Genomic DNA, 108,456 nt, shown 5'->3' with positions numbered 1-108,456 from the left:
TGGTTATGCTAGTATATCTTTTAGGAAGATTGTTTCTTATCTTATGAGCTTAGGTTTTGTATATAAATACTCTATCTATTGATGAATAATAAACAAGTCATTCTATTCTACTTCTCCCTAATTTGTCAGGATGGAAGATAAGGGTGTAGCCTCTAGGCAAGTTAGTGGTGGGTGGGTTATAAATTTGCAAGGGTAGTTTTGTATTTTCTTTTTCTTTCTTATATCTCAAGTGGTGTGCCAAAACCATATGTGTCAACTAATAAAAAACGGAGGAAGTATTTTAGTTATAAATTGAACTTGGGTAACCTTGATGAACACTTATCTAAATTTATCTGAACTTATTAACCCTTATCTGAATTTATTTCCGAAATAAGTGGAATTAAGGTGAACAAGACTGAGCCTTAATCCAAAAACCTGAAACCGCTACATGAATTTTTCCATTACCTGTATCACCTTTTTTTTTTTTTTAATTTTTATTTTTTTTTAATGTTTTTGTGGTGATTTTCGACCATGAAAAGTCTAGGGGTCAAATTTTATCTTGTTAAACCAAATTCTAAGGTAAGTTAATGTGTTTTAATTTTTTTGTTCTTTTGTTTTTGAGTTTTTTATAATTTTTTTTTTGGAATTATAAAACATAAAAAGCTTTCTTCGACCCAACTCCCTTTTTCGCGGAGGCGTAGAAATTTTCTTCTTTCAGTTCAGGAAAAAGCTACTTTTTTTCTTGTAGTTGTTCTTTGACGCATCTAGCGTTTGAAGCCCTATTACGTAATAAAAGTTTTTGCTTTCTTCTCTTTCCGCGATTACTATGGATTTGTAGCCAAAAGCCCCTTCTCCAGTAAGCGCCTTTAATAGCTGCGATTCTGTCAACTATTCCGGGCTTTTTCGGATTTCTAGTAGAAGAAATTCTCTTATGAAGTGGGTTTTTTTTTTTTTTTCATTTTGTTTGTTTTGTTTCCAGTTTTACCGTTTTATTTTGTTTTTTTGGTTCTGCCGACGGGGGATCAACTCTACCGACACCTTTCTGTCTTGTCATTCTTATTAGATTAGAATAGAACACCTCGATGCCGAAGCCGATCTGCCGAAGATAAAGATCATTCTTATAGTATAAGGTTTTTTTCGGCGGCGAATCGGATGGTACCGTTCCTTCTGAGCAAGGCGTGCCCCCCTCCAATTTCTGCCCTGAAATTGGATAAATTGGAACCCCCCCATCCAATTTCTGCCCCTTATTCCATTACCTTCCTCGGGGTTAGGTAATGGCGGGGTCGGACAAGACCAAACTCTTCTTTTGACTATGATTGGGTCCTGCAGTGGTAGAACCTCGTGAACTGGGCGTACTACTTCCCAACCTTCTGTGGACCTTTCTTCTCTTATGATTTTTGCAACTTTCTTGAGTTTAGTGATTGATATAAAAGAGAGTATCATTCTAGTCACTCAACTAATCTACTCGTAGAGTGCTAGTAGTCTAGTAGTAGCGTGCGTGGTAGTTAAGACTTCGCTCCTTCTTCTCCACTATGGAACCCCACTTGGGATGCAAAGCATTCTTTTCGACCTTGTACTAAGCTAAGGAATCATAGCCAGCTTTTTAAAACACATATAATACATTTAAAAGACATGACAGAAGAGAGAGAGCTACAAATTGCTAGTTGTAGAGCTAGAAGCAAACACCTATCTCCTCTTAGCCCTTGTTGCTTCGCGAGCTGTTTTCTCCTTAACGATATATCTATCTTCATTCTTTTTTATATCATTGTTGGTCGATCACCTGTCGAAGGATGCCTTAACTAAGGCCTACTTAAATAATTCCTCGTGCTTTATGACTTCTTCTTTTAACGGATGGTCTGATGTTTGGGGTAGCGGCGGCGGTGGTCTAAAGTCTAATATGGGGATAGTGGCACTGGTGGTGAAGTGTGGTGGGTGTGGTTGAGGTGTGTGCGTGTTTGATGTGGTGGGTGTGATGTGTGTGCGTCAGTATGGTGGCGCATTTTGTGGTGGGTGGCATTGGGTTTGTGGTTGATGTGGGCTTAGGTGGGTTTAGGGTTAGGGCGGGAAGGGTTTAGGTCTTGGCTTAGGGTTAGCTTGGGGAGAGCAGTAGTCTAGGATTAGGGTTAGGATTAGACCTGTTCAATTGGCCAGATCCGGGCTGGGTTGGGCTTAAATAAAATGGGTCGGGCCGGGTTGGACCAAGGCTATTCTTATATGGGCCAAACTGGATTAATGATTTTAAAGCCCAGCTCAGTCCAGCCCGACCCATTTAAAATTTGAAAACAAAAAACGACCTATCAAGAAAAAGAATCTGAACCCACTAATGGCCTTATAAAGTATTTATAAATTTCAATGCTTGGACTTATTGAATAAATTTAATCGTTTTAATTGTCTAGCTTCTCTATAAAGTAGCAGATAGCCATACTATCACAACCCAGAGAAATCCAAATATTTCTAATATCACCAATGGTCTAGAGAAATTCAAAATAAACAAGGACACCACATCTTACTAAAAACATGCGAGATAACGATGACCTAGCCGCTACTGAGGGAAAATATAGAGAGTGGCAACTAAATCACGATCGGAGATGATAATCGGCAACCAAATTTGGTAAATTGACAGTAGAAAAAAAGTATATAGGAAGATGGAAATTTGTGGGTTTTTTTTTTTTAGGATTTATAATTTGAAAATTTGGGTTTTTTTAGGGTTAAATCGTTTGCATTTAATAAATTTTATAAATATTTTTTAGTTTTTAATAATTAATTTCATGATAAAAACAATTTTTTTGTGATTTAGGTAGCATAATCAAGTCATCAAATTAACTTAATTTTTATTTTTAATTACAGGGTGATTGCGTTCATGCCTCAATCAAAGTCAACTTTGTACAAATTTGTCCAAAATTAATTGAAAGAAAAAATTACGTCACTAGATACTTTTTAATCGTTACAAATAAGAAGCAATATTGCACGCGTTGTCAATGACAACAAAGTAAAGATTTAATTTTTCAAAATACTATTGTTCAGATGATTGGAGACGGTGAAAAAATTCCAATGCATAGATTTGATTTTTTTTTACAATTAAAACTTTTAGATCAATTTCAAAACAATTTTTCACTTCCCGGCAAATATATATATATATATATATTGATTTATTTTAAAAGACTATAAAGATTAATTTTATAAATTTTATTTTTGCTAACATGTTTTATTTATCCGTTTTGATTAGATGGAAGATATATGGTTGTGAACGAAGTTGGTGATTCTATCGAAATAGAAGATAAATAGTATACATGTTTTTATTATTTTTATTTTTTAAAAAACAACGAATAATAATTTAGGATTTAAATTATTTAAAAAATTTAAAAAAAATCTTTTCACATTAAAGATTTTATCCTAATATGTAACCGATAATATATCATATTAACAATTTTTATTTTTTTGAAAGATATCATATTTACAATTTATTCATATTTTAAAATTCAGTTGTCAAATTAACAACCACAAATAAAACACAAAACAAATTACATTAAAAAAAACATTAAAAAAAATCATATTAACAACCACAAATAAAACACAAAACAAAAATAAATAAAGACGCATTACAAATTACATTTAAAAAAAATAATATTGTAACAGGAAATAACACTTTAATTAAAATATTATGTGCTTTTTTGTTTGAAATTACTAAATAGTAATTAAAATATATCTAATAATTAAAAAAATAACTTAGAATCTAAACGAAAATATATTTTCTTGAGATTTATGTATGAAAAAACCGTGCATCGAACGAGCTTTCATCTAGTAAAATTCTATTAAAATAACAAACCTTTTGCAAAAAAAAATTCCTTTACTTTTATACCTTATACATATCTTTAAACACAAATATTTATAGCTATAAATAAAATTCTTAACATAATATGTAATACATTTTACTACAAGAAAATATATTTTTTTTCCTAATAAAATCAGTGTTTACAGTTACTTCAACAACTACACAGGTACATAGAAAATTTCTTGTACTTGAATCATTGCATATATGATATGATCTTTTCAATTAATTGGTTTTGTAAAATTGTAGGTAGTTACTTTTCTGTTTTGTCTATTTTATAAGAAATTATTTCAAGTTTTACAAATCTCTAAAGAAAATATATCGTGGCATCAAAGTGATATCAAATTATGATGCAACATTGAAACATTTAAACCATCCTGCTGATATATAATATGATTATCATTTAGTAATTTGATGGACTCTTTGATATTGTTGTAACAATTAAAAAGTATAAATAATAAATTAATTAATCTTTTTTTTCATGATTTTCATACATACCCTAATAATAATATCTCAACAATGGTTTTACTAACTCATCCATTTGGGAAAATAACAAGTATTGGATCCTCTTACTCCCAAAGGTATGAATCATGCTATTAAAATATCACAATGTTAATAGATATTTCTTATTAAATTAAATGATACATTAATATTTTATAATATATTGATATATTAATATATAATATATAATATATTGATACAATGTAATTATTGATACATTGATAATTTGATAATTTTCTTAGGAAAGTAATAAAATTAATTTAATTAATTATATAAATGTCATTACATAATTATTAGTTAACCAGTAATTTTGTTATAATTAGTCCTTTTTTTTCCTCTTTGCAGCTGGCCGAAGATTTAGAAGCAGAGCCTGTGTGGGTTATTAACAATGGTTCGTTATGTTTAACTCTTCCGCTATATAATCTTACTGCAGGAATTGGTACCTCAGAGCAAATTGACACCTCCTTAATTGCACCATTTGTGCAAGTAAGTAATGAATCCTTGACCATTGAATTGAAACTTTACAAAATGATTTTGTGTTGCACTATCTTATATAATAAACTACCAATTGACTACAAATATTCACCGTGAAAATATAGGAAATGTTGGACATTGTCGAATTTGCAAGGGTTAGTCCAAATTCGATATGGGGCTCCCTTCGTGCAAAGTTGGGGCACCCAAAACCATTTAAACTGAACTACATCGCTTTCGGAAATGAGGGTTGTTATTTCAACACCTATACAGGTACTTGAATCTTTGCATATATATATATACGAGTATATGATATGATCTTTTCAATTGGTTTTGTAAATTTGTTAGTTACTTTTCTATTCTGTCTATTTTATAGGAAAATATCTCAAGTTTTACAAATCCCTAAAGAAAATACATCCTAATATCGAAGTGATATCAAATTGCGATGCAACCTTGAAGCCTTTAGACCATCCTGACATATATGACTATCATGTAATATTTTTTTTTTTCAATTGACTCTTTGCTTGCTATTGTTTTTACAATTTAAAAACATAAATATCTTTTCTAGATTAATTAATCTTTTATTCTTTTCATGATTTTCAGACATACCCAAATAATGCTTCAACTAACTAATATATTTGGGAAGATAAGAAGAGATTCTGGTACCCCAAAGGTATGAATCATGCTATTAAAATATCATGTTAGTAGAATAGTTTTTTTATTAAATTAAATGATACTTTTTACATAATAGTATAATACATTGATAATCTGATACTGCATCCCTTCTATATATCCTCTGATCAATTTTAGTTCACGTCAATAGTTTTAAACACTATCAATACGGTTGCGGAGTATTTAATAACATTGATAAGCAATATTGATCTATATATAGGCCTTCGTGAGTGAATTTTTTTTTTTTTTTTGACAATAGTCGTGGCTGAATATGCTGTGAGAAATTTGAATGATTCAAAGAAGAAGAATGGAACATTTGGAGCGGCATTAGCAGAAGCTGCTTTTTTGCTTTCATTAGAGCAGAATAGATAGCATATTTCACTTTATCATCACTTTGATCAATTTTAACTCATCAAAAATCCAACTATACTGATAGATTATATATGAGTATTATTAATGTTCGTTCATGCTATATTGATCATAATACAGTGATGTTGTTGAATTGGTGAGTTATGCCCCGCTTTTTCTAAATCACAATGATAACAGAAGGTAAGTATATACTTGGTGATTACATTTTGGGATTTATATTGTAAATCATACAAAGTATTAATTATTTCTCTTAATTTTACTTGTTAATCATAGTTGGATCCCAGACGCAATTTCCTTCAATGCATATCAAGTGTTCGGGATCACAAGTTATTGGGTGCAAACTTTTTTGCAAAACTCAAGTGGAGCAACACTTTTGAGTGTTCGTCTCCACGACCATTTTAAATCAAAAAACACATTTATTACTGCTATTAGTTGGATGACTAAAGAGAAAAAGAGCCATATAATGATTAAGGTTATGAAAATCTCTACTCTTTGATATTATACTTCTACTTCTATATATAATCAATACATCATACTAGTCTTACATTATTATAATTTGCACATTTAATCACCTAGATTGTCAACTACAATTATATGTTGTTAAATCTGAACATTTCTATCAGTGGAGTTGATTCAAACTCCATAATAATTTGGAGGAAAGTTGTGCTAGCTTGTGATGACCTGCAAGCCGATAACACCTTTGATAACCATACTAAGGTATAATTTATGTATACTTTATCTTCTTATTATCATGGATTATTATAATGGAGCTTCCTAATTAAACATGGAGTAATAGCTAAAATCCTACTGTACTATTTTGTATTCATAACAATATAACTTTTTTGAAAGAAAATGACAATATAACTATTATAGAAGCTTGTTACATACAATTAAAATATGATAATTGAATAATAAATCAATATAAGAAAACATTATGCGAGTGATTTAAAATTTTACTTTACACAACTTATATGGGCCAATAGATGCAAACAACATATCACGATACATGTACAATATATGTACAAAAATAATATAATTTAAAATGCATACCATTTTGGATTTGTAAGTGTTAAGTTGTAAATAATGAAATAAATTTGTAATGATGTCATGATTCGAGTGTAAATGAAAATAAAGCTTTGTTATAATAATTATATATGCCTAAACCCAAGCGTAGGTTACTATACCTACACCCCCCTCCACCATCTAACAAATAAAGAAACATTTGTATAAAAGTAAAAAATGAAAATAATAATAAAAAAAAATATTAGATCATAAATCACCATCTTCATCTTACCGCTTATCTCCAAAAAAAAAAATTCATCCTCCATTTCCTCTCTCTAAAAACCTTCATCCTCCATTTTATCTCTCTAAAAATTTCATCCTCTATTGTTTCTCTCTAAAAAGCATTCATACTCCATTTTCTCTCTCCAAAAACCTTCATCCTTTCCACAATTTTCTCTAAAAACCTTCATTTTTTTTTCCTTTTAGTAGTTTCATCATAATCTATTTACGTCACCACTAACCGGAACTTCATCGTCGACGCAATTTCATAGATGATGTACTAATTTATCTCTTTTTTTTTTCCAATTCAACAATTTCATATAATCGTTAAATATCGATTTCATTACCCTAATTTTTTCCCCCAAATTGATTGTCAAAGCATATAAAGAAATCTTAAAATGTTGGATGAATTATACTATTAATGTTTGATATTTTTTTTCTAGATATTAAAATATTGGTAAGAATTGATGTTATTATGGTTAAGTTATGTTAGAGTATGGAATTTTCTAGTTTTTCAAATTAAATTATGTTGCTTTCTCATATTGTAGGATTGTTGGACAAGAAAAGTTGAAAACAATGTACAATTGTTGTAATTTTCTGTTATTTTTTAGGATTATTACGAATTGTGTTTTTGATAAAATGTTCATTCTTATTTTGATAAATGTTCATTTTTATTTTGATAGATGTTTATTTATGTTATAAATATATAGGGTTATTAACATATAATAGATTATCATTAAATATATAAAGTTCGTTTATATATACTTCTTTAATTTGTTCTTTGATTCTACAAAATTTCATTATCGTGAAACATTTATATATGTTACATAGAATCTTAATTGAATTTTGATACATACCCATACTCATTTGGATACATGATCAAAAATATATAGTCAGTTATTTATTTTAATTTTGAATTTCATTATATACTTATTCACATGTAAATATATGGTCAGTCACATTTTAATAGTTGCTCATATAAATTTTGTGTAAATTTAATCTATTATCAATGCTCATTTTAGATGGACTTCATGTTCATTTGTAGAATGATTAATGTTCAAATTATAATAAAAAACTTAAAACTAAAGATCGATAAATTATCAATTTGATTATGGAATCGAAACCTCAATTATCACTTAATATTGCTTATTTCAATTCATTAATTAAAATTGTTATTTAGTGAATTTTAACTATACACGAAATGTAATCTATAGTATACGTACATTTTAGGATGAATTCATGCTCAATTGTAGAAGGAATAATATTCAAATTATAAATCACTAAAATTAAAGATATATAAATTTGATTTGTGGAATTAAAACGTTAATTATCAGGTAATATTACTTAATTCTTTAATTAAAACGGTTATTTGGAGAATTTTAGATAGTAAATTTAAGCTACAATAAATGTTCATTTAAATGGAATTCATGTTCATTTGTAGAAGGAATAATATTCAAATATAAAGACAAATTATTAATTTATTAATGGAATTGAATTGTCAATTATTAATTATTATAACTTAATTTTTTAATTAAAACTCTTATTTGGTGAATTTTGGCTAGTAAATTAAATCTATCCTAATTATTCATTTAAGATGTAATTTATTTTTATTTATGGTCATTTTCGTATTGATATAATTTTAATTAAACTTGATGCATGTTTATTCTCATATATATGTGTTAAAGGATATTAATTTGAAATTAAATACATGTTCATTTTCATATTGAATGATGTTCATTTGCAATTTAATACTTGTTCATTCTCGTATCTAAACATGTTAATTTAATTTAATACTTGTTCATTCTCACATTAAAAGATACAGAGTATTTGTTTTTAATTTAATACTTAATTGTTTGTTATCACAAAAATGCTCAATTAAATTTTAATATTTGTTCATTCTCGTATTAAAAGGTGTTTGTTTGACTTTTAATACTTAGTTCATTTTCATTTTGAAAGATGTTCATTTATATTTTAATATTTGTTCATTCTCATACTAAATTATGTTTTTTCTAGCAATGTGTTCAAATTTGTATTTGTAAATGTTTATTATATTATCCTGTTTTGTTTATAGTGTGCGTTTATTATTACTAACGTATTCTCTTAAAAAAATTTCTTATTACACAGGATGGAAAATGAAATAAAAAGTTGAAGACGATAATGAATATATTGAGAAAAAAAAAATTTAAATGCATGTATCAAGAAAAGCACACAAACATCATACAACAAGGAGGATGATTCTATATATATGGTAGTATCTTTTATTCATACTAAATGTATTAAATCAAAAGACGATGTTTAATTTGTAAGGCACATATGAAATATATACATTATTTAAGTTTATTTTATTAATTTTTTTCCCTTGTAGTTTTTATTTTTATATATTAAATTAAGTAAATCTATATTAAAAAAAATTTTTAAAAAAAAGTTCCCTTTATGCTAAAGAAACAATGAGTATATATTAATTTAAAATAATATTTTTATTATAATTGAATTACTTTTATTATTGAAAGATATTTTTTCAAACGAAATTTATTAAATTAACTAAATAATGAGACAAATTAATAAAAAAATTATTTAAAAAAAACAATTTGAATATAGTACGTCGTATTAACAAAATTGAACATTTACATATATAAAAATGAACATTTTTCAAGTGATCCGAAACTGAAAAATTGAAAATGACGTCATTAGAAGGAGAGATGGGGTGCAGGTAGTGCTGCCTGCATTTGGGTGTAGGCAAAAATTTGTACTAGCTATGGATAACAAAGACTACATAATTTAAGGTAGTTTTTGGGAGCCTATTTATCAAGTAAGAAGCCGAACAAAAAGTATGCATAAGACCTAAAGGTCAGAGGTAGTTGAACATGGGTTGAGAGAGAGAGCCCAGTTTCAACTATATGAGATACGTTTAACAAAATCAGTTTGTTCAGAAGTGTGCAGAGGAGATGTAAAACGAGATACTCTATCACTATCTAAGGCTTCTTATTCATCCAAATTATCAAAATAAATACAGGTTTGTTTGTTTTTTTTTTTTTTTTTTTTTTTTTTTTTTTTTTTTTTTTTCTTCTCCAAAGGGTAGAACCAAATATATATGGTTACAATAATCGATAAATATGACATAGTAGTTAAAAGGATTTTTGTCAAAAGCTACTTATTAAAAGCCATTTTTTTTGTGAGAAATTACCTGATAAAATAAATATTGTAAGAAATTATCTAAAATAGACTACCTTCACCAGGTTTTCGATTCTACAAAAGTAATTTCAATTCAACAAAAAATAAGGTAATGAGGATAGGGCCTAAATTAACGTTCAATAATAATAGTTAAGGTCAATACAATTAATTTGTTTTTAATTAAAATATGTTGTTCATTTAAAAAAAGTTAATTTCAGTAAATATAATCTTAATCAATAAAAATCAGTAACATAAAAGAACAAATTCAATAGGAGACTGGTAAGAATAAATTTTTAATCGGTATAATAATTTCGGTCAGCAAAAAAAAAATCTTGTTAAAAATATTATGTTCAACAGAAATAAGGTGGAAAGAACACGTTTTAATTCATTAGAAAATCAATAATTCTTTACGCATATTAAATGTGCAATAATTTACATTAAGTAAGGAGCCAAATTTGAAAAATTCTTAATACAATAGGAAAGAAATAATTATTTTAATGGAATATACAAATTACAAATCAAATTCATAATCATATGTAATCATATGTAAAAGGAGAATATATTTTAGAAAAGGAGAGTAATCATATACATAATTATTAGAGAATCAACAATAATGTCATAATCTACATAATTATTAGAGAATCAACAATAATGTCATAATCTACGTATATAAGGAGGCCAAAAGTATAGAGAGTTTACTCACATTGCTTGTTCTTTATACTTAAGTTATAATTCAATTTCTTCATCTCCATAACTCTGAAAACAAGCAATAAGCTAGAACAAATGGCTGGAAAGACGTTATTTGTGTCTCTCATGCTAGTGCTACTAGTTATTCTATCTTGTGGTAAGTGTTATACAATATAAAGTTTGATAAATCTCCCTATCAAGAATTATAATTATGCTTCCTAGTTTTACACGTAGTACTTAATAAAATTTAATTTAATAGAAATTTTCAGATAATGATTAAAATTTTATACGTGTTAAAACATTATAGAATTACAAGTTAAAATTTTATTTAAAATTGTATACGTGTTAAAACCTTATTAATATTTTACCCTTAATTAAATATATAAATATGTTACTTTCAATAATAAAAAAAAAATTAATACTTTTTTAATTACTTTTAATTTTGATAGAAAAATACGGAGTAATAATAAAAAAAAAGTCGGGTATGCAAAATCTTCAAAATTACTGATAATTGCAGGTTCTAGTGCTATGAGTTCAAGGTCTGACAAAGTGTTCCTTCAACACATTGGAGCAAATGACTTCCAATGTAATATACGTTTTCCAGGTTGTACTCCAGATTTATGTAACCCTCAATGTCCACATAAAGTGGGCGAATGCCAAAAGGACTATTGTTGTTGTGATTATTCGCAATTAAAAAAATGAACACAACGACATTTTGTAAGAAAATTGATTTTGACACACCTAAATATATATGCTCTCACAATAGGTATGTTAAAATAACTTTTAGGTGTGTCAAAATTATTTCACCGTTGTATGTGCAACTGTGCAAATTTAAGTAGTGAAATTGTAATTCACTTTACAAATATTTATAATGGATGTTTTTACAATAGTCAAATAAATCTTCGTATTTAGTATTCATATTAATTCACTTTAAAAATAAACTTTTGTCGACACCGTTTTTTTTTTTTTTTTTTGGTTGCTTTTATAGTTTACAAATTCACAATCATATATTCATACTACTCAAAATAAAATAAATTATATGGTTATGCAACTTCTTGAAAAAAGGAATTATAATAGATACTAACTCTATATTGTTTCTAACAAAAAAATTATAAAGCATATATATATTAAAAGACTACGGAGTTTGTATATTACTCTACAAATTCTAATTTTATTTTAGCTTTAATAAAATATACACAAATTTTTATATGTGGCCGGCCACATCACAATTTTTATTTTTTATTTGTTTTTTTAAATACTACAACTCTTCTCTCTCCTTTTTTCTTAGCTTATTCTCCAAGTCAAACCACACATCACCAACAACTTTATCTCTACTCCACCCATTTCTCTCTCCTCTTTTCTTAGCTTTTTTCTTCAAGTCAAACCACACATCACCAACAACCATATCTCTACTCTACCCATTTTCTCTCTCCTCTTTGCTAAATTGCTGCAATTTAAAGCCCGAAATTGTAGAATTTGGGTGTCAAATTGTTGTGAAAAATTGTGATTAATTATCCTTAAGATCATCAACAACATTTGAACTAGTGAAATCGATGAGAACCAAAGAAATTTGAGCTCGTTTTCTTCGTGGAATCTTAATTAGATCGAACATTCTACGTCAAAAATTATAGGGTGTTACTAGTTTGGTCAGGGGTTACTTGTAGGGTATTACTGGTTTGGTCAGGGTTTACAGGTAGGGTGTTACTGGTTTGGTCAGGGGTTACTTGTAGGGTGTTACTGGTTTTGATAAGGGGTTACTTGTAGGGTGTTACTGGTTTTGGTCAGGGGTTAGGTTACTTGTAGGGTGTTACTGGTTTGGTCAGGGGTTACTTGTAAAGTGTTACTGGATTTGGTCAAGGGTTACTTGTAAGGTGTTACTGGTTTGGTCAGGGTTCACTTAGCTTGTAGGGTGTTACTAGTTTTGGTTAGGGGTTACTTTTAGTGTGTTATTGGTTTGGTATGGAGCCTACAAGCAACCCTTGAATAAGTAACAAGTCATCATTGAATAGGTTTTTCATACAAGTAACCTTTGAAGTAACTCAAATAAGTAACCCTTGAATAAGTAACTCATACAAGTAATAACCCTTGAATTAACTCATATAAGTAACCCCTGAATTAAAAAAAAAAAAAAAAAAAAAAAAGTAACCCTTGAAAAAAAATACAAGTAATAACTCCTGAAAAAAAAATACAAGTAACACCTGATAATACAAGTAACCTTTGAGTAAGTAATCCATACAAGTAACCCCTGAAAAAAAAAATACAAGTAACTACAAAAAAAAAACAAGTAACCCCTGAAAATACAAGTAACCCTTGAATAAGTAATCTATACAAGTAACCCCTTAAAAAAAATACAAGTAACTCCTAAAAAAAAAATACAAGTAAACCCTGAAAAAAAAGATACAAGTAACTCCTAAAAAAAAAATACAAGTAACCCCTGAAAAATACAAGTAACCCTGACAAAACCAGTAACCCTGTTATGCGCGTGAATAGTAACTCCGTTATAAGCGCGTCAGACTCCGTTATTTTTACTGACTTGGCAGCAGGCCACACGGTGTGGCCTGCTGCACCAAAAAAGCTCTGTAAAATATATGATCCTTTTATTTGTCAAAAAAAAAAAATTTGGTCACTGAAATTGTTGATAAATAAGAAATTTTACTCCATTTCACAAATTTAGAGGCCATGTTCTAATCATAACATTCGGCTCTCCAATTTTTATTTTATTTTTTTTAAATACCTTTTAGCAATTTGTACTTTTTTTTTTTTGGAAGAACAAATTGTAATTGACAAACTTTTAATTTAGAGCTTAATTCTAAAAGACAAATTTGAAGTAAATAATCCAAACTATTCCTAGTCTTACAAAAATACTCATACATATACATTGTTGTCATTCACCTGGCCATTTCCATCAGCTACAGGTACTAGCCTCTTCATGGTTACCTTTTAACATTGAAGGATTAGTAAGACTATGAGAATTTTTTTGCTGAACAAAAATCAGGATGGGACTCTTGCAGTAAATCTATGACTGACTAATGAGTTTGTGATTTATTAATAAGGAGACAAATTGAGAAGTATAGGGTAGTTGAATGACTAGTATTTGTCACAGATGTTGGATCACAATTCACTATTAGACGGTAACAGAGAACTTAAATATTTTTACAACTTTTTTTCCGCTTTATTAGTCTGTTATGTTCTTTTTTATTCATTTATTTACTTTTATTTAATTTTTTTTTTTTTTTTTTTTTTGAAAATTTTGACTTTTACTACCATTAAAAAACACCACTTTGTATTTTACTACACTAAAAAGTAAAAACACACAAAAATTAGATTTTGCTACCACTTAACGATTTTCCGTTAGTGGTCCTTTTTTAAAAAAATTTGACTTAAGAGTCCATGTAAGCACACAATTATAATAGTTTTATTTTTTATTTATTTTTTTTACGAGAAGAAAAAGGATTTCATTAATTTTCATTTATTGGTTAAACAAAAAATTCAACAGATGCTAACATCTAAATTTATAGGGATCGTTAAGACTTAAAAGGTTTGATTTGTTGGGCCTAGAAAATGCAATAATGTTGAACTGAACTGAATTGATTGGAGCTGAACTGAAGTGAGCTGAAATGAATATTTTATGAGAGAAGGAAATTAGGAGATGGAACTAAACTGATTGGAGCTGAAATGAACTGAACTGATTGGAGCTAAACTGAACTGAAATTAAGTAAATGTGAACAGGCCCTTAGAGTTCGATAATTTTGCCCCCTTTTTTTTTTTTGCTTGATCTATGTATCCTTCTGCAATATTTTACTAATTTATGAAAATGCGGTTTTTTTTTTTCTTTTGATATTTGGATTATATGGTTATTATTAGTGCTCATAATTCTTTTAATTTCTCTTATTGCATTGGTGAGTGGATTGTGGAGATCGGATTGTTATTGGGTGTGTGAGGTGGTAGAGACAACAGTGAAACGACGTAGTTTGAAGAGGGGGTGTAGGGAAAGCTGCATACACTATAGTTTAGGGAAAAATTTGTAAACTCTAAGTAGCATATATCCAGGAGAAAACCCAAACAAAATCACTGAAATCACAATTTCATACTTGCAACTATAATTATATAAAAGTATCACGATATGACCTTATTTATTCTATTACGTGCCGTCAACCAATAGAAAATCAATTTAAAAATATCAATAAATAAACATCATAATTAATTATAAACTATGAATTAGAGGCAAACACAACGTGATAATAATCATGGAATCCCCGGTCTCGGATGGCTATTTAAGTCAAATTTCTACAAGGACTACAAGTCTACAACAATAATCAATTTTATACCTTATTTCCAAACAAAAAGATTAATAAAGTACAGAAATTGTGCTAGAATTCCCCTAATTAATAAAAGCAATAATACTTTTTATCCTTAAAAGGGATTCTACCGGCATGCATTTTTAACAAGAGCACAAGGCCAAATGAGCAAAACATTTATGATGATATATATTCTTAATATGAAATAACACCATTAGTCGTACAAAATTCTTTCAGGAAAAAAATTCAGTAAATCAATGCGGAAATTTAACAAAAAAAATTGTAGCAGCAACATAACACTTAATTCAACAAACATCAGCGCAGTTGAAGCTAAATTTTAATTAACTCAAACAAATGCCTATTTAGAACAACTATTTTCATCAAAACCATAAGAATAGAACAACAAATTGTATTAAAAACAAGAAAAATTAGAGAAAAAAATATTTAAACATCAAGTACATCAGGGTCACTTTTATCAAATTTGAAGTCACTTTTACAATTTTTTGGGTTACTTTTAAATAAAGTAACTAATATTTTGTAACTTTTATTTGTGCCAAGGTAACTTTTATTCATATTGGGATGACTTTTCATTTTTGGATAACTTTAACGGATATAAGCAAGAGAAATATCTTCATATATTAGAAAAATAAATTATCCTTTACAATTGAAAAACTATAGTTAACATTATTGCCAACCCAAAAGGGATGATAAAGCTATAAACTTTTAAAAGAAAATCTAAACGACTAAACTTCTAAAGAACTGAGTGACCAAATCGTGTATAAATGGAATTTCACTTGCTTATACTTGATTAGTTTGGTTGGCTTCGAGTTTTGGAATTTGTGCGCTATTGATCAGATCAAATGCTGTGAACGAGTATGGTTCGACATCAAGAACAATGTCTTTTCCTACTTCGCTTTTGAGTAGAGTTGATATTGGCACCACCTAGCAATTATACATTACAATTATTACTACGTTAGAAAGTGTAATAAAATTGGTACAAAACAAAACAATATTGATCAAAAATATTCCTAATTAATTGATTATTAATAATAAAGCAAATTAAAGTTCATACCTTTGTAGGATTGTCGAACGTATTATCATCTTGCAAATTTTCACTGGTAAGTACTGTTTTCTTCCACAATTTAACGGAATTAGGATCAATTCCATCAAATGAAATCTTCAACTTCTCCGTTACATTGTTGTAGTTCACAATCTACACGATTAAAATATTTGAGTTAAAACGAGATATGAATTGATTATAATTAAAAGGTTGAGATTAAAATTTTAATAACCTTCACAGTTATATAATTCTTCTGATCCTGCTTATCACTCCAACTTATTGCTGAAACATATGTGTTCTCAGGCTTTGAGTGATTATGGAAATGAATATTTAACAGTGTCGCTCCACTTGATTCTTTAAAAAATGTTTGAACCCAGTAACTAGCTATTCCAAACACTTTGTATGTATTGAAGAAAATCGCGTCTGGATTCCATCTATCGAATAAACCAAGAAAAAAAAAATTTATTTTATGAAATTATGTTATATACGTACGAACTATATTGAATCACCAAGCATGTACATACGTTCTGTCATTCTGGTTTACGAATAGTGGGGCGTAGCTCACCATTTCAACAATATCACTGCATTACAATCATTAAACATAAACATAAAATCAATTTAGATTATTGGTGGGAAATTAAAGTACTTTATTATGAATAAGCTAAGTGAGATATGCGTGCCTGTTTTGCTCTAATGATAGCAAAAAAGCTGCTTCGGCTAATGCTGCCCCAAATGATCCATTCATCATTTGATCTTTTGGATATATCACAGCATATTCACTAACAAAAGCCTGCAAGTTAAAATTATATGTTATCCAATAACTTAAACTTTCAATAAGAACTAAATACGAGGAGGGTACCGATTAATACTCATAAAACCTATTAACATAATATTTTTTATGACATGTATTGCATACCTTTGGTGCGAGAGGATCCCTTTTAACCTTCCCAAATAGATGGGTGAGATTAAGCATATCCGGAATATTTGTATATCTCTGAAAATCATGATTAGACCAACTTATTTAGATGTGAAATAGTGAAATATGCTTTAATATTTTATTTTTTGAAAAAAAACGTCATTAATGGTTGGAAATAATATTACATGAAAATCATATATATCGGCAGGATGATCTAAGGGCTTCTGTGTTGCATCACAATTTGAGATCACCTTGATGTCCGGATATAATTTCTTTAGGGCTTTGTAAAATTTAAGATAATTTCCTGTGGAATACATTAAAATAGTAAATTTATATATAGATCATTAAAATAGTGAATTTATATATAGATGCATGCTAGTACAAAAATTTGTTAAATAAATTGTACCCGTGTAGCTGTTTAAATCACAACCCTCATTTCCAAAAGCTATAAATTTCAATTTAAATGGGTTTGGGTGTCCCAACTTTGCACGAAGGGAACCCCATGTCGAATTTGGACTACCTCTAGCAAACTCGACACTGTCCAACATTTCCTATTTTTCCATAACAAATATTGAGTCAACAGATAATAATATACTTTTATAATAATAGTAAAATCATTTTTGCAATGTTATAACATTACTTGTACAAAAGGGGCAATTAAAGAGGTATCAACTTGATCCTTGAGACCAATTCCTGCAATAAGAAATAAACATTAGTTTCATAGAAAAGAAAATTAGCCTAAAGTGTACAAATAAAGAGTGAACATTTAACAAACCATTGTTAACAACCCACACAGGCTCAACATCTAGATCTTCGGCTAGCTGTAAAAAAGAATGTTACAAGTAATTAATATTTTTGTTTTAGAAAAAGAATGTATATCGTATTACGAAACTACTATTTATATTTTTGTTATAAAATTTATATATATTATAGCAAAATGGTACGGATGGAGTATATTATATATTTGGCAAGTACCTGAAGATATTCAAGATAACCAAGTCCATCATCACTCCAATAATTCCAAACATCCCCAAGATGTCCTGGCCTGTCTTCCCATGGACCAACAGTTTCCTTCCATCTAAAGGCATTGGTTAGAAAATTACCTTCAACGTAACACCCACCTGCATTTTAATGTTTCATTAAGTATTTTATTTACTTTTATTTAAAGATATTATTTAATTTATCCCAAAATTATGAAAAATACCAGGAAATCTAAGGAATCTAGGCTTGAGCTTGAGAAGCATTTCCATCAAATCGTTTCGGAATCCATGTCCCTAAGCAAAAAAAATCAATTAAATTAATTCAAAATTTAAGTCTTAAATCCAATAATAAAAGAAATTAAATCAAATATTAAAAAAATAATTAAACAAATTTAAGGAAAGAAAATTTCACCTTGTATGTGTCAATAGGCATAGCAGATATTTGATCAAGCCAAATAGTTCCTTTTTGACTGGTAGTGAATTGAAGTCTAGCTTTTTTATATGATCCTCTAGCTTTTAATGTGAACTCCATTTTTGTCCAATCCTTAACTTTTTCAGCATCAGCCCTACAATTTAATTAACATACCATGAGAAATATATAATGAGTCCTTCATTTTGTTAAGTCATGTCTTGTTGAGTTATACATTGAATTGAAAATTTAATACTCCGTATTTAAAACATACCAACTATAAATCGATAACTAGGCGTATTAAAATTGGATTACGCCAATATAGTTTGGGCAAATATTGGTTTATAATCTATTTAATCTATGTACATATGATCATACCAAATATATACGAGTCAATTTAAACATGATTCATTAAAAAAAATAATAATGTATTATGTACAAAGTATATGTACTTACTTAACACGCTGGAAGGCAAGTACTTGAGTTCCATCGTCACTAACAAATGATATAACACCATCAAGTGATCCAGATGATTTAACGTGAAATTCCACTTTGTAACTCTTGCCTTCTTCGATATTCTACAAAGATTTTAAAACAATTTTTGATTAGGCACTTAATTAATACGAATTATTGGATCATATAAGAATTAAACACTTATTACTCACCATTCCCCAATACCCGGGATTATAGAGTCCGACACCTCCCGGTGGACAAGTATTTTGGTCACAAAGTATATCCATACGAACGGCAACGGGGTTGTTTTTGAAGCATGATGATAGTTCTGTTACTACGTATATTGCTTCATCATCTCCAATCTTACCCCAAGGACTAATTGCCGAAGGAACATAGCGACCTCCGGCTTCGAATCCTAAACATTCATGTCATCAAACATATAGTTAATGAGATAATACTAAAGGAATTACTAATTTAGTCTCTATCAATGTAATGTAGTCACCTCGATTACTAACGAGCTCCGCCCATAAACCACCAGCTCCGGCATGATTGATCTCCTGATCAAAGATCACAATTAAAGAGAAATGTAAGTTTCATAATTTAAATATAGTGTCATTACTTGGGTTTGTTAACATATGTAAAATGAGATGGAGAGAGTAATATTAATTATGGAGTACGATAATATAAAAAGAAATGAGTTATATACCTCGAAAAAGATACCAAAAAAGACGGGAGATATTTGACGCCCTTTAGAAACATCCACGGAGAGGGATGCAGTGGTATACCGATTATCAATAACCTTTAGGTCATTATGAGCCGAGCAAACTTGGAAAATAGTTAATGCTCCAACTAATAACCAAACCATCGTATGATCATAACTACGCTTAGAATAAACCATCTTCTTGTACCTTTCTTTGACAACCTATTTAAAATATAAAAGAGAAATCAGAAAAGAGTAAATTTGAAAGAGAAATAATGCAAGGATTTATTATATAGTATAAAAGAGCAAGTTGATTGTTATTGTAGCATGATAACGATTTTCATTATGGTGATGGGTATTCAGCGTTAAGGCCAATTATGGTACGTACATGTAAATAGTATAGTAGTAAATGCAATGCATCATATATTATCAAGGCCTCATTTTTTAAGCATAATTTTATAATAATGAATTAACCTTAAATAACTATTAGTGAAATCGAATTAATTAGATAAAAAGTAGTAAATGCAAAAGAAATTTTATAAACATAATAATCAACCTTAATTGACCTCAGAGTAGAAGCTGCCAACGAAATAGAGAATGAGACCAAGAAATGTAAATGAGAAGAAATGTTATGTTTATAATGATATCTAAAAAGAGGTATTTATAGTGTAATTTATATGTGTAAATAGTAAATTTTAATTATTTGCTAATATTGGATTATAAATAAGATAATGACCCTTGATGTCTATCATGTGTCAACCATCCAGACTGTATCACTATCCATCTAAATTTTTTTTTTTTTTTTTTTTTTTTTTTTTTTGGGACGGAAATTATCTTACTCAGTAACTTGACAGCTTGTAATTCCATGATTTTTTAGACATATATCAAACTTGGGGATATCAAACTATATTTAATCCGCTATTTAACTAATTAAATAAATAATAGATATTTTAATTTAAGGGCTCAATGATAATTATGAGGCAAATAAGTTGAGATGGATAAAGTAATGCTAATGGTGATATTGATATATAGCTCGGTATTATCTAATTAATGAAAAAAAAAATGGTTTTGCGAAATTAGCTTAAATTGATAGTAGCTTAGAAGTTAGAATGTGAGGGGCATTATGTTTTATCTAATTGAACGCATTATTGGAAAAAATAAAGTAATGCTAATGTTGATATATAGCTCGGTATTATCTAATTAATTGGAAAACAAAAATACTTTTGCGAAATTAATTAGCTTAAAATGATTTATCTATGTGAACACATAATAATATACGCATTATTGGAGTATATAAAATGACCGGATGATATCGATCCATTTTAATTTATTCTATATAGATTAAGTTATATAACAGTTAGAGAGTATGTTATACGGACTTACGGAATATTTATTACTCATATCATGATATTATATGGTCAATTGGTCATTGTCTAATTATATCCTTCCTATCTCTAAATTGATAAAATAGAATAACGTATATATACATAGTTGTAATTATAATACATTGTCCTGCTCATAAATTTAATAAGCTAGATGAAGCCCGTGCGATGCACGGTTTGTTTGATGTTTTTAAATAATTTTTTTTTTTGTATTTATGAGCCTAAAATTTGTTATATATTTAGATAAAATTCCTAGTATTAAAAGATAATATATAATATTTAATTAATTTAAACTTAAAAATCTCATTCGCAAATTTTGCTTACATGGCATTTAAATTATTTAATTCTAAAAGAAATTAATAATCTCTTATTTAATTGGCTACTACTAAGATTTATAATCCTACGTGGCGCTGAGAAAATTAGATCCTACGTGACTCTCTAAAAACTCGGGAAAAAACTCCCCTTTATATATATATATTAAATTTGAAATAATCTTAACAATTCTGAATTATTATGAGTGATATGCACATTAATTTCGTAATTGTATGAATAACGACTTATCCGTATCAAATTAAATAATATCATAATTATTGGCTAATTGCAGATTTGCCTGATTGGATTAATGTGAGAGTATATTACGTTATCAAGGAGGATAATTGAAAACGACAATTACGAGTGTGCATGCATGTTCACAAGATGGGGTTGGATACTAAATTAAATGTGCATGTTGCCAAAATGAATACTACCACGTAGGAGTAATTAGGAAAAAAAATACTGAATAATAGGATCTCATAAAGTTTACATGGATACATTTTTAGGGCGTTTGATACGAGGAATAGAGATAAGGAGAATAAGATGTGGAATAAAGTTAAAATGATGTTTTCTTTATATTATTTGGTATGAGTTGATAATTAAATTGGGATAAAGTTAACATGCTAATAAATTCAATAAAGTTGATAAAGATAAATCTGAATTAATTTGATTGATATGCTTGTTAATTTCGTAATCGAATGAATAACTTATTATCTGTAAAATTTAAATGAGATTTATCTTTTGTTTTCTCAATTTTATTCCGAATTCTTATACTTACTCCCCTTATTAGAAATTAGGGAGGAATAAGATATGAGATATCGAAAAATATATCATAAGACCCTATTTATCCTCGATCTCAAAATGCTAGTTATGATGTTTGGTGCCGCCAACAACTTATTAAATAATCATGCATTTATGCCCCATATTTATACTTTGTACTCGTATTATGCTAGTTAATTTCAAATTTGAGCCAATTCTAGTAGCCGTTTGGACTTAGTTGGTGGGGCACAAGCAAGGCTCCCTTTGAAAATGAAATTGCATGGTTATTAAGTCCGTTGTGTATGACTTATGACTGTCATGAGGCGGCTTTTTATACATTTCACACTTGAAATATAACTATTAACTACTAATCCTAGTTGTATTATAAATGTCATGACTTAGAATTAATTAGGACCTTTCTCTTAAAGTCATCATCATAACCCCTAATCTCGAGAATATAATATGCAACATGATACACTTATGTGTAAAACATAAAAATGTATATGGAAAATATTGAACTTCTAAGGGCCTATTTTGTTCAGTTTAATTTCAGCTCAATTTAGTTCCTAACTTACTTCTCTTATAAATAATTTATTTTAGCTCTATTCAGTTCATTTTAATTTAGTTCAGCTGTTTTTAGCAAATCGAAATAGGTTCTAAATTCAATTTTTTAATGTCATTGAATGAAAGTATTAATAGAAGACTCCCTTTAATAACGGTGTTGATTGTGTTAGTTGATTCATTTCAGTTCCTAATTTACTTCTCTCATAAACAATTCATTTCAGGTCTATTCAGTTCAATTTAATTTAGTTTAGTTGTTTTCAGCAAATTGAAATAGGCCCTAAATTCAATTTTTTAATGTCATTGAATGAAAGTATTAATAGAAGACACTCTTTAACAGTCGTGTTTTAGTAAAAAGCTGAAAGGTAAAGTTGATTGTGTTAGCTGATCGATTTTGACTAGCTATTGTATTAATTGATTTGACTAATTAACTTGTTTTTTAGATGATTGCATAAAAGTGTTTGATAAATCTATACTATATACTAAAGTAATCACCAAATGGGACACTTGGCATAATTTTGTGAAAAATTTTCCCTCTAAAATACTATTCATTTATTTTCCTTGAAAAATTCTATTAAAAATTTAAATTCTTTTAAAAAATTTTATTTATGCAACACATATTAATTTGAGAATTTACAAGATAGACATTAATAAATTCAAATTTGAAAAAATAAAATAAAATTATTACATAAGTCATTTTATTTCAATTAACTCTATTTAATGTCAGTCGACTATAATTATTAAAAAAATCTTACTTTATAAATCCGTGCATGGCACGGGGCCAAAAACTAGTAGTTAATTACTTAAAGTTGTTTGAGTATGTAAAATGACTTATAAGCTTTTTTTATTTTTTTTATTTATTTTTTTTAAATGACCCATAAGCTAATTGTGAGGGTAAGTAGTTGTGGTTGGATTTTTTTTTTTTTTTTTTTTTTTTGAACAATATTAATTTAAATAGGAGTATAAGTGTTATTTCACCTTAAGATATTAAATAAACTAATTGAAAAACACCTTTAAAATTAAAGAGTTTTTTGCAAAATAACTTATTTAGTGGAGTAAGCTCTTTAAATAAACTTTCCACTAAACACCTTTAATTAGCTATTTAGTATTCCGTAGTCAATAAACTAATGTTGTTCAAATAAACTAGTTACGGATTACTAATGAACACAACCATTAAGCTGTTATTGTTGACTCTTAATATGTGGTCCTATTTTAGATGACATTTATTTGTGGGTGTGGGGGAGTATATTAGACTATTAAAACTCAAGTTGTTGCTATTAATTGCCTATTAATTGTACTGTGCACGTTTTGGGCCATTTTTTTTTTTTTTGTTGAAAACATCCTCCTTTTTTTTTTTTTTTTTTTTTTTATTACGGGGAAAACTATTATGTTGTGCATGGAATATTATCATGGTTTTGAAATATTATATATGCTTGTTACTTATTAGCATAATTGAATTGGTATGAATTTATTAAACATAATACATTGATACTTATAACAATCCTGCATATTGTAGCGATTTGTAGGACACACTTAAGTTGATCGTTTGGTTGTATGTAAAAATTTATAGCATTAGAAATCTCTAGAAGTTCAAACTTTAAGAAATGTGTGTTAGCGATTATTCAGGTAATGGTGAAATTCAAGTGACAAAAGATTCAATTACTTTTATACATAATTTTCTACATTTTGTAATGTTTACTACAACTTTTCTTAAGTGAAATGAAGCTTTATACTAGTATATTTTTTTGCATGGTTTTCCAAGAAATCCTCAGTTTACACACACCTCACAAACAATGTATTTACACTTGTCTAGGCAAAATAAAACAAGAAAATAATTATTTTATACAAAATGAGCAAAATTAAAGCTTATTACTATAATAGAATAATAGTAGAAATGTAGAGATAAATACGTTCTAGTTTATAATACTATAATAGAATGATAGTAGAAATGATTCAAATGAATTTGGGGCTTTAGGAGTTTAGGGAGTAATATTCTAAAATCTTCTTTTCAGGGTACTGTATAAGTTATTGTTTATGGACTTCAAAATCAGTGACCAATTTCATAATTAATCCATAGCGTTCCCTAAGCCATATTATCCTACAAAAAATTAAGTAGGGAAGGTACTTGAGATTGAATTAAACACATGCAATATTTGCAAAAACCCTAGCTAGCTTAGTACTCCGAATTAAATTACTAATGATCTATTAGTTGTTTTACCCTAATTCACAAATCACAAATAAATCATAGATTCCAATAAGTTAAGGGACCTAGTGGTGGAGGGAAGTGCAGTACAATGGGCAGCAACGGAAGATGAAGGGCCCTATTAGGTCGAAATCCCTCATGAGTCAGCTAGAAAATTTGCGAGAGTAGGGAAATGTAAGGGAATTCCAATCCTCCCCCCCTCCCAAATTGCCACTAGTGGAGATTGAAGCTCATGGTTGGAAGGTGCTTTTCTTTCTATTAAATCAAGCTCAGCTTTTTATTGTATTATGAAAGTGATTTAAATTTTTTTTTCTTTTTCTCTTCACATTTATTGATTTATTTATTTATAGAGAAGTAATATGAATTTTTCTAGGCACACTTCCCTTAATTTTTTTTTTCTAGGCACACTTTGCTACTTTTTTTTAAAGGTCATTTTAATGGATAAAAAAAATTAAAATAATAAAATAAAACTGAGACGGATTTGGGGTGGGATAAGACGAGTTATGGGGTGGAAAAGGTGGAAATTAGGCAGGTCATTGGTGTGGATAATGATGGTGGGACAAAGGTTGTTTTAGATTGGTAACCATTTGGGGTGGGGACGGAAAAGGGGTTAAAAATATAACAAGTAGGTAGGGATGAGAGCGCAAAATATATATATAATTTCAAATGAAATACTCGTATTATATTCTATATGAGAAATACATAAAAGCAAGGAACCGAGGAAGCATGAATAATCTTCCTAGAGAGCTTTCAAATACTCTAAAGACCTATATCATGTTCTCGAAAATATATCTAATGTAAATTATATGAGTAATAATTACATATATGAACAACGCAACATGTTTCAAAAAAATAAAAAATATATGAGAGCTTTTTTGGTGCAGCAGGCCACACCGTGTGGCCTGCTGCCAAATCAGTAAAAATAACGGATTACGTGGCATAACGGGGTTACTATTCACTCGCATAACGAGGTTACTGGTTTTGTCAGGGTTACTTGTATTTTTTTTTTCCAGGGGTTACTTGTATTTTTTTTAGGACTTGTATTTTTTTTTTCAGGGGTTATTTGTATTTTTTTTTCAGCGGTTACTTGTATGGATTATTTATTCAGGGGTTACTTGTATTTTTTTTCAAGGGTTACTTGTATTTTTTTTTCAGGGGTTACTTGTATTTTTTTTTTCAGGGTTACTTGTATGGATTACTTATTCAGGGGTTACTTGTATTTTTTTTTTCAGGGGTTACTTGTATTTTTTTTTTCAGGGATTACTTGTATGGATTACTTATTTCAGGGGTTACTTGTAATTTTTTTTTAAGATGTTACTTGTATTTTTTTTTTCGGGGGTTACTTGTATGGATTACTTATTCAGGGGTTACTTGTATTTTTTTTTTCAGGGGTTACTTATATTTTTTTTTCAGGGGTTACTTGTATTTTTTTCAAGAGTTACTTGTATTTTTTTTTCAGGGTTACTTGTATTTTTTTTTCAAGATTTAGTTGTATTTTTTTGCAGGGATTACTTGTATTATTTTTTTTTCCAGGGGTTACTTGTATGGGTTAATTCAAGGGTTACTTGTATGAGTTATTTATTCAAGGGTTACTTGAATGAGTTACTTATTCAGGGGTTACTTATATGAGTTGCTTCAAAGGTTACTTGTATGAATTACTTATTCAAGGGTTACTTGTTACTTATTTTAAGGTTACTTGTAAGCCCCATACCAAACCAGTAACACCCTATAAGTAACCCTTGAGCAAAACTAGTAACACCCTACCAGCAATCCCTAACCAAACCAGTAACACTCTACAAGTAACTCTTGAGCAAAACTAGTAACACCCTACAAGTTAGGGGTGAGCAAAAATTCCGGGTACCCGGAATTGGAACCGGAACCGGTTAGGAACCGGCGGGTCCGGAACCGGAATTGGACCCGGTGGTTCCAATTCCGGGTAATAAATTAAGGACCCGGTTATAACCAATTCCAATTCCAATTCTCAACTTTTTGGAACCGGAACCGGTTGGGTACCCGGTTACCTAATATATGCTAAACTAAATAAATTTTAAATAATAAAAATACGTTGAATGTATCTAATTTGTAAATTAACAAAGTATTATTATTACCTAACATAAATACAAATAGCTCAATGCATATATAAATATAAGTATCAAACGCTAAAAATGAACCTAACTAAAATAAGAATTATAATTTGTATTATATATTAACAATTACATACATATAAGTGGGTACCAGAACCGGAACCGGTACCCGGTGGTTCCAATACCAATTCCTAAATTTTAGGACCCGGTTGAACCAATTCCAATTCCGAATCCGAATTTTAGGACCCGGTTCCAACCAATTCCAACTCCGGGTCCTAAAATTTTGACCGGGTATCCGGTTTGCTCGCCCCTACTACAAGTAACCCCTAACCAAACCAGTAACACCCTACAAGTACCCCTGATCAAAACCAGTAACACCCTACAAGTAACCTGACCAAACCAGTAACACCCTCACCAAACCAGTAACACCCTACAAGTAACCCCTGACCAAACCAGTAACACCCTACATGTAAATCCTGACCAAACCAGTAACACCTACAAGTACCCATAACCAAACTAGTAACACCCTAAAATTTTTGACGTAGAATGTTCGATCTAAGATTCCACGAAGAAAACGAGCTCACATTTCTTTGGTTCTCATTAATTTCACTACTTCAAATGTTGTTGATGATTTTAAGGATAATTAATCACAATTTTTCATGGCAATTTAACACCCAATTTCTACAATTTCGGGCTTTAATTGCAGCAATTTGGCAAAGAGGAGAGAAAAAAAAGGGTGGAGTAGAGATATGGTTGTTGGTGATGTGTGGTTTGGCTTGAAGAAGAAGCTAATAAAAGAGGAGAGAGAAAATGGGTATAGTAGAGATATGATTGTTGGTGATGTATGGTTTGGAGAAGAAGATAAGAAAAGAAGAGAAAAAAGAGTTCTTGTATTTTTTTTTTAAAAAAATAATAAAAAATGTGGCTGGCCACACCGTGTGGCCAGCCACATACAAAAATTTGTAAAAATATATATACTCCATTTGTCCCATAATATAATTCCTGCTTTCTTATTTTAGAGATCTTTCTATTTTTGGATGATATGTAAATATTATACTTCCTCTGTTCTATTAATATTGCAACAAGGAGGAAATTACGCATTCCAAAGCACATTTTATATACTTATTACTAAATATCTATAATTGAGTAAAAATTATAAAAAGTTGATTTTGTGAAAGTATTTTATGAGACGAATCCAATAAGATTGCACATGACTATATTTTACTTAACGTATAAATCTATATTATAAGGTCAAACAAGAGTGATGAATAGTGCAAAAAGTCCATTGTTGTAATATTAATAGAACGGAGGAAATACTATTTTTTTAACTTTATTCATTGCATTTCCTAATTTACCCTATAATTTTGCATGTCTTGTACTTTTTTCATTTTCTGTGCCTAATTTTTGTCAATCATTGTACTTTTAAGATTTATTAATATACTTCATTCACTTTCTTTTCCTATTTGTTAAATACGGTAAAAAAACACAAACAAAAACTATATTATGAGATGGAACACGACATACATAATTAACAAATCTAACTTTAGGTATACCCGAAAATAAGTAAATAACTGATGTTCCTTACTTTCTGTGGAGTGTAGTATGTAGCGTACTTTCATTTATAAAAAAATTAATGCAGAGTAACGGAATATAGAAATTTGAATCAAAAAAACCTGACAGACAGACGTTAAAATTCAAAAAATCAAAAGGCAAGGCGCGGCCGTCAATGGTTGCTCAGTCCCTTCACTCTCTCTTTGTGTCTACCAAATCAAACAATCATTCAAAATTAAATCATGGATTCCAAAGATAATTGTAGAAATGAACTCCGAATTGCAATTCGTCAACTCACAAATCGCGGTCTCTATTCCCCTTCTAGATGGTCAGTTTCCCCTCTTTCTCTCTTCATTTCTTCAATTGACAATTTTTGGGTGAATTTCTGGGGTTAGGATCTTCATGGGTGTATCTAATTTAGTGCAAGATTTGATTTTTAGAGTAATTTGATTGATTTTAACTTGTTTTGGTACTATTCTTTACTGGGTGTGGTTTGAATTTCATAGATCTTATGTTTGAATTCAAATTTCTTGTTATTTGATTGTTCTTGGTTAACTTCTGGTTTTTTTTGAAATTTTTTATGTGGGGTTCTTGAATTTTTGGAGTTTTCTGTCTCTTATGGGTTTGCCCACCATCTGTTCGACGAATTTCCTCTGATAAGAAGGGTTATAGCTCTTGGATTTACTGTCTAAACTTCTTTACATGATCAAATTTTTAAAAAAGAAACTAAATTTGGTATTATTGTGGATTTGGCATGATAATTATTCCAGGGCAGCTGAACAATTGCTAGGTATTGAGCAAGACCCTGCAAAGTTTACACCTTCTCATACTCGATTTCAACGAGGTAGCTCTAGCATTCGTCGTAGATTTAAAACCCATGACCCTACTTCAACGCCTAGTCCTAGTGTTTCCTTTGTTTCTACACCAATGCCAGAGGAGGATGATGATGTTGTGGATAGTGATTTCTACCTTTTGGCCAAGTCCTACTTCGATTGTAAGGAGTTCCGGAGAGCTGCCCATGTACTTAGAGACCAGGCTGGACGGAAAGCTGTGTTCTTGCGATGTTATGCCTTGTACTTGGTATGCTTTGCTCCTTGTCTTTTAGCTTTATGATTTCTTTAGTGTAAGCTGTAAGCTGCTGCACAAATATGATCTTGAGTTTAGATAATCAACTTGCTTGTGTCTTTGTTATATATTATTTGTTGACTCCTCGGTTTTGGATTGTTATGTAGCAAGTTATTTGAGACATCTAGAGTACTTGAGTGACAATAAGTGTATAATATTAGGCCTTAAACTGGAGATCTTACATGATTTGTATGAGCTCAAGTTCATTTGTTTGTGGCAAACCAATTATAAGATGAGTTTTTAAACATGCACTTCCTTCTCTTAAAGCACTAAAGAGCACTGAGCTATTGAGAGGCTAGTAATTTATATGATTGCATTATGTAGGATGCCACAGTTAATGGTATGTGGTGCAAAGAGTTAAAATTGTTAGATTATTTCTTGTTTTCCCTTGAGGAAGGATTTCCAGAAGAATGTATACGAGTGGAGTGTGTAGAATATATGTGGATCCTTGGATTTATGAATTTGACGCTGTTGAAGTTGTAGATTAGACATTGTGTTAGGTGATACTGGCTGCCATGTTGAGGCATTTTTCTATAAGTAGGTGAAGGTGGGATGTTGGTTTATTTATTATGTTGATTAAGGAAATCATGTCTACTGGACATTTTATATGTCCATTTTCAACAAAGTATGTCCATTTCCAACAAAATTGCAAGGATGAATATTTGAAAATCGTTACTTTTGGTTACAAGGGACGGAATTGTCTTCATTTGGTTGATCTCTTCTTCTTTATCATGAAGTAGGCCTCTCTAATGAAGGTTTGCTAGTAAACAAAATTTGCATTAAGATAGCACCCTTCCATATAATAACCTTAATAAGAAAACTGCCAAAGATTCTAGAGAGCCACTAGTGTAATGGACAGTATATTTCTATGACATTTTCTATTATGATAATGAACTTCAGAACAAGTGAAAAAAAGTGTTCAGTCTGCTGATTAATTTAGTATGTATTGAAAGAGATTCCTTTGACTGGATCCATTAAATTGGGTATGCACTTGTAACTCTTTAAGTCTGCCTCCAAGATTGGGGATACTGAAGATTGAAAACAAGTTTACATCCTTGGATTCTCTTATGCAGATCAATCAAATTATTTACCATTACGAAACCTATATTTTTTACACCAAAATCTGAACACTTGAGTACAGCGATCAGGAACATGATTTGAGAAGTTTGCTGCTCAGATACTACTATACTAGATCGAATATATATTGACAAACAAATATGGCATTGTTGATTTTACATCTCATTGTTTAATAGCTGGGTTATGTAAGTTTGTATTTGTTGTATTATTGCTTTCTATGTTTTGTCTATCATCATCCTTAGTGTATGATTGTGGAATTTATCTTAAATCAATTTTTTTGAACTTTACTTAAGTTTGCTGAAAATTAAATTAATAAGCCTAATTTAGAAAGAAGCCTTGTCTAGACCTCCCATACCTCTCAACAGCAGGATTCCACTTGTTTATATATTCATTTCAATTGAGTGACTTCTTAATTTATTTTTAAATTTTTTGTAAAGGCAGGGGAGAAGCGAAAGGAAGAAGAGATAATAGAGCTGGAGGGGCCTTTAGGGAAAAGTAATGTTGTGAATCGCGAATTGGTTTCCCTTGAAAGGGAACTATCCATGTTGCGGAAAAGAGGTGTTCTGGATCCATTTGGGATGTACTTGTATGGTCTTGTGTTAAAAGACAAGGGAAATGAGAACCTTGCTCGTGCTATCCTCGTGGAGTCTGTAAATAGCTATCCATGGAATTGGAATGCATGGTTGGCATTGCAATCACTCTGCACCACCGTTGACATGTTAAACAGTCTTAATCTCAACACCCATTGGATGAAAGACTTCTTTCTTGCTAAAGCTTATGAAGAACTCAGGATGCACAAGGAATCCTTGGATAAGTACGAGCAGCTCCAGAAAACATTTTCATTTAGCAGCTACATACAATCTCGGATGGCAAATGTGCAGTATCATTTAAGAGAATTTGAACAGGTAGAAGTCATCTTTGAGGAGTTATTAAGAAATGATCCATACCGAATTGAAGACATGGACATGTTTTCTAACGTGCTTTATGCAAAGGAAGCGTTCTCATCCCTCAGCTACCTAGCCCATAACGTATTCTTGACTGACAAATATCGACCTCAATCATGTTGTATCATTGGTAATTATTACAGTTCCAAGGGCCAACATGAGAAATCAGTTTTGTATTTCAGGAGGGCTCTCAAGTTGGACAAAAATTATTTATCTGCCTGGACTCTAATGGGCCACGAGTATGTTGAGATGCAGAACACAGCAGCCGCAGTGGATGCCTATCGTAGGGCAGTAGACATAAATCCATGTGATTATAGAGCATGGTATGGATTAGGGCAAGCCTATGAAATGATGGTAATGCCTCATTACGCTCTATATTATTTCAAAAAATCTGTTTTCCTGCAGCCAAATGATCCGAGATTGTGGATTGCAATGGCTCATTGCTATGAGAGTGACCATTTACGTATGTTTGAGGAGGCAATCAAATGTTATAAACGAGCTGCAAATCGCCAAGATACTGAGGCGATTGCTATTAACAGATTGGCAAAACTATATGATCAGCAAGGGCAGCATGCAGAGGCTGCATTTTACTACAAGAAAGATTTAGACAGAATGGAGGCAGATGAAAGGGAAGGACCAAACTTAGTTGATGCTTTGATGTTCCTTGCTAAATATTATAGAGCCCAGAAAAGATTTGAAGAGGCAGAGATCTATTGTACCCGATTGTTGGATTACACAGGACCTGTGAGTTATCCTAACCCAAGTCCTTGTGTACTTTAAAATGATTTTGGTTGATTATTTTGCTAATATCTCAGCTCAAATCAGCTTTATATATCTGACCATGTGTTTTTTTCCCTCCCTTTCTAATATTGCAGGAAAAGGAAACAGCAAAGAGTTTACTTAGATCTATGAAAATGGCGCAATCTGGTTTCCCGTCCATGGATGTTGAGCATTTTCCACCACACGGCTCTCATTCCTGAATGCAGACTGCGTATGTATGTTGGCAAAGCTTCTTTTGCTGTACACAATCATTCTGTATATGCATGGAGTAATTTAATTCATGGTAGATGGAATCTTACAATTGAATTTTGTAATTTGTAGTCTATAGAAGTAGCTTTATTAGGACCTTAACATTATTTGGACAGTTTAATTATGATATTTTCTTCTTCCTCCTCCCTAAGGCTGGGAGTCAAAGTTCGGATCTACCTCATTGACTTCAAAAGTCAGAGGATCTCAAGTGTCTGAAAAGTAAAAAAAAATGGAGGGAATAACAGCTTTTGTGAATTTGTGTGGCTTCTAAAGTCTACTAAATTTGGAAAAAAAAAAATAGTTTGAGAAGATTAAGTTTATTGATTATTCTTATAGAAGAAGGTTTGGCAAATTATTATATGTTAATTCAGCAAAGAGTGTATTTGGTGAAGGTAAAAGGTAACTGTTGTTTTTGGTCAAATCGTCTTTGTGTATGCTATTCCCCCTCCCCAGTCCCCTCTCAAACACATACACACACACACAAAAAAAAAAAAAGAGAAAGAAAATACTACTCAAGTCTATAACCTCTCTTTTATATATATATATATATATATATATATATATATATATATATATATATATATATATATATAAGAGGTCTATAACATTATTGGCCACTAAATGATAATATAATTAATTTAAAGGAAAAAAAAAAACTTTCACAATCTTGGTGCTTCTGTATCTAAATACTGTATTAGTAATTTTTGTAAAAATATAATATACTTGTATATATATATGGTAGGGTTTGAACTTTGAAGTTTGAACTCAAAGGGAATTCTAGATTTCTAGTAGCCCTTCCATATCACCGAGTGGTCATACCTCATACGTACGTGCGGCTTGTTGTGAGTCCCGAATTCCAATCTTGGTTCGTTTTCGTTTTAAGGTCAGTGACTACTGAAAATCATAGCATTGTAGCACTTTTAGTAATCATGACCCGTAGATCAAGAAACGGTTTAGGCATTAGTGCCTTACAAGTACATAATCTAAACATAGGTCTAGTATACAACGAGTGTATTGCATATATCATTCTTAAACCCTTATCAAATATCAGAACCTAGATTTGACGCGCAATTTATTGCTCATAAAACCAACGCTCAGTTGTCCGAGAACATCAAAAGCCAAAGGGAATTAGATGGGGAAGAAAAAGATGATCCTGGAGTGATATACATGAAATCAAACAATCATAAATCCGTAATTTATCCCAACAATCCGCCTTTTACATCTCCTGGCAGACTTGACTATTGGCTCGATTTTCTTCCATGTTATAGAAAAAAAGGACATTACCCTATCATTGTGGAAGCAAGGTGAAGGATATGCTTTTATGCAGAAGCTCAGCTCAGTTCAGTAAATCAGAACAGACCCTTAATTCGAATACCTCCATATGCTTCCGGTACTGATTATAGGCAGATCAGTGAGTGTATAGAGTTTTTGGAGGACAAATACTTGTTGCAAAGTGCCATATAGCTGATCCTTATATCGAACCACAGGCCACTGGTATATATGGTATTAAGGTTTGGGAGCTTAAGAATTACAATAGTGGTGAATGGTCTTTGAAGCATACCATTTATCTACACAATTTGGTTTCTGAAGACTGTCTTAACAGTACATATCAATCGAGGATGTCCGGACACAAGGGCTGTATGTTTCCACCCAAACGATGCCAATATCGTGTTGTTATGGCTAGCTAAACAAGTTGTTGTCGAATGTAACTTGCTACCGAGAACACTAGAACCAATTTGTAACGTTGAAAGCAATCGGAAAGATTATGGTCTTGATTTCCCGGTGTGGCCATCACCACTTCCTAGAGGTGAAAAAAAATATATATATATCGGGCCAGGCCTTAACATAAATCCTCATGCCGGAACCCGCAACAAAGTACGGGCTTGTCGGACTAAAGCAGGCTTTTTTCTAGCCGGGTTCAGATTTTTAACTAATGCATTTTCAGGCTTGCCCAAACCGCCCTATTTTTGGGCCGGGCTAACAGGTCAAACCAATATTGATTACCTCTACCACTTCCAAAACTTTCTTAATTTTGATAACTATTGTCGTTTTCCTCGTTAGGAGTTGTATAACAACTATTCTGGCATTCATATTGTTTCCATCAATTTACTTACATTAATTTTATCTTTGATTTCTGAATACTACGTATATAACATGTTGAAGGAAATAAAGAGAACTATCTATAAAACAACCAGCAAGCGAGTTTGAATTCCAACTTAATTCATACAACGGAGAAAACTCGAACGCAATGTGTTTATCAAATCATGGTGAAATCAATATAATGAAATTGAAAGCAGTCATTCTAGAAACAGATTTATTTAGAAGTTTTAGCTACGATCTGGATCTGCGAAAAAGCTGTTGATCGAAGGCATGATCTCTGAAGACTTGTTACGAATGTATTTCCTCAGTAAATGCTCAGCATATTTCTCACCCTCTGAAAAATTCTCTAGCACTCCTGCTGTTCTGTTCTCCTTGGTAACCCTGTTTTAACCAAAACGATATCAGTAATCATACAGATACACATTGCGCACGCGTACACACATACAAACACACAAATATTATGTAGTGTGTGCTCTTCTAATCTTAAATATAGTTGTCACATTGTCTTAATAGATTTCCGAAATGTCCTTATACTTAAAAGTTGAAATATCCAATGCACTACGTATTTGTATTATTTTGAGACAAAAGAAGTACCTTAATAACAAAACTCCGAGGTATGCAACAAATCAACAAAACATTAAGTGATGTGTCACGTAACAAGAAAAAATTATGTAGGAAAAACAATACCTGACTTCAGGGTTGATACAGATGTTACGAACGAGCTGCAAGCCACAGATACCAACAGCAACTCCAACCGCGGCAAACAAAGGATAAACCTCAGGTCTCAACCAACGATTGACAGAGGCCATTCTTGGGTAATGACTTCCGATTAGATCGTCGGAGAGAGAAAGTTAAATGCGGGTGCAATGTGAGAGAAGAGAATGGAAATGGAGCAAATTGAGCTGAAGGAAGGATGAATATGTAGGAAAGGAATGCAGTTGCTAGTTGGTACAATTGTTGGTCAGACTTTACGATTCCCAAGGAGGTAATGATTCTGCCAATCACAGGAATTAGCAAGAAAGATACGCAGCTGGAATTTGCTATGCTATGGGCGCTCATTGGTAAAATATGGGGCGGTCCATGTTGCTACTTGCTTTGAGTCCACACGCAAAGCAAATCACCGCCCATTTTGAATTTCTGTATTAAAATACATCACGCCCGTCTGGACTAGTAGTAAATATACTCGTTAAAATATAATAGTATTCCCGGGTGCATCAAATAATTTCTATATTAAGGCCCTGTTTGATTCACCTTAATTTTGCTGAACTGAAATTATTTTTACTGAACTGAACTTATTTTTACTGAACTGCACTTAATTTTACTGAATTGAAATTATTTTTACTGGACTTAAATTATTTTTACTGAACTGAAATTATTTTTACTGATTTTCTATTATAATTCTTCTTTAAGAAAACTGAATTTTACTGAACTGAACTTATTTTTACTGAACTGAAATTATTTTTACTGAATTGAAATTAATTTTACTGAACTGAACTTATTTTTACTGAACTGAAATTATTTTTACTTAATATTATTTTTTTTAAGGTGAATCAAACAGGGCCTAAGTACAAAAAGACCAAACTATACTTTATGTGAGTCAACAACTCTTCCAAATTGTCTAACCCATTAACCTGGGTCGAGTTAACCCGTGAGGAATTCTGGCACAACAAGATCCTTCATCTTTACTTCAAACCCAAACAAATTGCAAGGATAAAAGGGGTAAATCATGATCTGTACTTGTTACTTGTTAGGTACAAAAATCAACTGCAAATATATGTTCCCAAGTCCCAACCTCAAGTGCCCCTATTTTAATCCAAATACAAAAAAAGCAACACCGTTGCATTAATATTGTACATCACATGGCTAAATCATTTAAACAGAAAAGTGAATGTAAAAACATACTAGAGGTTGCTTCATTAATTGGTATTTCGAAACTAGTTCTGCAGTTCTGCTGCTCGATGAGTAAGAATTCAGCACTAACCAGCTCCTTGCAAGATCAAATGGTAGTTACATATAATCATAATGTGATTAATGTCCAAAACCATAACCCAATAAATGTACGACTTTACAAAGAACGAATGACATATTGAACTCTAGCCATTCTAATTGCATAAATTTTCATTGCAGCTGCAACAAATTATACAGAATCAACATTTATAGGGATATGACAAAAAGTTTCTCAGAGGCACTTTAACAAAAGGTTTGTGTGGTAAATGTCTTCCACCTTGTTTACCAGTAATCATCCAGCAGTTCGGCGAGCCCTATCCCGCCAAGAACCTTGTGGCTTTGAAAGCACCTATACATAATTACAACTCATGATTTCCAATAATATTTTTTATATTGAACAATACTACAAGTGTTCAGTTTAGAAACTTACCTTCTCATTGATGAGACTACTAGCTGGTTCATCACCTTTAGTCTCTTCGTTTCCATTCTCATTCTCACTCTCTCTCCCTTCTCCATTATCTGATGCATATGATGGACCAGATTCTGGGACTCCAAACATGGCTTCATCATGAGCATTCTGGATTTTATCCTCGCTCTTTGCCTTCAATATGACAAGAAAACCCCCATTAGGTAAGCAACCATACGTCAAAAGTTTTGGGTTCTGCTTTCAGATGCAAGATCTGCCCGCCCCAAAACAGCAACAGAATTATGATTACGATTACAAAGTACCTCTAAAGATTTGAACCGAAAGCTTTTCCCAATATGCTTGACCAGTGCCGCATCATCGTCAGCAGCTACAGGCAGGAAGGATTAAAATCTTAGTTTAACATAACTTCACATCAAATGCATGCAAGCACATACGTAGTACAAAGTAGAAGGCAAATGAGGATAACCCATTTAAAAGTTAAAAATGAACTAGAGAGAACTGTTATTATCAATTCTAATCCCTGGTGTCTGCCCCCAAATGCAGAACCAACATCTTTCATGTACTACACTGTGTCCCTGAAGTCTACCAGACCAACGAGTATCCATTTACCTTCAATTTCCTCATCATCTACAGGAGCATCTTTGTTGAACTCAAACCGCTCCCATTGTGAGCTAGTCCCCATCTTAGTATCCTTCTCAGCTGCAGGAAAGAATTGAAACCAAAATCAATTTCTTATGGTTAAACAAATGAGGAACTGAGCAGATGATACGATATGAGCAGATAGTCAGATCCCAATAGCTTTACAAAATACATCTAAACTTTTTATAACCATAATAATTGACCTCGTTACTAGTAGTATCCCAAATCTATTTTTTTTCCTACAGTTCCAAAACTTTCCTATCCCCTTGAGCCTTCCAGGCTACACTAGAGGTAGGAATTGTAAGATGAAGATTAGTGCTCAGGACCTTAACCTTTCCAGGCTAGAGTCTAATATAAGAACAATCCAACAGTGTGGGTTCAATGGTCTCAGGGTAACATAATGCTAGGGCATCTTGGATTTTGGAGCAACAAACTTTACCTTTCGGAGATATAACACTTGGCCATGGATTCTATACAGGGATATACAAGGGCTCACCGAGTTGTGACCTATGCCATAACCTTTAATACGGTGCGGGAACCCATATATATATGACCTCAGGGTAACAAGGCTTCTAAATGATGGGAAATGCCAAGGATCAAGAACTAAGCTGGCTGGGTCTCCCAGTAAAACCTGCTAACCATGCAAGGATCGAGAAAACAAGGCCAGAATTATGGCCAATTTCAAGTATGGAATGCTAATATATCTCTTAGTAATCAAGACTTCCTATAGCTGTAAGTGGGTGACAGAAATTTAATATTCTGTACAGCCCCATAATGCACGACCTAGTAGCTTCAGGCGAGCATCTGCAATTGCGCTTAACTATATTTTGGTAAATAATTATATAACAAGCCGGACAATTCTTCTAGATAGAATACACAGTCCAATTTTGAATGTGTCTCCTAGAAAAAATTCAAGCAAGGAGTAAAAGAATGCCCAATTCTATACAGATGTGGAAATTGATGAAATTCTACAAATAATCAATTTTGGCAAGATATTAATCCCACTGAAGTCAAAATGCTTATCAAGCTTTGCTAATAATAATATAACATGCAAGGTGTGTCACAAAGTGCACTGCAATACAAAATGAGCTTCAAGTTGTACCAAAATTGAATAATAATCAAGGTATAACACCCCACCAGATACAACCACTTGACCATAATAGATAGAAGTGAAAAAGCTTATATTGGATGCCAAAACATTATTGATTATATGAGCATGATGTTGGTTGAATGGGGACAAGTCCATCATGCATCAATAAGAGAGATTATCCATTTTGTGTATACACATACATAAGCCAATACAGGATTTCATTACCAGAATTACTATCAGGGGTTTTAAATAAAACTACAGGAGGCAAGAATTTGATTAATGACTGTTCAGTAATAATCCCTCCTAAAATCCTACATACAACTTTGTTTGTCCCATTTTAAAATAATTAAACAACTATATACTAATCTATCACTAAATACAAGTCCCACCAATCCACCATGCTAATACACTAATGATTAAAATTCAATAAATTATTACACTTAATGATAATTGTAAAAGTTCAGACAGTGAATTCCATTACGAAGAAATATAGTTAAAATTCAGCAAGGGAATGTATAACTCGATGCTTTAAAATATGATGCTACACAGAATATGTGTCTAATAATTGAAAAATAAGAACCTTCATCATTAGCTTAGCGAGCATGTATCAAGTAAAAAATAAAAAATTCTAACCTAGATGTCAACTGAAATTGGTCTGGATCAGATGCAGAGGGTTTCACCGACAAATTATAATGTCAAAAAAGAACATGTAGAATGAAAGAAGAGGGATGCAAATAATTTATTTATTTATTCAGATGAAGCAAAAATGTTTCCTACTTGCAAGCCAAATAGAATTGGTAGTTAGTGGTCTGTTTATGGCCTCTATCACATTTCAAGCATTCTAATCAATTCTCCGTATACAGCAGATAGCTCATTATCTTGAAGGACACGGGGGAATGATCTATCAGGTAAAAATAAATGGACCAGATTGGAATAGGTAGATGTAACCTCATGTGTAACATTTTTTTGACATAAAACATAGACAAGTCCCTCAAAATATATAACTGAAGTGATATTTTAATAACATATGTACAGGTGTATAATAGAGACTAAAAGAAGGGAACAAAATATCAGTGAAGTGTGTATTGGCACGATATCATAATTCATATGTGACCCCATCTCATAGTCCCAGCCTCCTAGGGTAACTGACAATTTGTAATCACTTTTGAGCTACAAAGTGTAAAGTTAGACAGGCCCAACTCTCATAAATACTCCTACACTGACTGAAAAAAGAAAAAAAAAAGAAAAAAAAAAAGCAAGTAAACTAATCCAGACTATGATCAAGACAACAAACAAAAGTCAGGTAATACCTGTTTGTGTAAGCTGAAGTTTCATCTTAGCTTTGACTCTTTCTGCAGGTGTCTATTACAATCAAGTAAAAATGGAGTATTATCAATCACACTTGTCAATAAAATGTTACAAAGTTCCTGAAGATGCCTGCACACAGACAGAAGAGCGGCAGATGGCAAGGAAGGCACTGTAAGACCGCTCCCTACCGCCCCCCCCCCCCCCCCCAGGCACATTCCTCGATCATGCTCATGAATAACAGAGTAGGCTTATATATCCGAGATGTGTAAGAGCTACTAGGTAATTTAACAGCCCTTTAGCAAGAAAATCACATCTCATTTACACCAAATTGATTGATCTAGTGCAACTGTGCAATAATACCGCCATATGAAACCCATTATTTGACCTCAAATCCTGGAATTTCAATTATGTTGTTTTTCATCAACCACAAACCAATATACTGAAGGTTACAGTCAAGGGAGTAAATCATGTACAAAGGCCAATAAAACCAAAAAGGTGTCAAGAGCAGATACTGATTTAGCAAGCAAGGATCAAAACTGCTGGCTGAAGAGAGTGATACAGCATGGAACACTTATAAGCAGGTAAGTGATAAATAACAGTCTCCTTCATAAAAAAGATCATGGTAACCAGGTCTCAAATCCAGATAAGTGGCACATAGATAAGGCTAATATCTAGGGCTACATCGAGCCCTCAGAACGTATGTTTGTCATGTGGCAACCTATATTGAGGTGGAAAGAACAGAGTGGAATTCAATAAAGAGCTAAAGCAACTTCATCTTGTCTACTGTTTGCATTATAGAAACATGCATTTCATCGGGAAATTGTCAAGGTAGTTGACTGCTTGGCCAAGAAAACCCGTTTCAAAATGCACATTCACATCAGAGTCATGAATGGAAGAATCTTAAGATCCTGGCCAACAATGAGCAATAGTGCAACTTCCATGAATGTCAAATGAGAAAAAATCTCAAGGCTTTAGAAGGTTTCAAGGTCAAGTGTAAAGCATAGGTGTGAAGTAAATATATTTTTTTAATCCAACAAAGACCTTTTAATACAATCAGCCATCAGTGACTGCTGACTTGCTGAGAATACTCCAGCAAATCAATCAACAAAGACGCATGCACACAATTATACGGAGCATTACATTTATTCAAAGCGTGAATCAAGTATTAATAGAATTATTAAAGCACTAATATCATAGGAAAGAACAATGAGCAGCACAGCTTAAGAGAGACTTCTCAGCAATTTGAGCAAAACAAACAATAATGCAATATAAATACTCCGTAGTATATAAAATTATAGATTCTGAATTCAACAAAATCAAGCAGCATAAACCATATGCATTAAAACAACAAAGACTTTAACATAATCAATTATTGAATTGAAACTCAAAAATTACTTTAAAAGTGTAAAAGACACATACCATCTTATCATAGCCATCAATTAACTTAGCATAACCAACTACACCATTACCCTCCTTCTTCACCACTCTCCCATCCTTCCCTCCACCTTCTCTTCCTTTATCCGACCGCCTTCTATCCCTCGGCGAAAAACTCCTACTCCTACTCCTCCTATGCCTCCTCCCAGACCTTCTCTCATCATCAGAACAACTCCTAGACCTACTCCTCCTCCTCCCCCTCCTTTCTCTACTCCTCTCCCTCCTTCTCTCTTTACTCGAACCTCGATACCGCCTTTTCAACCTCTCTCTCTCCTCATCAGACCCACCACCACTCCTCCTACTCCCCCTCCTCTCCCTGCTCCTACTCCTACTCCTACTCCTACTCCTACTCCTACTCCTCCCCCTCTTCAAATCCTTCTCTCTCCCTCTTTCTCTATATCTATCTCTCTCTCTACTCCTACTTCTCCTTCGATCCCTGCTTTTCTGAGAATCCTTAACCCTAATTTTCTCACTTGGGGCATCAATTGAGGTAGTGGGTTCCTTCTTTTTGAGCTTATTTTGGATATTTTCAAGCTGGGTTTTTCGCTCAATCTCTGTTTCTTTAGTGGGGCTTGAAGCTTTGACGAAATTGCTGAGAAATGAAGATGAAGAAGGTAAAGCTGAACCCTTTTTTGGTGGTTCGTCGGAAGTAGGAGTGGTTGTGGATGAGGAGAAGCCGAGTCCTTGCTTGAATCGGGCTGCGCCACCTCCTTTCCGAGTTAACTCGTCGTAGTACGCTGCCGCTTTATCTTCCTCCATTGTTGAATTTTTCTGAAGCTCGAAGTGTAGTTTAGGAGAGAAGGGAGAGTGTAAAATTTAACTTTTGGTTAATCTGTTTGAACACCATTTTAGTTAAAAGGAGGGTATTGGTTAAATTCGTAAAATTACAGGTAAAATCTCTATTTAAAGGGCAAAATTTGCTAATAAATAGAGTAAAAAAAATTCATTTATTTACAACTCTACTATTTGAGAAATTAGGAATTTGTCAATTACAATACTTTATATTAGTGATATCGAGTAAAATATTTTTATCCACCTGCTTTCAAAACATGTCAACTAGTGGCCAAACAACTACCCAAATTTTGTGGCTTCCTTTTAAGAGTTCTTACTTGAATATGTTGAGAAACGGTTGGCCTTTGGTCTAGACCAGTTTTTAACGTTTGGGCACCAGTGACCTCATTTTACCTTGTGGCCGACCACATGTACCAAACCGGTGGCCAAAACTATCAACAATTGGTCAGGTCAACCCTGAACTGGACCAATTATGGGCTGGTTATAGACATAAAAATTCGGCTTAAAATTTAAAATTCTTTTGGATGAGCCATGAACAAGCATCTTAAACTTTTATTTTTTGTTGATTTTTTAGACAAACGAAAACCCTACTAGGCACAATTAACATTTACGGGGTTTGATGAAACATTTTCAGACCGGACCTTGACCCAACCTGTTCGGTCCAACTTAACAGGCTGATTCTTTAGCCTTCAGCTTGCCCCGTCCCATGATCATTTCAAAAAAATGATTGACACGTTTTAAGAATATAAGTTTTGATTTTTTTTTTTTTTTTTTTTTAATAGTATGCACTTTTAAACTTTTCACCTTGTGTATATATACTCGTAAAACAAATTAAGTGATCCCAAAAATCAATGGCCATGTTTGGTAATTGGCTTTTTAATGGCTTTTTGGTTAGCTTTTGGCTTTTTTAGGTGGTCAAACAGCCAAAAAATGTGTTTGGTAATTGGCTTTTTAGTCAGCGAAAAAGTTGGCTTTTAGGCCAAAATGAAAAAACTGCTTTGAGTAGCTTTTTTGTTGGCTTTTGGCTTGTTGGCCCACAAATTATCTAATAAACAGCCAACAACCAACAATTAATTTACCAAACACTTTTATAAACAACCAATTTCAAAAGTCATTATAAACAGCCAAACATTCCAGCGGGTCAAACAAGCCAAGTGAACCAGCCAACAGCCAACCGCCAACAGCCATTTGCCAAACAAGGCCAATGTCAAACATTTTCTTAAAATTCTAAACAAATACAATTGCATATTGGCATCTAGTCCATCCACCATATGCTAACAGTGGACATTTTTCTCTAAACAATTTTACCAAGTTGCAAACTTGCTTCACTCACCTAACCAAACCTCCTTTAATCTTTACATAAAAATATATTTTTAAAAAACTTGAGCATTAATGATTAGTCAAATTGTACCAATTCAACTCTAATTACCAATTGATCATATAATCAGAGCACTTTTTAAAATTGTTTAATCTAATCAAATCAAGCCTTTTGGACAAAAAATAGACGGTGAAATCAAGTTGGATGGACTATATACGAGAAAAAAAAAATCACACAAAATCCGATTTTCCGAATCTCAACTTTTGTCACTTTTTGCCACCCACAAGAATATAAATATTCTGCCTTTTTATTTTCTCTCTCTGTTCTTCAACAAAACCAAACAACAGAAATCCCCAAAAAAACATAAATCCTCTTTTTTTTCTTAAAAATCCCAACATTTAATGCAAAATATTCTGTCTTTTTAAAGGGTTTTGCATGTTTCAAGCTTACTAATCAAAAAGTAATCCATTTCTTCTAAGATTAACTACTATAATGGCTGAAAATTTTGAAATTCATGTTTTAGCTGTTGATGATAGTTTGGTGGATAGAAAGGTTATTGAGAGACTCTTAAAGATTTCATCTTGCAAAGGTATAAATATACTTGTTGTTGATGAAAGGGGAAAATTATTTTTTTGTTTCTTTTTCTATTTTTGGCTAAATGGGATTAGTATATTTTTTTGCAAAATAGTTTCTAAAAATGGGTTGTGTTTTTTGGAATAATTGTGCAGTGACAGTGGTGGAAAGTGGGAAAAGGGCATTACAGTTGCTGGGATTAGATGAAGAGAAAGGCTCTATTGAGTACACAGTATGTGCAATTTTCATTTTATTTTATTTTTAGAATATAAATTATACTATGTTTGATGAATTCAATTATATTGTGATGTTTTATTAGGGATTGAAGGTGCATTTGATAATCACAGATTATTCCATGCCTGAAGTTACTGGATTTGATTTACTGAAAAAAATCAAGGTTATCTTTGATTCTTTGAATATTTTCTTACAATTTCTATGAGTCTGCCCTATGATATTATTAGTTTTAATTTGTACTTTTGTTTCGTAATTTCTGCTGGAAAAAGGTCATTTTCAGCCTTATAATGCCTGTTCTTATATATTTTGGCACTGCTTTAAAACTAGAGGATTGTATAGATGATGTTTTGGTTAAATTTTGTGGCTTCCTTAATCCTTATTTAAAGTCAGAATATAATTATTCTGAATTTAGGCACAGATGCTTTTGACTTTAAGTATTCAACAGATTATTGAGTATTAAACAGAAATTTGAGTATAATTCTGCTGTCTGTCTTCCACAAGATCTTGATGTGATTTCTTTTTCTCTTGTTCTACTTTTAGCAGGAATCATCAACATTCAAGGAAGTGCCTGTGGTGATAATGTCATCTGAGAACATCGTTACTCGAATTGATAGGTATGGCTGCTTAGACAATTCCTGATAGTTTGATAAGGATTATAAGCTAGTAATAGCAAAGAAGTTTGCTTTACCTAGTGAGCTTGATGTGGTGGTAATAATACTACCAAGCTAATTTATGGTCATATGTTCGAATTCTGCCTATAGGGACGGTGTTGACACATAAAGGGTCCGATTTATTAAGTCCTGCACCTTACCATATAAGAAAAGTATCATGAACTTTACTTTTCATAAAGACCTCTATGAAGTTAAGCTTTGTGAACCATCTTCTTAATGGTAATTTGGTATAAAAATTTGTGATGAAAAATATTAGTCATATTCTTGCTCGAATTGCAAACAATGAACTCAGGGTGTGATAAGGCAAATTCAATCCGTTTCTGTTTCTGTTTCATCGGACAAGAAGTTAAATCCTGTCTGACTTTAGACATGCATGAATGCACGCAGATTACTCGTAACCTTAATTGGCATTAGTTTATCTTTGTCAAATATTGCAAATCGCATGCTTAAGATTTGATAATCTTCTTGATAGTGATGTGAACACTATATAGATAATATAATTATCATATGGTCCATTTGGTCAATGGAATTTACACCCACCTTTTGTTTGTTTATCTTATACTGTAGGATCTTGTTTCTTGTACCTACTTGATCTATGATGTCCTTGCTGATTATTTTGATATTCTTCAACTTTAATCTATTCAATGAGATCTTGAAACTATTATATTTAACGATATGCTTTGATCTGGTGACTATTGTAATCAGGTTCCCCTAAGTTTAAGGTATTAAGTACCTGTTAAAAATAGGATATTCGATGAGCATAAAGAATAATCCTTAATTAAATCAAGTCAATGACTGACTATATATCATAAGAAACAACAAAATCTATCAATGAATTTCATTATCATATACTCTTAATAATATATCTGAAAGGGTAGAAGATTTCTTCTGTACAATGTTTTTTAAGAAGTGTTGAATTCGTACTTAATAGAAAAAAAATTGTGATACATATGGAGTACAGATTTTTAGCACTTACCGCGCATTATGCTAAAATTTAGGAGTTGCACTATGTTTAATTGGATATAGAACTCACTTTGTCAACACTCTTCGTGTGATGGTGATATAATGTCAGTATTAGATAAGTTATATTAGTGTTTTTTGATGGCATATTCTAGTTTAATGTCTCTAATTATATTGCTGTACATCATAAACATACCTTTTCTGACTTGAGACTGTGCAGGCTCAAGTTTTCTTTTTCTAGTAACTTACCAACACCATTATAATTGTCCTCTATGGCTCAATCAGATGCTTGGAGTTGGGAGCAAAGGATTATATAGTAAAGCCTGTGAAACTTTCAGACGTGAAGCGCATAAAAGAATTCATCATGAGTACAGGTGACTTCGATGAAGCTAAGGAAATTGGTATTTGTAACCCAAGTAGTCTACAGGTTAAAGGTCTGTCATCACCAAAATCATTCCCATCAGCTGCGCCTTCACCTTGCATTATCAATCCATTACGTCTCAGCTTTTCGTGTTCTTCACCAAAGTGTGCGTGCAGATCAAGGCATCTCAGGTTTCGTAGCAGAAGCTTGGAGTATCCTTCAGAGTTGTCGCTACCCTGACCTGTCATTCTCTGGTTTTCTTGTGCCTGAAAGAGAGATTATTTTTTGTGTGCATATGATGAACTGTAAATGAAGAGAGAACAAGAGAAATTCGAGGGAGAAAAGCCGAAAGTCTAGCAAGAAAAAAAGGAATTCTTTTTTCTCTAAATGAAGCTGTAATTTTTTTTTTCTAAAACAATGTATGTTGAAATGGATTTTACTCATAGCAAGTAATTTTTGGCCAAGTACCTTTTGAAGAAATTCGTGTGAATTGGTTTTATGCTTGTTATTATAACATGCAAGAAACGAAACAAATCTTCACATAATATGGGATATGCCTTGTTCAAGCTGTGTTAGTCTGAAAACATGACTAATTACAAACTTATACCAAGTACTTCTTGTCTTCTTGATATAAATTTTAAACCCTTCTTTTTCACAATGGAGTATGTGGTTATTGCTATTCCAATGTAAAGTAAATAAAAATTTCTGAATTCGCAATAATGTCCAAATGCATAAATAATTGGATTCCGAAAGTGAGGGATAGCTCAAGTGATTAGATATTCCCTATTCCAGGAGATTATGAGATCGATTCATAATATTGATGAGAGATTCTTTAAGGGAGTCAAATTTTATCATAACAAAATTTGTTTATTTTAGTATTCTAGTGGCAATTTGGTGATGATAAATCTGTATTTTCACAGATTCTTCATTAAAAAAAGTCAGTGAATATTCAGTTGTTTCTATTAGACTCCTTTACCTTAATATGATACTCTGTTTCAAGATACTCTGTTTCCTCCTCTTTTTAAAATTCAGCGATCACCACCATTAACACTTCTCCTCTGACGGCGGCAACAACCCAACCACGTCAAATCATTACAATGGTCCAAGGTATTTATCTCTACTTTTCTAATTTCAACTTATTTTTATTGAAATAATTGAAAATAAGATGAGTAAGAACTATTTATTAATTGGGTGAAATTGGCAAATTGATAAATTGGTTTAAAATAGTAGGGTTTTAGATTAAAAGTAAATTATAAAACTTTAATCTTGGGTTTTCAGGGATTTGTAGAGTTTGATTAGAATTAGAATTGAAATGAGATTTCCTGGTAATTTTGGGTTTTCAGGGAGGAAGAAAAGAAAGGTGGGGGAGGATTCGAAAGTTCTTGGTGAAAGACTTGAGATTATGGTTTCAGAGAAATAAATTGTGTTATGGGATATATTGATATACTTCGTATAAAGGGTGTAAGAGTTACTTATAATATCCTAAATTATTCCTCAATACTCCGTATTATACATTGTTGCATCGAATTAGTAATGTGACAACTAGATTTGAATGGAGTTTATAATCGTGAACATGCATTTGTAAATTATTGAAATACCTGTTGTATTAGTATCTTTTTTATAAATGGCTTGATTTTCTGTTATGTTATAGGATCTTTGAATAGTGAGAATCAAGTACATAATCTTGTAGAACCCCTTTTGGATCATGGTGTTAATAATGCTAAGACAAGAGGGTGTGATACTGTGACTCCTTACGAAAGTGCCGGTTTTTTCCATACTCTCTTCTTCTCTTGGTTAACTCCTTTACTTGCATTGTGCATCGAGAAATCAACCTTAGAGCTTGAAGGTATTCCTCAACTAGGCCCTTCTAATAGTGTGTTTGGAGTATTTCCAGTGTTCCAAAGGCTTTTTGAGTCTTCGTCACAAGCTGATAAACAAGATAATAGTCGAGCTGTTACTACTGAGTTTAGGCTTGCAAAGGCATATTTCTTGTTGGTTTGGAAGGAAATCGTTTGTACAGCCCTCTTAGGGATAATATACACACTAGCTCAATTTGTTGCTCCATATCTTATTGATAGCTTTGTTCAATGCCTTAATGGTATTGAGTCTTTTAAAAACCAAGGCTATATTCTTGCTTTTACATTTTGTGCAACAACTTTTCTTGAGGATTTCATTCAGAGACATTGGATCTTTAAGATGCAACAGATTGGAATTAGGATTCGAGCAGTGACAACTTAAGAGCTTGACCCTTCCTTCTTGGTTGCCACACTTACAAGGCGACCAGATGGGAAGTGGTGGTAGTGGAGGAGAACTTATCAATGCTGTGGCTGTTGATGTTGAGAGAATCGAAGGTTTCGTTGTCTACATGCATGATACATGGTTAATCTTTTTCCAAATCGGTTTAGCCTTGCTAATTTTATACAACAAGTTAGGATTTCTTGCCACCATTGGTTCTTTTGCTGTAACAATAATTTTTGTGGTAGCAAACTCTCTATTTATGACATGGCAGGAGAAGTTTCAAAAAAAGCTTATGGAATCTAAGGATAATAGAATGAAGGCAACTATTGAGACTTTAAGGAATATTAGAGTTCTTAGATTTCAAGGATGGGAGATGAGTTTTTTGTCTAAGATTTTTCAACTAAGAGAAGTGGAGATGCAATGGTTGAAGAAATATCTATATAGCTCAGTAGTGATGGGTTTTTTTTTATGAGATAGGTCCAACTTCAGTGGCTTTGGTTGCTTTTGGCTCCTGTATATATATGGGAATCCTACTTGACATGGGGCAAATTTTGTCTGCACTTGCTACCTTTCGGGTTCTTAGACAACCCATCTTCCTCCTACCTGATACTATATCCTTGCTAGTCCAAGCCAAGGTTTCCCTTGGGAGAATCGCCTCTTTTCTTTCCCTCGATGAGCTCCAAGATGATGGTTTAGAGAAGCTGCCATTGGGCAGTTCTGATACATCAGTTGAGATTATTGCTGGGAACTTCACTGGGATAGTACTTCTTCATCTACTACTACGGCAACATTAAAAGACATAAATTTAAAAGTGTCTTGTGGTATGAAGGTTGGCATATGTGGTACAGTTGGTTCAGGTAAGTCGAGCTTACTTTCTTGCATTTTGGGGGAAATGCCTAGGATCTCAGGGGTAGTTAAGCTGTGTGGGACAAAGGCTTATGTTGCTCAGTCACCTTGGATACAGAGTGGTACGGTTCAAGAGAACATATTGTTTGGTAAGGATATGGACCGACAAAGATATGATCAAGTACTCGAAGCTTGTTGTCTTAAAAAGGACCTGGAAGTCCTTTCATTTGGTGATCAAACTATTATTGGTGAGAGAGGTATCAACTTAAGTGGTGGACAGAAGCAAAGAATACAAATTGCTCGCGCTCTCTACCATGATGTGGATATTTATCTATTTGATGACCCTTTTAGTGCTGTTGACGCTCATACTGGTTCTCATTTATTCAAGGTGAAGTATTTATACTATTTATTTTTTACATGTTATAAGTAGTAAGACTATTAAAGTTTTGATTTGGTAATACTATCTGATTTTGGATTACAGGAAGTATTGCTTGGCGTACTGAAAGGTAAAACTGTCATTTATGTTACTCATCAAGTTGAGTTTTTAAACACTGCTGATCTAATTGTGGTGAGTTCAGTAATAGTCTGTTTTCTTCATTTTATTTCATTTTGAGATCATCAAGTCATCTGAGTTTTTAATGATCTTATGTATTTCTTTAAGGTCATGAGGAAGGGTTGCACAAGTTGGAAAGTATGAAGACATTCTCGTTCCAGGGTCTGATTTTATACAGCATGTAGGTGCACAAAATGCAGCTCTATCGGCACCTATATCCGCAGACAATACAAAAAGTATAATCAGACTTGAAAATATGAATAGTGAAGTATATGATGACAGGGGTGCTGCTAGTTCTGAACCTGCAGCACAGCTCGTAAAAGAAGAAGAACGTAAGAGAAGTAAAGTCGGGTTCCATGTCTATTGGAAATATATCACAACAGCATATGGAGGAGCTCTTGTGATTCTTGTAATTCTAGCCGCAATTATCTTACAAATTCTTCAAATAGGGAGCAATTATTGGTTGGCTTGGGCAACTCCATCGTCAAAGGATGTAAACCCTGCTGTTAGTGGATCTACGCTACTGATTGTCTATGCATCCTTGGCTATTGGCATATGTTTCTTCACCCTTGTTGTAGACACGCTTCTTGTAGCCACGGGATATAAAACTGCTATCATACTTTTCAAAAAAATGATGGACACCATGTTTCGTGCTCCTATGTCCTTTTTTGATGCTACACCTGCTGGAAGAATTCTTAACAGAGTAAGTGATCTATCATCCACTCATTTTTTTTTTTTTTTTTTTTTTTTTTTTTTTTTTTTGGTTCACAAATTATATATAAGTGACAAAAGTATGTTTTGGTCATATAAGTATAAATTTACATTTGAGATACTAGTTTCAATTTTCATTTTACTGATTAGTTTGATACACTTCCTCTGATATAGTGTTCTACTGATCAAAGTGCTGTGGAGACTCGAATTCCGTCCATACTTGAGGGTCTAATTTCCCTCACCATCCAACTTCTAGGAGTTATTGCTTTGATGTCTACCGTAGCATGGGAAGTTTTGGTTATATTCATCCCCTTGATCTTCGCCTCCATTTGGTATCAGGTAATGCTTTAAAAATGGTGATTCTATATTTTCAGTATGCAGTAGCTGGCAATTATGTAACAAACACTAGTAAAATATTATATGTAGCAATACTATATGCCTGCATCAAGAGAATTATCACGATTGAGTCGAGTATGTGAAGCTCCAGTTATTCAATATTTTTCTGAAACAATTTCGGGAATAACGACTATAAGAAGCTTTGATCAAGAGTCAAGATTACAGCCAACATATATGAAAATTGTAGATGCATATTCTCGCCCTGAATTCCAACTTGCTGCTGCAATGCAATGGCTAATGTTGCGGCTGGATGCATTCTCTTGTATTACATTTGCCTTCCTTTTGGTTCTCTCTTTGTACTTCAGAGAAAGCATAGATCCTGGTATGTTTTAGTAGTGTATATATCTTTTTCTTTTATTAATTTCCCTTTATAATGGTAAATATGATAAGGAGTAATATAGTAATATAAGTTTTATATCATGTGCAGCAATTGCAGGGTTAGCTGTGACATATGGACTCACCCTAAGTTTTAATCTCTCTGCATTAATATGGTGTTTATGCCATTGGGAAACCAAAATGATATCAGTTGAGAGAATTCTTCAGTACATGACCATTCCTAGTGAAGCTCCTCTTATTATTCAAGAAAACAGGCCAGTTAGTTCCTGGCCGTCACGTGGTGAAATAAGTATTCACAATTTGCAAATTCAGTATGCTCCACATTTGCCATTCGTGCTACACGGGGTGACATGCACTTTTCCTGCAGGGCTCAAAACCGGTATTGTAGGAAGAACGGGAAGTGGGAAATCAACTCTGATACAAGCACTTTTTCGGATAGTTGAGCCTACAAAAGGTCATATTGTGATTGATGACATTAATATCTCATCCATTGGACTCCAAGATTTGAGATCAAAACTGAGCATTATTCCTCAAGATCCAACCATGTTTCAAGGAACTATACGAAGTAATTTAGACCCGCTTGAGCAGTACACAGATGCACAGATATGGGATGTGAGTGTTTTTTTTTTCTTTTGGTGTGTAATTGAAGGATTAACCATACATTCTTACTTGTGTGTTGTATAATTTATTTATAGGTTTTGGATAAGTGTCAACTTGGAGATGTAGTCAGGAACATGGAAAGAAAGTTGGATTCTAATGGTATTAATTTCTTTCCTATCACACTTACAATATATTTTGTAGGTTTTTTTTTTTTTATGATCACATACTAATTCCAATGCATTTTTTCCCCCAACAACGTATATATAGTTCATGAGAACGGGGAGAATTGCCAATCCTCTTTTTTTGTAGGCCTCGTTGAGGAATGTGATCCTCCTACAAGCTTGTTACAAAACAAGAATTCTTCGTTCTCAAAACTTGTTAAAGAGTATACGTCAAGGTCCTCTAATTCAAGTGACCACCTTTTTTAGACCGGAAATTCCCAGTTTATCTTTATGATTGCTTTACCACGTTAATCTAGGGTCAATTATGTCTTTTCCCATCGTTTAATGAAGGACAACTACTGTAGTATACTCATGAAGAATAATAGATGATGATGTTGTCATTGATATGGTGCTAGTGCGGGTCAATTGTTGCTGGCTTGCTGCTCCAGAGTCCAGTCTTTCCCTCCACCCTTGGTCCGAAAACTCATCAGATGGATGTAGGCGCAAACCAGGGGTAAAATTATAATCGTATATTGATAGAGACTTGATATCAGTTAGGACTTAGGAAGTAGAGTCAATTCATTGCATTACCATACAATTCAAGGGTATTGAGCTTGACATGGGTGTTTTTGACAAGACAACAGGAGATATTCAATCATTTTATGAACCCAATAATAAACTGAGTGTTTTACTCCTATATGGTGTATGCCAAAGATTTAGATTAACTTGTTTTCATTCTCCTTTTGCTGGTTTATGCCTAAATTTTAGATCATCCTGTTCCCTTTTCTTTTTCACATATTTATTATGAAATCGATGAAGTGTGGATGATGGCTGATTCTGGAAGATGAAGATCATAGGTAATATCAATAACTCGGTCTTAATTATGACCTTCTTCCTACTTACATTTCTAAAACATGTGAAATACACATTTTTTTTAATTGCTGTGTTGTTTTTTAGTTGTTACTTGTTATGATTTCCAAAGCATTATTCAGGCAAACCTGCTTTTGTTGTTTAACTATAGTTTTCTTGATATCGTACTTATGAAGGATCAATTAACCTGCTGTCACATAACTACATTACTTGATGCTGTGAATTATATGTGTGAAGTTTCACAAGTATGTGAACTTGCATTTGTCTTTACCTTCAAACACAAAATATAGTTTCATAAGTATGCTCCGATTGATATATAGGGGAAGAAAAGCTCTTCTTTCCAATTTTTAGTTGACAAAATGTCGGAGAAAATTGTCTCTTGGACCTCTCTGCGCCTCTCCCAGGTAGCAATATTAATCCTTATCAACAATGGGAATAAGGGCATGCACTGGATGAGTAGAACTATCACGTATTAATATTTAGGATTATTTAGCTATAATTTTTTAAAGACGCTATTAAATTAAATCATGATCCACCAAAGTTTGAAGATTTTGGGGAAAAATTAATCGTAAATAAGTATTTCAAATTCATATCAATTTCCCATTTAGCTACCAACACCAACCGTAATACCGACCTGTCAAACATGAATACAATAAATATATTAAAAGCACAACTTATCCTAAAAATATCATCCAATAACATGAAAATAGGTGCAACTCCAAAACGATTTCTTCTAATTGCTCTGACCATGCTACTTCGCCACTTTCAAGAACTAAATAGATAACCCAAGTTTTTTTTTCTCAAAACCACCACAACTTTATATATGAGCAGTAGTACGTACTATACAATTTTATTTTACACTAGGGGTTCCTGTTGGAACATTTATGGAATAAATGGAGCTTATGTATCATATATGAAGTTTATATTATGCTAGGAGTTGAGGAGGATTAGTATAATGATTATACTTAGAGGTATAGCAAAGCAAGATGTATAAAAGTGACAAAACAAGGCAAAATTGACAAATTTGTGCTTCGCCCTGGCTAGGGCGAGCACGAGTAAAAATTGTCAATTATCTCAATTTCATTGAGATGTTGCTCGCGCCCGGTAGGGCTCAATTGCCCGGTCTGCCAGGGCGAAGGGAGTTTGTCAGTTTTTACATGTTTTACAAAAGTGTTGCTCGCGCCCGGTAGGGCTCCATTGCCCGGTCTGACCGGGCAAAGTTCAAAACTGACGGTTTTGACAGTTTTTGAACGGTTTGCTTTGTGAACGGACATATCCGTTGGAATTAAAACTGCTCTTCATATAAACTCTATAAATAGGAGTTTATATGACATGTATGAGGGAAGAGATTACAATGACAAATCATTCTTGCTTACTTTGAGAGAAAATCTGCAGTAATTTTCTTAGAGTGAAAACAAACACATTTATACTCAAACTTTGTTGAATTATTTTTGTAAGAACAAGCAAAACTAATTGGTTTTTTCATTGTATCCCAATAGTGTTATCGTGTAACTCGATTGTTCCAAAGAGAGTCGATAAATAACTATTAGGAAAGCGTTTATCACGTGCCTTGAAGAATTTATCCGGTCTCTTTGAACATCAATTTTCATTGTTTTTCTAACAATCTAATAGTTATTTACTCGTGGGATAATGGCTTCTTCATTGCGTGATATGGCTACCAATTTCCAGAAATTAGATAAGTTTGAAGGTGTGGGTTATCGTCGTTGGCAAAAGAAGATGCATTTCCTCTTGACAACGTTGAATGTGGTGTATGTACTTACTACACTCATGCCGCACGGTCCTCCCAAAGGAGAAGAAGAAACCTTGGAGACACAACGTCGTAGAACCAAGTGGGAAAATGACGACTACATCTGTCGTGGTCACATCTTGAATGCTTTGTCTGATACCTTGTTTGATGTGTATCAAAATGTGGAGAGTGCAAAGGAACTTTGGGACACACTTGAATCCAAATACATTGCCAAGGATGCTTCAAGTAAGAAATTTCTTGTTAGCAATTTTAATTCTTTTAAGATGACTAATGATCGGCCTGTTATGGAACAATTTCATGAAGTTCAACATATTTTAAGCCAAATTAGATTACATGGTATGGTAATGGATGAGGCCATTGCGGTGGCTTCAATCATTGATAAATTACCCTCTTCTTGGAAGGATGCTAAAAACTCCTTGAAACATCAAAAGGAGGAAATGACCTTGGAACAATTGGGTACTCATCTCCGTATAGAGGAGAGTATCCGGGTTCAAGAAGGTGTTAAGGACACTAATGTCAATGACAAAAGTGCTCCGGGTTCCTCCATTAATGTGATGGAAGAAGAAAAGTCAAATGGGACTAAAAAATCCCACAAAAGACCCTCTAAATCCAACAACAAAAAGACTCCTAACAAGAAGGGCAAGAAAACAAAATCTGTCAATTGTTGGGAGTGTAATGGTCCTCACTTTAAGAGGGATTGCCCCTCTTGGAAAAAGAAGAAGGCCAACAAGCAAGGTCAACAAGATCTTGACAAAGACCAAGGTATGATTTTTGCACATGATGCTACAAGTTTAGAAATGAATTTTGTGGCTATGATCTCTGAGATCAATGTTGTGCAGGTTGATGATTCTTGGTGGGTGGATTCGGGAGCCTCTAGACATGTGTGCAAAGATCGACATTATTTCAAGACTTTTGAAGTATTGGAAGATGGTCCAATTTTGTACATGGGAAATGATTCTACGGTCAAGGCTAAAGGAATTGGTCAAGTAGAATTGTTGTTAACATCCGGAAAAACATTAACTCTAGAGATGTTGTTTTTGTACCGGAAGTTAGGAAGAATTTAATGTCAGGAGGTCTCTTGAATAAGTATGGATTTAAGATGGTATTTGAAGCTGATAAATTTGTATTAAGTAAGGGTGGTATTTATGTAGGACAAGGATATTATTGTAATGGAATGTTTAAATTAAGCATTGATAATAAAGTTGTTAATTCTGTTTACATGCTTGATGTTTCTTCTCTATGGCACAATCGTTTATGTCATGTTAATTATCGTCGTTTGTATGACATGTCCAAAATGGGTTTGATTCCTTCTTTTGATTACAATTTAGAGAAGTGTAAAACATGCATGCTAAATAAAATAACAAGGAATCCTTTTCCTAGTGTAGAAAGACAATCAATTTTGCTTGAATTGGTGCATAATGATTTGTGTGATTTTAAGAGCTCACCTTCGTTAGGAAATAAGAAATATATTGTGACTTTTATTGATGATTTTTCAAGGTTTTGTTACATATATTTATTATTTTCTAAAGATGAAGCCCTTGATAAGTTTAAGGTCTATAAAACCGAAGTTGAATTGCAAACTAATGTAAAAAATTAAAAGACTTCGAACGGATAGGGGTGGAGAGTATTATGATCCTAAATATTTTAAATCCATTGGAATAATTCATGAACTGACCGCACCATATTCTCCTCAAAGTAATGGGATTGCGGAAAGAAAAAAATAGAATCCTAAAAGAAATGGTTAATTCCATGCTTTCTAATTCGGGTCTAAGTGACGGATTTTGGGGTGAAGCTATGTTGACAGCTTGTTATATTTTGAATAGAGTTTCAAATAAAAGGAACAAGACTACCTCATATGAAATTTGGCACAAAAGGAAGCCTACTCTCAATTACCTTAAGGTATGGGGATGTAGGGCAATTGTCAAATTGACGGAACCTAAAAGGAAAACATTGGGTGAAAAAGGAATTGATTGCATTTTTATAGGCTATGCTGAACATAGCAAAGCCTATAGGTTTTATGTCATTGAGCCTAATGACTATGTTTCTATTCACATTGTGATAGAGTCTAGAGATGCAATATTTGATGAGACTCGTTTCTCATCAATTCCAAGGCCAAAGGATATGTTACCTAGTACTAGCTCCGTTGTAGTAGATGATTTTAATGAAGATCATGAAACTACTATGCCGGAGATTAGAAAAAGTAAACGAATTAGAAAAGATAAATCTTTTGGACCCGATTTTCAACTGTATTTAGTTGAAGGGTCAAGAGAGTCAATTATGACTCTATCTCCATATTGTTTCAATGTGGAGGAGGATCCTAAGACTTTTGATGAGGCTATGAAGTCTCATGATGCTGTTTTTTGGAAAGAAGCAATACATGATGAAATGGATTCAATAACGGGTAATAACACTTGGGTTTTATCGGATTTACCCCCCGGGTGCAAACCTTTAGGTTGTAAATGGATATTTGTAAGGAAAAAGAAGATCGATGGAACCGTGATAAAGCATAAGGCCCGCTTAGTGGTTCAAGGCTTTAGGCAAACCCACGGTATCGACTACTTTGATACTTATGCTCCGGTGGCAAGAATTGCCACTATTAGGTTATTAATTGCTTTAGCAGCGATTCATGACTTAGTAATTCACCAAATGGATGTTAAAACGGCATTTCTTAACGGTGAATTGGAGGAGGAAGTGTACATGAAACAACCGGAAGGCTTAATTGTCAAAGGACAAAAAACCAAAGTTTGCAAGTTAATTAGATCTTTGTATGGGCTAAAGCAAGCACCTAAGCAATGGCATCAAAAATTTGATGAAGTTGTCTTGGCTAATGGGTTTAAAATAAATCAATCCGATAAGTGTGTATATAGCAAATTCGATGACAATGGTAAAGGTGTCATAATTTGTTTATATGTTGATGACATGCTTATTTTTGGGACTGATTTGGAACAAGTTGAAGAAACCAAAGATTTTCTCTCTTCTAGTTTCTCCATGAAAGATATGGGAGAAGCGGATGTTATTCTTGGAATAAGAATAGTGAGAGGTAAAGGAACAATATCTTTATCACAATCTCATTATATTGAGAAAGTGTTGGAGAGGTTTGGAGAAACAAATTGTTCTCTTGTTTCTACTCCTATGGATCCTAGTATTAAGTTGGTTCCAAGTAGTGGTACTCCTATTTCACAATTGGAGTATGCAAGTTTGATCGGGAGCTTGATGTATGCTATGACAAGCACTCGACCTGATTTAGCTTTTGCTGTAGGCAAGCTAAGTAGGTATACTAGTAATCCTAGTATGTTTCATTGGCAAGCGTTAAGACGTGTGCTAAAGTATTTGAAGAGAACTATTGATTATAGTTTGACATATACGGGAGATCCTTCGGTGCTAGAAGGATACTCGGATGCTAGTTGGATCACAAACAAGGAAGATTATTCATCTACAAGTGGATGGGTGTTTGTTCTTGGAGGAGGTGCCATTTCTTGGGCTTCTAAGAAGCAAACATGTATAACTGATTCAACTATGGAATCGGAATTCATAGCATTGGCTTCTTGTTGTAAAGAAGCGGAGTGGCTAAGGAATTTGTTAAATGAGGTTGACTTATGGGTAAAACCTATGTCTCCTATTGCTATACATTGTGATAGTGCATCAACAATTGCTAAGGCATATAGCCAAGTATATAACGGGAAATCAAGGCACATTGGTGTTAGACACAGCTATGTGCGTGAATTGATTAAGGATGGAGTCGTTACCATTGATTTTGTACGGTCTAGCTTTAACTTAGCGGATCCATTTACCAAACCATTGCCAAGAGATTTAGTGTACAAAACATCTACAGGGATGGGTCTTAAGCCTATTGAAATATCTAAAGTGGAGGAAAACTCAATTTAACATCTAATACAACGTTAGATCTTAAATTCAATGAGGATACTACTTCACTTGATGATATGAAGCACTTAGATTTGTAAACATCCCAAGGTTAGTGCTTGTGACTGCAATGATTAAGAGGTTGAAATTTTCTTAATAAATCTTTGATAAGTTGCTCAAATTGCAGGAGCATGTTCTCTTAAAGATTTACCTATATGAGTAAGAGGTTTGGCCGCTTCACCAAGGTTAAGGCTTAACTTGGATCACTCATGAATGGATATGGACACTAAGGCTTCATATGTATGATATCTTCAATAGTTCAAAGTGGTTGTATGATTCAAAGCTTAGTCTATCATTATGATCGGAACTATTGTTAAGTATATTTATACTAAGTGAAAATTCAATCGTTAGATATTTTCATTATGTATGAGCATGTATATTTGTTTGTTTTAAGCAAGTTATAAGTTCTTTTAACATTTATTCTATAAATGGAGGAGGATTGTTGGAACATTTATGGAATAAATGGAGCTTATGTATCATATATGAAGTTTATATTATGCTAGGAGTTGAGGAGGATTAGTATAATGATTATACTTAGAGGTATAGCAAAGCAAGATGTATAAAAGTGACAAAACAAGGCAAAATTGACAAATTTGTGCTTCGCCCTGGCTAGGGCGAGCACGAGTAAAAATTGTCAATTATCTCAATTTCATTGAGATGTTGCTCGCGCCCGGTAGGGCTCAATTGCTCGGTCTGCCAGGGCGAAGGGAGTTTGTCAGTTTTTACATGTTTTACAAAAGTGTTGCTCGCGCCCGGTAGGGCTCCATTGCCCGGTCTGACCGGGCAAAGTTCAAAACTGACGGTTTTGACAGTTTTTGAACGGTTTGCTTTGTGAACGGACATATCCGTTGGAATTAAAACTGCTCTTCATATAAACTCTATAAATAGGAATTTATATGACATGTACGAGGGATGAGATTACAATGACAAATCATTCTTGCTTACTTTGAGAGAAAATCTGCAGTAATTTTCTTAGAGTGAAAACAAACACATTTATACTCAAACTTTGTTGAATTAGTTTTGTAAGAACAAGCAAAACTAATTGGTTTTTTCATTGTATCCCAATAGTGTTATCGTGTAACTCGATTGTTCCAAAGAGAGTCGATAAATAACTATTAGGAAAGCGTTTATCACGTGCCTTGAAGAATTTATCCGGTCTCTTTGAACATCAATTTTCATTGTTTTTCTAACAGTTCCCACGCGTGCGATGAGCGCAGTATGGCTAGCATTTCGAGAAGAGTGATTGCAATTAGTCCTTATACCTTATGCCGGTTTGCATACTATTTTATTATGAATATTTGTATATATGCGATTAATGTATCGAATATTGTGTATCTTTGCTATGTTTTAAACTTTAGCAACCTACTTTAGAATTAGTGAGGGAAATGTAAAAAAAAAATTGAGTTCTAGAAATGCAAATGTTTGTTATATTTAAAGTACATACTAAGACGAATCAATTAAACATGAAATCATTGATATCACACGTCTATATTTTTCTTGTATTCCATATTATTAGAATTAATTTAAAGTCTCTATTATACTAAACACAAATTCTTATATGTGGCTTGTCACACCATGTGACCAGAATTACCTCATTAGTGTTGTAGGTGTTAATTCGTCAGTACTATAGGGATTACTCGATTTAAGTTAATGTTACATGGTTACTTGATAGTGTTATATGGGTTATTGTATACTCTTCGACATTATTATTAGGGTTAATTTTTTATTTTTTTTGAACGGATTATCGGGATTACTTCATTGTATTTTTTTACAATGATATTATTGCAAATATATATGTTATTACTATAAACATCCTATGGTAGAATGATAACACAATATGATGCACGATTAAAGTAGTATAACCTCCATTCTGCATACCAAAAGCTTTTAGCAGTCAACATCTTTATTGGAGCTTAATTATTACCTTTATTATCTTTATTGTACTCAATAATTTGCACTCATCTGATCTCTTCGTCTACTGTAAAATTAAGAACATTATACATTGTCATCTGATCTTGTAATGCTTAGCCGCTCTAGAGTATCAATTGCTTGAACACATTTTTTGAAGGATAAAATTGAAAGCATACTATTCATTAGAGTAATTGAGGATAAATGTGTAAATAAACATTTTGAAGGGTAAAATTGGAAGCACACTATTTATAAGAATTCTCTACTCATGGATTGATAATCACTTGACAATCATACTTCCCTACCTTATAAAAAGTACAAGAAAACTCTTATAAATAGTGTGCTTCCAATGAATTCGAATAACATTGATATTTTATTGCGCTTTTACAAAAATCAATGGTATCTTACGTCAAAATATTTTAAATCAAAAGGGATATATATATCTTACATAAAACTGTTTGTATCATTATACTCCATAAATTTTAAAATTTAAATCAAAAGAGATATACATATTTTACCTAACACTTTTTATATTAACTAGTATGTACCTCGGACGATGCCCGGTATCCTCCATAATATATATCCTTATGTTTCAAAAATCCTTACATAAATTGGCTACTTATAAAATAATTTAAGGAATAATTTTTTTTTTTAAGGAAATAAGGAATCATTATTTTCTCAAATGCATTATCACTAATGTCTAAATCTATTCACATTTGAAACATTAGTTGCTTTAAAGGTTCATAATCGGATGAGTAATTTAATTTTACGGATCCATTGACATTTAATAATTTGAGTACTCCTAGAATTTATTTAAAACAATCCTCAGTTTGAAATTAAGTCTTTGAATCCTAGACTTTTAGGATTTTTTTTATAAGACGATTGTCTTTTTGGAATTTTAATTTTGGTGGTGATACCCAGTTTGTTAATTGAATTTTAAAATAAAATTTTTATTTGATGAGAAAAATGTTTAAGTTAATCGAATTTTCTATTCATGGATTAATAATCACGACAATCATAATTGTAAAATACAAAGTAAAAAGTATAGTACTACCAATCATAAAGCTGTGGGTTATAGATTCTAAAGTATATCATAAATGGATTTATTTTGAAATACGCTTTAACACGAATAGTATCATATAAAAATAATAAATTATTAAGATAACGATTATTAAAATTTATATATATATTTTTAACAGGATAATAATTTAATTTGTACATATAAAATATTGGTAATTTATTTTATCGAAAATAAAACTCAAACCCGCAATTTTATCTTAAAATATATCCCAATTTTATTGAAAATAAAATTCTGCACCTGCAGTACAGCTCGTAAAAGAAGAAGAACGTGAGAGGGGTAAAGTCGGGTTCCATGTCTATTGGAAATATATCACAACAGCATATGGAGGAGCTCTTGTGATTCTTGTAATTCTAGCCGCAATTATCTTACAAATTCTTCAAATAGGGAGCAACTACAAATTCTTCAAATTGGTGAAATACACATTTTCTTTACCTTCAAACACAAAATATATTTTTAGTCCAACTGGCATAGATGATGGGGCTTAGTGATGGTCGTGTAATTTTGAGTCTTCATCTGTTTATATAAGCTTACTAATTTTGAGTCCTCTAGGACTATGGTGGCATATATGGTATGTGTCTTTACTGGAAAATTAACAAGGAAATTATAACTGAGCCAGCAGCCAAAGTGGCTTGAATTTGATGAAGTGGTGGTCTTGGGCAGGGCAGCATTGCTGTTACATTTTATTGCTGTGTTTCCATTTAATTAACACAAATTCCCCCTTTAACTTTCTGCAACTAACAAATTCCCCCTTTAAAATTTTACAAGTTATATACTTCAATCTTGATCCCTAGTGTAGTTTTACCTATGTATAATTGCGGCTTCAAGAATGTCTAAGCTTTGTGCCACCTCTGTCTCCGAATGCAATTTTACTAGCAAAGGTTCTGTTTTGTGGCTGCCTCTATTTGTTACAGTGAATGCAGATTTTACTAGCAATGGATAGTGTTCCCAACTTCCCACTGTCTGCATTCCTGAGAATTATAACTGTTATTTGTGATTTTAGAGGCACAAAAACTGCAGAATCTGTAACCCCCTAACGTTGCATGTTTTTCAGCCTGTGATTGCTTGATTATATGTAAATGAGTTTTATTCTTGATTGGAAGTTGCTAGATCTCTGTATAAATGCCACTATGGGTTTGTTTTATTGCATATTCTTGAGACAGAAATGCTTGTATTTTGTAATTGTAACAGCAGCAAATAGTTTAATGGAGTTTTAAACTAAGGGTTGTCACATGTTGGAGTTTATGTTATTAGAAAATGTGTCTTGAATGTTTTTTGAAACTGCACTTCTAAGTATATTGAACTATTGGATCAGAGTAACAGCTGAAAACAATGATTCCCATATGTATCACTAACATTGCTTTATCCTGCCTATTTTCATGTTAATTTTCTCCACATCTCTATTGTTGTGTAAAGATCTCTATTGTTGTGTTATATAGGCTACGCATCTCATACTTCTGTTGTCATCATCAAATGAATATCGTGGTTAAAGGTAGTTCTCTCCACTGTTGCTATTTTACTCCGTACTGCTAGTTTCTAAATAATTAAGATTTTTAATTTTTTTAATGTTTTGGAGGGTTTCTCGCACTATTTTGATTGTATAAATGTTATGTTGTGTAGGATCGTTGAAAACTGAAGATGAAGTTGTCCCTGATCTTGAAGAACCTCTTCTAAATCATGGCAACTTGGATTCAAATAGCAAGGCAAAGGTCAAAGGGTGCGAAACTGTGACTCCGTACCATAACGCTGCTCTTTTTCGTACACTCTTTTTTTCTTGGATAACTCCTTTACTTGCGTTGGGGACCCAAAAATCAACCTTAGAGCTTGATGATATTCCTCAACTCGGCCCTTCTAATAGTGTGTTTCGAGCCTTTCCTGTGTTCCAAGCTAGGCTTTTTGATGATAATGTAGGTGTTAGTAGTAGTACAAGAGTTGTTATTACTGAATTTGGGCTTGCAAAGGCTTATTTCTTGTCGATTTGGAAGGAAATTGTATGGACAGCTCTCTTGGCTATAATATACACACTAGCTCGTTTCGTTGCTCCATATCTTATGGATACTTTTGTTCATTGCCTTAATGGCCAAGAGGCGTTTAATAACCAAGGTTATGTCCTTGCTTTGACATTTTGTTCCGCGACTTTTCTTGAGGCTTTCATAAATAGACATTGGATGTTTAGGATGCAACAAATTGGAATTAGGATTCGAGCAGTGACAACTGTAATGATCTACAACAAGAGTTTAGCCCTTGCTTCTTGGTCATCACAATTGCAAGGCGACGAGGCTAGTAGTGGAAGTGGAGAACTTATCAATGCTGTGGCTGTTGATGTTGAGAAAATCCAGAGTTTTATTGTGTACTTTCATGATACATGGTTAATTTTTTTCCAAATCAGTTTAGCCTTCCTAATTCTATACATCAAATTGGGACTTCTTGCTTCTATTGGTGCTTTTGTTGTAACATTAATATTTATGGGAGCAAACTCTTTATTTATGACTTGGCTGAAAAAGTTTCAAAAAAAACTAATGGAATCCAAGGATAATAGAATGAAGGCGACTATTGAGACTTTAAGGAATATGAGAGTTCTTAGGTTTCAAGGATGGGAGATGAGTTTTTTGTCCAAGATTCTTCAACTACGAAAAGTGGAGATGCAACGGTTGAAGAAATATCTATATACTTCAGTATTGATTGATTTTTTCTTTGGGGTAGGTCCAACTTTGGTGACTTTGGTAACTTTCGGTTCTTGTATATGTTTGGGAATCCCACTTGAAATGGGGCATGTATTGTCAGCACTTGCTACCTTTCGAGTTCTTCGAGAGCCAGTCTTGCTCCTCCCTGATACAATATCCTTGGTAGTCCAAGCCAAGGTTTCGCTTGGGAGAATTGCTTTTTTTCTTTCCCTAGATGAGCTCCAAGATGATGCTTTAGAGAACCTGCCGTTGGGCTGTTCTGATACAGCAGTTGAGATTATTGATGGATACTTCACTTATGATAATATGTCTTCGTCTAATACTATGGCAACATTAAATGATATAAACATAAAAGTGTCTCATGGTATGAAGGTTGGTATATGTGGTACTGTTGGTTCAGGCAAATCGAGCTTACTTTCTTGCATTCTGGGTGAAATGCCTAAAATCTCAGGGGCGGTCAAGTTGTGTGGGACAAAGGCTTATGTTGCTCAATCACCTTGGATACAGAGTGGTACGGTTCAAGAGAACATACTGTTTGGTAAGGATATGGACCAACAAAGATATGATCAAGTACTCGAAGCTTGTTGTCTTAAGAAGGACCTAGAAGTTCTTTCATTTGGTGATCAGACTGTTATTGGTGAGAGAGGAATTAACTTAAGTGGTGGACAGAAGCAAAGAATACAAATTGCTCGTGCTCTCTACCATGATGTGGATATCTATCTATTTGATGATCCTTTTAGTGCTGTTGACGCTCATACTGGTTCTCATTTATTCAAGGTTTAATCTTTTACCATTACCTTGTACTGTCTTAGAAAAATAAAAAAAAACTTTTTAAAATTCTGATTTGGTAATACTGCTTTTTGATTATGGATTGCAGGAAGTTTTGCTTGGTCTTCTGAGCAGGAAAACTGTCATTTATGTTACTCATCAAATCGAGTTCTTGAACGCTGCTGATCTAGTTGTGGTGAGCTCAGTAACATAGTCTGCTTTTCTTCAATTTGGGATCATTAAGTCATCTAACCTTTTGTTAAACTTGTGACTACCTCAAATTTTTTGTAAGGTCATGAAAAATGGAAGGATTGTACAAGCTGGAAAGTATGATGACATTCTTGTTCCAGGGTCCGAATTTTTTCAACTTGTAGGTGCACAATATACTGCTCTGTCGTCGATACCTGATTCCAACAAGGCTGCATCTACTTCTGCTGACAATAAGAAGAGTATCATAAGTAATGAAAATGTGAATGGTGAAGTAGATGATGAGGGGGGAGCAGCTGGTTCTGCACCTGCAGAACAGCTTGTAAAAGAAGAAGAACGAGAGAGGGGTAGAGTCGAGTTTTCTGTCTATTGGAACTACATCACAACTGCATATGGGGGAGCTCTGGTGATTCTTGTAATTCTGGCCTCAATTGTCTTACAAATTCTTCAAATAGGGAGCAATTATTGGTGGGCATGGGCAACTCCATCATCAAAGGATGTTGAACCTGTTTTTAGTGGATCTACTCTACTGATTGTTTATGCATCTTTGGCAATTGGCATATGTTTCTGCACCCTTGCAGTAGAATCGCTTGTTGTAGCCACAGGATATAAAACTGCAACCATACTTTTCAAAAAAATGCTTGAAGCCATTTTTCATGCTCCTATGTCCTTTTTCGATGCTACACCTGCTGGAAGGATTCTCAACCGAGTAAGTGATCATTCCTTGTATAATATCTTTAACAATTTACTTAATACAGAGTAGTTATATATAACATCCGATGTTACTAGGACTAGAGTAACCATGCTAGATGTTGATGTGTCCAAGTGTTGAACTTGAAAATAGAGGCCTTGTCAGAGTGTCGAGTACATGTCATGGGTATTTGAGGTGAAATGAATATTTTGTGGAGCTTATATCACAATATCTTCCTGTACTGACTAGTTCAATCCACTTCCTCCCATATAGTGTTCGACTGATCAAAGTGCTGTGGAGACTCGAATTCCATCCTTACTTGAGAGGCTTATATCCCTTTCCATCCAACTTCTGGGAATTATTGCTGTGATGTCTACAGTTGCCTGGGAAGTTTTGATCATATTCATCCCCTTGATTTTCGCCTCCATATGGTATCAGGTAAGACTGTAACTTTACAAGTATACTTGTTGTTTCTGTATGCACAACTGGCACTCCTTGTTAGAACATAGATTACCATTTTGGATTTTGCTTGTTTAAACATTACTTATTTATAAGGTCCCTATTTACTTCCGAGCCTATAGAATGTTTACACTGTTCTAGTTCATATTATGAAACACTGATCATCTATCATATGCAGCAATATTATATGTGTGCATCAAGAGAATTATCACGGTTGAGTCCAGTATGCGAAGCTCCAGTCATTCAATATTTTGCTGAAACTAATTTGGGAATCACAACTATTAGGAGCTTTGATCAACAGTCAAGATTCCAGCCAACATATATGAAAATTGTTGATGCATATTCTCGACCTGAATTCCATCTTGCTGCTGCAATGAAATGGCTAATGTTGCGGCTGGATGCATTCTCTTGTATTACATTTGCCTCCCTTTTAGTTCTCTCTATGTACTTCAGAGAGAGCATAGATCCTGGTATGTATTAGTATTTTTCGGCGTATATCTTTGTAATGGGCAAATCTAAAACTGCAAGTCTTATCTTCTTGTACAGCAATCGCAGGATTAGCTGTGACATATGGACTCACCCTCAACGGTAAGCTGTCTACGCTAGTAAGTTGTTTATGCCATTGGGAGAACAAGATGATATCAGTGGAGAGAATTCTTCAGTACACGAACGTTCCTAGTGAGGCTCCTCTTATCATACAAGAAAATCGGCCAGATTGTTCTTGGCCATCACATGGGAACATCGATATCTATAATTTGCAGGTCCGGTATGCTTCACATCTGCCACTAGTGCTACATGGTGTGACATGCACTTTTCCAGGAGGTTCAAAAACCGGTATTGTAGGAAGAACAGGAAGTGGTAAATCAACTCTGATACAAGCACTTTTTCGGATAGTTGAACCTACAACTGGTTGTATTGTAATTGATGGTATTGATATCTCAACTATTGGACTCCAAGATCTGAGGTCAAGACTGAGCATCATTCCTCAGGATCCAACCATGTTTCAAGGAACTATACGAAGTAATTTAGACCCACTTGAGCAGTACACAGATGCACAGATATGGGATGTGAGTGTTTTTTTTTTCTTTTGGTGTTTAATTGAAGGATTGACCATACATTCTTACTTGTGTGTTGTATAATTTACTTATAGGTTTTGGATAAGTGTCAACTTGGAGATGTAGTCAGGAACATGGAAAGAAAGTTGGATTCTAATGGTATTAATTTCTTTCCTATCACACTTACAGTATATTTTGTAGGGTTTTTTTTTTATATGATCACATACTAATTCCAATGCATTTTTTTTTCCCAACAACATATATATAGTTCATGAGAACGGGGAGAATTGGAGCATGGGTCAGAGACAACTAGTTTGTCTTGGGCGAGTATTACTCAAGAGAAGCAAAGTGTTGGTCCTTGATGAAGCGACTGCATCAGTTGACACAACCACTGATAATCTTATACAACAAACTCTCAAACATCATTTTGCAGATTGTACCCTTATTACCATTGCACATCGCATCACTTCTGTTCTTGACAGTAACATGGTCTTGCTTCTTAGTCATGGTACAATCAATTTCCCTCCATGTAAATATTGCACATTCATTTTTCTCAGGCACCAAAGTTTGATTTCTCATTGTTATTTTTAGTAATTGCCAATCCTCTTTTTTTGTAGGGCTCGTTGAGGAATATGATTCTCCTACAAGCTTGTTACAAAACAAGAATTCTTCATTCTCAAAACTTGTTAAAGAGTATATGTCAAGGTCCTCTAATTCAAGTGACCACCCTTTTTAGACTGTAGTATACTCATGAAGAATAATAGATGATGATGTTGTCATTGATATGGTGCTAGTGCGGGTCAATTGTTGCTGGCTTGCTGCTCCAGAGTCCAGTCTTTCCCTCCACCCTTGGTCCGAAAACTCATCAGATGGATGTAGGCGCAAACTAGGGATAAAATTATAATCTTATATTGATAGAGACTTGATATCAGTTAGGACTTAGGAAGTAGGGTCAATTCATTGCATTACCATACAACTCAAGGGTATTGAGCTTGACATGGGTGTTTTTGACAAGACAACAGGAGATATTCAATCATTTTATGAACTCAATAATAAACTGAGTGTTTTGCTCCTATATGGTTTATGCCAAAGATTTAGATTAACTTTTTTTCATTCTCCTTTTTGCTGGTTTATGCCTAAATTACAGATCAACCTGTTCCCTTTAATTTTCTTTTTCACATATTTATTATGAAATCGATGAAGTGTGGATGATGGCTGATTCTGGAAGATGAAGATCATAGGTAATATCAATCACTCAATACTCGACGTCTAGTTGTTCTGTACAAATATTGAAGTAGAGATATCAGCATCCTATAGTGATGGAGTCTAGCTTAAACTATTAACATTAAATATCTTTTTGACTCAGTAGAACTTGTAGAGATCTTATTGTTTCATTTCCAGATATATATGGTAAACACATAAAAATGATAAAACATCAGAAATGTTATTATTATTGTCAGTGTTAGTACAGCATTTGCTCTATCTGGAGTTGCTACTGCTAATACCTTGGTCCAGTCCATTAGTACAAGATATTGGTTTTTTTATTCAACAATACAGCTTCAGGGCCCTAATCATATTGCAAGTTTCCTCTTGTTGCTTCATTTGCTTAAATGTCAGCTGGCTAACCTTGTTTTTCTGTCTTCCTTTGAATATCTGCTTCACTTGTGCTTCGACATAGATTCCCTGTATTCATAAACATTGTCGTACTCCAAAGAATCTGTCGGTGCATAATGCTTAGGGGTGTAACTGTTTTCTTATCTCTGTTTTGTTTAGCCACGACGTACAATACATCACTCAAGGGTATTCTCTTGATACTTTAGTCTTCAGTCGATGTAGGCCTTTGGCTTAGTGCAAATAGAGTAATAAAGTTTAGTCCATGATCTTCTCTTTATAATAAAATGTCCTCTATGCTGTTATACAATCAATGAATCAATTTAGCATACAAAATTCCCCTGCTCTTCATGCTAGCATTTCCATATTTTTTTTGTTTTTTTGGCAAAGTCTTTCCATATTTTATACAGTAATTGTTTAAAATTTAAAAATACAGAAATTTATGAGGCCAAAATATAAATACTAGTAAGTAATACAAGTAATACTACGTATTTTTTTTTCATTATTGTACTTCCATATTATGCCAATTATACTTCATAGTAAGTCAAACTGTTAAAGTACATGATCAGGTGCGTAAATTGTCTCACTTAAAATATGAATGTATGATGCATGCAAATTTGTTCATGATAATTTAGTGATGCATTAAAGTAGCTGAAATTTGAATGGTAATTGAAGAAGCACTATCAAATGGAAAAACATGTACTTTTAGTATTTTATATATATATATATATATATATATATATATAGGGGGAGGCTCTCGTGAGAATTTTTCTTATGTGAGAATTTTTCTTATGTGAGAACACTCTTTATGTTCTAAATTTTTACTCGTATGTTCTAAATTTTAAATCTAATGTTCTAAACTTTTCCTTAGGTGTTCTAAATTAAATCAAATGTTCTAATTTAGTAATCACATGTTCTAAACCATAAATTAGTTAAGTTTAATATCAAAAATTTTAAATAACTTGTTCCAAAATTTTAACTTATATGTTCTAAATTTTAAAATGTGTGTTTTAAGATTTTTAATTATATGTTCCAGATTTTAAAGCTTATGTTCTATTTTTTTACTCATATGTTCTAAATTTTTTACTCACACTTTCTATATTCTATATCAGTTTGTTCTAAATTTTTATTCACATATTCATAATCTTAAATCAGATGTTCTAAATTTTACTCATATGTTTAAAATTTCATAAAGCATATTTTATAAATTTTTAATCACTTGTTCTAATTCTTAAATCAAATGTTCTAAACATATTACTCACATAGATGTTCTAAATTATTACTCAGATGTTCTAAATTTTAATTTCAGACACATATTCTAAATTTTTATTCGTATGTTCTAAACTTTTACTCACATGTTCTAAATTTAAAATCAATTCTCATATAAGTATGAATTCTCACATATGAACCTATTCTCACCGGATCCCTCCCCTACATATATATATATATATATATATATATATATATATATATATATATATATATATATATATATATATATATATATATATATATATATATATATATATATATATATATATTTATAAATTAAATCAAATGTTCTAATTTAGTATTCACATGTTCTAAACCATAAATTAGTTAAGTTTGATGTCATAAATTTTAAATAACTTGTTACAAAATTTTAATTTATATGTTCTAAATTTTAAAACGTGTGTTCTAAGATTTTTAATTATATGTTCCAGATTTTAAAGCGTATGTTCTATTTTTTTACACGTATGTTCTAAATTCCTTACTCACACTTTCTATATTCTATATCAGTTTGTTCTAAATTTTTATTCACATGTTCATAATTTTAAATCAGATGTTCTAAATTTACTCATATGTTTAAAATTTCATAAAACAAATTTTATAAATTTTTAATCACTTGTTCTAATTCTTAAATCAGATGTTCTAAACATATTACTCACACAAATGTTCTAAATTATTACTCATATGTTCAGAATTTTAGTTTGAGTCACATGTTCTAAATTTTAACTCGCATGTTCTAAATTTTTACTCACATGTTCTAAATTTTTACTCATATGTTCTAAATTTTAAATCAGTTCTCATATAAGTATGAATTCTCACATATGAACCTATTCTCACCGGATCCCTCCCCGATATATATATATATATATATATATATATATATATATATATATATATATATATATATATATATATATATATATATATATATATATATAAGAAAAGTAAGCCGGAAATTATATTAAATCAAGCTCCGCTAAAGTCGGGTCAATTCGAATTATTGTCGTAGCCTATACGGGTCGGGTTTGGATTGGGCCATGCTTGAGTCGAGTTATACATCTTGTCGGGTTTGAGTCGGGTTAAAAACAGATCGGGCTATATTCAGGATGGGTGAATAATAGATCAGGTTAAAGGTATAAATTTATAGGTTAAATACAATTTTGATGTAATAAATAACATTAATTTAGCTTTGTAATAGTGGTAATGCATTGAGTTTATGCAAAAAGTCTTAGGTTCAACCGTTCAAGCCTTCACACAAGATTTTTTTTTAAAAAAAAAAATTCATAAGATGTCAGAAAACTAAAATTAGAGATAAGTACTCTGTATTTGTATCTAATCTATAATAATTTGATAACATAAATAGCTATTTCTCAAACTTATTGTCATTTATAAAAATAATTTATTTTTAAGATTTTTTTTTTTTTTTTTTTTTAAATTCATAAGATGTCAGAAACTAAAATTAGAGATAAGTATTCTACATTTGTATCTAATCTATAATAATTTGATAACATAAATATATACTTCTCAAACTTATAGTAATTTATAAAAACATTTTATTTTTTATTTTTTATTTTTTTCCCTTGTGAATATTCAAGCGTGGGCAAAAAACTAGTAATCCAATATAATCATGATTAAGGTGGCTAGCTTGAAAAAGATATGACCTTTTAAAGTCCAAGTCAAGCACGTAAGTGGGAAGCGGGGATGAATTTTCCACGAGAAAAAATCTTCCAATCATTTTATTTATGACCATAGAAATAGCACAATTTCACCTTTCAAGTCAATGAAGGTAATGACAAATATGCCCTTCTGAGCTACTTCATACATCGGCCTATATTAATCTTACAAGAGGGCATTTCAGTAATTATCATTCCACTGTTAGCCTACCTCAACACTCCTAAACATAAAATTTGGCCATTACAACCAGCAATAATCAGAACAGCCTATTTCTGCTCTCTTCATGTAAAAATAAAAACTACAAGTATAGGTATGGCAGGAGAGAGTGTAGGATTAAGTGACGAGTTAATCGGTCGAGCTTGCGCTGTAGCCATAAAAGCTCACAAGTCACCAACTGATAAGCCGTATATATGTGAGACATCTAGGAGCTCGTTGTCAGAGGTGATCTTTGGGTTCACAGGAACTTGGGATTTGGGTGACTGGTTTACACATAAGCCTTTTGGAGAGGCAAAGATCAACCTTAATCACTTCCCATCTCTTAAAACTATTGGCAGCAACGAAGCTGCGACAGTAAACCAAGCATATCTTCAAAGATTTGAAGCGCTATTGGCAAAAACATCATTCAAGAATGAGGTATGATTTTATAAACATTGTTTGTATTATCATGATAAAATTATGTATATATTCTACTCAAAAACGAGAACATTTAACTTACAGAATTCAGATTCTCAGGTGGAAAAAGCTGCAACAGGGAAGCAGATAGTGTTTACAGGACATTCCTCAGGTGCAGCAACAGCTATCTTTGCAACTCTTTGGTTCTTGGAATCCTGGAACCAGAGACGCATCAACCATGGCCCGCCCCGCTGTATAACCTTTGGATCACCACTCGTGGGTGACAAAGTATTAACCCATGCTGTTAAACGAGAACATTGGAGTCAATATTTCACACACTTAATCATGAGATATGATATCATCCCTAGAATTTCCCTCACTCCTCTTCCCTCTATAGAGAAAGAATTGCAGACGATTCTTCATTACTACAATCCAAAATCTCCCTTTTTCGCAAGTGATTCTGTAGGAAGAACAGCAGAAGCTTCAACGTTCATTCTGACAGTGATGAGAAACGTCTCATTAGTGACCAGTCATGCAGCCTGCAAATTCATGGGGTGTACAAACTTGTTACTGGAAAATGTGACCAATTTCATTGAGCTTAGCCCTTACAGACCTTTTGGGACCTATGTCTTCTGCATTGGGAATGGAAAATTTGTCACTATAAGAAATTCTGATGCCATTCACCAAAGTTTGTTTTACTGCCTTCAGCTAGGCTCTGAATCAGAGTGGAATGAGGTAGCCCAGAGAAGCCTGAAAGAGCATTTAATCTATGAGCATGAATTACTCGAGAGCATGGCAATGCGCCGTGTAGCTTACTTGGAGCATCTGGAAGATCTGCCTTTATCGACAGAAAACATAGGAGAAGGTGAAAATTTCAATGTATGTGGTGCTTTGAATGATCTAGGCTTGGTGAGTTCTAAACTAACCTTTCTTATCACTTCAAACATATACTCCTTCAATATAGAAAGTTGATAACAAGCTGATTGTTATTCCAGAGTGCAAGAGCCAGACTGTGTCTTCGAGCTGCAGGAGAGCTAGAAAAACAGAAAGTTAGAAACCAAATCAAGATCAGCAGCAACAAGAACAAAATCAGAGATGTGCTGGATATGCTTGAAAGATATCAAGCCAATAGTGAGGTTCGGAAAATAGGATACTATGACGCCTTTAAGATGCAAAAGCACACTGAAGACTTCCACAACAACATCAGGAGATTGGAATTAGCAGGCATATGGGATGAGATAATTGAGATGTTGAAAAGAAATGAGTTACCTGATGAATTTGAGGGGAATAAAGAGTGGATTGAGATTGGTACTAGGTACAGGCGCCTTGTTGAGCCCTTGGATATAGCCAACTACTACCGCCATTTAAAGAATGAGGACACTGGATCATACATGGACAAAGGTAGACCATCACGTTACAGATACATACAAAAATGGCGTGAACATGTGGAGAAATTGAAGGCTGAACCAGTGCCAGAATCCTGCTTCTGGGCTGAGGTTGAGGAGCTTTGCATTAGTACTCGCAACACACAGCTCTTTGAAAATGTCAAGGAGAGAGTTCTCCATCTTGAAAGAAATGTAGCATTATGGGCTCAGAATGAGCTACTGGGCAAAGACGTATTCTTAAATGAATCCTCCTTTGTCCAGTGGTGGAAAAGGCTCCCTATCCAACACAGATCAGTATCTTGCATCAAGGATCTATTTCAAGTATAATAATAATATATATACTCCAGTCTCTTTCGGAATCAGCAATTTGCAAGAAAACAATTTACATGTTTAGGAAAAAAATGTTTCTTTTTTTTTCGAATTTTCCCTGTAAACAGACAACAGCTGTGGCACTGGAGAGATGCATAGCACTCTACCAATAAATAGATAATTGTGGGTTAAGATTCTGAAATATAGAAAATGGCATCATTGTTAAGTGACACAAAGTACCTGACACCAACAACTAGATAACCATGTGTTTAAATTCAGAAAATAACAGATGAGATAATTTAAACAGATACATAGCACCTATAACAATAGCTAGAGAGCTGAGTTCAGAATCTGGAAAAACAAAAGGTAGGGCATAATTAGAACATAGATAAACAATGTAATAATGCATCTCTGAAGGGTTTCACTTCAAATACTAACTTCTCAAAATACCAACTATAAATTACTGTATATAGCAAATTTGTTCTGGCTCTCAGAAAATCTTTCATCCCAGCAACACCCAACTAAAATTTTTTTTTGGCTAAAATCCAAGATAAGGCAAATCGTTGGCATAATAATGTTGAAAGTAAAAAGGGGTCTATAGCTACCTTACCATGCCAAAGCCTAGCCTGATCTTCAGGCGCTGGTGGGCTTCCTTACCCAACTTAAGAGAACTATATAGCCTTCATTTAAAAGCTGTTGGACAACATAATTATAAAAAAAAATAATTAAAAAAAAAAAAACTGTGTCCAATTCCTCCTTGCAGGTTATCAAAAGATTCAAAACAAAACTAAGCATCAAATCATCCAACTTTAACAGCAAGTTTTTAGCTTTCATTCAAAAAGCTATTGAACAAATCAACAAATATCAGCACATCGGAAAAATTACTCCAATAACTAAACAAACAGAACCTAAGCAGGCATTACTTGATCTCAATCACCGCTGAAAGCCTGAAACAATTATAACCTTCAAAAGACGGCACAAGCAATCAGATATAGGTGCACACTCAGTCACAAAAGGGAGGCTCAAAGGTGAGCTGTCAGCTTCTAGAAGGTTGGTATAGGCATATAGCAACAAATAGCCCAAGGCAAAAGTACCAGGCGTACACACAATGATTATCACCAAGTTGCTAGCCTCAGTTATTAGCTTTACATTCAGAGGGAGGTTGCCATAGCCTCTGCCCTCTTTGCATGTATTTCTGTCATCAAATCTATGGCCATAGGGCCCATACAAACTCTGTAACTTAACAAAAACTGACATTCAAAACAAGGCAGCACAAATGACACAGACTGGGAGTCTCTTCTCACCAGGCAATATGATAACACTGTGGTCACTGTCATAAGCCATTCCCAAATGACAAAGACTAAAAGCTACAAGTGATTGAGTAACACCTGATTCTAAGATCTCATGACATAAAATTTCTCAACATAAACCATGTCCATTGTGTAACCAAAACAATTAAGACTTAGAACCCAGGATTCATGTTTGTGTCTTGTGTTTATTTTTGAGAATTAATGCACAAAACATTTCAAATACCTTATCTCGTACACAACATTCCAGATCTGTTAATCAATGAAAGGTTGACAACGAAAATCAAGATGGATAAACAATAAAGATGGCACATCACTCGTACAACCACCATTGTTTGTAATGTAATTAGTTAATTACGTAAGACCACCTTATTTATATGTGAAATAAACAAAGTCATACATTGCAGGCAAATCACCAGTAAAAGTACAATTGACTTCACATCTTCACTTCCCAAATTCTAATCTCTGTAATTGAAAGGTGATAGGCATTTCTTCACACCCAGGTCAGAAACAAGATAGAGCGCAAGTAGGAGTAATAAGATATGGTAAATAACCACGACAATGTTCAGGATACAGATGTTAAAAGACTTAACATAAGTTGACATTTCATTTGGAACAAAAAAAACGTGCATATAATTTAACAAAATAAATTTACTTTTTTTTTTTACAAAGAAAAAAAAAAAGACCTGGAGATGACACTTTCCCCTGTCCAACCTTTGTAAGAGGAACATATAAAAATTTCCACAAATATTCCAAATAAACCCAAAAGGCTACAACAGAAGCAGCGCTAATGTAAGTACAAACTGTCCATTCTTGAACTAGATAAAAGATTCAAAACTTTTGACACAGATTAAAGGAAGGAACATCATATGGTCAGAAGATTACAAAACAAGTGAGCAAGCAAATTACTTGAAAAAATATAGGTTTCAAAACCATAGTCCATACATAGCTCCATATCACTTTCATATGGGAGACAAACAGTCAGTACCACAGAAGATCAATTCATCAACTCTTTCCACAGTAAAAACAGTAGTCAAAATTATTCTCCACAATACAACTTCTCAGAATAAATTATGCACCAACATTACAACTCTGTATAACATTTTTATACACTGAAATTTTGGCTTGCATAATAAGGAACTTACCTGGATAAAGTAACATAATTACATGCCATACTTCCCATATTAAAATAGAGGCCCCCACATAGATCTTCGAGCTTCAAGAAAATTAAAATTGGCAGAAACATCAAAAACAATATTAGAGCAGCAAAACCAGGATATAGAGGCCCTTTGACATCAATCACTTCAAAACATGATTACGATTAATTTGAAAGCTATTTGCTGTACAATATAGCCATAACATTTCACTACTCAAGCTTGAAAGTAACATGAAATAAAAGATACAAATGCATTAAGAAATAACAACATGGCTATAAGGCCTATAACTTTATGGTATATCATGCATAATTACATCACAATTAAGAAAAATAAAACTATACCTTCAGGGGTTCATTATCCAGGGAAATGTGACCAGGAAAAAAAAAATGGCATATTCTTCCAAGCATAGAAAGAACCCTACATGTTTGACACCCTCAGGCAATCAAGCCTCAATCTAACAGAATATCAAAAAAAAAATTGAGACAACCACTAGATCCTTAAACAAAATGTTCATGCCATGGCTGGAGATCATCAGCATTAACTGTCATGCTGTCAAGGTATTCATACAACATAAAGGAACTGTTCAATAATAACTGAAACAACATTCCTTGAACCCAAAATCAAGCCCTCTAGGCCCATAACAAAACAAACAGTTAAACTACAGGACAATTAAGAGATTTTAGGCTAGTCTAGACAGGCCAAGCTTAAAAAGAACTTGAAAATATGTAACAACAACAATGATGATGACAATAACAAAATGGTACCCCATCTGTCCCCTTTTTTTGCACCATGGATCCACTTTTAGTCAAAGCTTTTTGGGTCAAATGGTGCAAAATAAGGGACGGAGGGAAACAATAATAATAGTAACCAACAAACAAAAAATCAAACAAATTCCATGGTTATTTACATAAGCAAACTCAGAGGAATGGCTGAATGCTTTATAATTGATCCTGTCTTATAGATCCTGGATGATTCTTAAATACATCATTGAAATTTATCAGTCAAATTCTCTATCTCACTACGTAATGATCAGCATCCGGGACCTTGCATAGTTGCATATTAAATACCTAAATCAATAACCAATAATAGCCAATAAATACACTAAAGGACACCAAAATGATTTCTTCCAGCAGCAGCGGACACTGATTTCACCAAACACATAGAAGATTTATTTTCTTTAGTAAAATTGGATCCACCTTCAGCAAGAATGAGCCAGAAACAAGCAAGACACTGCCCAGGGCTAAGTAAAAAAAGTAAGAAATTCAGATACCTGGATTATTTTTATCCAATATTTGATTTGATTGTTCTAATATTCAGATTTCAGACCAAATCATAATAAAAACCAAAAAAGATGTTTTGATCCATATTTTTGTGATTAGATTTGTATTGGATCCGGTTCACAAATTTTCCATATTCCTTCAAAAATTTTATGCACCTATTCACAGATTTATGAACTGAATCATCTTGAGCTTTTATGATGTGCTTCCGCCTTCCTTTAAATTAATGCTGCTCAACAGCAGTCTGAGTTATTTCACAACTGATGAGAAGCCATTATAAGATGCAGTACAAAACCATAGAGTTCCTGAATGTCACACACTCGCACAAAAACCATTTTCAATTTACGATACAGACTTTAGTCCTTTACAACATAGCAGTGATACACATTAATTACAGGCAAGGAATTTTCGCTATATCAGTACTTATTGTTCCTGTCTTATGAGCCATAGCACCAAACCATCTATAAGAGCTCTTAGTTTTTCCAAACAGATGCAAACAAGCAATTTCCTTCAAGCTCAACTAACATTTCCAGCAAGTTCCGTTTAAGTTCTCTAAAAATCTAACTGAGAAGGTTGCATAAACACATAAATGAGTATTTAAACCAAAAAATTATGTTGGAAGTTAAATAATAAACCAAGGTGTCCTCCCAAGCACAAAAGCTCGGCCTAGAGCAATTTTAAAAGATGGAAGATTTATGGGATGTTGTCTTAACCACCGGCAGGCCAAACACCTATTTGATACTAGTAGTATTTAAACAATGAAAAGAAAGATTTCAATGTCAATTTCCCCTCATCAGCCTTTCAATGGCACTCAAATTTGGTATCCCCAACATGGCAAACCACCTCATTGTGGAGTCAAACCAGTATCTAACGAGCAGAAGGCATTAACAGCTCTCACTAAGAATAGCAGTATAGCACACAGCCTCCTACATAAGTTGTGCTTCTAAGACGAGGTTGAAAATATCATTTATGGGTATGTGAAACTGAAAATAAATAGTGTGAAAAAAAAAAAGTCAAAAAAGACTCCATAAACAAACATAAAATGGAACCCACAGAGAAAAACAAAATTAAGAAGAATACATACTAGGCAGTAAAGAAGGATCTCAGCTTCTTCCATCAAATTCTCTTTCAATGTGATGAAACAGATACCAAGTTCTCTCCAGCACGAAACAAAATACGTATCCGTAGTATATAGCTAGTATCAAATCCAAGGATCAAATAGTTTGCTGCTAACATAAAAGACAAAAACAAATAGAGAACAGACAAGATTGTAATGATCTTTAATGTATTCCATTTCTGTACCACTTATCTATTCACATACTAGCATCAATTCCTCTACAATCAGCAAAAGCACCACACAGATTAGGACCAAACTCTCTATATTCAAGCCAGCTCAATAACTCGGTGCTTAAAACCACAAGCTTTTATACCCACATCTACGAACTAGAATCAGGCTAGATCAACACGACACTGATAGACAAACACAAAGTAAAAACTGAGAATTCCACCATACATAAGCTGAGCCCCAAAAGAAATACGACAACTTTATATCCTAAACCCTTGAAGACGACATGCTACAAGAGCGAGCCAAACGAATTGTTAGACTACCACCGGACACACTGGCCTCCTTCTCTACTGGTTCTGAAGCATACTCCTTCCTGCATCCAGGACAACGCGCATCCTCCTCAAGAATCCTCTTGTGACAAAAAAGGCACAAATGAAACCCACATGGGCAAGGGAGAAAACTGGAGTCCGTCAAGTCCAAATCCTCACAGCATATAGGGCACGATGTAGGCACACGAGGAGTCATATTGTTACGAACCCAAGGGTTTCCAAATCCTTGAAGCCTCTCTGCACCAGTCGGAAAACTATGCTGTTTAGCCAAATTGGGCAAACTCTGAGGCCTAAAAGCATCATCCGGTCTCCAAGCTTTGCAATTCTCGCTACCTCTGCCCAATATCCCAACCCCAACGCTCTTCGATTTCTCCAATTGAGCATCCACATTCTCACAGATAGGCAGCTGGCCTTCAAAATTCAACCCATCCGCAGTCTCTCGGCCAGGGGAAAGATTAGAGTTAGAGTTATGACCCTGATTAGCATCAGAAGCACCAACCAAAGCATCTGCAACAGCCTCCCAATCATCCAAACACTCATCATCCTCACAACCACCAACACCATCACCATCCTCTTCTTCTGTCAAACTCCCTGAGAAGCATCCTCGGCCGCTGCTGAAACTCGAGCTGCTGCTGCTGCTGCTACTACCAGTATAAGTAATCCCTGAATCATTTCCCCTAGAAATGCTACTGGTCGGACTATTCGACGGGGACGATTCCGAATCACTAAAGTGGTGGCTGATCTCCTCCACTCCCGGATTATCCACTTCTAGAACCTTACAGCATTGCGCCGCCTTCTTCCGAGTTTCAACCGCCGGCCCATTGAATTTACCACCACCAACAACAGGAATATTCACTTCCTCCTTGCAATTCTTGTTCTTCACTATTATTAAAATTAAATTCATCACAAATTTCACCAATCAATCAAACTTCAAACACTAATCCAAAAATCAATCCAAGATTTTCAAAAAAAAAAATCCAAAAAAAAAATTATAAAAATAAAACAATGCAGTACCTTGAGAAAGCCACTGTTCACGGCGAGCATCAAGCTTACACTGCTTCAATTTCGCCGACCTATTCGCCTGAACAATCACAAACTCCATTATCAGACCAAAATCAAACAATTTTCATGCAATCAAAATATTTCCCAAAATAAAATCAAATTAAAGAGATAAGATAATTAATTACCCGTTTTTTCTTGCCGAAATCCTTGGAAACATTAGGAATCGAAGCATTGATGGTTGAATCAGACACCATGATTGAAGATAAACCTCGAATTTGATTGAAATCAAAAACCCTAATTTCGAATTTTTATTTTTTTTGGGACGAAGAAGAAAATAAAATATCTGACAGAAAAAATATAAATGGTGAAGAAAGAGAATGGATAACGGAAACTGCTCTGCTCCTCTCGCTCGCCTTTTCGCAGTCAATTAAAAAAACCATCATAACATTTTCTCAACCATATATATAATCTTTTTATTCCAATTTTACCCTTGATTTTTTCTTGAATTTACAGGGATTTAGGGTAATTTTTCAGCTGTTGTTTGTGATGAAACGGTGTCGTTTGTTTATTGGGGGTTTGACTTGTGTGAATGACGTTAGATGTACGTGTGTGTGCTTGATCCCCAAGGTAAATTTTTGGGTTGGAGGGGTATTTTGGGGAATTTTATATTTGGGGAGGAAATTGGATTGAGACAAAAAAAAAATGTTTAATTTGGATTCTTTTACAAAATCTCTGGATTGGATTGGATTTGGTTAATGCTAGGTGGAATTAATGCCAACAAAAAAATAAAGAAAAATAAATAAATGGAGAGTACATTTGACATTTCATTATCGTTTGCACAACAATTGTGACAAGGATGATAGATGGTGTAAAAAATGGTTAAAAAGTAGGAAAAATACACTTTTATAATCCCAACTATGGGCGATTTATCTACAATAATCCCATCCTAACTATTACGTGAGTTTTCCTCCAGCAGTCCCAAACCGGTCAACAAAAGTCAACAACCTATTATTGTAGGTTGTTTGACACGTGTCAGCGTGTAAGTGGTTCCAAAAAAAATTTTTAAAAAAAAAGAAACTAAAAAAAAATTCTGGCAGCCACCCCTAACCAACACCTCCACCTCCTGCCGCCCAACCACCACCTCCACCTCCGCCGCCCAACCCTTAAACACCACCTTCTCCAGCCACCCAAGTCGGAAACGGCTCCCACGACCAGCCACACCCCCGAAACCGGCCAAAACACCAAGCCCTTGCCCGTGAAACCACCATTAGCCCCAAATCGCAGCGTGGGTATTCGTTGGTGTTCGTGAGAATTCAGTAGTTGCTCGTCGGTGTTCGTCGGTGTTTGTGGGTGTTCCTCGGTGTTTGTGGGTGTTCGTCAGTGTGGGTGTTTGTGGGTGTTCGTCAACGGAGGAGAGAGAAAGAGGCATGAGAAGGAGAGAGATCGAAGGGAGTTTCGTGGTGGTTGAGAACAACAGCGTGGGGCTGCGCTGCTGCAATTGGTCGGAGGGGGTAGGTGAACGGTCGAGGCGGCGGGGCCGCGGTGTTAGGCGAAGAAAAAGCATGAGCCACCATGGCCTAGGGTTTCATGGTGGGTGTAAGGTGGTTGAAGGGAGGAGGGGGGTGGCTGGGATGACTTTTGATTTTTTTTTTCTTTTTTTTTATATTAAGCCAATCATGTGTTGACATGTGGCGTTTAAAAAAAAAAAGAGAGTTTACCCTTTTAGCAGGTAACCGGTTTTTGGGACTGCTGGAGGAAAACTCACCTAATAGTTAGGATTATTGTAGGTAAATCGCCCATAGTTGGGATTATTAAAGTGTATTTTTCCTAAAAAGTAAGAAAAAGAATAGATTTGTTTTTTTTTTTTTTGTTTTTTTTTTGCGAGTAAATTCAATTTCATATCTCAACCAAACACGCTTAATTATGGGGTATCTTAGCATATGAGCTCTCTAAAAGGAAGATGCATCTTGTAACCATGAGTAGAGTATATTAAACTCATTTAAATCAATCGTGAGAGGTATTACATACACCCCCACTTATTTCGAGGGTGGGAGGAGGGTCGAGCGGCTGTTTTACGGGTAAGAGGATGCGTTTTTAGAGTTTTTTGCGGGAATGGGGGAGTTTCTAGCGGGAAGGGATCTCCGGCGAGGGATGGTGGAGGTACACCGAGGGTGGCTGGGTGGTGGGGATAGGATAGAATGGTGGTGGCTGGTGCGAGTATGGTGGTGTTGTGGTGGCTAAGGAAAGGGATGGAAAAGTGTAGGGGGTTGGGGAATCAAGTTGGAAGGATTTGGGGTAATGGATGGGTAAAGGGAATGGAAAAAAAAAAATGTCAAACAAACAACAATAAAGGGAATCAGGGTAGTTAATTCTCATTCTCTTTAATGAATGCCCCAATCAAACGACCCCTAACTATATTGTTATTCGTACCCCGTCATATATTCATATACATTCATTTTTTTACATTAATCTTCATTACTCCAAGAAGCCTCCAACACCAAAGTAAGTAGGTTCATTTGACCCTTCTTATTCCTTATTGCATTCGCCTATGCATATAACACTGACGAAGTAACTCTTGTAACATTGACCGAGTTAACCCATATAACACAAACGAAGTAACCCTCTATGATGGCTAACCAGCCACATATGAAGTGTAAAAATTTGTGTTTAAGGATTGGAGTTTTTGAATGGCAAAAAAGTTTAAGATAAAAGGAAAATTTGTCAAGAATAAGCTAACCTTTATACGGTTAGCTCAAAATAAGTTAACATTTTAATTAATTCACAATAAGTTGAATTTTAAAGAGTATTAACTTTAAACAAATCAAATGATGTACAACCTATCAAAACAGGTCACTTAATTTCAGAGACTCCCCTCAATATAGTTAAATCAAAAAAATAATTCCCATTATACATCAGTTTAAAAATAAATTTCCAAGGTACCATTCAAGTAGGATTGGCGTTTAGTTCAACTTAGAACCTCTTACGTCATTAATGATTTTTTATTAAAAAAATTATTACAAAGAGTTCCGTTTTTACATAAAGTAGGTATCTTTGTTCTTATTATTATAAAAGGACACATACATCACAATGTAGCGTTTTTTTTTTTTTTTTTTTAAGGGAAAATAAATATGTTATTTTAAAAGTATGGTCTCTTTTTGCACATATAAAGTGTTCAGTGCACTTAAGAAGGAATATAGGCCTGATCTTTATTATAGGCATTCTCCTTTAAAAATCGCTAATACAAGTAGCGGATTTATAACAGAAACTGTTGTTGTTATTAACGGTTTTATGTTTAACAAAAATAATACCCAACACCGATCCTATGTGGATGATACTTGGGGAATTTATTTTTAAATCGATTTGTTTTCATTTTTACATTATTGTGGGAAATCATCCATTTTCTAATTAAAAATTATTATTTTAGTTAGAAAACTCTGCGAGAAAGGACCTTTAAAATTACTTGTCTGTGAGAAAGAACCTTATATAAAAAAAGTGGCAGATTGGGACCTTACTTCAAAAAAAAAAAAAAAGTTGTGAGATGGGACATTATTTTTTTTAAAAAAAAACATTGCGAGATGGATTCTTTAGAAGGATTTTGGAGTGGCGGGGGTGGTCTTCGAGGGTGGGTGCAGGATTTTAGCGAGGTGGAGGTGTTTTTTAGGGGTTTGTGTAGGATTTTGACAAGGTGGGGGTGGTATTCGAGGGTCATGGTGAGATTTCGGCCTAGTGGAGGTGGTTTTCGGGGGATTCAGTGTGGGATTTGAGTGAGGTGTAGGTGGTTTTCGGGGGTCGGTGTGGAACTCAGGCGAGGTGGAGGTGGTTATGAGGGTCAAGGTAGGAATTCGATGAGGTGGAGATGGTTTTTGAGGGTCAATGGCCGGATTTTGTCAAAAGGTGCCATCTCACAATTTTTTTGAAATGAAGTCCTAATCTAACACTTTTATTGTATATAAAATCATTTCTTGCTAACAACTAAAGCAATTTTTTCCTTTTAATTAATTACTAGGTTAAACCCCGTGCAAATGCACGGTTGTTGAATAATTATGATAATAATATAATTATATAAAAATTACTGAATCGATTCATCAGGTATCAAAGTGCATGAAATATATTAAAACAATTAAAACATGTGAGAGAAAATATTTATAGTTATAAGGTGCAAGTTGATATTTTAGGAAGTTTATTTTAGATTTTATATATATATATAAAAAGTCATAATCTAAATGCAATCTTTATTTTTATATAATAACGATTTTTTTTTAGAAAGTAATTTTGGCGGGAATTTTTTTAATAATATGTTGTCAAGTGTTCCTTCAGATTCGGTTTTAGTAGTATGTAATTGATTACTCCCTCCATCTCTCTTATTAGAGTCCCCCCTTAACGTTTATTGTTTAGATAACAAAGAGAAATGAAAACACGGAGGGAGTAATAAAAAAAGAAAAAATAAATACAAAAATAAACGGAGTCCCAAAAGAAAAAACCCGCCCCTTGTTCTGAGTTCCGAGCAGCAGTCCAGCACCCAGAACCACGAACCCACACCGAATCCAACCTGAAAACCACCAAAACTTCACCCCAAAATCAAACCATAACCACCGAAACTCTGGCGGCAAAGAGCAGTAGAACACCCAGACTACAACTTCGAACTCCGGTTGATACGCCGGAATTTTTACAATTTTTGTTAAGAATTAGTTGATTGGCGCCGGAATTTTACTGGGTATTCCTTTCACCACTCAATTTTTATTTTATTTACTTTCAATGATTCTAACTATTTCGAATTATAAATTCCTATTCTCTTTTCAGTATAGATTAAATTTGAATTATAATTTTAATGTGTACGTCAAATTGAGCCCTAAAGTCTCTCAATTTTCGGAATTTAATTTTCAATTGTGTATCGTTAATCAGATTATCATACTGAATTATGCAATGTATCATACTCAATTAATTCTGTTTAATTCTGAATTGTGACCATGTTTATTAAGGGTATGAATAATTCTGTTTAATTTGTGATTTTAACATGACTGCAACAGATCACTTGGTCACAATGATTTCCTATTTTTGTTGCAGGGTAGCTTGAATTTTCCTATCCGGATGGAGAGTGAAGATGGGATGAAGGAAGACGATATCTTGGAGGAGAGAGAAGTATCTGATGGGGGAGAGGAGGAGGAGGAGGAGGAAGAAGAAGACGTCGAAGATGATGGTGATGGAGGCGAGGAGGGAGAAGGCGAGGATGAGTTGGAGGAAGAAGAGGAATGTTCAGTGAGATTTGAAGGGAATATAAACCCTTTGGATTTTGTTAAAGAAGGTACTTCTGAAGTTCAACTTTATCAAGAGCTAGAAAAGCTCAACTATGGAACTTTGGTTGGGAAGAGGCGCCAAGGCCAAGGGTATTTTACTTTATCACCTTGCATTCTTTTTCATTTCTTCATATTTGTGTTAACTTTTGCATAATTTTTATTTAAAATACAGTATATAGTATTTAATTGTATATTGAAACAAGAACAGTCTAGCATGAACAGCAGTCTAGCACCAACCTTTTATTTACACTTTGTTTGGATAGGAAGAAATGGAAGGAAAAGAAGAGAAGAGAAATGGAGGGGGACAAAATCTCTTGTTTGGGTAAAAGATTGGGGGAAGGAAGGGGAAGGAGAGGGAGGGATCCATTTTCCCTTTCTCTATAATAACCATTATCTCTCCAAAATTGGAGAGGTTTGGAGGGAAGATGGAGCTCACCTCCCCCTCCCTTTCTTTTCCCTTCCCTTCCTCCATTTTCCCTCCCCTTCTTTTCCTTCCTTCTTTGCTATCCAAACAAAGCGTTAGTGATGAGGCATTAATGTATCTTAACGCTTTTTGTAATTCTGAGTTGAGCTCGGGTAGCCCTGATGAAGAGAACAAATATGTATGCAATGCAGAGATAGGATTCAAAAGTGGTTAGATAGAACATGAAAACGCATATGCCAATCATCTGTTTTGAGCGAATTTGTGTTTAGTGTTAGCAAGTTGGTGTTAAAATGTTGATACATTGTCAACTATGAACTATGTCTTCATTGGTTAATACTTAGGAACCGGCTGCCATATATGCACTTAATTGAAGACCTTAAGTGCATATTCTTCACTTTGCATGAAGGTTCATTTTACTGCTTTTAGTCCTCGTATATTCTTAAATGCATGAAGACCTTCGATGCTACTTATGCCGATGTAAAGTCTTCACGGACACTAACATAGCAATTACATAATGCTTTCCAGCAATATAATGACTTTTTGGCTGCTTGTGGATTTGTTAGATTTATTAATGTCGTAGGAGCACAAATTTATTATGCTATTATCTTATTAGGGTATATCCTGGATTCCTGAGATTTGGCTATCTGTAAATAATTTTTTTTAAATTCTTCTCCCTGTGTGTGTGCGCGCGCGCGCGTGTTGGGTGGGGGTTCATTCTTAATCAGTTTGATCTCCCAAGGTTATACTAAGCTTTATTTAGGAATTTCCCTGGTGTGTTGACATTGAATTTTTACAAATTGGTTATTTTGGCAGAGAAGGGTCAGTTAAGAAGCAGAGGCCGGAAATTAATGCTGGAGCCACCCCTGCAGAAATGGAGGAGGTCATGAATTATACTTCTAGGCGAAGATCTAAGAAGGTAATTATATTGGTATTTGGGACTCTGTTTTCTCCAGTGAGTTTTTGCGAAGTTTTATTATGATGGAATTTTCTTTATCTGTTAAAAGGGTTGCTTTAGAGTTTAAACTTATCGCATATTGGAACATTTGTGTCTGGACTCTGGAGAGTGTGAAAGGTAATTAGGACATGGATAGCTAGGACATGCGTAAATTAAGTGTAAAAGTTATATGTGGACAATGTGGTGCATAAGCGTATCGATTAAAAAAAAAACAATATTCTATCTATTGATGTGCTTAAGGATTAGTTACGGGCTGTGATTATGCCTTAACCAGGGTTTAATTAACACCACATCTGGATGGGAGAGATGTATCAATATCATGCTGTGAATAGTGTGATTAATATTGTTCATCTATGTATATTGACTAAATGCTTGTATCTATACCAATGGTGCTTGTTGTAGAACTTAGTGGAAAGCTTCATTTCCATGTATTGAAATTTTTTCTATCAAATTCCCACTAATCTAGTCATAGTTAGAATATTTTGTTTGTTTGCTCTGGATAGTTATATGATGTGATGTTTTACACTTACACGGTGTTGAAGTTCTTCACTTTTTATGATTCCTGGCATGTACTTGCTCTTTCTTTTCCTTATTTATGTAGTCAGTTTGTGTATTTTGGGAACCATGGCTGCAGTTATCATGGCAGGACATTTTGCAGCTACACTTTTTTTTTTTTTTTTTTATAATTTTTTTTATAATTTTAATTTTAATTTTTTTAAAATTTCTTCATTATTAGTTTTTATCCTTGTTATTGTATACTTTGAAAATGTGAGGCTATTTAATTAGTTTGAGAGTATCGATTTATATGGTGACCTGTAAGGCTGTAATAGTCTTATGATCTATGCATATCTCCCTTGCTCCTTACTATTGCTTCATTTCGTGTTTTATCACATCTCACTCTGTTCTCTTGTTTTAAATTATCCTGCAGCCTAAGAAGAGAGGGAGGCGTAAAGGATCAAGAAATAAGCTTAGCACTGAAATCACAAAGAAGCTTGGTGATGCCAATCTTCATTATGCACATGGCCGCTATGAAGAAGTATGTGTTGCTCTATTTAACATTTGTGCCTCTTTTGATTTTGCAAGTTGAATTTTAAGTTAAATCAAACATTGTCTACTCAATTGATGTATTCTCCTTTCCTCTTTAATTGCATTGAATTATGGTTCCCCCCCCCCCCCCCCCCCCCCTGCATGATCAGAGTATTTTGGCCTTTTCATGTGTAGCACATTCTCTAGATAATGATTATTCTCTAGGAGTTTGGTTAGCGAAAATGAATGCAACTATACTTCTAATAAATGAAGACAATTGAAGGGTTTCCTCTAAATAATAGTTGGAAGTGTTTTTGGAAGCCGACAAATTAGTGTAAGATGGTGTGCTACAAAAATAAACTTATGGTTAACTACCCACAAAGATATACAGCTGTAGAATTTCTTTGATGTTTGTGTCATCTGTCTGTGGAGTGTTCAGTTCGGCGATCAAGTTACTTTCTGGGAAAAGTTAGGGCACTTGCTTTTTTTTTTTAGATTCTATTTTTATAAGATACTGTATTACATAGTTTATACGCACCCCCCCCCCCCCCTCCTTTTCCTTTTGCATGTTGGATAGCCAACCATGCAAATTTTGGAAGTAATAAGGGGGATTTTTTTTTTTGAAAATCTGATTTAAAATTTTGTAATTCGAAATAAATGATAGTTACAAATTAATCTATATGGCTCTAAGTTACAGTACAAGATGGAGCTTTCAGAATACAACTACTGTCATGAGGCTTTGAGAGTGGCCTACTTTGCTTTTCTTTGGGGCTACTATATGCAGATTTTCCTAGGGTTACTTTTTAAGGACTGAAGTGTGATTGACACTCTATTTATCTATTTATTCTCATTGTTTTTTAGACGAGTTCTTTCCTGTGCAGATATATCCTTATCTAAGAGTTTACCTATTTTTTTCTTGAAAAGGTAGAAATTCTGACTTGTTATATGTGAATATTTTGAAAGGGGAATGAAACTTGCTTTCTTTGGCATGAGTAAGGAGACTAAATGGGTTATGTTCAATTGTTCACAATTTGGGGGTTTGATCGTGTTTCCTTCATGTTCAAAATTAGGGAGGCACTTTACTTGAAATTTGATGTCCATATTTGGGGAAGAATCCTATTACTAGGGTGCTTCATTTGACTGGTAACATTATGTACGTACTAGTAATTATTCTAATTAGTAGTATCCTTACACTTCACTTTGTTAGTGGCAGTGTTAGAGAAAGCACATCACATGAAGAATATGGTTTAACTCTAGTTATTGCTGTTGCTGGTGCTGGTTTACACTGTCTTCTACAAGGGGTTGAAGTCTTCCTTAGGATGCTTAAATTTTTTTCATAAACTGGAGTGTTGGTTATGTGTTCTACTTGTGATTGTTTACAAAGGCTGTATATTGAGATGCTGCACCTGCGGGGGGTTTGATCCATAGTTGTACTTAAGGAAGTCTTCACTTTTTAGAAACCTAAATGTATTTAGGTCCTGGTCCATTCATGCAATGTGGGCGGATATTAATGGGAAGCTAAAACAGAGGAAGCTTGTGTATAGGAGGCCTAGTTGAGGACTTTTCTGTGTTTGTTGCTTTGCGACATAGCATATCCAGAGTTTACACGTGCAACTTATCTCGTTTTACACAGTTCAGACTTCAAACCTTATGGGTTCACACTTCACAGTACCGTCACTGAGGTACATACAATTAATCATGGCGAGTTTGAAGTGTAAGGAGTCAAACTACTAATTGACCACATCAGTGTATGGTGGTTTTTTGAGAAACAGAAAACAGAGCTCTGAAAATTTGTCTTGCTCTAGCCAAATTTTAAAGTCAATGATTATGAGGCAGGAAGATAATGTATAGACTAGAGGTCTACCCTTGGTGCTAATGTTTGAAATAGTAAATCTAGGAAAACAGGCTATAAACCTATTTAAAACACCTCCAAATTAAATTATTCACCTTCTTTCTGGTCTACTATGTATAGGGCTGTGTTGAAGGGGATTTTCTTTTTAGAGTTTACTAGTTTGACCTCTCAAAGTTGTGGAATGCTGAGAAATTGAGAATCAGTGGGGAAGCCTAAAGCATGTATGCTGGGGTGTACGAGAATTAGGAATAGTTCTTGATTTTCCAGGAATAGTGGTGGTTCGTGTTTGTCCCATACTCCTATCTCTTCTACTTTGTACCGATTTGAACCAAATCTCCCCTTTGTGTGGTTGTCTATTTGCCTGCAAGCTACATTTCTCTTTTGTCATTTGTTATTCATCCTGAAAGTGTTAAACTTTTAAACAATTTGGCAATGTGCTGATGCAGCATGTATTTGTCAATACACTTAACATGTCATAGCAATCGTGTCCTGTATATCTGTCTTTCTGCCTTGCCTTGCTTTGATTATTACTTCTTTATAAATCAAGAATTCAGTTTTGAGTTCTTCCTTTTTTAATATCTCCCATTCTAAATCAATGTAAACGCTTCTCTTTTGTATATTGTGTGCTAGCTACACCCTTTCTCAGCTTGCAATATTGCCTGGAAATAGTAATTTGAACAGTTGATAATGTGCTGATTCAGTTTATATATGCTGGTGCAATAATTTATCTAAGTTAATTATGTTTTGTTGATCTACCAACCACTTCACATTGTCTTACTCCGGCTATTACTTTCTAGATATCTTTATTTTGTCTACATCTTTACCTCTTCTGAGTTACGACCCCAGTCTATGGTTTGGTCCATATTTGGATCGCGCATCTTTTAATTTGTGGTATCGTTATTTTTTTCACTGATAATATTCATTGTTTTGTGTAGTTCATTGTAGTTGCTCATATTACTCCACTAACGTTAGTAACTTAGTATGCTTAATTAAGCTTAAAGTTTAGGTGCTTCTCAGTTCAACATTGCTCCTGTCTCAATTTAGTTTATTTGGTGTCTATCAACTTTCTGGTCATTCTATTTTAGGCTATCAGATTGTTGAGAGAAGTGGTTCTACTGGCCCCAAACCTACCGGATCCATATCATACACTTGGGCTCGTATATAACTCTATGGGCGACAAAGCGAAATCTGTGAATTGCTATATGTTAGCTGCAAATTTTGGTCCAAAAGAGTCACCTTTGTGGAAACCGCTTGTGACTTGGTCCATGTAAGCATCCTTGAACTTTTTGATTATTCTTTGTTCATGTGGGAATGTGGGATCTCAAAGACAAATCCTTGGGTCATTTTATTTAAGCTTTAAAAGGGGAGCCTTGAGGTGTTCATATTGTTTGTATTGACGTTGAAAGCATAGAAATGGATTTCTCATGAGGTTCACCTGTAGAATTTTTCAAGAGTTTTGCTCCATTATCAGATACTATACAATATGCTGATGATATTTTTACTTGATTGATGGTCTCATAATTTTTTATGCAGAGAGCTGGGTAACATTGGTCAAGCTTGGTGGTGTCTTTCTAAGGCAATTACTGCAGATCCAGCTGATATTACACTCAGGTACCATCGTGCTTCACTTTGCATGGAGGCAGGAGATTTTTTAAAAGCTGCTGAATCCTATGATCAGATAGTTCAAATCTGCCCTGATAATGTTGAAGCACTCAAGAATGCAGCAGTGGTATAGTTTTGATCCTCATCTTTAAATTTCTATAGTAGATCTTTAATTTTGATATATATTTTACCTTTTTTTGCTGATGACTTGTATTGCTGTGTCGCTTGTAATATTTGATGTCTCGCTATGCCCTTTTTTGATGACTACTGACTTTTAGAATGCGTGGTGTTTGTGACAGAGAAATGATACACATTTAGTAGGAAAATATTCCGATTATGATGCCTTAAACTCCTAGGCTTGTTTCAGAGATGGTCCTAAATATCTGGGGGTTTTCTTCTCATTGACCTTTATATTTCATTCCTGTTTGTATTACCGTATTACTAGTAGAGATAATAAATATTATCATTTTGAATAATTCTAAATTTCCATTATAGCAATCAGTAAAAAGATGCTTATAAAAAATTAAAGGGCTCTTTGCGACATTGTGACTGATGCAAAGCCATTTTGGTATTGTGTTGTGATTGGCCTGAATAATATGTTGTTATATTACAAATTTCTTTTTACAGCCTTGCTATGATTTGTGCACTTCTCAATTCTAAGATTAAAAGCTGAGGATGTAACTTCTCTGTATATACAAGTAGCATAAAATCTCATGCGTAAAATCAATTGTTTTATTTGGTCCAAAGGACATGTAAAATGTGTTGTAATAATTTGTTATTACGTATTTGAAACTTACCGAAGCAGAAATGAGAACAATCTTTTTCAATGAGAGGTTGTAATGTTTTATATTTTGAAAATGTTATGTCTTTGACTAGTTTTATTTTGCAGTTGTACAAACGATCTGGCCAATTTGAACGTTCTATTACTCTTTTGGAGGACTACCTGAACAACCATCCTTCTGAAGCTGATATAACCGTAGTTGATATGTTGGCTTTATTCTTCATAGAAAGCAATTCATATACTAAAGCACTTCAGCACATTGAGCATGCAAAGAAGGCCTGTGGTTTAGTGAATGAGTTTCCTTTATGTCTGAGAGTAAGAGAAGGCATTTGCCATGCTCATCTTGGGAATATAGAGAAAGCAGAGGTATGATTTTTAAATGATACTGAAAGCATTAACTTTTAATGTTGGTTTATTTGTTTTCTGGCCGCTTGAATGCTTAGCTACATATAGTAGTTGCTTTCTTCTCTGATATGTATGCTAAGCCTTAGCAGCCCCCCCCCCCCCCCAAAAAAAAAAAAAAAAATTGTTATTGATCTGCAAAGGCTTCTATTTGTTAATTGTTGATTGCGTAGAAAGAATTATGTAGTTATGTTCAAAATGATATTGGTACTTCTACACTTATTGTCTTATTATTTTTCCAATGATGTACAGATTTGTTTCTCTCTTCTTCAAAGGAATAATGTGGAACAGCAAATGGACTATATGATGGCAGTGGCCAACTCATATGTGAATCTGCACCAACATGAGTTAGCATTGAAGTATTATCTGATGTTAGACGGCTGTGTCTTAAAAAATGTAAGGTCATTTATTACTGTGTTTGAAATTTTCTTCATTTTTAGTGTTTGCTTAGCAATGTGTACTGTTATGTTACATGCTAAGTGTCAAAGTTTAGGTTTTTTTTTTTAATGCAAAATTTCCTTGTTTTTTTGGTTTAAAATGAAGTGTCAAGTCACTCAAGTGGATACTTAAATTGGAGTGGCGAGGGTGTGACACAAGTACTTTAGGGAGTTGAATAGTCTGAGTAACATAGGTTTTGAGCTACATATGTCCCAATTTGAGTGATAGCCGGGTTTTGTGTATTGAATTTCATGACATCACATCAAAATTAATTAAAGCATTATAAACATAAGAAATGAATATTTGATATGCACAGTGATAAGGAACAAATACTGAGGAACTTGTGCTTGTTGCCTAGTATAGTAGTATATGGGTTTTGTGTACTGAATCTCATGACATCATAATAATAGCAATATGAACAGAAGAAATGAATAGTTGTTATGTAGACTCATAAGAAATGAATAATGGGGGACTTATGCTTGTTGTCTAATTGGTCAAGATTTTGGAGGGGTTAAAGACTCAAAAGTTAAACAAGCCTTAAATGTTGAATTGATTTAATGAGAAATGAAATACATAAAGTATATCTATACAGTAAACTGGCTACTAGACTATCTACAAAAGGCTGTATAGAAGTAAAGCAGCCTGCATCATCAATCTATCAAGTGCCTAATAACAGTATGAGTTGTACCTTATTTAGAAATCCTGGAGAGATGTTGTTACCATTTTTATTTTTTATTTTTTTTTTTAATTTTAATTTATATATATATATATATATATATAATTTTTAATTTTCTGGGATAAATTCTTTCTCTATTTGAATATTTTACAAGACTATTGTGTTTCATTTTGGTAGGAGCTCGTAAGTTTGAAAATTGCTCACTGCTACTCTGCTCTGGAAAAAGCTACTTCAGCTATCCAGTTCTTCTACAAAGGTTTGCAATATTTCTGAAGCTCTTTTCCTTACCCTTCTTTAAGCTTATAGCCTTGTAGCCATGAAATTAATTTATATAGTGCCCACTTATAAGTAAGTTGAATTGAATCAATCTTATTACTCATTCTGTCATACTAACTAATGTAGTGCTGTGGTGTTATAGCTGTTTGGTATATTTGATCTCAAGGCTATTTAGTAGCCTTAATTTCTTTGTTTGATTAATTTGAGATTTATTGGAACTCGTTTTCAATACTCATGTCATAAATCAAGGTTTGATATAGGTTGTGCTGAATTAGGTGTCAACTTTTTATCAGATCTTGTAATAATAGGTCGTGTTGAACCGAGAGTTATTATTTTTTCCCTAGAGCCTAGTTTATAATATTTTGAGTTGAATTGTGTTTTGAGTTTATAGGTTTTGGGCCAAGACAATTCATATCAATTTGAGTTTTTGATTCTTATCGGGTTCACTCTTATACTGGTTGGAACCCATGACCTGAACCATAACCTGTTTATTTAAACGGCTAAGTCTGGACAGACCTGAACACAACTTGACCTAACCTGCCTAATCTAGTCTGACCAGCAAAACCTAATTAACTCTTACGTTTATGCTGGTTTTGAATCAACTGATAAAAAACATAAAATCATTACAGTTGATGTCATATATGTGATCCATGCAAATTATTAATACAAGAGATAAAATACTCATGTGAGAAGACGCAGTTTGCAAGATAGAGATTAGCGATTTGCAACTTATAAATTTATAATTACAAATACGTAGTAGTAAACTAGATTCTACATGGATCTATGATACCATCAACCAAACCAAAGGTCCAATTAATAATTGCCTTGATTCGGATTTCTATTGTGTTTGAAAATATGAGGTTTTAAATTGTGAAGTGAAGGTGAAGTTGCTGACTGGCAGCTTTTGGGGAGTTTGTGAGGTTAAATATTTTCACAACTGAGAGAGAAGGGGGAGAAGAAAGAAAGGGGAAGAGAGAGAAGTGAGTGAATAAAAAATGTGTGAGGATTATTCTATAATGAGGTTTTCCACCAGTATTCTAGACTATTTTATTAAGTCAACTACTAACCAATCTTGATAGGATTTATTTATTTATTTTTATTTTTTATATAAGGCCGAATCCACCCAAACTAGTGAACTACAAGTAGTCCTATATGTTGAAAAAAAAGTAAATGCGTAATTCTCAGCGAATCTATAAACGTCAAAGTCCGTGCAATAAGATAATAGCTTTTTGCGGGTTAAATTCTCAACCCTAACCTAACTTTGATTTAAACGTGTCGGGTTGACGGGTTGTGTCAACTCAATTACTTAACTGGGTCAAATATTATGACAAACTGCTAATTTTGTGCTAGGTTCATGGTTTGGGTCAACTTTTGCCAGCTCTAGTTTCTCATGTCAGGTCAGCTTTTAAGGGTTCTTGCAAATTATTGCAAGCATCAACTTGACAATTTTTCCACCGCCCAAAATATTTTTGAATGAGTGACCCAATCTTGCCACAATGTATTCTTAAATATCAACTTCATTGAAATTTTTTTCAGTACTACTAATATCAATTCATTTGTCTTTGGGACCAGATTCATTCCTTATTTCCCTTAATAATAAAGTTTTCAGATTTTCAACTCTATCTCCCTCTCGCAACAGGCTCTTATATTAGCATGAAATTGGTTATCATATAATATTGTGGTAAATCCTTTTCTATATTGATATATGCAAGGGTAGATTTTGATTTTAATCCATCCCAAAACTGATAGAATACTTTTTGTTTTTAGTATCACACTGCACCTTTTCTGTTAACCTTGGTCGTCGTATCACTTTGTGACTGGCAGAAATATAAATTTTGAATTGTGAAAAATTAATGGCATTATAACTTTTTTTTCTTAATCGAAACCCAGGTCAAATGTATTCAATTATTTTGGGTTAGAGAGAGTAACTGTTTTGATTGTATTGTAGTGTTATAAGAACAGTATCAGTTATAGCTGCATATTGTCTTGTATCTAAGGTATAGGTCCCACCTCCCAGCACTTACCTGCTTCATTGAGATTGCTTTGTCTAGTGTAGAAATCTATTTTAGCTGAGAATGTTGTATGCTGTGAACTTTGCTAGTACTCGTAGTATATACTATATGATGCTAAAAAAACTTGATGTGGTTTGACCTTAATTCTTGCTAGTAACTAGTCTCTCATTTCAGGATTACAAGCAAGTGAAGATGACATTGATGCTCGTTTAACTCTAGCTTCCCTTCTCCTTAAGGAAAACAGAGAAGAAGAAGTGGTTGAATTGCTTTCACCTCCAACTAACCCAGGTAGTGATGTGGCATGTTTCTAGACTGCTTTTCCTACTAAAAATATGTGGGGATCAGAGTTACATGACATCCTCTCTTGTGAAACATTCTTTTCTTCCAGTATTCTCAAAGGACATGCATGCTGATAAATCAGAACCTTGGTGGCTCAATGTGAAAGTAAAGTTGAGGTTAGCCCAAATTTATAGAACTAAAGGGAAGCTTGAGGCCTTTGTTGAAGTGATCTACCCCATCATCCATGAATCACTTAAGATTGATTCGATGGATCAGAAGGTACTTTCCTGAAATTGTAGCCTCTGGAAGTAATTGTCTCTTGTTTACACATCCACACAACCAGACACACAAGTTTGCACTTGCATGTTTCCGCACCTGTTTTCAGTCATGCTTGTATATTATTATATCTAACATACTTGCGTGGAACATGCATCTATTGGGGCATTATGTCTATTCTCGAGGAAGTACCTGCAGCTAATAATCAAGCATATTTTGGTTAACTCTATGTTGAGTTGTTTTGCCATGCCATGTGTATGTACGGTAAAATTTGTGTCTGTTTTAGGCAATTGACATGCTTAAAAAACACAAACAAACATGCCTTAGTGTGGATCTCGGCATACTTAGGGTTTAATGAGGTGGAGACCTATGCAACCTCACTCCTAGTTGCTTTGGGACTAGTACAGAAACTTTTCTGAAAGACAGACTCAAGCCAATTTTCATCATGCTGTTTATTTTCATTATAGGATGGTCAACCTGTCATATTTTCTGGACCCAATGGATGATGTGAAGATTACAAATCAAGCAAAGCATACTCAAATATAATAGTTTCGTTGCAGTAGTGGAAGTAGGAGTTTTATGTAATGGACTCAAGCTTGCTGGACTCTCACTGTCTCACACACACACACAATTACACTGCAAACAGAGAGAAAAGATCAAATCTTTGTGAAAATATTGAAAATGGGGATTTGTACAAGCTAGCAACTTTAGGCTGCCAATCTCTGTTAGTGACTTTAGGTCACCACTCTCAAAATAGTTACTCCAAAAATCTGCTTGCCTCTTCCTTTACCCTCTCCCTCTATTTATAATAAAACAAAGTACTAGACTACCCATAATGCCCCTCCTTAAGTTAATTTATTTTTGTTACATTCTACAATCATACACAAGTTGTTTTCCCTGCTCCATGGCTCATAGCCAAAGCCATTGATTGCTTAAATGTGTCTTTATCAATTTTTCTTGTGCTTTTATTCTTTCCTTTGGAGAGCGGGAGCGGTTTCCACTTTAAAAACTTTCAACTATAACCATTAATTGTCTATAATAATTAATTGTCTTAAATTTATCAAACGGTTAAAATGTAGCATATTAGCATTATGAAAGTATTTTAATTTAGAAATGTTTAGTATAGTACTTCCTCTATTTTTTTATTAGTTGCAACGCCTCTCATTTCACGTTTGTCAATGTAAAATTTCAATCATATATTAGTTATTTTCAATATGTAAAAATTATAAAGTTTTGATAGTATGAAACTATGAATTGAGACAAACTTTTTTTTGAAAGACAAACTTAACAAGACCCTATATTTTCTTATCATTGAAGAGTCAAAGAGGAGTGTCTGAATAGTGCAAAGGTCAAACTATTGCAACTACTCCCTCCGTTTTTAAATACTTGCTCCATTTCTCTTGGACACGCATGCCGATGCTAATCTTTAATCACTAATATCTTTAATTATCAATAGGTTTAACTTCTAACAATTGAAAATTAATAATCTATTCATTGAGATGATTCCAACAAGTACCCACACGATTATATTTTTTCTTATGTATAAATCACAAACATTAGTCAAAGTATGATAATGAATAGTGCAAAAAATAGAAATGGAGCAAGTATTTAAAAACGGAGGGAGTACATAATAGCACAGGAAGCATATGGTCAAAAATGCTAATATTATATTCAAACTTGGGAAAAAAATAAAAAAATTGTTGGCCTATGTGGGGTTGGACGTATGGAGTTCTAGCTTCTTCCTTTTATGTGCCTCTTTTTAGTATGGGTGCTGTTGGAAAACTATAAGACTTCACATTAAATGTAAAATCATAAATCAAAGTTAAAGGAAATGGCGGTGAATCTGGCCACATGAGAGCTTGTTTTCCTCCTTATAAAGATTGATGTTGAGTATATAAAGCTGGTTAAGTCTAGAACTAGATTACTGTGAATATGAAAATGTGAGGAAGCTTAGCACTTAGTGTATGAGTTAAAAGTCCAAAATTATGGTTATGATTTGAGTCCTTTCCTATGGGTTTCCGTTCCTCATGTCCTGCTGTCCTTCCTGAATTGTGACTCTGCTTCCATTACTTTTATACCTACTTTGTGATTGCCACTACTGTAGTTAGTAAATGCTAAAATCTTTGCTTCACTTATTTTTGATAAATCCTCGATGATATTGCTGGTTTTGTTTGCAACCATGAAGCTGGTTAGGTTGTTTAAATTTAGAAAAAGAAACAGGAAGCAAGGGAGAGAAGGGAGGTTAAAAATAGGGATGTTGTTTGCTGTATTTTCTTCTTGATTGAATGACTTTCATTAATCGATGGTAGCCCGTTGGTTAATTTAAGGAGAGGGAATGAGAGAAACGAGAGCAGGGAGAGTAAATCTTGTCCATATATTAGGGAATTTGTAGCTCTGAATCCTGATGGGATATGATGACTAGGATTGCATTTACGTCAGACTTGATCAAACCGGAACTGTTTCAATGCAATCAAATAATGAACACTCATCTATGTCCATCTACATTTAGTCATTTACCTTTTGTGGCTGTATTTTGTGTTCATGCTTTTTTTACACATAAGTATATATTTATTTATGAATCCTGGACAATATCCATTCCTTGTACCTTTGTATTTAGTGCCATGTTTTTATTTTCCAGCTGTCTTTCCACTCAACTGGTAAATAATTAAATAAAGACTTGTGATAATTTCAATATTGGTTATTAAAGACTTTTTGCACAGTAAAATACCATATGTGATATGTATGTCTTTGTATCTGCTAGGTGCTATGATTATAAACCATCTAACGAGATGTATGATTGCATATCATATTCCTATCATCTTTGTAAACTGTGTTGGCCTCTCTTTTTTATGTGCTCCAGGCAAAACAGAGGAAACGACTCTCTATGAATGAACTATCTGAGAGAGTTAAAGTTCTTGGTGATCATCAAACTGATTCTGTCTTCCAAAACTTTAGAAGGCCAGCTCCCAGAAAGGAGTTGTAAGTATGTGCATCCTTTGACCCCGATTCTTACTAAAAGAATTTTTTTTTCCCCTTTAATTATGGTGAATCTGATGATTTACTTCCAAAACACCACTGAATTTTTTGTTATGTCTTGCCTTCTGCTAAACATATGTAGTGAGGTCATTAGTGAATTTAATCCGACCGAATATACTAATCCACCTACAATATTGTGTTTGGGGTTATAGATTTGTAATTTTTTTTCTTCCTTGCATTTATGGCACAGTAGCAGACTAGCAGTGCCATATACTCCCTCTATCCCACAAAAAAACTTCTTATTTCTCTCTAAATGCTTGTTCTACAAAAAACTCCTCAAGTTTCCCTGGATAGGTCTACTATTCTACAGTTCTACTTAATATAGTGGCGTTTTGCTTCCCCTCCACTTGTTTTATTTAACTTCTCTCTATTCCCTTAAAGCATTATAGTCTCCAACTCTCCAGTCTCCACTTTCTCTCACCTCATTTGTAAAACAATCAATCAATATGCACACTACATTGTGTTTTCTTGTACACTTAAACTCAACAAAACCCCGCCACTAATATTCTCCTAAAAGGATAAAACTATGTACCTTAGAGAAGTGAGAAGTTACTCTTGGGGCAGAGGGAGTATTTGTGCTCTTATACTAATTGTTTGGTAGTTTCCTACAATGCCTCTAAGGTTGAAGATTCTGAATACAGGATGATTGGTGTGGCCCTTCAGAGGTATTTATATATATGGAGCATTTATCTCACTTTGCTCTATGCTTGCATCATAGGTTGAAAGCTAATAGGGCTGCAAAGTTGCTTAAAAAGAGAGCAACATCCAAAGAAGAAAAGATATCTACTGCAATGGCCGCTGGACTTGATTGGGAGAGTGATGAATCAGGAGATGATGTTCCGGTAAAAACATATTTTTGACTTTGGAACTTCAATCTATCCTGATGAAAATTCCTTTTTTTTTTTGCTGGATGTGATTATTCATTACTCTTGTCTGGGATGTGCTCAGCAACTACCACTGAAGGAGCCTCCGTTGCCAGATCTCTTCAAGGACGAGGAGCATTATAATCTCATTTCAGATGTCAGTCTTTATAACATGACTCCTATGTTAATGCTGCTTGCATGAATAATATTGTTAAGTTACATTATTTCATTTTATTTTGATCAAGGCTTGCCAAATTTCAGTTTTTTCATTAAAGGGTGTTGTATGCTTGACCTATCTGAATTTCCTTTTCTTGCTGTCTTATCTAATATCACTGTCATCACAGTTTCTGATTTAGGCATATTAGGAAATGCGGAAATTATCTAAGTAAATTTATGGGAGTTTTTGACATGCAGTAAATTGACTTTGGTTTTCATTGACACCAGCTTGTTTTGTAGGGTAGATTTCGTAATCCCATTAATACGTGTGTTGCAGGCTTCTTTCCCAACCCTAATTACTACCTTCATTCTATTATAATACTCCTACTTGCTTTCCATGGATCAATCAAACTTAGCAAATTTTGACCGTTTTTATAATTTACGTACAAGGAGAACATGGTCGTGTGGGATCTTGTTGGATTTGTTTCAATGTGTGCTTTCAAATTATCAACTTTTCACAATTCTTGAGTCTGTAGATAAAGATATTCAGTCAAAATCATGCACTGGAGACATTTAAAACTAATTAAACTAAATTGTACCAATTTGTATAATGTGATGTGTTAATACATGAAATATGCGTATTATTTTAGAGCATATTTTGAACATCTGTGGTATAATGTATAAATATGGTAAATTATGTAGCAAATATTATGCTTAATCTACTAATCATAATCATTCTAATTTTTTAAAGTAAATTAAACTTTGAATTGTTTTTACCCTATATGTTTTTAGTTATATCAAACTGAAACTCTAATTATATGTTATGTAAATTTTAAACTGTGACATGGCTTGCTTAGGTGGCATGCTCTATGCTCCCTGTTTCCGGATGGATTGATTTTGTGATACTTATGTTGTCTAGTTCTCATTTGTACACACAGTATTTTGTCACAATGGACTGCTTGATGACAGCACCTTGTTGACCTCTGTTAATTGGCAAGTCGGGGTTCTCAAATCTCAATGTTAAACTCCTTGAAAGCTTTGATTATAAAGTATTACTAGAAGACCTGTGGTATAAAAAAGGCTCATTTTTTTGTTCATAATGTAGGTAAAAGTGAAGGTGTCTATATCCTGAAGGTGATTAACTTTGCTTTTGCTTTTGGCAAGCTCAATATATATAAAGGAAGGCACAAAGTGAAGCTCACTTACTAAAAAGTGAACATATTTCTGATGGCCTAGGATGCCTTGTGCCTCAGCGCCTATGAATGCCTTAGGCGCAGTGGTGGATGTAGAATATTTAGTGTGGAGGGGCGCTAAATAGAAAAAAAAAAAAAAAAAAAAAAAAAAAACGCTTGTGTGAAGGCTTGAACCTAAGACTTTTTGCATAAACTCAATGCATTACCACTATGACAAAGCTAAATTAATGTTATTTATTACATCAAAATTGTATTTAACCTATAAAGTTATACCTTTACCTAAGTAAATAAATATATATATATATTTTTTTTTGGGGGGGGGGGGGGGGGGGCGGTGCTGCCCAGGACCCTTAATAGGTCTGCCCCTGCTTAGGTGCACCATTGCAAGCTTCTGAGATTGCCTATTTGCTAATGATTTTAGATTTTATAACTTAAGACCTGCCATCCAGAAATCTACGCTAAGAGGAAGGATTTTTGCACTTATGTTCCAAGTTTGATTCTTAGATAGTCTGTTTGTGTCATGAGTGTTTTATTTTTCTCCATCAATTTGTTCTTTATCTCGAACTTTATTGTATCTTTGTGTTCTATTGCTATGCTTATTTGCTTGAACTGATCGTCTGTGTGCTTTTGTTTTAGCTATGCAAAGCATTGACATCTTTGAGAAGGTATAGTGAGGCTTTGGAACTTATAAAGCTCACTTTGAAAATAACTTACAAGACACTGCCTGCTGAGAAAAAGGAGAAATTTCAGTCCCTCGGAGCTCGTAAGTGTTTAACACAAGATTCTTCATAACTCTTCTCTTGTTGTGTTCATGACATCATGGGGTGGATTGATATTTTCCCATTTTCTTTATTTTTAGCACTTTAATTTTGTTTCAATTCCATCAAAATGAATATTTTGAATGTCTATTTTATGTTGTTAATAAGCTGCATCTTGTATCTCCTGTGTTGCAGAAATAGCCTTGAATGTTACTGATCCATCTGATGGATTTGACTATGTACGCTACATTGTTCAGCAGCGTTCACAGAGTGTTGCTGCCTGGAATTGTTATTATCGATTAGTCTTGAGGTACATAATACCCTTATAGTGCTCTTAAAACCCTGTTCATACTTCATAGCTTAACATGCTGTAACTAAGTAGTCTGGTTCTTAAATTTGATTTCGCAGAAATTTGTCTATCCAGTTGAACCAGTTTTAGTTTTTTGCTGAATGAAGTCTTGTTTAGCCTAGTTTCAGCAACACCAAAATAGAAGTTAAATTCTTATAAAATTCTATAAATACTAATGGTACTTTCTCAAGAAAAGAGTACCAATTTGGAATGTATGTATTGGTTAAAAACCCTGACTTGGGGGGTTAGATAATAGGAATAATAGAATTGTAATTGGTTAAATAATTTGGGAATGTATGTGGTAAAAAAAATCCTGACTTGGGGTTAGATAATTGGAGTAAGAGAATTGGAAATTGATTGAGAAGAGACAAGCTGAAGTCTAGTTGACGATTGAATTGGTTGTCTTTACGATGCCATCCTCTTGAGCTAGCTTTAACCGCAACCTATGTCATTTTAAAGCTGTGTTTATCATGCCCTGGGCATTCCACTGTAGTGATATCCACAGACTTCTAAATTGTGGCCTAGGCATTCTGCCATTTGGATGACATTTTGAGGATTCCTTTTATTTTCCTCTCCTCAATATTTCATCTTGCCTTGTTCCCAGGTATCATCAATTGTTCTTTAAGATGTTATCAGTCTGTCACCCAATAGGTCAAAGTTAGGAAGGATTTTTAATTTACAGAAGGGCTAATTTGGCTCCCTAGTTAATAGTTAGATGATCCTGATTTGCAGGTGTCCAATCACTAATTCAAGATGTATTGCTTTGCATGAATAATAATTATAAAATAATGAACGATAGTGATGATGATAATGATCATGATGATGATGATGAAGAATTGTACATAGAGAGAAGGGGTAAGGGAATGGGAATTCCCTACGAGTTCGGAGGGACCAAACCCCGCCGCGGGGGGGGGGGGGGGGGGGGGGGGGGGAGGTTTGGAGACATTGCTCTCAGCCTAACTCCCAGGCAAATTGTGTTCGACTTATTTTCCGCAGTATTTTTTTTTTTTGATTGAAAATAGAACTTATTATTTTTTTTAATTCTTACTATTGTTCTTCATCCGGCTTTAGATTAGAGAATCGTCTCTCAAAGCATAATAAGTTCCTGCATCATATGCGAGTTGAACATAAGGATCTAGTGCCACCCATGATTATTTCTGGAAATCAGTTTACAATGATCAGTCAACACCAAGTAGCTGCAAGGGAATACTTGGAAGCGCATAAACATATGCCAAATTCCCCACTGACCAATCTCTGTGTCGGTACGTTTCATATAATTTTATCCGAATCTGATTAATGTGAGTTTGCTGGTGTCGATTCTCCATTTAACTTATGCATCTTCCTTTGCAGGGACTGCCTTAGTCAATTTAGCCCTTGGACATAGACTTCAAAATAAGCATCAGTGTGTTGCACAAGGCTTAGCTTTCCTTTACAACAATCTGCGACTTTGTGAAAATAGCCAGGTAAGCTGGTGTTCTTAAATAAGAAAACTTGTTCAGGGATGAAGTTTGAAAAGTTGACAAGTATTAAAGTCTATTACATTAATAAATATTATCTGATTGCCTAATATTAATGTTTTTTCTAAGTTTGTAATTCCAATTTAATAAATAAGTCTTTTTACTTTGTGTGCATAATCTTAAAGAGTCACTTATATGAGACTGTAATACTAATCCAAGTCATTTCAGGAAGCCTTGTATAATATAGCTCGTGCATTCCACCACGTAGGACTTGTCACATTAGCAGCTACTTACTATGAGAGGGTCCTTGCAATTTCCCAAGAGGACTGCCCCTTACCAGAGCTTATCAAAGTAGATAAAGGTCCTGCAAAAGATGTAAAATCCGGCTATTGTGACCTCCGGAGAGAAGCAGCGTACAATTTGCACTTGATCTACAAAAGAAGTGGAGCGGTTGATCTTGCAAGGCAGGTGTTGAGGGATTATTGCACCTTGTGAGACATCGTGACTGTTTTTGTTCTTTTTTTTGTTAGTCTTTTTGTTCATGATCATATGGATGTAATCTTGGTTCATGTAGAAGACCCTATCGTTGGGATTAAGGCTCTAATTGTGATTGTATCATATGAATAGTGAGATCCTTCATGGGCCATCTAGTGAGTTAGATGGTAAATTATGGTAAAGTTTGATGAAAATTTTCCAATTGTCCTTGAATTGATCACTTAAAATGGTAGCTAATGGCATGGATTCTAAAACTCATACTAGTCTAAAGTTGTTTGATTTTAATGGGAATGGATTATCTACTTCATTAATAGAATGGAATGTGACTCTTAGGGGAATATGTGGGTATGGGATTCCATAGGTATGGGGTGGGGTTAGAACCTCTTGGGTATGAGATTCCATTACTAAAAAGCTCAACCAAACATAAATGTAGATGGAATGAATTCTAATTTCATTCCAAATTTTAAACCCATTCCAAATAATCCAACCAGACGACCCCTTAATGACGGTGAATGGCGTATTAACTATGATAGCATTGGAAGGGGAATGTAACCTAACAATGCATATCAGGGTGAATAGGTGAGCTATGATGGGCCTAGAGGCCCAATGAAATAGGTAATATAAATTCAAAGAATGTACAGTCCTTCCGCAGTTCCATCGGCACAAATATGTGTTATATGTCCATTGAAGATGGGCCCACTACATATTTCAAGCAACACAAATCAAATTGCTCCAATTTCTTGCATTGCAAGTCACCCAAAGAAAAATGTTTACCACAAGAAGAAAACTTGATAGCATTGGATAAATGTGAAGTAGGTAAATTAAGTTTGCAAATTAAGGTGAGATCCAAAACTTTGGTCTTCATTGCCACAAATCTCTTGCTTTATTAGTAAGAAAAACTTTGCTTCGATGTTTCATTACTAATCATGCTATAAAGCAATAAAGCATAGCTTTAATTAGATATTATAACTTCAGTTATTACATTTGTTGGCTAATAAATAACAACATATACATATAATACTTCAACTCAAGTACTATCCTAAATAATCCTATACAAATAAGTACCAAAATACATTTGTATGTAAGGACGGAGCCGGAAATTTAACTATTAAGATGCCAAGTGTTAAAGTCGAATTGTGCATTTGAATGTTGAAATCATATACTTAAAGATATAGATAAATATAAGTATGTTTCTTCAATACTATTGACGTAAAAATATATTAAAAAAATCAAAAAAATAAAAGAAAAAAACACTCGTTTATATAGTATGGAATTCTATATGTAATTGGATAGATTTATTGGACTCTACATACCGAATATTGCTGTCAATGTTCCTCCTATAGGCACATGACTAATGCGCGTTAATATAAATCATAACTCATATACTACAAACATACTTCATATGTGAGATGAAATTATGAACCCTAACACATGGATTGCCCAACATACTATTCTCAAAGGCTTTGGATTTATTTAACTACTTGTTAATTGTTGTTACTCGTGCATATCACATGGATTGTAACTTGCAAGGGTTTGTAACATCAAAAGTGAAAGAGAGAGGACCGCCAAAAATTTAATCACACATTACTTGACAAATATCTTTTATCCTCACCACCAAATCTCCCATCTATCATATAATCCCTTCGTCTTACTAGAATTGCCTCTATATAATAGCTACTTTGTAAGTTAAATTTTTGAATGGATGAAGTGGACGAGAGATCGAGAAGATTGGTGAGATCAATTGATCACAGACATGGGGTACGGGAGAATAAAGTATTCTGGTAGTATTTTATGACCGATAATGATATGGGACAAACTTAATGAGATATTCAGAAGAAAGATTATTATTGATTTATAATTTTAGTGGGACGAAGGAATTACAGTCTTATTGCAATCCAAGATCTTCATCTCAGATAGGGAGCTGCCTCCTAGTCAACCAACAATAGTGTGACCTTGACAATGGAAATGTTAGAAATGAGTGGTAAAAGACAAATATAGGCGGGAGAAAACACAAACAACTTAACATTCATCACATATTCACATGTACTACTTTAATACTACTTCGATCATTTTTCAATGAAATGATTGTTCGACAAAGATCTGTGCATCCACTTGCGATAACTCATACTTCGTACTATGTAAGATATAAGTATATAACGTTGGTTGATCATATAAAATTAGTTTAAACAATTAGTTCACTTAGTTTTATCAAGCAAAATAACAATTAAATAAACATACACAATTTTTGTATGTGGCCTGCTAAACCGTGCCGCAGGGGTTACTCGAGTTGCTTGATTAGGAGTTACTCGAATTGACGTGGTTACTCAAGTTATTCGGTAAAGGGTCCCTAACCGAGTAACCCCTTGAGTAATCCATGACCGAACCCCTCGAGTAACCTCTGACCGAGTAATCCCATCAAGTAATTCTTGACCGAGTGAACCCCTCAAGTAACCCCTGTCCGAACTCCTCAAGTAACTCCTGACTGAATAACTCGGGTAACCTCTAACAAAATAACTTGGGTAACCCCTGCCACACGGTGTGGTTAGTTGCACCAAAAAGTTGTTGATAAATATATAGTATCAATTTCTGCAAATATCGATTAAGTGTAACATTTTAGTTCAATATAATTTTAATTAGAAGGCCATAATGCTTTAATTTACGAAAATAATTTCTAAACTTTTTTATTAAGATTTACTCACTGTACATCATATAGGCACATACTAAACAAAGTC

General features: G+C 33.6%; 9 protein-coding genes, 1 long non-coding RNA gene and 1 pseudogene across 13 annotated transcripts; 6 read left to right on the top strand and 5 right to left on the bottom strand.

Moving 5' to 3' along the window:
- Positions 1 to 15,871: 15,871 nt before the first annotated feature.
- On the bottom strand, positions 15,872 to 20,379 carry LOC145589298 (alpha-L-arabinofuranosidase 1-like). The gene is made up of 18 exons (XM_081645821.1): positions 20,333 to 20,379; positions 19,783 to 19,998; positions 19,579 to 19,633; positions 19,289 to 19,491; positions 19,080 to 19,201; positions 18,627 to 18,780; positions 18,439 to 18,508; positions 18,210 to 18,355; positions 18,010 to 18,055; positions 17,875 to 17,927; positions 17,641 to 17,785; positions 17,420 to 17,538; positions 17,235 to 17,312; positions 16,999 to 17,108; positions 16,843 to 16,899; positions 16,551 to 16,752; positions 16,331 to 16,471; positions 15,872 to 16,200 (listed from the first exon to the last, which is right to left on the bottom strand). The coding sequence occupies exons 2-18, from the start codon at positions 19,972 to 19,974 to the stop codon at positions 16,057 to 16,059; spliced, it is 2,037 nt and encodes a 678-aa protein (XP_081501947.1). The 5' UTR covers positions 19,975 to 19,998; positions 20,333 to 20,379; the 3' UTR covers positions 15,872 to 16,056.
- Positions 20,380 to 28,754: 8,375 nt separating this feature from the next.
- LOC145589289 (anaphase-promoting complex subunit 8-like) lies at positions 28,755 to 33,147 on the top strand. The gene is made up of 4 exons (XM_081645814.1): positions 28,755 to 28,956; positions 29,399 to 29,708; positions 31,268 to 32,518; positions 32,650 to 33,147. Exons 1-4 carry the CDS (start codon positions 28,871 to 28,873, stop codon positions 32,752 to 32,754), a joined length of 1,752 nt encoding a protein of 583 aa, XP_081501940.1. The 5' UTR covers positions 28,755 to 28,870; the 3' UTR covers positions 32,755 to 33,147.
- Positions 33,148 to 34,984: 1,837 nt separating this feature from the next.
- LOC145589280 (uncharacterized) lies at positions 34,985 to 35,816 on the bottom strand. The gene is made up of 2 exons (XM_081645808.1): positions 35,591 to 35,816; positions 34,985 to 35,284 (listed from the first exon to the last, which is right to left on the bottom strand). The coding sequence occupies exons 1-2, from the start codon at positions 35,710 to 35,712 to the stop codon at positions 35,131 to 35,133; spliced, it is 276 nt and encodes a 91-aa protein (XP_081501934.1). The 5' UTR covers positions 35,713 to 35,816; the 3' UTR covers positions 34,985 to 35,130.
- Positions 35,817 to 36,453: 637 nt separating this feature from the next.
- Positions 36,454 to 42,676, bottom strand: LOC145602487 (uncharacterized). Its single transcript, XM_081658682.1, has 7 exons — positions 41,734 to 42,676; positions 40,317 to 40,368; positions 37,887 to 37,976; positions 37,580 to 37,644; positions 37,281 to 37,451; positions 37,137 to 37,199; positions 36,454 to 36,890 (listed from the first exon to the last, which is right to left on the bottom strand). The coding sequence occupies exons 1-6, from the start codon at positions 42,505 to 42,507 to the stop codon at positions 37,143 to 37,145; spliced, it is 1,209 nt and encodes a 402-aa protein (XP_081514808.1). The 5' UTR covers positions 42,508 to 42,676; the 3' UTR covers positions 36,454 to 36,890; positions 37,137 to 37,142.
- Positions 42,677 to 44,138: 1,462 nt separating this feature from the next.
- Positions 44,139 to 47,137, top strand: LOC145602495 (two-component response regulator ORR3-like). 2 transcript variants are annotated; one of them, XM_081658692.1, is made up of 5 exons: positions 44,139 to 44,447; positions 44,587 to 44,663; positions 44,751 to 44,828; positions 45,206 to 45,279; positions 46,582 to 47,137. In XM_081658692.1, exons 1-5 carry the CDS (start codon positions 44,351 to 44,353, stop codon positions 46,895 to 46,897), a joined length of 642 nt encoding a protein of 213 aa, XP_081514818.1. In that variant the 5' UTR covers positions 44,139 to 44,350; the 3' UTR covers positions 46,898 to 47,137. The 2 variants fall into 2 exon arrangements, with proteins under 2 accessions (XP_081514818.1, XP_081514825.1); XM_081658699.1 differs by having other exon boundaries at positions 44,145 to 44,447; positions 45,209 to 45,279.
- Positions 47,138 to 47,754: 617 nt separating this feature from the next.
- LOC145576974 (ABC transporter C family member 3-like) lies at positions 47,755 to 52,765 on the top strand (annotated as a pseudogene).
- A 10,721-nt stretch (positions 52,766 to 63,486) lies between these two features.
- On the top strand, positions 63,487 to 68,279 carry LOC145589271 (ABC transporter C family member 3-like). The gene is made up of 7 exons (XM_081645800.1): positions 63,487 to 63,535; positions 63,664 to 65,504; positions 65,605 to 65,691; positions 65,788 to 66,411; positions 66,667 to 66,831; positions 67,031 to 67,322; positions 67,399 to 68,279. The coding sequence occupies exons 1-7, from the start codon at positions 63,517 to 63,519 to the stop codon at positions 67,989 to 67,991; spliced, it is 3,621 nt and encodes a 1,206-aa protein (XP_081501926.1). The 5' UTR covers positions 63,487 to 63,516; the 3' UTR covers positions 67,992 to 68,279.
- A 4,225-nt stretch (positions 68,280 to 72,504) lies between these two features.
- On the bottom strand, positions 72,505 to 74,203 carry LOC145602479 (uncharacterized). Its single transcript, XR_014104560.1, has 4 exons — positions 74,000 to 74,203; positions 73,687 to 73,823; positions 73,177 to 73,568; positions 72,505 to 73,064 (listed from the first exon to the last, which is right to left on the bottom strand). It is a non-coding gene; the product is annotated as an uncharacterized LOC145602479 (long non-coding RNA).
- On the top strand, positions 72,771 to 75,006 carry LOC145602471 (protein EDS1L-like). The gene is made up of 3 exons (XM_081658663.1): positions 72,771 to 73,094; positions 73,194 to 73,982; positions 74,069 to 75,006. The coding sequence occupies exons 1-3, from the start codon at positions 72,774 to 72,776 to the stop codon at positions 74,783 to 74,785; spliced, it is 1,827 nt and encodes a 608-aa protein (XP_081514789.1). The 5' UTR covers positions 72,771 to 72,773; the 3' UTR covers positions 74,786 to 75,006.
- A 4,669-nt stretch (positions 75,007 to 79,675) lies between these two features.
- On the bottom strand, positions 79,676 to 81,563 carry LOC145602454 (uncharacterized). Of its 2 annotated transcripts, none has more exons than XM_081658652.1 (3): positions 81,310 to 81,563; positions 81,137 to 81,203; positions 79,676 to 80,999 (listed from the first exon to the last, which is right to left on the bottom strand). In XM_081658652.1, the coding sequence occupies exons 2-3, from the start codon at positions 81,164 to 81,166 to the stop codon at positions 80,061 to 80,063; spliced, it is 969 nt and encodes a 322-aa protein (XP_081514778.1). In that variant the 5' UTR covers positions 81,167 to 81,203; positions 81,310 to 81,563; the 3' UTR covers positions 79,676 to 80,060. The 2 variants fall into 2 exon arrangements, with proteins under 2 accessions (XP_081514778.1, XP_081514772.1); XM_081658646.1 differs by having other exon boundaries at positions 79,676 to 81,004; positions 81,310 to 81,562.
- Positions 81,564 to 85,539: 3,976 nt separating this feature from the next.
- On the top strand, positions 85,540 to 105,918 carry LOC145602438 (uncharacterized). Of its 2 annotated transcripts, none has more exons than XM_081658636.1 (19): positions 85,540 to 85,838; positions 86,194 to 86,508; positions 87,656 to 87,758; positions 88,726 to 88,833; positions 91,761 to 91,942; positions 92,209 to 92,404; positions 93,167 to 93,424; positions 93,713 to 93,856; positions 94,752 to 94,830; positions 97,037 to 97,150; positions 97,251 to 97,420; positions 100,278 to 100,396; positions 101,172 to 101,295; positions 101,402 to 101,473; positions 103,302 to 103,428; positions 103,619 to 103,733; positions 104,844 to 105,034; positions 105,123 to 105,235; positions 105,458 to 105,918. In XM_081658636.1, exons 2-19 carry the CDS (start codon positions 86,213 to 86,215, stop codon positions 105,722 to 105,724), a joined length of 2,778 nt encoding a protein of 925 aa, XP_081514762.1. In that variant the 5' UTR covers positions 85,540 to 85,838; positions 86,194 to 86,212; the 3' UTR covers positions 105,725 to 105,918. The 2 variants fall into 2 exon arrangements, with proteins under 2 accessions (XP_081514762.1, XP_081514757.1); XM_081658631.1 differs by having other exon boundaries at positions 85,541 to 85,838; positions 86,189 to 86,508.
- Positions 105,919 to 108,456: the final 2,538 nt, after the last annotated feature.

Source organism: Chenopodium album, chromosome 2 (assembly GCF_948465745.1).
Source record: "Chenopodium album chromosome 2, dcCheAlbu1.1, whole genome shotgun sequence".
Lineage (NCBI taxonomy): Eukaryota > Viridiplantae > Streptophyta > Magnoliopsida > Caryophyllales > Amaranthaceae > Chenopodium > Chenopodium album.
The sequence above is the reverse complement of the archived record's forward strand: the minus strand, read 5'-3'. Positions and strand labels throughout refer to the sequence as shown.

Excerpts from the sequence above, each read along its gene's own strand:
- LOC145602438 (XM_081658636.1), top strand. The coding sequence starts at position 86,213 with ATGGAGAGTGAAGATGGGATGAAGGAAGACGATATCTTGGAGGAGAGA. Across the intron at positions 92,405-93,166 it reads CACTCAAGAATGCAGCAGTG|TTGTACAAACGATCTGGCCA; the intron begins GTATAGTTTTGA and ends TTTATTTTGCAG. Across the intron at positions 93,425-93,712 it reads GGAATATAGAGAAAGCAGAG|ATTTGTTTCTCTCTTCTTCA; the intron begins GTATGATTTTTA and ends AATGATGTACAG.
- LOC145589271 (XM_081645800.1), top strand. Across the intron at positions 66,412-66,666 it reads CTGGAAGGATTCTCAACCGA|TGTTCGACTGATCAAAGTGC; the intron begins GTAAGTGATCAT and ends CCTCCCATATAG. Across the intron at positions 67,323-67,398 it reads CAGAGAGAGCATAGATCCTG|CAATCGCAGGATTAGCTGTG; the intron begins GTATGTATTAGT and ends CTTCTTGTACAG.
- LOC145589298 (XM_081645821.1), bottom strand. The coding sequence starts at position 19,974 with ATGGTTTATTCTAAGCGTAGTTATGATCATACGATGGTTTGGTTATTA. Across the intron at positions 17,928-18,009 it reads TGTGTGGGTTGTTAACAATG|GAATTGGTCTCAAGGATCAA; the intron begins GTTTGTTAAATG and ends TTCTTATTGCAG. Across the intron at positions 17,539-17,640 it reads TGATTTAAACAGCTACACGG|GAAATTATCTTAAATTTTAC; the intron begins GTACAATTTATT and ends TGTATTCCACAG.
- LOC145602495 (XM_081658692.1), top strand. The coding sequence starts at position 44,351 with ATGGCTGAAAATTTTGAAATTCATGTTTTAGCTGTTGATGATAGTTTG. Across the intron at positions 44,448-44,586 it reads AAAGATTTCATCTTGCAAAG|TGACAGTGGTGGAAAGTGGG; the intron begins GTATAAATATAC and ends ATAATTGTGCAG. Across the intron at positions 44,664-44,750 it reads AAGGCTCTATTGAGTACACA|GGATTGAAGGTGCATTTGAT; the intron begins GTATGTGCAATT and ends ATGTTTTATTAG.
- LOC145589280 (XM_081645808.1), bottom strand. The coding sequence starts at position 35,712 with ATGGCCTCTGTCAATCGTTGGTTGAGACCTGAGGTTTATCCTTTGTTT. Across the intron at positions 35,285-35,590 it reads TGTATCAACCCTGAAGTCAG|GGTTACCAAGGAGAACAGAA; the intron begins GTATTGTTTTTC and ends TGGTTAAAACAG.
- LOC145602454 (XM_081658646.1), bottom strand. The coding sequence starts at position 81,378 with ATGGTGTCTGATTCAACCATCAATGCTTCGATTCCTAATGTTTCCAAG. Across the intron at positions 81,204-81,309 it reads ATTTCGGCAAGAAAAAACGG|GCGAATAGGTCGGCGAAATT; the intron begins GTAATTAATTAT and ends GTGATTGTTCAG. Across the intron at positions 81,005-81,136 it reads TGAACAGTGGCTTTCTCAAG|TGAAGAACAAGAATTGCAAG; the intron begins GTACTGCATTGT and ends TTTTAATAATAG.
- LOC145602487 (XM_081658682.1), bottom strand. The coding sequence starts at position 42,507 with ATGGAGGAAGATAAAGCGGCAGCGTACTACGACGAGTTAACTCGGAAA. Across the intron at positions 40,369-41,733 it reads TTGATGGCTATGATAAGATG|ACACCTGCAGAAAGAGTCAA; the intron begins GTATGTGTCTTT and ends TGATTGTAATAG. Across the intron at positions 37,200-37,280 it reads GTAGTCTCATCAATGAGAAG|GTGCTTTCAAAGCCACAAGG; the intron begins GTAAGTTTCTAA and ends AATTATGTATAG.
- LOC145602471 (XM_081658663.1), top strand. The coding sequence starts at position 72,774 with ATGGCAGGAGAGAGTGTAGGATTAAGTGACGAGTTAATCGGTCGAGCT. Across the intron at positions 73,095-73,193 it reads AAACATCATTCAAGAATGAG|GTGGAAAAAGCTGCAACAGG; the intron begins GTATGATTTTAT and ends TCAGATTCTCAG. Across the intron at positions 73,983-74,068 it reads CTTTGAATGATCTAGGCTTG|AGTGCAAGAGCCAGACTGTG; the intron begins GTGAGTTCTAAA and ends TTGTTATTCCAG.
- LOC145589289 (XM_081645814.1), top strand. The coding sequence starts at position 28,871 with ATGGATTCCAAAGATAATTGTAGAAATGAACTCCGAATTGCAATTCGT. Across the intron at positions 28,957-29,398 it reads CTCTATTCCCCTTCTAGATG|GGCAGCTGAACAATTGCTAG; the intron begins GTCAGTTTCCCC and ends TAATTATTCCAG. Across the intron at positions 32,519-32,649 it reads TGTTGGATTACACAGGACCT|GAAAAGGAAACAGCAAAGAG; the intron begins GTGAGTTATCCT and ends CTAATATTGCAG.